The sequence below is a fragment of the Pleurodeles waltl genome, chromosome 5 (assembly GCF_031143425.1).
Source record: "Pleurodeles waltl isolate 20211129_DDA chromosome 5, aPleWal1.hap1.20221129, whole genome shotgun sequence".
Taxonomy (NCBI): Eukaryota; Metazoa; Chordata; class Amphibia; order Caudata; family Salamandridae; genus Pleurodeles; species Pleurodeles waltl.
Window position 1 is genome coordinate 1594775772 of NC_090444.1, and position 144179 is coordinate 1594919950.

At 46.3% G+C, this 144179-nt stretch overlaps 1 protein-coding gene and 1 long non-coding RNA gene across 2 annotated transcripts; one reads left to right on the plus strand and one right to left on the minus strand.

Annotated features, from left to right (window-relative positions):
• Positions 1 to 22043: 22043 nt before the first annotated feature.
• On the minus strand, positions 22044 to 78733 carry LOC138296613 (uncharacterized). The gene is made up of 3 exons (XR_011203870.1): positions 78429 to 78733; positions 45133 to 45259; positions 22044 to 22551 (listed from the first exon to the last, which is right to left on the minus strand). It is a non-coding gene; the product is annotated as an uncharacterized lncRNA (long non-coding RNA).
• A 77-nt stretch (positions 78734 to 78810) lies between these two features.
• Positions 78811 to 87894, plus strand: RRM2 (ribonucleotide reductase regulatory subunit M2). Its single transcript, XM_069235924.1, has 10 exons — positions 78811 to 79017; positions 79106 to 79183; positions 79909 to 80058; positions 84400 to 84516; positions 84633 to 84766; positions 85166 to 85260; positions 86156 to 86289; positions 86704 to 86808; positions 87065 to 87178; positions 87335 to 87894. Exons 1-10 carry the CDS (start codon positions 78925 to 78927, stop codon positions 87485 to 87487), a joined length of 1173 nt encoding a protein of 390 aa, XP_069092025.1. The 5' UTR covers positions 78811 to 78924; the 3' UTR covers positions 87488 to 87894.
• The last annotated feature ends 56285 nt before the right edge of the window (positions 87895 to 144179 follow it).

Here is a 144179-nt window from a genome sequence, read left to right on the forward strand (position 1 = left end):
TTTGTTTTTGGCTAAACTTGTGATTTCAAAGGACCCTGCACATATCTGTAAACAATATATATGCAATCTGGACCCCTCATGAGACCATGTACCTCAAGTCAAGATCTGACCACACCGGGCGCCCCAGCCAATCAGACTTGCATAAGATTTTATTACAAGATCAGGGGCTGATGTGAAGATGGTTCTGCTGTTTCAGGCATCCAAATGGTCTATCCATCACTTAAGTTCTAGATGGGATTCTGCGTCTAGACTGATGGTGTTGCCGTTAGCGAGACCTTTGCGCAAATAGTGAATATTTAGTCTTTGGAGAGCTCAATAGCGAAGAGGCCCAGAAAGATGGCCTGAATCGATGATGAAAGAAGACCGACAATCCTTGCCAGGGATCTGAGAGAAACAGAACAACTCAGAAGAATCTGGAGAACCTCTGATTTGATGGCTTTGACTTTGGCCAAAGGTAAATGAAGGGTTGCACCTGTGGAGTTTATTAGAAATCCTAAAACGTCCATCTGAGTAGAAGGGACTAGGATAGATTTCCATGTGTTAATGAAAAATCTAAGATCTGAGAGAGGGAAAGAAGTAACGTGAACTTGCGACTGGAATGTGAATATTTTGGCACATTAAGGGAATATCATCTAGATAAATGATTAGTCTGATACCTTGACACCTGAGATGGCCTATAACCGGCTTCATGATTTTTGTGAAGAACTTCGGTGCAGAGGAAATGCCTAAAGGAAGGGAGGAAAATGTATATGTTTTTCCCTGCCATTGGAATAGAAGAAATTTCCTGTGATTGTGATGAATGGGAAACTTGAGGTATCTTGTAGATCCAAATGTACCATCCAATTGTTTTGAAGCAACGTGTCCTTGAGATGGAGGATAGTCTCTAGCTTAAAATGACATTAAACCTTAAATTTGGTTAGAGTATATGAAATTGTTAGCATGTCTAATTTTTTTGTTTTTCTTTTGTACTAAGAAAAGAGAACTAAAGAAACCTGAAGGATTGGGAAGGCAAGCTGGATTGCTTGTTTGTGTACAAGGGAATTTATTTTTTATGAAATTAGGGAGGACATCTTGGATGAGAATATTGGGGGGGGGGGTGGGGAACACGATTTAAAAAGGAATTTCATAAAGTTCAATAGAATAACCTTGTATGGTGTTTAGGACCCAAGGGCCTGAGGATATTGATTGCCATTTTGTCAGAAAAAAAACTTTAACTTGCCTCTGCAGATATGTCCAGACGGAAGACTTACCTGTTCGGATTGAAGCTCTGTAGCTCTTCTGGCCTCTGCCACAGAAATCTCTGCCTGTTGGTGGGTAGAATTGTGGTTTGTACTCCTCGTAATCCTTCATTCCAAGTAGCTCCTGCCTCTACCGGCCCACGCAAAAACACAGGAGGCAGAAGTAGTAACATATTTACTAAGTTCTTTGATAAAGTACTCACTAAATAACAGTACCTCCGCCTTAATGCCAGGATCAGGGGTACCCAGGTTTGCTAGTTTGGTATCTAACTTTAACATTCTAAATTCATGGGTAATTGCAGAGGTATTGTTTCCAAGCAGACAGAAGGCTCTCTAGGTCCACATGGAAAGTTCTTTAGCATCAATGGGGATGTTATCCAGTCCAAATCAAGGATACACACCAGCGGACCTAGGTCATCCAACATCTTGTCCTGGCATGTAGACCATGTTTTGTCCACCCCTTTATGAGGATCTTTGCCGAATCTGGAGAAAAATGTGAGTCTGTTAGGATCAATAGGGGAAGTAGGGGCTATTAGAGAAGGTAATTAAGGTCTAGGGCAAAACATTTTAATTTGGCCCTGGTCTCCTTGTCTAGAGGTAAGCAAAGTCTGGAAACAATATAGTCACCCATGTGACCAGAGGGAAACCATTCTGTAGAGTTCGGGTGCTGGATAAGTTAAGGTCAAACAGAGTCCAGAACTGGTTTAGCAGTAAAGGGATCTAGAGTGGATGATACTACCTTTCTTTTTGTTTTAAGAGGGTGTGAAAGGCAATCAGAATCCCCCCATCGAGTCTTTGTCGTCATTAGTAACTTGATCACATATGTATTCATCTGTGTTAAGGGATTGAGAAATTACAACTTTTTCTTTTTTGTTGTAATTTTGTTTTATTTAGACTTGCATTTGACAATTGCAGTATTATTAATCCCCATCCTTAGGAGGAGGCATAGGAGGAGAGAAATCCCCGTCATGTGTAAGGGAGCTTCAATAGTCATATGTGCAACATTAGAAATGGAAAGCGGTGAATGAGCAGGTTTAGCTGATGGAGGTGTTGCCATAGCTGTGCTCTGTCTGCTTTACCCTACAGATTGGGCCAAAAGGGTTTTAGACACCAGTTGTTTTCAATATTTTTAGAAAACATATCCATGAAAGCAACAACAGCTTGCTCAACAGAGGATTCAAATTATTTCTAATTCTTCCACATCATCGTCAGAATTATTTAAAAATGGGGAACGATCCAATCCCATGCTGAAAAAAACAGGCCAAACAATAAGAAAGAAATGCCTCGAAAATATTATTTGGACTCAGGAGGTAGAATAATGGGCCACTAATGGATTAAAAACTGTCTCTGTGAGGAAAAAATACAATCTCCTCCCACTGGGAGGAGTAGGCCACACTGGTGGAAGAACCATGGGGGTGGAAAGCAAGGCCGCACCCCTAGGCGTGTTCAAGCTCCAATGACAGGACTCAAGTGAGAGTCGGTTGGAGCTCCGACGCCAGAAAAAAGGATGAGAAAGCTGTTTAATTAAATGCAAGATTAGAGAAGAATAATAGGAGCCTCCGGTCTTGCAAAAACATAGGGCACAAACTAAGAAAGCCACACTTGACAGCTCTTCAAGGTTCTAATCATGTTTGACAACAAAATATTTTTTGTGTACTATTGGCTGTTAACCTGTTAAATGCCAAGGATACCCATGATTAAAAGCGAGAGGAAAAAAGAAATGAGCAATGCCGTCACAAAATAAGGTATCCATCAGCGATTTATTTATTTACCTTTCCCAGCTTTTTTTGCATGCTGTGCATTCTGCCGGGTCGACAATGCTCAGGCAAGCTCCCGGCATTGTTTCTAAGGTGTTTTACCATCTGCTAGGGAAGTGATGTTACCAGGATGTAGCGTAAGAATGCTGGGAAATTAAGTTCACTACTCTCTTGAAAGCTGGATCAGGAATGGGCGCAGAGGCGGGCTGAAGGCAAGCAATCATAACGGTATACGATTATCAAACAAGGATATAGACCATGATGAAAAACATAGTTTATACTTTTTTCAAAAAGCTTACAATTGTGATGGCAACTATAATGTGCATGTAATGATTATTTGAAAAGTGATTATATTTACTACTGAAAATATCTGCAGATATTCAACCTCCATAATAACAAAGAAACTTATTTTATTCTTTGTCCCACAGGATGCAACCTAGTCAGTCATTCCATCATAGTCCTATATGGCATGGTTACCCCTAAATATGTGGAAGCATAGAGTTTAATAAGAATGACATACATGCCAACCTTCTAGAAGAGGAAAGTGAGAGATTTTTTAAAATAATCTAGAGAATGTATTTTCCCATTGAGTTCTGTTGAAGGAGAGGCAATTTCAGGTGGGAGATATCCAAAATACATCCATTTTTGGCCTACAAAACCTGGAGTCTCCTGCATGAATCTGATCTATTGGCATGTATGGAATGAAGCAAAACATTAATGTTACTTCACATTCCAATTTATTTAGGTTCAATCAAAGCAATTCACAAAAAAAGGTCTACAATAGGTCGGACCTTCAAAACTGTGTAAGATCATGAATGTTTTCATGGTCTAGAAGTTAAACACAAATTGGTCCAAGGCATTTCATTGCAGACCGAATCTGAAATTCCACCTTTGTTCTTTTATAAGTACAAAGTCAGAAAGATCCTTGGTCAGGGATGATGGTTTTGGTCTATCAATCACACTCCAATTCTCCATCCACTCATTATGTCCATTCTCCATACAGTGGTTGGTCAATTCCGTTGATGTCCATTGTCAAGGTATGGTGGTTCTGTGTTCTGTGATGTGAATATAGAGTTTTTGGGTTGTCATCACAATATAGCATAAGCCACAAGGGTACACAATCCAGTAAATCACCTGTGCACTATTACAGTGGTGTAGTTCCCATGGGGTCTTTTGCCCTAGATCTATATGGGTACTGCGAGTTGTCAAATGACTAACTCCACATAAGGCACATGGGAAGAATCCTTTTACTTTTGGCAATGACCGGAGTGTATCCTGAGTATCAGAAACAGATTTCTTGGGCCTGATATGTCCCTAAATTGTTGCTACGTTTGAAAGCAAACATAGGTTTCTGCAATCCTATATCAGAATATGCTAATTTTTACTAACCACTTTCTTAATGATTGAAAATTACAAACAAAAGTGCTGACACACACCATTTTTTAGGTGATAGGAAATTGATGTGTTTTCAAAATGGCTGCACAGTTATTGTTCTTAGCTCGTTTTGCTGCCCCACATGCCATCTTTGGAGGTATTGTCTTGATAATAGTTGGTTGATGAGTTTTTCTGCATGTGTCTTATAATCCGATGTCGCAGAGCAGTTCCTTCTGACCTGTAAAATATAGCCAATCAGGAGATTATCTCTCAGTGCTTTAGGGTGGAACCTCGCATGTGAGAGTTAATAATTGTTGTGCATTGGTTTGCTGTATACAGTTGTTGCCATTTTCCCTTCTAGGTGATGTAGTAATAAATCCAAGAATCGTAGCTTGGTTTTACTGTTGTCACGCATAAAGTTCAAGTAAGGTTTCCTGGACTATAACCATGAACTGAGCTCTAGGATGGTATCTTTATCTCCTTCGTGAATGACCAGTATATCATGTATTGTTTCCAAAGTTGTAGGCTAGTGAATATAAGGAAATACCTCTTTGTGATCATATCCGAAGTTTAGGGCTGAGAATGCTGCTTTTTGTACTTTGAGAGCGCACTGAGGCCCGCTAACCAGTCCTCAGTTCCAGTATTCTGACCCATAAGATGTGTATGTCTTAATGGCTCACCCACAATTGCCATACTCTAACTTACTTATAAGACCCTAGTATATAGTACAGTAGACGTGCATAAAACCAATGCTAAAAAATGAATGTTATCATAAAAGTCTAATATTGGCATTCATATAACTAAAACCTGTCAGGTATTCTAATATGAGTGTAAGTTTATTAATTAAAAAAAAGCAGAAAATTATTAGTTTCAACTTCAGTTTTCTACAGAACCACAAATAAATACCGATAAACACACATAAATTTAGCAAAAAAATATGGATAAATACAGATGGAAATCGCAAAAAAATTAAATCCAATAAAACCGGGAGCCCTATTTATGAGTGTATGCTTTGCTGCTAAACTTACTGATGGCAAATTATTTTAACTTTTAACTCTATATATAACATTTCCAACCATAACCGGGGTCTGTTATTCTTATAAGAATGTTTCAGTATTAGTGACGGGTCTAATCGACGAACACCAGAGTCGTTATCAGGACTACTGGTCCTCGTTATAGCTATTAGCTTGTTTCTGGTATGCCCATGTTGAAGCATAAAATTTAGTAATGCTTTTAGTGACCCAGATGTTAGCAGAAAGTGGCAAATTATGCCTCATGTTTAACAGCCTAGGGTAGGAAGCTGCACTGACATGTATTTTAAAAGTGTTCATATTTTCATCAGTAGTGGTCACAATTGTGCCAAATGGATTTAATAATGTGCTAACGAAAAATAAAAGATGCCAAACTATATTTTAGACACTAGAGTAACTGCTAGTAACAAAATGAATTAGAATTTTCAAAGTATAATACTTGATTAATGAGTTTAACCCCTTCGCTGCCAGGCCTTTTCCCCCTCCTGTGCCAGGCCTTTTTTTGCCTATTTGGGGCAGTTCGCGCTTAGGCCCTCATAACTTTTTGTCCACATAAGCTAACCAAGCCAAATTTGCGTCCTTGTTTTCCAACATCCTAGGGATTCTAGAGGTACCCAGACTTTGTGGGTTCCCCTGAAGGAGGCCAAGAAATTGGCCAAAATACAGTGAAAATTTAGTTTTTTTCAAAAAAATTGGAAAAAGTGGCTGCAGAGGAAGGCTTGTGGTTTTTCCCCTGAAAATGGCATCAACAAAGGGTTTGCGGTGCTAAACTCAGCAGCTTCCCAGCTTTCAGGAACAGGCAGACTTGAATCAGAAAACCCAATTTTTCAACACAATTTTGGCATTTTACTGGGGCATACCCTATTTGTGCAATTTTTTGTGCTTTCAGCCTCCTTCCAGTCAGTGACAGGAATGGTCATGAAACCAATGCTGGATCCCAGAAACCTAAACATTTCTGAAAAGTAGACAAAATTCTGAATTCAGCAAGGGGTCATTTGTGTAGATCCTACAAGGGTTTCCTACAGAAAATAACAGCTGAAAAAGAAAAATATTGAAATTGAGGTGAAAAAACCATCAATTTTTCTCTACGTTTTACTCTGTAACTTTTCCCTGCAATGTCAGATTATCGAAAGCAATATACCGTTACGTCTGCTGGACTCCTCTGGTTGCGGGGATATATAGGGTTTGTAGGTTCATCAAGAACCCGAGGAACCCAGAGCCAATAAATGAGCTGCACCCTGCAGTGCGTTTTCATTCTATACCGGGTATACAGCAATTCATTTGCTGAAATATAAGGAGTAAAAAATTGCTATCAAGAAAACCTTTGCATTTCCAAAAAGGGCACAAGATAAGGTGTTGAGGAGCAGTGGTTATTTGCACATCTCTGAATTCCGGGGTGACCATAGTAGCACGTGAATTACAGGGAATTTCTCAAATAGATGTCTTTTTTACACACACTCCTATATTTGGAAGGAAAAAATGTAGAGAAAGACAAGGGGCAATAGTACTTGTTTTGCTAATCTATATTCCCCCAAGTCTCCCGATAAAAATGGTACCTCACTTGTGTGGGTAGGCCTAGCGCCCGCGACAGGATATGCCCCAAAACACAACGTGGACACATCACAGAAAACAGAGCTGTTTTTAGCAAAGTGACTACCTGTAGATTTTGGCCTCTAGCTCAGCCGCCACCTAGGGAAACCTACCAAACCTGTGCATTTCTGAAAACTAGAGACCTAGGGGAATCCAAGGAGGGGTGACTTGTGTGGCTCGGACCAGGTTCTGTTACCCAGAATCCTTTGCAAACCTCAAAATTTGGCTAAAAAAACACATGTTCCTCACATTTCTGTGGCAGAAAGTTCTGGAATCTGAGAGGAGGCACAAATTTCCTTCCACCCAGCGTTCCCCCACGTCTCCCGATAAAAATGATACCTCACTTGTGTGGGTAGGCCTAGCACCCGCGACAGGATATGCCCCAAAACACAACGTGGACACATCACAGAAAACAGAGCTGTTTTTAGCAAAGTGACTACCTGTAGATTTTGGCCTCTAGCTCAGCCGCCACCTAGGGAAACCTACCAAACCTGTGCATTTCTGAAAACTAGAGACCTAGGGGAATCCACGGAGGGGTGACTTGCGGGGCTCGGACCAGGTTCTGTTACCCAGAATCCTTTGCAAACCTCAAAATTTGGCTAAAAAAACACATGTTCCTCACATTTCTGTGGCAGAAAGTTCTGGAATCTGAGAGGAGCCACAAATTTCCTTCCACCCAGCGTTCCCCCACGTCTCCCGATAAAAATGATACCTCACTTGTGTGGGTAGGCCTAGCGCCCGCGACAGGATATGCCCCAAAACACAACGTGGACATATCACAGAAAACAGAGCTGTTTTTAGCAAAGTGACTACCTGTAGATTTTGGCCTCTAGCTCAGCCGCCACCTAGGGAAACCTACCAAACCTGTGCATTTCTGAAAACTAGATACCTAGGGGAATCCAAGGAGGGGTGACTTGTGTGGCTCGGACCAGGTTCTGTTACCCAGAATCCTTTGCAAACCTCAAAATTTGGCTTAAAAAAACACATGTTCCTCACATTTCTGTGGCAGAAAGTTCTGGAATCTGAGAGGAGCCACAAATTTCCTTCCACCCAGCGTTCCCCCACGTCTCCCGATAAAAATGATACCTCACTTGTGTGGGTAGGCCTAGAGCCCGCGACAGGATATGCGCCAAAACACAACGTGGACATATCACAGAAAACAGAGCTGTTTTTAGCAAAGTGACTACCTGTAGATTTTGGCCTCTAGCTCAGCCGGCACCTAGGGAAACCTACCAAACCTGTGCATTTCTGAAAACTAGAGACCTAGGGGAATCCAAGGAGGGGTGACTTGTGTGGCTCGGACCAGGTTCTGTTACCCAGAATCCTTTGCAAACCTCAAAATGTGGCTAAAAAAACACATGTTCCTCACATTTCTGTGGCAGAAAGTTCTGGAATCTGAGAGGAGCCACAAATTTCCTTCCACCCAGCGTTCCCCCAAGTCTCCCGATAAAAATGATACCTCACTTGCGTGGGTAGGACTAGCGCCCACGAAAGGAAAGGGCCCAAAACACAACGTGGACACATCACATTTTTTTATAAAAAGCAGTGCCTACCTGTGGATTTTGGCCTGTAGCTCAGCCCGCACCTGGGGAAACCTAGCAAACCAGCGCATTTTTGAAAACTAGAAACCCAGGGGAATCCAAGATGGGGTGACTTGCGGGGCTCTGACCAGGTTATGTTACCCAGAATCCTTTGCAAACATCAAAATGTGGCCCAAAAAACACTTTTTCCTCTCATTTCGGTGACAGAAAGTTCTGGAATCTGAGAGGAGCCACAAATTTCCTTCCACCCAGCGTTCCCCTAAGTCTCTCGATAAAAATGGTGCCTCACTTCTGTGGGTAGGCCTAGCGCCCACGAAAGGAAATGGCCCAAAACACAACATGGACACAACATATTTTTTCACAGAAAACAGAGGTGTTTTTTGCAAGGTGCCTACCTGTGGAGTTTGGCCTGTAGCTCAGCCGGACCCAGGGGGGGGGGCAGAAATGGGCTAAAATAAATTTCTTCCCCCCAACCCCCACCCCCCCCGGGAGCGACCCTTGCCTACGGGGTCGCTCCCCCTGCGTGACATTGGCGCCAAAAAACAAATCCCAGGTGCCTAGTGGTTTCTGCCCCCTTGGGGGCAGATTGACCTAAAATCGGCCAATCTGCCCCCAAGGGGGGCAGAAATGGCCTAAATACAATTTGCCCCCCAGGGGAGCGACCCTTGCCTGATGGGTCGCTCCCCATCTCGAAAAAAACAAACAAACAAAAAAAAAAACACAACAAAAAAATTTGCCCTGGTGCCCTGAGGGTTCTGCCCCCCCCCCCCGGGGGCAGTTCAGCCTAATAATAGGCCGATCTGCCCCCAGGGGGGGCAGAAATGGCCTAAAATAAATTTGCCCCCCCAGCCCCCACCCCTTCCCTGGAGCGACCCTTGCCTACGGGGTCGCTCCCCCTGCGTGACATTGGCGCCAAAAAACAAATCCCAGGTGCCTAGTGGTTTCTGCCCCCTTGGGGGCAGATTGACCTAAAATCGGCCAATCTGCCCCCAAGGGGGGCAGAAATGGCCTAAATACAAGTTGCCCCCCAGGGGAGCGACCCTTGCCTGATGGGTCGCTCCCCATCTCGAAAAAAACAAACAAACAAAAAAAAAAAAACACAAAAAAAAAAATTGCCCTGGTGCCCTGAGGGTTCTGCCCCCCTCTGGGGGCAGTTCGGCCTGATAATAGGCCGATCTGCCCCTAGGGAGGGCAGAAATGGCCTAAAATAAATTTGACCCCCCAACCCCCACCCCCCCCCCGGAGCAACCCTTGCCTACGGGGTCGCTCCCCCTGCGTGACATTGGCGCCAAAAAACAAATCCCAGGTGCCTAGTGGTTTCTACCCCCTTGGGGGCAGATTGACCTAAAATCGGCCAATCTGCCCCCAAGGGGGGCAGAAATGGCCTAAATACAATTTGCCCCCCAGGGGAGCGACCCTTTCCTGATGGGTCGCTCCCCATCTCGAAAAAAAACAAACAAACAAAAAAAAAACACACAAAAAAAATGTGCCCTGGTGCCTAGAGGGTTCTGCCCCCCCCTGGGGGCAGTTTGGCCTAATAATAGGCCGATCTGCCCCCAGGGGGGGCAGAAATGGCCTAAAATAAATTTGAGCCCCCAACCCCCCCCCCCCCCCCCCCCCCGGGAGCGACCCTTGCCTACGGGGTCGCTCCCCCTGCGTGACATTGGCGACAAAAAACAAATCCCAGGTGCCTAGTGGTTTCTGCCCCCTTGGGGGCAGATTGACCTAAAATCGGCCAATCTGCCCCCAAGGGGGGCAGAAATGGCCTAAATACAAGTTGCCCCCCAGGGGAGCGACCCTTGCCTGATGGGTCGCTCCCCATCTCGAAAAAAACAAACAAACAAAAAAATACACACAAAAAAAAATTGCCCTGGTGCCCTGAGGGTTCTGCCCCCCTCTGGGGGCAGTTCGGCCTGATAATAGGCCGATCTGCCCCTAGGGGGGGCAGAAATGGCCTAAAATAAATTTGACCCCCCCAACCCCCCCCCCCCCCCCCGGGAGCGACCCTTGCCTACGGGGGCACTCCCCCTGCGTGACATTGGCGCCAAAAAACAAATCCCCGGTGCCTAGTGGTTTCTGCCCCCTTGGGGGCAGATTGACCTAAAATCGGCCAATCTGGTGTAAATACAATTTGCCCCCCCCCCAGGGGAGCGACCCTTGCCTGATGGGTCGCTCCCCATCTCTAAAAAAACAAACAAACAAAAAAAAAAACACAAAAAAAAAACTTGCCCTGGCGCCTATACTGTAGGTTTCTGCCCCCCCTGGGGGCAGATCGGCCTAATAATAGGCCGATCTGCCCCCAGGGGGGGCAGAAATGGCCTAAAATAAATTGCCCTCCCCCCCAGGGAGCGACCCTTGCCTAAGGGGTCGCTCTCTTTGCGTGAAATTCACGCAAAGAAAAAACTCCCTGGTGTCTAGTGGTTTCTACCCCCCTTGGGGGCAGATTGGCCTCATTAAAATAGGCCAATCTGCCCCCAAGGGGGGCAGAAATGGCCAAAATATAATTTTACCCCAAGGGGAGCGACCCTTGCCTAAGGGGTCGCTCCCCACCCAAAAAAATAAAATAACACATAAAAAAAAATAAAAAAAATAAATGGTCCCTGGTGCCCTAGAGGTTTCTGCCCCCAGGGGGGGCAGAAAAGGCCTTCCAGAAAAAATGCCCCCCATGGGAGCGACCCTTGCCCAAGGGGTCGCTCCCTTTTGTCAATATCATAAAAAAATATATAATCCCTGGTGTCTAGTGGGGTTTCAAAAGCCGGATTGCAAGCAATCCGGCTTTTGAAACCCTCGGAGAGACTTCAAAGGGAAGGAAATACTTTTCCTTCCCTTTGAAGCCCCTCCGGGCCTCCCCGGTGATTGAAAGAGAAATGCTTTTGCATTTCTTTTTCAATCGCGCTGGAAGCAGAGCTTCCAGCGCGACGAGGGAGGCCCCTGTGACACATCAGCGCGCGCGCTGACGTCACAGGGGGGGGGGTGGGGGGGGCGGGGGTGGAAGGGGAAGGTCTTCCCCTTCCATCCCCGCCTTGGGGGGGGAGGGGGGGGGTGCACGGGGGGCGCGCCCCCAAGTTCCCCTGTGCCATGGACGAGATGATCTCGTCCAAGGCACAGGGGAACTGTAGCCTTGGACGAGATCATCTCGTCCAAGGCACCCAAGAGGTTAAATACACATGGGCATCCAAATAAATGCACTTCTCTATCATATCTAATGTGATGCATTAACAAGTTTTGCAATTTATAATGAAACATTTTACTTATTCTGGTGGTACATTATTAATGGTGAATTTATAAATTTGCATATTATGGCCCTCATTACAACCCTGGCGGTAAATCCTGATACCGCTGTGCCGACGGCCGCCAGCATACCGTGACTGTGGTGTTATTACTCTATGGGTATTATGACCCACACAGAGAATACCGCCACAATACTGACATCCACACAAGTCTGCCAGACCGAAGGTCAGTGATAAACTGGCGATAGCAAAACCCACACCGTCACACCAACAGGAATAAGGTCACAGTATCATGACCCACGAATCAACGCAGCGGTCTTTCAACTGCGGTAAACCATTGGCGGTACACACCGCTGCGCTCAAAATACACACACACTTACAAAACTACACCAAATTGGACATTCAAAATACACACACCTGATACACATACACACACCACACCCACACGCCCACAACACTATAAAACACACACTCACATTACCCACAACCCCTTACAACCAAAACAAAAAAGAGACCAAGAACAGAGAGACAAGCAAGGAGCACCCACTCAATCAGAGGCACAGAACACCATCACCCATACACCTTAAACGCACATCACAGTATACACCCGAACACATGACCCCACACATCACCTCACATATCACTCACACCACAGCCATGGCACCCCAAAGACACCCCAGGTTTTCTGAGGAGGAGCTAAGGGTCATGGTGGAGGAAATCATCCGGGTAGAGCCACAGCTATTCGGATCACATGTACAGCAGACATCCATTGCAAGGAAGAGGGAGCTATGGCGGAGAGTCGTGGACAGGGTCAACGCAGTGGGACAGCATCCAAGAATAAGGGATGACATCAGGAAGAGGTGGAATGACCTACGGGGGAAGGTGCGTTCCGTGGTATCAAGACACCAGGTAGCAGTACAGAGGACTGCCGGTGGACCCCCATCTCCTCCCCACAACTAACAACATGGGAGGAGCAAGTTTTGGCGATCATGCCTCATGAGGGCCTCGCAGGAGTAGCAGGAAGACTGTACTCTGGTAAGCCTAATCTTAGCTATTATATCCCCCCCCCACCCTATCTGCATGCTATCACATGCCCCCACCCGTACCCTCACTCCCATCACTCCATCACCTCATATCCACCCCACCATCACAACCCACACATCCCAATACCCAGCCCTGCATGCCACAACAATGCATGGGCACCCCTCACCACAGCATGCCCAGTAGAGAGATTCACCCAGCCCACAAAATCAGCAATCACACTAGGCCAAGGCGAGAGGGAAAGCACAATTCTATAAGGGAAACACACCCATTGCACAAGATGGCACACACAGATACAATAACAATGCATTTGCATCCCAACAGGACCCCTACCCAATGTCACCGGACAGAAGGTGCCAGCCACATCCAGTCCCCCTGCAGAAAAGGCCCACAGTGATGACAGCAGCTCAGCACGCCTGGATCACGAGGACCAACCTGGCCCATCTGGGACCTCTGGACAGTCGGTTACCCTGCCACAGTCCCAAACCACCACAGAGCTTCCCCCCTCAGGAAACACTACCACAGCACCCACCCAGCGGGCCCATGCCACTGTCCCCAGGACACGTCAATCAGCAGTGTGTCCACCACTACAGGGACCCCAGGCAACCCCACTAACCCAGGACGATCAGGGACCTGGGGTCAGTGGCAGTGGGCACACGGTTCAGGGGTCAGGGGTCAGAGGCACAGGACAACAGGGAAGCTGGGAGGACTGCTGTGCGACAGGGGGATGACAGGCCCAGGGAACCGACTCTCCACGAGGCACACTCAAACATCGTGGGAGCATACCACCATTCCCAGGAGACCATGGACACGGTACTGGCCAAGTTTCAGGAGACCCAGCGGCTGCAGGAGGTACAGTACATGGGGATCAGGGATGATCTCACAAAAATCTACACCATCCTGGTCACTATAGCAGGGGTGCTGGCTGATATGGGCAAGACCATGAGGGAGGAAGTGGCACACCAAAGGGCCCCTGACACTAGCCAAACCGAGGAACAGCCTTCCACCTCCGCTGGCGTTAGTGGACAGGAGGCCCCACCACAGGACCAACAGGCCACCAGCACCCCACCCCCTGCAGAAGGAGAACCACCCTGCAAACGGTCCCTGCGATCCAGGCAGAAGACAGAGAACATTGCCAAGACCCCTGCCAGGAAATAGGACCCTCCTAATTGTCACCCTTCTGTCCCACTCTGTTACCCTGCCCGCCTTGAACTGCCATTGCTCCCCTTCCTATGCCCTCTTGGACAATGCACCTGTGATGCCATGAGACTGGACTCTACCATGGACCTTCCTCCACCATCACCCTAGCTCCTTGAACATACCCCTATATTTATTAGCACCTAAATAAACACCCTTGAAGCAAATACCAATCTGGAGTCAGTCTGATGATTGACAAATGTATTAGTACAACATTAGCAAAGCATTGCAAGGTATATGTTAATTTACTCATACCAATGTATGACAGTTGTTGGGCAGCAGTAAACATAGCAGAAGCCAGAATGGGGTACACAGATCTGAAAAAAGGAAACCCAAAGGGAAAATTCAGTGTCCATAGGCAGAGGGTAAGAGGCTGCCATGTACAATGTCCTAAAGTATACTGAAATGTGAAGAGGAGTTTCAGTCTCTTACCTGTGTGTCACTGGAAGTACTGCAGGATAATGTTTGTTCTGTCACAAGACCATCACCGGGCTCATCCTCCAGCAGAAAAGGCACCTGGCTTCTCAATGCCAGGTTTTGCAACATACAGCATGCCACGATGATCTGGCACACCTTCTTGGGTGAGTAGTACAGGGAGCCACCTGTCAGATGGAGGCCCTGGAATCTGGCTTTCAGTAGGCCGAATATCCTCTTGATAATCCTCCTAGTTCGCCCATGTGCCTCATTGCAATGTTCCTCTGCCCTTGTCCTGGGATTCCTCACTGGGGTCAGTACCCATGAGCGGTTGGGGTAACCAGTCACCTGCAAATATCGAGGGACAACTGTTAGACACACACTAACCCTTAGGGACAACCCCATACCGAAACACCTACTTAAACTGAGGGGGGACCTTGGGCTCACCTATTAGCTACACCCAGTGCCTCTGGAGTTGGCCCAGCACATAAGGGATGCTGCTATTTCACAAGATATAGGCGTCATGCAGAGCCAGGATATTTGGCATTCACATGGGAGATGTACTGGTCCGCCAAACACACCATTTGCACATTCATTGAATGATAGCTTTTTCTATTCCTGTACACCTGTTCATTTCTGCGGTGGGGGGGGACAAATGCCACATGTGTACCATCAATGGCACCAATGATGTTGTGGATATGTCCCAGGGCATAGAAGTCAGCTTTCATTGTGGCCAAATCCTCCACCTGGGGGAACATGATGTAGCTGCGTATATGTTTCAGCAGGGCAGACAACACCCTGCTCAACACGGTTTGAGAACATTTGGTTGAGACATCCCTGATGCCATGGCCACTGTAGTGTGTAAGGAGCCACTTGCCAGGAAATGGAGCACTGACAGGACCTGCACTAGAAGGGGGATACCTGAGGTCTGGCGGATAGCTGACATCAGGTCTGGCTCCAATTGGGCACACAGTTTCTTGGATTGTGGTACAATCAAGTCTGTATGTGTCTGTCCTCCATTGTCGACAGGTCCAACAGCACCGATGTGGACATCACTGCCATTTTCTACCCATTCACTCACTTGATACCGGAGTATCAACAGGAGAGGACCTACACTGCAAGTGCTGCTGTGACCTGTGTCTGGAAGAGACAATGGCTCGAGTATCTGGGGAAAGAGCCCCTGCCTTCACTACGGAGGAGTTGGAGAAACTGGTGGATGGGGTCCTCCCCCAGTACACGCTACTTTACGGTCCTCCAGACAAACAGGTGAGTACACTGTGAGCATGATGCGTGGGCAATGGCTGTTTGGAGTGATGTGGATGTAAGCCACATGTTGGGGGGTGCTAAGGCGTCCTGGCCTGACTGCTGCATGAAAGGTGGTCAGTGTATGTGTGTCAGGGCATGGGTGGAAACTGGTGGGCAATGAGTATGACGGTCTGGATGTTTGAGTAATTACATTTTCCGCTGTCTTTACCCTCTAGGTCAGCGCCCACCAGAAGAAGGGTGTTTGGCATGCCATCGCCAAAGAGGTGCGGACCCTGGGGGTCTATCACAGACGGAGCACCCACTGCCGCAAGAGATGGGAGGGCATGCGCCACTGGACCAAGAAGACGGCGGAGCCCCAGCTGGGGCTGGCCTCCCAACGTGGAAGGGGTGCCCGTCGCACCATGACCCCCCTGATGTTCCACATCCTGGCAGTGGCCTATCCGGAGTTGGATGGGTGCTTGAGGGCATCACAGCAGCCACAAGGGGGTGAGTACAGTTTCAGAAAGCTGATTTTGCACGCTTTAGGAACTAGATGGCTGGGGGATATGGGTTGTGGCTGCCCCTAGGCCAGGGCGATCATGCCAGGGTAGGTCCCTTGTTTGCAGGCTCTGAAGCACACCCTATCCCAACGGTACAAGTGGCCAACTACTACTGTGCAGGCTCCTGTGGTGTCAGCTGTGCAGGTGCTGGCGTTAGGCACTGTACCCCATGGGCTGGTGACTACCTTAGTGAGTGGTTGGGCATGGCCTAGTGCATAGGGCAGCTCAGTGTGTGCTGTGTCCGCCAACGGTAGTGGTGTTGCTGGCATTGACCATGTGTGTTCTCTGTCTATCCCCTCCTTGTTTTGTCAGCCTATTGTGTATTGTGTGCATTAGCATCATCTGGCGGAGGAGCAGAGGCACCGGCGACGGAGAGAGCTACATCCCACTTGGCCCATGAAGGTGAATCCACAGAGGGTGAAGCCACCAGTGGGACGGAGGGTGAGGGGAGCTCCACGACGGGAACAGGAGGGGATACCGGTGACAGGACTTCTCCTCTGATGGAAGATCCCTGGCGGTGGCGTACACCTCTGTGCCCACCCCAACAACAGGTACAGCTGCCACCCCCCCACCAGCACCGCCCTCCCAGCAGCCCCTCAGCGTGTTTCTCGTGCCTGCTCACCCAGGAGGGTGGGCATCCCCTTCGCCCCAGGCACCTCAGGCACTGCCCCAGACAGCCCTGCTGCCCTCAGTGAGGAGGCTATTGACCTCCTGAGATCCCTCACTGTTGGGTAGTCAACCATTCTGAATGCCATCCAGGGTGTCAAGAGGCATTTACAACAAACAAATGCATACCTGGAGGGCATTCATTCTGGCGTGGCGGCCCAACAGAGAGCACTTCAGGCTCTGGCCTCAGCACTGATGGCAGCCACTGTCCCTGTGTCCAGCCTCCCCCCTCCAACTTCCACTACCCCGACCCAATCCCCACTACCTCAGCCTATCCCAAGCACACCTTCAGGTCAGCATGCACACAAAAAAGTGGCTCAGGAAAACATAAGCAGCACACATCATCACACAGGCACTCACACAAGCACCATACCCATGCACATATACCAACATCCACTGCCTCCACTGTGTCCCCTTCCTCCTCTTCCTCCACCTCCCTCCCAGTATCGTCTCCACTCACACCTGCATGCACTACATCATCAGCCACTGCCTCCATTACCAGCACGTCCATCACAACACACCCCTCATGAGTAAACACCACCCCCACAACCATTCACACGTCCCTTGTGTCCTCTCCCAGTGTGTCTGTGAGCCCTCCTCCCAAAGTACACAAATGCAGGCGCACACCCACTCAACAGCCCAGGCCAGAATCTCAGCCACCAAATCGGCATCCGCTGTGGTCCCTGCAAGCCCGGGAGGATTGAAGGGGGCACCCGTCAGGGCTGCCAGTGTGCCACCTACAGATGGTAAGGACCACCCGATTCAGCCACTGCCAAGGTTAAGAAGGGGCCGGCATGCAGCAGGGAAAAGTTGCACCACCCACCCAGCAAGGCCTTATCCAAACCTAAAGAGGACAGTGCCAAGGTCTCAGCAGCGACTAACAAGGTGGGGAAGGGACACAGAAGCAAGGGCAAGTCACCTCAGGGCACGAAGACTCCTGGTGAGGGGCTGGTGACCACCATTTCCTCAGACAGGCCAGCAACCTGTACCACGGCCAGCACCGCTGCAACGACCGCCACCTGGCCCGTCATCTGCACCACCCCCTGCACTGCCGCTGCCACAACGACAGTCACCAGCATCCGCCACAGTGATCAGCCGTCCGAGGCTGCCGGAGACGGTCTGGTTTTTCCCTCCACTACTACAGACACCTGTACCACGGGCAGAACCAGCAGCATCTCCGCCGCAGCCACCGCCACCTGTAACGCCATCTGCACCGCCACGTGCCCAGCGGGTGCCACTACATCGGACATCAGCAACATCCCCAGTGGGCAGCCGTCCAAGGCTGCAGGTGGCGTCCTGGAGCATGCACACACCACACGAGGCACCACCACTGGCAGTACCAGCAGTTTGCAGCCTAAGTCGCCGCAGGATGGAGTGTGGCTCTGCCTCCATGGATTATCATGCTACCTGTTCCGTGCACATCTCGTGGCTCAGACACCCAGGTGAGAAAATCAGAACTGCCAAACCCCAGGTGCAGCATCACTGGGCACAATGCCCCCTCCAGATCCAGTGGAGAGATGCATCCACTCCCCCAATCCTTGGCAAGATGAAGCACACTCGGCACAATGCCCCCTCCAGAACCAGTGGAGAGATGCATCCACTCCCCCAATCCTTGGCAGGATGAAGCAGACTGGGCACAATGCCCCCTCCAGAACCAGTGGAGGGATGCATCCACTCCCCCAATCCTTGGCAGGATGAAGCACACTGGGCACAATGCCCCCTCCAGAACCAGTAGAGAAGCCACCCACTTAAGAGACTGTGGCTTGGCACTCCCCAGGACCAAGCAGTGGGTAGACCACCCACTTGAGAGACTGTGGCTTTGCACTCCCCTGGACCAAGCAGTGGGCAAACCACCCACTTGAAAGACTGCCTTTGCACTCTCCAGGACCAAGCAGTGAGCAGACCACCCACTTGAGAGACTGTGGCTTTGCACTCCCCAGGACCAAGAAGTGGGCAAACCACCCACTTGAGAGACTGTGGCTTTGCACTCCCCAGGGCCAAGCAGTGGGCATGGAGCCCCCTCTAGGAGCAGTGTCGTAGTACCATCTTCCGGCTGAGGTGTCCCCCCCCCCCTTCCTCCTGAGGTGCCTGTGTTTTTTCAACCTGATGCTCCTGCAGTGTTTTCTCCGTTTTGAGGCAGGTGTCATGTGTGGGCTTCGCCCATGATTTTTAGGACCACTGTTCCACGGACATTTACAAGGGACAGTGTACGGCCTTCTGTACATAATGTAAATATTTATATATACTGATTTATTTTTATTCAATTGCTATATCTGAATGTTCCAAAATATCACTGGTTAAACTAATTTCCTTTTGTCCTTGGGTTCTTCCAAGGGGTGACGGTGTATATGTCATGTTGTTAGATGTGTTAGTGTGTATGGTGTTGTGGGAGAGGGTGGGCGGTGGGGATGTTGCATGCCATATGTGTGTGTAACTCTCTTTTACCTCCCCCCTTCCCTGTGAGCTAGGTGCAGTACTCACCGTTGTCATCGCCGCCACCTTCTTTCTACTTCCTGGTGTATTAATAGATACACCAACATGGGGAGGGCCTGCAATTCGGGCTCCATGGCGTCCTGGTTCTTCGTGGAGTGTCGGAAGGTGGGTGGTTTCCCTTCAGTGTACTGTTTCCGCCATGCTTTTGATGTCGTTGGTACCGCCCCAGAAAAGGTAGCGGGTTGGCCTCTCAAAATAGGGTGGGCGATACATTGTCTTCTGCCTGTCAGTTGGTGGTGACCGCCGCGGTCTTTGTTGCTACCGCCCTGGCGGTCGGAGTGTTAAAGTGGCTGTCTATGTTGTCGGTTTCTGCCATGGTCGTAATCCCATTTTTTTTACCGCCAGCCTGTTGGCGGTGTTACCACCGCTTTAACACTGACCGCCAGGGTTGTAATGAGGGCCTATGTGGGGTTCATTAACAAGTATATTAATGCATTTATATTTCTTCTGTTAGCATAACTAGGCCTGCAGAGCTTGTATTTGCAGTCATGTAAAAGTGATTGATCATTATTCTTTCTAATATTAGTTTTTCCCTAGGTCCTGTTCCCATGGATTGCTTTGCAATAGTATTAGGGTTCTTTGTTCAATTACACAGAGACTTTTAGTTTAATGACCTGAATACATAACATTTAGGCCTGTGGACTTAATGTGAAATAAATTGTGTCAACAGACGTGAATTCACATGGGACTGAGACAAGACTATTGTACACCCTGGGAATAGTTTGGTTTGTTGCATGTGACAGTCAATTGTAACCGACTGTTTGGATTCACACCAAGAGAGATGACTTCCGACCAAACTTGAGAAAATACCGGACTGTTGCAACCTGAAGACGAATCCTATTTTTCATTGGACATTGCCTCGTTTGTGTGATATGGACCCATAGAAATGACCAATCAAGGTGCTTTAGGTGTTATTAGTAGGGATGGACTTTACAAGTTTTAGTTAGTCTTCCTTTGGCTATTGCCACTGCTAGACACTCTGTTCTCTGTGCAGTTCTCCCTCTGCGCTTCTTGACAATGCTACTGATGATACTCCTGATGCTTTGCTGATGAAGAATCCTTGGATGCAGACATTAGGAGAGATATATCTCCTTGCTGAATGCCTTTTCCCTTGACATGTTCCTTTTTCTATAATAGATGCTAGCATGCTGACACTTACTTCTTTTATTTTCTAGCTAGTATTCCGTAGTCCAAGTTATGTCCTTTTCCAAATTATTTTTGTCTCTTGTATTTTGCCCGCATGTGTTAGCCCATTCCCACACATGCATGTCTTAATTTGGTTGGTTGTAGAAACAACCTATGTCCAAAACCCTAAGTGTGTACTCTGCTAATCTGGCTTGATAAATGCTAACACAGTTTGATTTAAGATTTGTCTCTGCTGCCCAAATTGTTAGTTTACTGATATGTATTATCCTTCTTGAATGCTTAATTGTGTTGGTGCTAATTTGATTAAACTTGTTTTTATATTTTGGGCAGCCAATGGTGTGGATATATCTGTATAATTTGCTTTTTGCAAACATTTTACATGACTTTAGCTTTGTGGTTATAAAATAAAGCTATGAAACTTTTCATTGATTGTAGTTTTCCTTCCGTGATCACATGGGTTATGGTGTCTAAATTGCTGGAATGGTGTTAATGTAAATTGTTGATGGTTCTTCACACTAGTTAATAGGTCAAAATATAATTCAACCTCAGCAAGCGTTTGGTTCCTGAAAAGGATGAAAAAATGGACTTCGTAGCAGGGTGACGGTTATGCCTCATAAGAGGGGTAACAATATTTTGTTCAGTATAGGATTGGCAGTTTGGCAACAGTTACTGTTTTGTCCCATAAGAGGGGGGACCATATTTTATTTATTGATAGGGAGTCCAAATGTCATTTCCCAGTCCAAATCTTGCCCACCCAGTAACTTGTCCCATGGTCTGTTAGAGAGATTGATGAAATGCCAGAATTGTGTCTACAAGTGTCATGTTGTGTAAGTATAGGTAGGGATTTGCTTTTGCGATGCTTTTGGTGAAGTATGATGTTGTGAAGTTTTTTGTGGCGTCGTTGTACTAGAAGGGATTGTGGCGCTTAGTGTTAAAAAATTGTCCGCAGTTGTTGTTGACCGGTCAGTCAAAATTTGAAGATATTATTGTGTGAATTATAGCCTCCTCCAAGACCTGCACAATTTGAAGCCCTTGCTATCTGGGAACTTGTTCCCAGACAAAAAGAAACAGCAACATTTAAGGAATGGAATGAAGAAAGCAGTTAAGACATTAACGGAAGCTAGATGGGATGCAGAACAGAAAATATGGAGAGCTGAGATACTAGATAGAGTAAGAATGTTTCCAGCTGTCACAGAGGAAAGTGATAGCAGTACAAAACCTAAGACAATAAAGAAACAGACAGATAAAACAGAACAGACAACAGATGAGGGTAAAAAGACAGCTACATATGAAAGTGATTCGGAAGATGAGTTTATAGATCAGCTTTCAATTAACCGTCCCCCGCAGTATCCTTCAGTTGAGGAAGCAGTACAGAATGTAGCCCGAATGTGTCAACTGCTCCAGTTACACAGAACAAGATTCAGATTATCCACCAGTTCTGGCTGTTAGTACAGAAAAGTGCACTGCAAGTCCAGTTACGAATAAGGTAATGCCAAGCCCTCATGTGAATCAGATGGTGTCTACACCTAGTGTGACTACACCTATGCAGAATTTTATTCAGAATCAGACCATGCCTATGTATACACCAGTTTAGACAATGTGAAATTTTACACCGAGTCAAACAGGACAGACTTTCAGTACTGTTTTAACGGGTCAGAGTGCTGGAATGACAATTCAGCAGACTCTGACACATTTGACAGGACCTGATGCATTAACAGTACCCGGTTCAGGTGTTCCACTATATGCTTCAGACAACCCTGGAAGCAATACACAGTCCATGAATGTTTCAGCAGTCCCAGAAATACCAGTATCTGCAGGGATGTCACCAAGTGGCATGCAGAGATCAGTATATTCAAACAATTTGGAAACAGACAGAACAGCTTCTCTCTTTCAACCTTTGATTCCTACATGAATTGCAGACCCTAACCAGATCAAGCAGGAGCAATATTAGATGCAAGGTGTCCTCAGGGAACTTCACTTTCTTACATGTCCACACCAGAACAGATTACGAGTGTGCACTGAAGTACCCTGCAAAATATGCCCAAGAGAAATAATATTAGTTTGCAAGGTTTTTTAGCACAGCAATTCAATGAGTTTCTATATAATTTGAGCCCAAAAGGAGCAACAGGTACAACAAGTAGTAGTGCTAGAGCAGAAGAGACACCAGAGAGGGACAGAACAGTGAACGTTCGCCGATTAAAATTAGAATTAAATGAACTAATTATGGGAACGCTTGAGAGCGAGCAACTAGAAACATACAAAGAAGATGAATTGCGCTTTATATGCAACGATGTTACACAATGTGCAGGACTGACATATGAGAAATTAGTGGAATTAGGTGAGAAATATGAGGTGGACTTAGAAAAGTCAAAGTCCTTAAGAAGTTACAGATTACAGTTCAAAGACAAAGCAAACATGAAATCATCCGGAATGAGAATACATATTAAGAAATTAATTATGAACATCCAAACATGGGGTGCATTAGATAAATGGGAAGACAGAAGAGCAAAGAAAAGAGATCAAAAGAAAGCAAAGCAGAATTTGTCTCCGCCTGGAGCAAATCAAGCTGATAATGTAAAAATTATGCCAATGAGAGAAATTCCAGGTGGAGGTTATGTACATTTCCTATAGAGCAGAAGTGACATATTGTCATTACAAATGATGACCTGAGATTGAGAGAGAAGCCAGTGGAGTGGTATAAACAAACAGAGATATTTGTGAAACTTACAAAATGGCTGTGGGAGGATTTGAACACACTGTTTGAGACTGTAGTTCCAGCTCACTTGTGGGGGCAGAGTGCAAATGGAGTGTTGATTAACCAGATCGTGAGCCGCTGAGATCCAGTAACAGGTGCGCTTTCTGAAGACATGATGAAAAGGTATTATAAAGTGATAGAGTTCTTGAAAAACAACGTTTCCCTGAAAGATGCTGATCAGCAGAAGATTGAGAGGACAGCACAGGAAACAAAAGAGCCAATTCATACTTATTATGAGAGATAGCTGCAAGCTTTCAAACAGCACATAGGTTCTGAAACCCTTCAGCTAAAAGACAGAACTCATTTTGTTTTTAAATCCATGCAAGTATTGAAGCCTGAGGTTAGCACCATGATTCCACAGCATTTGATTTGTTGGCAGAATAAGCCCATTGATGACAACACCGGACCACAATACCTCAACGGCCGACTCCCCTTCTACACCCTGACCCTCAAGCTTTCCTCCATTGACCTTGCCCTTGCCACCATTCCACACATCCACAGAATGACCGCCAGTGGCAGATCGTTTTCCCACCTCGCCGCCAAGACATGGCACACTCTTCCCATACATCTGCGACAGACACAGGACCTGCTAACCTTCAGGAAACACCTCAAGACCTGGCTGTCCGAGCACTAGCAGCAACCCCCCCACCTCAGCGCCTTGAGACCCTCACAGGTGAGTAGTGCGCTTTACAAATGCCATGACTGACTGATGAAGTACTGCAGTATGCAAGGAAATGTAGTGATAAATTTGAATTAAAGCAGAAAATGTTTAAAGAGAAATTGATGAAATTGAAATCTGCTCAGACAGGAAATTAGAGCCCGCAGATGATGGTGAATACTAGTGGAATGTAAGGTGTGCAAAAGCAGGTTAACAGTGTGCTTCAGTTTAGGGGAGAGGATGGAGTGATCGGATAGATCAGAGTGCTAATGTGACTGACGAGCAGCCAATGAAGAAAATGCAGCCATGTCTTGCGTGCCGAAACTTCAGACACTGGAGACAGGAGTGTACTTATATTCATGTGAATAATTTGATGCAGACTTGTGGTATTGCTCGGACTGTTGGCAATGATCAAGTTCAAATTCAGAGAATCCAAAGACCCCGAGCTCAAAATGTAGGGGCTGCTACAGAAATACAGCAGATGCAGGTCCCACAGCAGTTGCAGGTCCCTCTTCCACAAGCCCTGATGACCCAGCAGTAAGTGATTGTTCCTCAGAAAAACTTTAATCAGAGAGCAAATGCAAATGTAAATCAGTTGGTAACACAGTTTCTCTTAATTAATTTGAGTGATAAGAAGTTTTCAGAAACATTTAACAGTGACAGTTCTGATGAGGAGGCTTGCACATTAGCAGCCTCCTTAGAGGCAGATCAACGTGGACCCTATGTAAATGCCAGTGTTATGTACACAATGTTTAATTCCTGGTCAACACTGGAGCAACATGTTCCACTGTCAGAACTGCAGAAGTACCAAATAATGTGCCCTTGTCAGGAAGAAAGTTTCAGGTGATAGGAGAAGCAAATCACCAGTTAACCAGCCCAATTACATAATATATATCGCTGTTAAAATAGGGTAATTTGAGGAACGACACCAGTTTGTGGTTTGCAATCCAAGTCCTGTGAGCCTTTTAGGTTGTGATTTGTTGTGTGAGCAAAATTGTTCCATTAGCTGTGCACACAATGGAATGACAATTCAGACAAATAGGGATGGAGAAATGCCCTGTAAAATTGAAGAATTGTACCTTCTTATCGCCTTGTTTCCAATGATGACAGTTAAAGATTTACCCGAGGAGTTACAAGAGACAGTTATGGCAAACGTTTGGGATTTTTTAGGGAAGGAGATAGGACTCATAAAAGGAGTTGAGCCAGTTAAAATCACAGTAAAGCCAAAGGCAGTGTATCGGAGGATACCGCCTTATAACATGACCCCTGAAGTAATTGCAGAAATTATTCCCACAATTGAAAACTTCTTTGACAAGGTGTTCTAAAAGAAATCTTGGAAGCCCATGTAATTCCCCTATATTCTGACTGTGGCAGCCCAATGGAAAATATTGCATATTCCAGGAATTGAGAAATGTGAATGAGATGGTGTCCTGTGGTACCAAATCCAGGAGTGATTTTGTTCTAGATTCCTTCTGAGGTGGAATGCTTTTAGGTCATTGACTTGTGTCAGGCATTTTTCTCCATTCCCCTTTCATGAGGGCAGCCAATTCTTATTTGTTTTTAAATTCGGAAGCCGTGTTTTCTCATGGTGTCGTACGCCTCAAGGTTATATGGAGTCACCACACATTTTTAATCAGACTAAAATGCCTTTTCATTCAGTTTTGGTGCAATATATTGATGATGTGATGGTTGCATCAAACACAAGTGAAGCCGATAGGATAGATACAATTTCCTTGCTAAATCATTTAGGAGAAAATAGACAAAGTTTCTCCAACAAAGTTGCAGTAATGCCAAAAAGAAGAGAATATTTAGGTCACCACATAGAGAAGGGTGTGAGAAAGTTGTCCCAAGAAAGAATTTCAGTAATCATGCATATGTACCCACCAGTGACACAGACAGATATCAGAATCTGTTTCGGAATGGTTAGCTACTGTCGTCAGAGGATTCCAAATGTTTCCATTTTGTCCAAGCCTTTATTGAAATTAACACACAACGGTGTGTCTGATCCAGTACCATTTGATGATGCATGCACGAAAGCCTTTTCTGAACTGAAAGGAAGCCCGTGCCGAGCTCCAGGTCAGGGAATGCCTGATTATAATAAATGGTTTTCCTTGTTTTGTTGGACAAGATTTACTTCATAAAGGGGAGCGATCTCCTGTTGCACCTATTAGGGCCCCTTCCCAGCCACTTGTGATCACGAACTGGAGAGGAGCGCCCAGTAATGTAGCCGGTCGGAGTGTGACCAGCATTCGTCAGGGCGTGAGGGAGACGCGTCAGCTCCGCGTCTCCCTAGAGTTAAGATTCATGGGAACTATAGTCACATGGGCAGATCTACCCAGCGCAAAGGCAAGCGCTAGGAATGGATTAACGGAAGCAAAAAAATATAAAGAAGAGGGAACCGGTGGGTGGAGAGGTGTTGAAAGAAAGGGGGAAAGGGGGTTGATTGGGGGTTTAGGGAAAGGGGGGGGGCTAGAAGAGAGGGGAAAGAAGGGGGATGATGGGGAGAGAGGGAAGGGAAAGGAAATGAAAAGAAGGAAAAATAGCTGGAACATGGTTAGAGGGAGGTGGGAGAAGGGGGGTAGAGCAGGGAAGAACAAAGGCAATGAGTAAAGGGAAAAAAACAATTGAAGTAAGAAGAATGGTGGAGAGGGGTGGGGTGGGGTTTGAAAAAGAAAAGGGGGAGGGGAGACAGAGGGGGGGAAGACAAACGAAGGAAGGTGAAGACAAGAATAGGGAAAATAGGAAAAACAGGATGAAGAGAAGAGAAAGAGGGAAAATAGGGAAGAAAGGGGAAAAAAGGAAAAAAGTGCAATGGGGGCCAAGTCTTTTTCAGAGGGTACCAAACAAGAGGTAAACATACAAGTTGCTATGTAAAAATGTTGTAGTGCAGAGGGGACCAACAGAGCTTAGTTGTCCTCCTCTATATTGTACTGCGTCAAGTAATTACTTTAGTAAGGTCATCATAGGGTTCTCACTCTAGTTATGTAACATTGACCATTGTATTTCATCAATCAGCCCTGTTTGTAGTAGGCAGACCCATTTCTGCTCACATCGCAGGAGCTGTTGGTTCATAACAGTTTTAGTGTGTGCCAACTCTTTTTGTTGTCATTCCAATATATTTGAGTTTGCACGGGTATCTAATCAGGTAGACAACAATCTTGCTGTTGCAGTTTGAAAACGCCTTTAATTTACAGGGGGCCAGGCCTAGGTCTAAACTATTTGTCTTTTTGGTGAATTGGCACATGCTGCATTTGCCACACAGGTGGGGACCTGATGGTGGAGGTAAATGCCATAAATTCAGTTGTTTGTCTGTAAGTACTTTAGCCTGAGGTCATGTATGGACTATCATATCTTGAATACTTTTGGCTCTCTTGAAGGCATGTAGTGGTTGGCCAAAGGGAAGTCCTCCTGATGTCAATATTTTCCAGTCGTCCCTGATTATTTTTTGTACCTTATTGGATAGGGGATGAAAGTGGTAACGCAGATTATTTTATCTTCATCCTTTGTTTTTTTAGAAGGTTCTAACAGTTGGTCCCTATGATTGTTGTGTGCCCTCTTGTCAGCTTTCCTAATACGGTAAGCTGGGTAGTTCTTATCAAGAAGTTTCTTTCATATTGGAACATAGTATAGTCTGTCATATTGGAACAGTTCCATCTCAATCACAGGAATTGATCTGCTGGTAAGTTATCTTTAAAGGCTTGTGGGTGAATGCTATAAAACTGGAGGAGGTTGTTCCGATCAGTAGGTTTGTAATATACTTGTGTTGCCAAAAAAAAAAATTCTCTCATAGATCGGAAGGTCAAGGTAAGGTAGTTCTATGCCTCCTATGGTCATGGTAAACTTTAAGTAGGGATTCAAGGCATTGAGCCAGTCTGCAAACTCTAAGGCTTCCTTAGTGCCCGTCGACATAAGGAGGAAGTCATCAATGTAACATTTCCATAGTCTGATCTGTTTCAGAAATGGGTGATAGGTGGTCATTACAACATTGGCGGTAAAAGCCGCTTACCGCCGTGCAGAAGACCGCCAACATACCGCCGCGGCTGCAGAATTCCGCCACAGCTATTATGACCCACATCTCGAAATCCAACAAAATTCAGACACCCACACAAGTCCGCCACACCAAAGGTCAGTAATAAACTGGCGAAAACAAAACCTCCACCATCACGCCAACAGAAATACGCCCACACTACCACGACCCACGAATCCACGCGGCAGTCTTTCAACCGCGGTATTCCATTGGCGGTACACACCGCCGCGCTCAAAATACACACACACATACAAAACACCGTCACATAGGACAATTCGAAATACACACACCTGAGACACATACACACACCACTCCCACACACCCATTACAATATAAAACACACACCCACATCACCCACAAACCCCTACGACCACTATTACAGAGAGAAGGCCAGAGAGAGAAACACCACCATCCACAAACTAGCAGCCACAGGCACTCAACATCATCACCCACACAACTTCCACGCACAAAACACCACACACCACTACATATCACCACAACTATCACCATATACACCACCCCACACATCACCTACACCACCCCATGGCACGGCAAAGACACCCCAGGTTCTCGGAGGAGGAGCTTAGGGTCATGGTGGAGGAAATCGTCCGGGTAGAGCCACAGCTATTTGGAGCACAGGTGCAGCACACCTCCATTCAAAGGAAGATGGAGCTATGGAGAAGAATAGTCGACAGGGTCAACGCAGTGGGACAACACCCAAGAAATCGGAACGACATATGGGGGAAGGTGCATTCTGTGGTCTCAAGACACCACTTGGCGGTTCAGCGGACTGGCGGCGGACCCCCACCTCCTCCCCCACAACTAACAACATGGGAGTAGCAGGTCTTGGCGATTCTGCATCCTGAGAGCCTCGCAGGAGTCGGTGGAGGAATGGACTCTGGTAAGTCAAACCTTTACTAATATATCCCCCACCCTTCCTGCATGCCAGCACATACTCCTACCCATACCCTCACCCTCAGCACTCCACCAACTCACATATACCCCACTATCACAAACCACCCATCCCAACATCAAGCCCTGCATGCAACCCCAACGCATGGACACCCATCACTAAAGCATGCCCACTGCACATAACCATACAACCCCTTAACCCATCATCACACAAGTTCCCACATAGGAATGCAAGCACTGGGGTACACTGGTCACCCACCCATTGCCCACCATGACACACACAGATGCAATAATTAAGCTTTTACACCCCTGCAGGACCACTACCCAACGTCACCAGACGGGAGGGTCCAGAAATCTCCACCCCACCCACAGAAGAGGCCCACAGTGATGACAGCAGCTCTGTCCAACTGGATCCAGATGACCAGCCCGGACCATTGTGGGCCTCGGGACAGTCGGTTCCCCTCCACAGGCACAGGCCACCACAGACCTTCCACCCTCTGGTAACACCAGCACAGAACCCACCCAGCGGGCCCATACCTCCGTACCCAGGACACGTCAATCAGCTGTGTGTCCACCACTATAGGGAACCCAGGATAACCCACCACCCCAACAACAATAGGGACCTTGGGGTAGTGGCAGTGGGCACACGGTCCAGGGGACGGAGGCCCAGGAACACAGGGGAACTGGGAGGGCTGCTGTGCGACAGGGGGCGGACAGGCCAAGTGAACCCACTCTCCACAAGGCCCTCTCCTCCATCATGGGAGCATACCACCACTCCCAGGAAACGATGGCAACGGTCCTGGCCAAGTTTCAGGAGACCCAGCTCATGCAGGAGGAACAGTATATGGGCTTCAGGGAGGAACTCAGAACCATCAGCTCCACCCTGGGCACCATCGTAGGGGTGCTGAAGGAAATACTTAACACCAGGAGGGACATTGTGGCACTCCAAGGGGCCCCTGACACTAGCCTGGACGATGAACTGCCCACCACCTCCGCCGGCGCTAGTGGACAGGAGGCACCGCCACAGGACCACCACACCAGCACCCCACCCCCTGCAGATGGAGAACCGCCCCGCAAGCGGTCCCTGAGATCCAGGAACAAGACAGAGCATGATGCCAAGACCCCCGCCAAGAAATGAGACCACCCTGATTGTCAGCCCACTGTCCCACTTTGTCACCCTGTCCATATTGGAACTGCCCCAGCTCCACTTCCTATGACCATATGGGCAATGCACCTATGAAACAAATAGACTGGACTCTGCCATGGACCCTCCTCCGCCTTCACCCCTCACCATTTAACTTCCCCCTCCAATATTTAGCATTTAAATAAACACACCTAAAGCACCAAGATCCGGAGTCTGTCTGTGATTTTGAAATAGTGTATTTGCAATAACATTGACAAAATTTACAGGAATTAGTAATGTCAACATATCTATGTCACACAGCTCTAGTCCATGAGGAATCTAAGCAGATGACACACATTGGGACCCACAACTGTGAAACCGTAAGGGAAAGTGACAACTCAGTGACCATACACTGGGTGAAATCGACAGACAGGATAGAGGTAGAAGTGTAAAAGTACTTGTAGTAGGCAGGAATGTATTCTCACCTGTGTTTCACTGGAAATATTGCTGGATGACTGAGTCCCTGTGGTCAATGTCTTCTTCCTCTGCTTCCTTCTCATCACTGTCCACAGGCTCCACAGCTGCCACAACACCGCCATCTGGACTATCCTCCTGCAGAAAAGGCACCTGTCGTCGCAAAGCCAAATTATGAAGCATACAGCAGGCCACGATGATCTAACACACCTTCTTTGGTGAGTAGAACAGGGATCCACCTGTCATATGGAGGCACCGGAACCTGGCCTTCAGGAGGCTAAAGGTGCGTTCGATCACCCTCCTAGTCTGCCCATGGGCCTCATTGTAGCGTACCTCTGTCCTCGTCCTGGGATTCCTCATTGGGGTCAGTAGCCATGACAGGTCGGGGTAACCAGAGGCCCCTAATAGCCACACCCGGTGCCTCTGGAGTTGACCCATCACATAAGGGATGCTGCTATTCCGCAGGATGTAGGCGTTATGCACTGAGCCAGGGAACATGCCATTCACATGGGAGATGTACTGGTCTGCCAAACATACCATCTGTACATTCATCGAATGATAAATCTTCTGGTTTCTGTACACCTGTTCACTCCTGTGGGGGGGGGGGGCAAGCCACATGGGTCCCATCAATGGCACCTATGATGTTGGGGATATGTCCAAGGGCATAAAAGTCACCTTTAACTGTAGGCAAATCCTCCACCTGAGGGAAAACGATGTAGCTCCGCATGTGTTTCAGAAGGGAAGACAACACTCTGGACAACACGTTGATAAACATCGGCTGGGACATCCCTGATGCTATGGCCACTGTTGTTTGAAAAGACCCACTTGCAAGGAAATGGAGCACTGATAGCACCTGCACTTGAGGGGGGATTCCTGTGGGATGACGGATTGCTGACATCAGGTCTGCCTCCAACTGGCTACACAGTTCCTGGATTGTGGCACGGTCAAACCTGCAGGTGATGATCAAATGTCTTTCCTCCATTGTCGACAGGTCCACCAGCGGTCGGTACACCAGAGGATTCCGCCATCTCCTCACATGTCCCAGTGGACGGTGCCTATGAAGGACAACAGCGAGCACAAAGTCAAACAACTCAGAGGTATGTACCCACAGTATGCACAGAACACCAATCATACACAAAATGTGGCCTGTATGTGTGTTGAGACTAGGCCTAGGTATGTGTGACGCAGTTGGTAAGTAGGCCATGTGGCCCCCTGAAATGGCGGCTGCCTGACCTCTAAAGCGGGACAATGGGATGTGAGGTAACATCGCTGGCGTTGTACACCGTCGTGGTAGGCAGGCGAAGACCGCGGCGCAATGCTGCATTGGTTAACATTGGACCCTATGGGTCCCAGGAGCCAATGACGATGTACGCCGGCGGTGATGGTACGCACCGCCGCGGACGTGACCGCCATTTTCTAACTGTATAATCACTCGATACCTGATCTTTGACAGGAGAGGACCTACACTGCAAGAGCTACTGTGACCTCGGTCTGGAAGAGACAATGGTTCGTGCGTCTGGGGAAAGGGCCCCTGCCTTCACTGCAGAGGAGTTGGAGAAGCTAGTCGACGGGGTCCTCCCCCAGTACACGCTACTCTACGGTCCTCCAGACCAACAGGTAAGTACACAGGGAGCATGTTGTATGGGCTATGCCTGTGTGGAGAGGGCTGGTTGTAAGAAGGAAGGGGGCAGAGTTCTGAGTGCATGAAAGACGGTGAATGCATGTGCCACATGGCAAGGGTAGGGATGGGGGTCACTCACTTTGACTGTGCAGTTGTTAATGACTTCTCTTCTTCCCCTGTACATTTCATGTAGGTCAGCGCCCACCAGAAGAAGGATATTTGGCGTGCCATCGCCAAGGACGTCCGGACCCTGGGGGTCCACCACAGACGGAGCACCCACTGCCAGAGAAGATGGGAGGAAATTCGCCGCTGGAGCAAGAAGACGGCGGAGGCTCAGCTGGGGATGGCCTCCCAATGTGGGACGGGTGCAGTCGAACCATGATCCCCCTGATGTTCCGGATCCTGGCGGTGGCCTACCCTGAGTTGGATGGGCGCTTGAGGGCAACACAGCAGACACAAGGGGGTGAGTACACTATCATTCAGCTGACTTTGTGCGCAGTGAAGCTATCTGGGTGGGGGAGGAGGGCTGTGGGTTCCCCTAGGCCAGGGCGAGTTCCGTAGGCTAGGCCCATTCATAAGGCATGGCCCTGTGTCCCCCCACCCCACCTCTGTAGAGTGCCAAGTATAGCTATTCATGCCGTCATCTATGTGTGCAGATGTCGTCCATAGCCTTGTAGGCCATATCCCAGGAATTGCACTGTAGAGCCCAACAGCGCGACATAGTGCAGGGGGCTGCTGTGTCTGTATTGTCCACCAACGGTAGTGGTCAACCTGTCTTTCTTCTGTTTGCCCCCCCCCCTTTTTTTGCAGTCTCCCTGTTCTTGTGTGCATTAGCATCATCAGGCGGAGGTACAGTGGCACCGGAGCAATAGGGAGCTGCATCCCACATGGCCATGGAGGCCCACACTACAGACTCATAATACACCAGTGGGACGGAGAGCGAGGGGAGCACCACGGCGGTCAAAGGATCTGCAACCAGCGACACAGACTCGCCCTCCGATGGGAGCTCCCTTGTGGTGGCGGCAACATCTGTGCCCCCCACTTCAACAGGTACAGCCGCCACCCCCCTACCAGCACCGCCCTCCCAGCAGCCCCTCAGCGTGTGCCCGCTCACCCAGGAGGGTGGGCATCACCTTCGCCCCAGGCACCTCAGCCCCTGCCCCTGTCACCTCTGCTGCCCTCAGTGAGGAGGCCATTGACCTCCTCCGGTCCCTCACTTTTGAGTAGTCTACCATTTTGAATGCCATCTAAGGTGTAGAAAGGGAGTTGCAACACACAAATGCATTCCTGGAGGGCATTCATTCTGGTCAGGCTGCCCTTCATCGAACCCTTCAAATCTGGCCTCAGCACTGATGGCAGCCATTGTCCCTGTGTCTAGCCTCCCCCCTCCAACTTCCTCCACCCAGACCCAATCCCCTGTACTTCTGCCTATCCCAAGCACACCATCAGACCAGCCTGCACACACCTCACCACACAAGGGAAGCTCAGGCAAACATAAGCACCACACATCCCACAGGCACTCATGCAAGCATCACACACATACAGACACACCATCATCCACTGCCTCCACTGTGTACCCCTCCTCCTCGTCTCCCTCCTCCCTCCCTGCCTCGTCTACACACACACCTGCATGCACTACCACTACAGCCACTACGTCCCGCACCAGCACACCCACCACCACACCCCGCTCACGTGCACTCACCACCCCCACTACCATTTACACGTCCTGTGTCCTCTCCCAGTGTGTCTGTGACGCCCCCTCCCAAGATACACACACGAAGGCACACACCCACCCAACATACATCCACCTCACGACAGCCTCCAGCGCATGCACCTGTACCCAAATCCACAAAATGTACACCTCCTACAACCACAACCTCTTCCTCCACTCCCAAACCCCCTCCAGCTACCCATCCCAGTGTGTCCCAAAAACTTTTCCTGTCCCCCCTTAACCTATTTCCCACCACCCCCCCTCCACCTCATAGGTCCCATACTAGCACCTCAGCCAAAAAATCTCCGGGACCAGAGGTGCCTGTTGTTACAGGTATGTGGAGTGCACCGGCCACCAGGGCAGCCAGTGTGGCACGGAGCCACAGCACAGCCAGTCCCCCCCCTGTGAAGCACCAGAAGTTGGACAGTGCCCAGCGGGAGAGGGGGAAGACTCCAGCCAGCCAAGTCGCTCACATGGGGTCCTGGGGGGAGTGTGGACTCAGCTGTGACTCCTCCCAAGGTGGGGAAGGGGCAGAAGAAACCTGCAAAGTCTGGGAGGAGCAGCATGGCGGAGAAGACCGCCATCATCCCCGCTGGCCAGGAGGCCACCGCCAGCCCCATCGTCACTGCCCAGGAAGAGGCCACCGCCAGCCCCATTGTCACTGCCCAGGAGGGCCCCGCAAGCCACAGCCCAGCTGACCCATGAAGGACTGCCAGCCACAGCCCAGCAGGGCAATGACGGACCGCCATGGCAAGCACCGCTGAACAGGGCAAGCACCGCTGAACAGGTCAGAAACTGCCAACTCAAGCACCGCTGAACAGGCCAAGGACCGCTGAATAGGGCAAGCACCGCTGAACAGGGCAAAGACTGCCATGGCAAGCACCGCTGAACAGGGCAAGCACCGCTGAACAGGCCAAGGACCGCTGAACAGGGCAAAGACCACCATGGCAAGCACCGCTGAACAGGTCAGAAACTGCCAACTCAAGCACCGCTTAACAGGCCAAGGACCACTGAACAGGGCAAAGACCGCCATGGCCAGCACCGCTGAACAGGGCAAGCACCACTGAAAAGGGCAAAGACTGCCATGGCAAGCACCGCTGAACAGGCCAAGGACCGCTGAACACGGCAAAGACCGCCATGGCCAGCACCGCTGAACAGGGCAAGCACCACTGAAAAGGGCAAAGACCGCCATGGCAAGCACTGCTGAACAGGGCAAGCACCGATGAACAGGGCAAAGACCGCCATGGCAAGCACCGCTGAACAGGGCAAAGACCGCCATGGGAAGCACCGCTGAACAGGGCATGCACCGCTGAACAGGTCAGAAACTGGCAACTCAAGCGCCGCTGAATAGGCCAAGGACCGCTGAACAGGGCAAACACCGCTGACCAGGGCAAAGACCGCCATGGAAAACACCGCTAGCCCATTTGCAGCAGGGGCAGTGACGCAACTGGGACCGTCACGGGGTGAGTGCTGCACTCTGGGCACCAGTCCTACTCCAGAACCAGTGGAGACATGCATCCACTCCCTCTGTCCTTGGAAGGATGAAGCACTGTGGGCACCAGTCCCCCTCCAGAACCAGTGGAGACATGCATCGACTTGAGAGACTGGGGCGTTGCACTCCACAGGATGGTACAGTGGGCATACCACCCACTGTAGAGACTTGAGAGACTGTGGTTTTGCACTCCCCAGGATGGTACTGTGGGCAAACCACCCACTGTAGAGACTTGAGAGACTGTGGCTTTGCACTCCCCAGGATACATCAATGGGCATGGAGCCCCATCGTGGATCTGGCGTCGTGCACTCATCCGGGTGAGGTGCCCCCCCTTCCCTTCCCCCTGAGGTGCCTGTTGTATTTCTATCTGATGCCCCAACAGTGTTCTCTCCGTCATGTTCGGGTATCTTGTGTGGGCCTCGCCCATGCATTTTGGGCCCAGTGGTCCACGGACTATGAATGATGCAAAACCTGCACTAATAATCGTGGTGTAAATTTTGTTTATAGTGTATATATATATATGTATATTTTTGCTTACTGATTTTTGATATATTACAATAGTTACACTAATTTCATTTTGTCTTTGCATTCTTCCGGGGGGGCTGGGGGGTGTTACTGTAATGTATAGATAAGCATTGGTGTGTGTGTTGTAGTGTGTGAGGGTCGGGGTGGGGGTTGGGGTGTTGAGTGTGTGTGTCCCTGTTTTTTGCATCCCCCCTCCCCTATGTCGTAGGTACAGTTCTCACCGTGCTCTTCGCCGCCGGCGTTGGTGAACCTCGTAGAAGAGCAGGAAGACTAGCGCTGGAAGAATATGAAGTTCCGGCTCCATGCTGTCCTCCTTCCTCGTGGAGTGTGTAGAGGTGAGCGTTTTTCTTTCGAAATGCCTGTTTCCGCCGTGTTTTTATCCGCCCCGGAAAAGGTGGCGGATTGGCCTGTCATAATAGTGTGGGCGGTACATTGTCTCCCGCCTGTCTGTTGGCGGTGACCGCCATGCTGTTGGTCTGTACCGCCGTGGCGGTCTGAGTGTTAAAGTGGCTGTCTTTGTTGGTGGTTTCCACCATGGTCGTAATTGCAAAGTTTTTACCGTCGGCCTGTTGGCGGTCTTACCGCCACTTTAACACCGTCCGCCAGGGTTTTAATGACCCCCCTAGTGATGGAACACATATTGTCTCTCAAAGGAATTGATGAAGAGACAGGCTAGATATGGGGCAAATGTACTGCCGATTGAAGAACTATGCATTTGCAAGTAGTAGGTGTTCTCAAATTTGAAACAGTTCCTAGTTAGTGCTAGGTGGGCTAGGTTAGTGGCTAGTATAAACTCCAGGGAGGTTATTAATTCCCCCTTTATGTTGTCAAGAAGATCCTCAATCACCTCTAGAGTCGCTTCCTGGGGTATGTTGGTGTACATTCTACATCCAGGGTAATCAGTTCAGTATTTTTTTTATCAAAGTGGATCCCTTTAAGAAGGTTCAGGACATCTTTGATATTTTATTGACAAGGGGTTGCAAAAAAGTACCACAGAATTGTGACAATGGTTCTAAGACTGACCTGAACCCCAAGACAATAGGTCTACCGGGGGGAGGGTTTTTCTTTTTGTGTATCTAAGGAAGGATGTAGAAATATGGTGTTTTGGAATTGGCTTGAATAAGGAAAGATGCCTCATGTTTGGTGAGCTATTCATGTTCCAGGCCTTTGGAAACCAGGGCCCTCATTATGAACACAGCGGTTGTTAGACTTTTTCATCCTTGGTGTGGTCTCCCTTAGCTTTTTGCCTCTGTTCTCCAGGTTGTTGATGTGTGCTGGACTCTGATTTTGCTGTTTTTGTTACTCTGGGCAAGTGCTCATTTACAAAATATGTAAGTAATTGGTTTATCCATGATTGGCATATTTGATTTACTAGTAAATCCCTAGTAAAGTGCATTAGAGGTGCCAGGGCCTGTAAATCAAATGCTACTAGTGGGCCTGCAGCACTGGTTGTGCCACCCACATCAGTAGCTCTGTAATCATGTCTCAGACCTGCCACTGCAGTGTCTGTGTGTGCAGTTTTAACTGTAAATTCGACTTGGCAAGTGTACCCACTTGCCAGGCCTAAACCTTCCCTTTTCTTATATGTAAGACACCCCTAGGGTAGGCCCTAGGTAGCCCCCAGGGTAGGGTGCAGTGAATGGTTAAGGTAGGACATAAAGTAATGTGTTTTATATGTCCTGGCAGTGAAATACTGCTAAATTCATTTTTCATTGTTGCAAGGCCTGTCCCTCTCATAGGTTAACATGGGGGCTACCTTTAAATCTGATTAAAGTGTAGATCCCCTTTGGGAGCGGATGGACATGTGGAGTTTAGGGTCTCTGAGCTCACAATTTAAAAATACATCTTTTGGTAAAGGTGATTTTAAGATTGTATGTTTGAAAATGCCACTTTTAGAAAGTGAGCATTTTCTTGCTTATACCATTTCTGTGACTCTATCTGTTTGTCGATTCCCTGTCTGGATCAGTTGGGCTGGTTGCAACTCACACTAGACAGTGACACAAAGGAAGCTGGGGTGTAGCCTGCATATCCTGATGAGCCATCTGTGCTAAGAGGGAGGGGAGGAGTTGTGACTTATACGTGAAAGGGGTGTGCCTGCCCTCACACAATGCAGTCTCCAACCCCCTGGTGAGTGTCAGAGCCTGGCCTGGGCAAGGCAAGATTTCACATTGAAAAGAGACTTTACTTTGAAATAGACCTACTGCAAAGGAGAAATTGAGTATAAGAAGGGCACCCAAAATTACAGACTTTAGAACACTTCTGGAAACAAGAGGAACCTCTGCCTGGAGAAGAGCTGAGGAAGAAGAGTTGCCCTGCCTGTGACTGTGCATTGTGGAGCTATCCTGTAGTTACTGCTTCTGCCAGAGCAAGAGGGCAAATACTGGACTTTGTGTACCTTCCATCTTGTGAAGAAATCTCCAAGGGCTTGATTTAGAGCTTACCTGCTGTTGTTTGAAGTCTCAGGGACAGGAAAGACTTCTCTCTGCTAGCACTTGGAGTCTCTGGAGAGACTCCTGCTCTGACAAGTGGTGCCCCATCCAGTCCCTGGGCCCTTGAAAGGAAAGCTGGTGTAAATCCAAGGACATTGACTTCGGACGACTTAGGACCGACGCTGCTGCTGAGTCTGGTGAACCGCCTGCACCCGACTCCGTGATGTTCGCTGGAACGCGATGACCTTTGCAGGCTCGACATCGCTGCAGCCCCGCTGGAGTCCGCGACTCTGTGAAAGTCACCGCACTACGTCGTAACCGACGCCGCTCAAAGTGCGGCGATTCAATGTTTCACCCAGATGCCGTGATTCCCTAATTTCGCACATCGGCTTGTTTTCACTCTTCACCAAACGTACTGTACCTGGGGGTCTACGCGACTCCGTGTCCGGCACCACTGGTGTCGGATTGTTGGGAACAACTCCATTACGATGCTGTGTTAACACCTCTTCGAAGCATTTTGTGTTTCTAAGCACTATTTTTTAGTTTAATCTTAAAAAATTCATAACTTGAGTATGTTGGATTTTTGTCGTTTTGGTCTTGTTTTGTTTAGATAAATATTTCCTATTTTTCTAAACGGGTGTTGTGTCATTTTGTAGTGTTTTCATTAAGTTATTGTGTGTGTTGGTATACCTAGCACTCTGAAGTTAAGCCTACTGCTCTTCCAAGCTACCAAGAGGGTAAGCAGGGGTTATCTGAGGGTGATTCTGTTTTACCCTGACTAGAGTGAGGGTCCTGCTTGAACAGGGGGTAACCGGACTGTCAACCAAAGACCCCATTTCTAACATTGGTGATCAGCGGTTGGGATTTGGACTTCTTTTATTCGTACTTGACATACAGTGATTAAGTGTACACTACTGTTTAAGTTCAGACTGCTATGTGACCACATACTACTTGTCTTGTGATTTTGCTTTTTTCTCTTTGAGACCATTTTTGTTCTACTTCTATTTTTGCTGATCCCTTGATTGACTTTTTTTGGAAACTTAATTTGGGAACTTGTTTTCTGCCTTGGAACTTTGCACTTTTGTTTAACTCTTCATCATGTCTCAATCTGGAGATGCATCAGCTGGAGCTGCGTTTGATATAGAGAAATTGTAGAGCTACACCGTGGCTCAGTTGATGCAGTTCTGCAAAGATTTGGCCTGTGCCATTAAGAGCTCTTCGAAGAAGAAGGAGCTCCAAAAGGCACTGAGGGCCTGGGTGACAGCCAAAGAGGTTGAGAGGCACACAGAGGAGGAGTAGGGTGAGGAGGAGAGGGTTCAAGTCACTCACAATGATGTAGTGGGTGGGCCTGTTATGTCCAGGGAGAGTCTCTCCAGGGCAGGTAGCAGTGTGTCCTCCAAGGGTCTGACACCGGAAGAGTTACAGGACAGAAAGGCAGAAAGGGTATACCAATTGGAGCTGAAAAAGTTCAGTCTAAAGATGGAGATGGAAAGGGAGATGGAGCAGAGAAGCTTTCCATTGAGGACAGGAAGCTGCAGCTGGATCATGAGCTTAGCTTAAAGGAGTTAGACACAATGAGCCAGTCTAGCAGAGATTGTGGCAGCAATCCTACAGTGCAGCCTGAGAGGAGGGTGCACATTCCTAAAGACCTGGTGAAGGAGGGAGAATGACATACACTTGTGGTTCAAGGGGTATGAGTCTGCTCTCCACAGGAACCTGGTCCCTGAAGCTCATTGGGGGGCAGCTCTATGGAAGCACTTTGAGGTAGAAGGGAGGGATACACTGACAGCCTTTGGGGATGCTGAGAATCTCACCTATACTATCATGAAGGATGCCCTACTCACAAGGTATGGTCTCACCCCTGAGCAGTATAAGAACAAGTTTAGGTCCTCTAAGAAGAAGGAATCCCAAACATGGTTGGAATGTGTTGATTCTTATTGCAGGTCACTGGATGGTTGGGTGAAGGGCAGTAAGGTAACTACGTATGAGGGGCTTTACAATCTGATTCCTTGGGAGCACTTGTACAGTTTATGTTTTCCAGAGCTGTGCCAGCACCTGATTGACAGCAAGCTGACTGACCCCAGGAAGCTTGCGCAGGAAGCGGCCAGCTGGAAGAGCACCAGGGTCCAAAAGAGGTATAAGGGGAGACCATGCCAAGGGTGGGCAGGGTCCCTCTCAGATGAAAAGGGGGTAAGGGTAAACAGGGGGAGTTCTCTAAAGGGCCCCAAACTGATTCCCATGGTAAGGATTCCCAACCCCCCAGTGAAAAGAAGCCATGGTTCTCCAAAGGGAAGCCAGTGGCAGGTGGTCCCCCACGTAAGTGCTATGCATGTGACCAGGTGGGTCATGTGAGGGAGGACACCAAATGTCCCAAAAGTACACCAGCACCCACTGATGCACCGTCCCAGGGTTTGGCCAGTGTAGCGCTTGGGGAGGAGTTGGTTTCAGGTGGGTGGGAACCAGCTGAGATGACCCTTGTCTCACTAGGGGACAGTGAGATGGTACAGAGAACCCTAGTGCCTGAAAACACTAAGAAGTACAGGCAGTAGATGACCATTAATGGACAGAGGGTGGAGGCTCTGAGAAACACAGGAGCCAGTGTGACTACAGTGAGGAGTCCGCTGGTGTCTGAAGAGCAGATTGATCCCAGGGTACTTCACCGAGTAGTTGCAGTGAACAACTCAGAGTGCCTGTGCAAAGTGGCGCAGGTTCCCTTTGAATGGGGGTGGTCTCAGATTCCTTGAAGGTAGCTGTGAGCCCAAACATGCCTGTAGATTGTCTGCTAGGCAATGACCTGGAGGATTCCCCTTGGAAGGAGGTGGAAAACAGGTCTCACTTGGAGATGTTGGGTCTGCCTGGGTGGGTATGCATATCCACCTGGTCAGTGGCAGCCGTCAGGGTGGTCAAGAGCCCCTGGAGCCTGAAACAGTGGCCCAGGGGACCGCCAAGAAGAGGAAGGGCAGGGGGCATGGGAAACTGGCCGCGAAGTTCCCACGGTCCGGGAGGAGGCGGAGCCTGAGGGTGACGCCCCAGAGCCTACAGGGGAACATGTGGCTGAACTGGGGGAGGTCTCTGAGCTGTCGCAGTGGCAGCAGGAAGGGGGGCCACCAAAGAGGCATTCTGTGAGGCATAGAAGGTATGCCCTACTCCAGAGGGGCTGCTGCAGCAGGCTGCAGCCCAGGCGGCTGGCGAGGAGCCAGGATCACACCTAATCTACTGGGAGGACGGCCTCCTGTACGGCAAGTCTAAGGTTCCTGAGACTGGTTCAGCCCGTGTGCTGGTGGTACCCCAGTACATTAGGGCCTTCCCACTGGGTCTAGCTCAAGATGTGCCTTTAGATGGACACTTGGGGCAGGGCAAGACCTTTGACAGGCTTGTTACCCACTTTCATTGGCCCCAAATGCAAAAGCACTCTGATACCTACTGTAGGGTATGCCAAACTTGTCAGGCAAGTGGCAAGAGTGGGAGGAAATGTAAGGAACTCCTCCAACCTTTTCCTATAGCTAGTAGCCCATTTGAAAGGGTTAGTATTGACATTGTAGGGCCTCTGGATCCCAAGACAGCCATGGGCAGCAGGTTCATCCTGGTCTTGGTGGACCATGCCACCCGGTACCCAGAAGCCATTCCTCTAAGGACTGTCACTGTCCCTGTGGTGGGCCATGCCTTGAGGGGAGTTTTTACCCGCATGGGGTTCCCCAAGGAAGTGGTATCTGATAGGGGTACCAACTTTATATCTATATATATGAAGTCTCTGTGGAAGGTGTGTGGGGTAACCTACAAATTCACCACCCCTTACCACCCTCCAGGTAATGGTATGGTTGAGATATTCAACCGCACCATGAAAGGCATGATCCAGGGCCTGCCAGAGGCCTTGAGGCGAAAGTGGGAAGTCCTCTTGCCTTCTGTTTGCTTACAGGAAGGTGCCTCAAAAGGGACATGGCTTTAGCCCCTTTGAGCTCATCTATGGCCACCCTGTGAGGGGAACTTTGAGTCTGGTGGAGGAAGCTCTAGAGAAAGCTCCTAGTAAACCACACCAGGATGTATTTAGCTACATGCTGGCTTTAAGAAACCAGAATGCCCGCTTCAGGAGTCTCGCTTAGGAGAACCTGGAAGCAAGGCAGGAGGATATGAACAGTGGTACGACGGGAATGCCACTCTGGTCGAGTTTCAACCTGGTCAGAAAGTATGGGTGATGACCCGGTGGAGCCTAGGGCGCTCCAGGATAAGTGGACTGGGCCATTTGAGGTGGTGGAGCAAAGAGCGAAGTCACCTACCTGGTGGGCTTGCGGTCTCCAAGGAACCCTTCTAGGGTCCTGCATGTCAACTGCCTCAAGCCACACTTTGAGCGGACTGAGCTGTCAATTCTCCATGCAACAGATGTTGGGTGGAGGACAGCAAGCCTCTTCCTGACCTCCTGTCTGCAGGAGAAAAAGATGGGTCAGTGGAGGGAGTGATCCTTTCCCCCTCCCTGACTGAGGAGCAGCAAGGTGACTGCCGCCATGTGTTGGGGCAGTTTTCCTCACTGTTTTCCCTGATCCCAGGAGTCACACACTTGTGCACACATGATTTGGACACTGGGGACAGTACACCTATTAAACAGAAGGTTTACAGGGTTAGTGACAGGGTCAGGGCATGCACTAAGGATGAGGTATCCAAAATGCTTATCCTAGGGGTTATTGAGCACTCCAGCAGTCCTTGGGCAAGCCCAGTGGTATTGGTCCCAAAGGCTGCTGCACCTGGTGCCACTCCAGAACTCAGGTTCTGTATGGACTACTGGGGACTCAATGCGGTCAGCAAGACTGATGCACACCCCATCCCCCAAGCTGATGAGCTCATTGATCAGTTGGGATCTGCAAAGTACCTCAGCACGTTTGATTTAACATCTGGGTACTGGCAGATTGCCTTAACTGAGGGGGCCAAGGAGAGGTCAGCAGTCTCTACCCCAGATGGACACTTAATTTAAGGTGATGCATTTGGAATGAAGAATGCCCCTGCCACCTTTCAGAGGTTGGTCAACCATCTGTTGGCTGGGCTGAATGAGCTCAGTGCCGCCTACCTGGATGACATTGCTGTGTTTAGTTCCACATGGGAGGAACACCTGCAACACCTCTGGAGAGTGTTAGAGGCCCTGCAGAAGGCAGGCCTCACTATTAAGGTGGGCAAGTGCCAAATAGGGCAGGGTTCTGTGGTGTACTTAAGACACCAGCTGAGGAGTGACCAGGTGGCACCCCTACAGTCTAAGATTGACACAATTTCGGCTAGGGAGCCTCCCAAAACCCAGACTGAAGTGAGAGCCTTTTTAGGTCTCACAGGATATTACAAGAGGTTTGTTAAGGGATATGGTACCATTGTTTCCCCCTTAACCGAGTTGACTTCTAAGAAGCAACCCAGGAAAGTGATGTGGACAGAGGCTTGTCAGTACACTTTTGATGCCCTGAAGGCAGCCATGTGCACGGCACCTGTGCTGAAGGCACCGGACTACTCCAAGGAGTTTGTTGTGCAAACAGACGCCTCAGAGCATGTTATTGGAGCAGTACTCTCACAGCCTAATGAAGAGGGCCTAGATCAACCCGTAGCCTTCATTAGCAGGAGGTTACTACCCAGGGAACGTAGGTGGAGTGCCATAGAACGTGAAGCGTTTGCTGTGGTCTAGGCACTGAAGAAGCTAATGCTCTACTTGTTTGGGACTCACTTCCGAGTTCAGACCGACCACAGGCCCCTCATATGGTTAATGCAGATGAGGGGTAAGAATCCAAAACTGTTGAGGGGGTCCATTTCCCTACAGGGGATGGACTTTACGGTGGAACACCATCCTGGTACAGAACACGCCAATGCTGATGGTCTGTCCAGGTTCTTCCATCTTAGTGATGAGAACTCCCATGAGGTTGGGTAGTTGCTTCCCATTTTCAGCTGGGGGGGATACGTGTTAGACTTTTTCATCCTTGCCGTGGTCTCCCCTAACTTTTTGTCTCTGTTCCCCAGGTTGTTGATGTGTGCTGGACTCTGATTTTGCTTTTTTTGTTACTCTGGGCACTTTACCACTGCTAACCATTGCTATAGTGCAAGTGCTCATTTACAAAATGTGTATGTAATTGGTTTATCTATGATTGGCATATTTGATTTACTAGTAAGTCTCTACTAGTAAGACACTAGAGGTGCCAGGGCCTGTAAATCAAATGCTACTAGTGGGCCTGCAACACTGGTTGTGTCACCCACATAAGTAGCTCTGTAATCATGTCTCAGACCTGCCACTGCAGTGTCTGTGTGTGCAGTTTTAACTGTAAATTTGACTTGGCAAGTGTACCCACTTGCCAGGCCTAAACCTTCCCTTTTCTTACATGTAAGACACCCCTAAGGTAGGCCCTAGGTAGCCCCAAGGGCAGGGTGTAGTGTATGGTTAAGGTAGGACATATAGTAATGTGTTTTATATGTCCTGACAGTGAAATACTGCTGAATTCGTTTTTCACTGTTTCAAGGCCTGTCCCTCTCATAGGTTAACATGGGGGCTACCTTTAAATCTGATTAAAGTGTAGATCCCTTTGGGAGAGGATGGAACTGTGGAGTTTGGGGTCTCTGAGCTCACAATTTAAAAATACATCTTTTAGTAAAGGTGATTTTAAGATTGTGTGTTTGAAAATGCCACTTTTAGAAAGTGAGCATTTTCTTGCTTATACCATTTCTGTGACTCTGACTTTTTGTGGATTCCATGTCTGGGTCAGTTTGACAGTTGGTCTGGTTGCACCTCACACTGGACAGTGACACAAAGGGAGCTGGGGGTGTAGCCTGCAAATAATGAACCACTAGACCGCCGTCAGTTCCGGGGCGAGAACCACCTCCACGCAGAGCCAGGCGGAAATTAACCAAATATAAGGAAACACTCACCAGAGGCTCACACAACACGCCGAAGCAGATATGGATAGAGAGATGTAGATCATGCCAGCCCTTCTCCTTGCCATATACCTCCACGACCGAGACCGCCGACAAAGATGATGACGGTAAGTACCGCAACCTACAAAATAAGGGAAGAAAGGGCACAGTTACATACCTACCCACTCTACCCACCCTGCAACGCTCCCACAAACCTTCACAGCAGCACAAGCCATACACCCGACAGCAAGAGGTACTTACCCGACACAAGGCAAATCCAACCTGCCCAAAGTACATACATGTGCCCAGCACCCCCAATCAATGAAACAAGAGACAAGGGATCCTGAGTGTGCCTCCAAAAACACAGGCCACACATTAACCTTTATTTTAGCTATCAGAGCAAACGAATTGTAAATAAGGCCAATGGCCAGTCCAAAATGGTGGAAGTCCCATGGGCCACAATGGCCCCAACCTGACTCCCACAAGTGCTGCGGTACTCCACTTCATAGGGGCAACAATGGGGCATCCAGGCACCTCAGGGAACAGGGGCAGGAGGTGGTTGGGGGTGGGCATTTGTGACAGGGGTGGGGCTTAGATTTGCGTTCGGATGGTGGAGGGGTTTGGGTTTGGCCTTGGAAGATGGGGGAGTGTGCTTGGACCAGTTGGAGCCAGATGGAATAGACTAAGCATGGGGCTTCTTCCTCTCTGGGGAAGGGATACGGGAATGTGAAGAGCGGACAGGGGTGGGCTGTGACGTGGAAGGAGTGGACAGGGCAAGGAGGTGAGCATGTTTAGGGACAAGACAGGATGGGCCAGTGGGTTGGAATAGGTCAGCACGGGAGAGGAAAAGTTTCTTTGGTGCAATTGGGTCGGGCCTGGAGGAAGGCGTCGGAGTGAAGGTAGAAGGTGTGGTCATAAGTGGTGAAGGTATGCGTGTTGTGGGTGCAGGTGACTGGACATTATGCTTAGGTGTGGTCGATGTGTGATGGGTGGTGATTTGGTGCGTTTGAGTGTTTTGGGAGGAGGGTGGATGGACATAGTGGGACAAGACAGTCTGCCAGGGTGAATGTATGTTGTCTGGGTGTCTGCAAGTCTGGTGAGTGTGCTGCATGTGTCAACTAAAGTAGTTGTGGTGAGTTCAGGTGTGGTGTCTGGGGTGCATGTATGGATGTGTGCTATTGTGGTGACTGCAGGAATAGGGTAATCAACTGTGAATGAAGGTGCAGTGCCTGGGGGTGTGTATGTAGAGGGGACAGACAGGGAGGCGGAAGAGTTGGGCACACTGGGGAAAGTGGATGTTGCTGTGTGTGTGTATGTGCATTTTGGCTGTGTGAATGCTTGTGGTGGGAGGTGTGGTGCTTGTGTTTGGAAGTGTGCTTCTTGTGTGTTGGGGTGTGTGCCTGAGTGTCAGATTGTGTGCTTTGGATGGGTGAAGGGAGTGGGGTGCTGGAAGAGATAGAGGAGGTTGGAGGGGGGACGGAATAACCAGGGACACTGGCTGCCGTCAAAGAGGAGGCCAGAGCCTGAAATGATCTCTGTGGGCCAGACACAGCACAGTGAATGCCATCCAGATAGGCATTGGACTGCTGCATCTCTGATGCTAGCCCCTGGATGGCATTAACAATGGTTGTCTGCCCTACAGAGATGGTTCTCAGGAGGTCAATAGTCTCCTCTGTGAGGGCAGCACGGCTGGCAGGGGAAGAGGTGTCTGGGGCGAAGGAGACGCCCACCCTTCTGGGTGAGCGGCCACAGGCAACTCGGTGGGGAGCAAATGGGAGGGCAGTGATGGAATGGGGGGTGGCGGAAGATGACAGTAGGGGTGGGCCCACTAGGGTCCACCACCACCAGGGAGCCCCCATTGGAGGAGGTATCGGAGTCACTACCTCCAGTGGTAGTTGCCTCCCCTGTGGTACTCCCCTCACCTCCAACCCACTGGTCTCCTTGGCGTCGGAAGACTCTGCGTCAGAGGATCCATGGGCCGCTGCATCCCCATTCACCGGTGCCTCAGCTCCCTCGCCAGATGATGCTGCTGTACACAGACAACACAAGAGAACAGGGATAGGGAAACAAAAAAGCAGAGACATTTGTAAATAGCTGAATGGAGTGAACACAGTGGTTCATATATACACACACCCAGAAGACCCTCCAACAGGCAGCACCTACCACTATACCCATGGCAATGCCCCTGACTAGTGCCCAGAACCCTGTTCTACAGCCATTCCCCAAATAACTTAAGGACCCAACGTGTAGGAGATCTGACCAAAAGACCTCTACTCCCCACAAGGGCCATAATGTAGATGGACATCAGTCAGAGTCCCAGCAGCTAAGCAGCATAAACCCGAATGCACAAACAGACATCCATCAAGGGTCAAAAATATGGTATTTGTACTCACCCCTTTGTGACTGCTGTGCAGCCTTTAAGCGCCCATCCAGGTCTGGGTATGCCACCACCAGAAGGCTTAGCATAAGGTGGGGTCAGTGCCCGACGGGCACTCCTTCCCTTTTGGGAGGACTTCTCCAGCTGGGCCTCACAGATTGTTCGCGCCCAGCGCCGCAGGTCCTCCCACCTATTCCTGCAGTGGGTGCTCCGCCGGTTGTAGACCGCCAGGGTCCGCACCTCCTTGTCGATGGCATGCCAAAGTGCCCTCTTCTGGTGGGCGCTTACCTATAAGACACACACAGAAATGTAACACAGAGTCAGGCCCTGGCAAAACATATACAGCTGGCTATACGCCCACTATGGGATGGACAGTACAAACAGACTAATAGCACATACACACGCAGCATGTCAGGAATCCTGGACCATCCAGGGTCAGAGGTGCACACATGTCTGCTGCCAACACCAACCTTTACACACATCCATGACCCACAATCCTCCTACTCACCTGTACCTCTGGCCGCCCATAGAGCTTGGCGTACAGGGGCAGGACCCCATACAGGAGCCTCTCCAATTCCTCTTGGGTGAAGGCCGGGGCCCTTTCCCCTGCAACAAGTGCCACTTCCATGACCAGAGGCAGGACACAGAAGTACACTCTGTGGAGTACCTGCTTGTATGAGATCAGGGAGTCAAGTGAAGTTGGGGTGACAAGTTGGTATATGCACTGCGGCGGTGTGCACCGTCACCGCCGGCGGCTATCATGATACGCGTGGATTCCCCATTGACATCCATGTTAACCAATGAATTTGTGCATGGCGGTGAACACCGCCTTACGCTGTTACATCAACCACTAGTGGTATAAGGTCACTTCCAAGACAACAGTTCTGGATTACATGGGGCAGACATTTTGGCAAACACTACACATTTATAAAACTCCCATCTGCACAATGCAGGCCCTACTGTTCCCCAAACACCCATAGGCTTGTGACAATTAACATTACCTCACCTAATAAGCCCTGATCTATCATTGTGGTCAAGTTGATGTTATGTCAAACTCATAATGCATTTGTGTTGCGACAATCAAGCCAACAGTGCTCAATGACTGACTATGTGTGCCGATGTATGTGTGTTCCTCACACATGTTTCCAACTCCTCCTAGGTATAGACTCTTGAGGCGAGGAAAAGCCCCATCGGTGTACAGACCAATTGAGGATTTGCAGACCATGGTGGAGCGTAACATCATTATCAATTACAGACTCACCCGTGCAACTATTCTTGAACTTTGTGCATTACTGGATCCTGCACTGACTCCGGCAAATCGTAATCAGCATGCCATCCCTACTGAAGAGCAGGTGCTTTCTGCACTCCATTTCCTGGCCATGGGCTCATTTCAAGTGACAGTGAGCATGGGAGCTGCTTTTTAACAGCCAATGTTCAGCATCATACTGACAAGATTCCTGAATGCATTTGTACGACACCTGAAGTCCTATGTGAGATTTCCCCAAAGCACTGACCTCCCTACCATCAAGTTGGACTTCTATGCCTTTGCCAACATACCCCAAGTGATAGGTGCCATCGATGGCACCCACATACCTATCATCCCCCCACGAACAAGGGAATAGGTGTACAGAAACCGAAAGAACTTTCACTCTATGAACATTCAATTGGTGTGTACTGCAGACCAGTACATCACACATGTGAATGCCATGTTCCCTGGTTCAGTCCATGATTCGTTTGTGCTGAAGAACAGTATTGTGCCACAGAAGATGGAACAACTACAAGAGGACAGAGGGTGGATCATAGGTGAGTGTTTCCGTCCCTTATTGCCACCTTGCAGACAGACAGCCTGTCTACCTCTGAGGCTTGTCATTTAAAGTTGTGTTGTGCACCTTTTTCTAGGTGATTCTGGCTATCCCAACTTCGTTGGCTTCTGACACCAGTGAGGAATCCCAGAACAGATGATGAGAGAAATTACAATAAGGCCCATGCAGGAGGGTGATAGAGTGCACAATAGGTCTACTGAAGGCTAAATTTCGTTGTCTACATATCTCTGGCGGTTCCCTGGCCCATGGGCCTGAAAAGGTGTGTAGAATAGTGGTGGCCTGCTGCACAACGTGGCTGTGAGAAATTCTATCCCCTTCTTGGAGGAGGAGGGTGCTGTATATCCAGACCAGCTCCCTCAGAGAGGGGACGAGAGTGATGGGGATGACGAGGAAGGGAAAGATGATAATTTCAGGACCCAACTGATACAACTCTACTTCCAGTAACTATGTGGGACAATTGGATGAGATTGGTGTCTGTGCATCATACTGTCGGTGTGCCTTGTCATCTGGGGGGGGGGGGGGGGGGGAATATACTTATTGCCACTGTGTCCAGGTCTGCATAGGACAGCATACAATTTACTGTATAGTTTCTAGACATATTTAGGCACAACAACATGTAAGGCGCGTGGTTCATTTCATGCTACGCAGGTACAAATAAAGGAGTTATCAACCAGTTGCATCCATATTTCACTTTGTTCATACATAATGAAAGGGGACATTGTAACTGGTGTGATATGTGTTTTATTTGGTGCAGGGATGAATTCGTGTAAATTACAATGATGCCAGTGGGTCAATGGTGGTTATCCAAAATGGCAACATGGTGGCAGCATTGTTGGCAGTATTGTTAGGTCCATCCATGCTTACATGAGTTTTTAATTATTGGTAGCACTGTTTGGTGGTTGATTGAGTGGGATAGTTGGTGGACAGTTTTTTGCAGTCACTTCTTAGAGGGGGCTTTGTTCTTGGCAGGTGTTCCTGAGCCATATCATGGCCTGAGGGTCTGTTTGGGCACCTATTGTTGGCCTGTAGGGGATGGGATGGATGTCCCCTGTGTTTCCTCAGACGGTAGTACATGTGAAGTTGCTGCTGATGCTCTTATTGTCCGGTCTGTCTTCTGTGCTGTAGTGGAGGCTTCCTGTTCTGTGTGGGCCTCATGCTGTGTTTGTACAAGCTGCAGCAGCGCACCTGCTATGCTGGCCCTTGTGGCATTGTGCTGTTTTCACTGCTCCACGGCCTCTTGGTGGTGTGCTTGCTGCATTCTCTGACTCTGCTCCAGGGTGGATAACATCTGGGCCAATCTGTCCTGGGTATGGTGGTAGGCTCCCAGGACCTCCAAAATCACGTCCTGGGCTGCAGCATCCATCCTGTGGCCTCCCCCCTGGGCTAGTGATGCCCTCCCACTGGGCTTAGCCCCCTGTGCCTGTGTCCCCTGCACAGGTCTTGCGGTACCACTTGCACTGGGGCCATCGTCTTCTTGCCTGTTGATAGTGGGTGACTGTGGCCTCTGTACCTGTGTTCCACCAGTCTGTGGCCTGGATACACAAGTGTGGGGATGGTTGCCCTGGCCTGATGTTATTGGCTGGGTGGTAGGGGTGTCAGTGGTATACTGGGTGGGGCTGCTGGATGGTGACAGTCCAGGACTGTGTGAGGGGCCAGTCTGCTCATCAGTGTCCAGGGTTCCATCCCCAGTGTCCTGTGAGGTGCCTCTGTCTCCCTGTGGGGCACTGCCACTCCTTGTCCTGTCCATCAGGGTGGCATGGGTGGTGGTGCCTATTGGGGTAAATGGACATGTCAGTTACATTTGCATGGTCGATGGGGGGCAGGGGCCGGGGTGGGTTTGTGCAGCTTACACACTTTGGGGCCATGCAGGATGCTTTGGTGGGGTTAGCATTGCTTTTAGCTTAGGATGTGGAGGTGCATTGTGGGTGTTATAGGCCATTGTGTTTCCTTGTAGGGGTAGGTGGCTGTGCACAGGGGGAGGGATGTGGGCCTGTTAGTGGCTTTGTGGGATTGCAGGGGGAGTGGATTCAGTGCCTGTGGCCTGGGTGGGGTAGTGGTCCTGGTGGGTGTTGGAGGGGTGGGGTGGTGCATGGATTACAGGTGTGATGGATATGGGGTAAATGTAAACGACTTAACCGAGTCCATTCTGCCATTGAGTCCAGTGAGGCCTTCAAGGTGCAGGATGGCCAGTACCTTTTCTTCCCAGTCAGTGTAGTCTGTGGTGTTGGTGGAGGTCTTCCTCCAGTCTTCTGGACTGCAATGTGGTGCCTGGATGCCATGGCCCTGACCTTCCCCCGCAGGTCGTTCCATCTCTTGCGGACGTCGTCCCTGGTGCGTGGATGGTGTCCCACTGCATTGACCCTGTTGACAATTGTCTGCCATAGCCCCATCTTCCTGGCGATGGGTGTGTGCTGCACCTGAGCCCTGAATAATTGTGGCTCGACCTTCAGGATCTCATCCACCAGGGTCCTTCGCTCCCTTTCTGTGAAGCATGGGTGTTTGGGGGGTGCCATGATGAGTGTTGTGTATGGTGTCTGGTGTGGATCTCGTGAGGGTGCTATTCTGTGGTTGGGTGTGAGTATCGTGGATTGTGGCGTTCGGTGTCTGCTTCTGGTGATCTCTATCTTCATTGGCCTACTTTCATTGCAAAGGATTGTGGGGTGTGTCTGTGAGTGTTTTATGGTGTTGTGGATGTGTGTCAGGTGTGTGGGTTTCTAACTTCTCCAATGTGTGCCTTTCTTACTGTTGGCTCGACTTGCCGCCCGTGGAAGTCTGCACCGCCAATGGTCGTTCAGCTTCCACTGAACGCCATGGTGATTTGTGCATCATTATTTAGAGGGTGGGGTGTGGGTGTGCTCGGTGGTGGCGGAGTGGGAGGTCCAGCAATTCCACCGACAAGTTCCTGGCGGAGACTGGTGGACTGGTGACTTTTGTTGAAATCCGTTTTTTGGTTCATTATATGGCGGGTTTCTGTTCACCGCCAATGGCGGTCTTCTGTTCACCGTTGCCACGGAGGTCAGCGGTGTTTACCGCCGTGTTCATAATGACCACCCAAGAAGGCAATCTCTTCTTGGATCTCAGGGGTGGGAGCTCTAGATAGTTTCTTGTAATATTGTGTGTCGCTCAATAGGTGTAGGCACTCATCTTTATACATTGTATACAACATGATCACACTAGCTCCACTCTTGTCTGCTGGTTTAATCCCAATGGTTGCGTCTGATTTAAAACTTTGAAGGGCTGCTAATTGTTGTGTGCTGGTGTTGTGAAATATGTGAGTTTGTACATGTTGCAAGTTGCCAATCTTGAGACTAACTGATTTCTTGAAAGCCGAAACTTCTGGTGGCATTTGACAGGTTGGGGGGGGGGGGGAATTGATTTCGGACATAGGCCTGTGTTCCTGTCAACCCCAGTGTTAGAGATGGGATGTTCTCAGAAAAAAGTTTGTAATCAAACTTTTCGAAAGAACTCTGAAAGTTTGGTTCTTAGATTGAAATATCTATTTTTGGGGATGGGACAACGACCAGTCCCTTATCTAATGCTCTTGTTTCTACTTCGTCTAGGCTCCTGTTATTCAGGTTGATGACAGTACTGTCATTGATGGACATATCTTGCTGGTCCTGGGAGCATGCTCTTTCGATAGCTCAATTTCTGGGGTCTCTTCCCTTAATTTCCAGTTGACTCCCTTCTTTCTCCCTCTTCCCCTTCCTTGGCCGCTTTCTAAAAAGGGAATGTTGGTATATGTCCAGGGGGCAGGGGTATGTAGGTGTCTGGAAATGAGGTGGTCCAAATGGTGGGTTCCACCCCCAATTCTGATTGTTTATTGGGGGAAAGAGGACACTGTTGGTGGTTGGTTCCAGTGACTCCGTTGGAAACCTCGCCGTCCTAGTCTCTGAGTGACTTGGAAAGAATCACTGTTGGAGTCGGAGTTGGTGTTTCTTCCCTGAGAATAGATCAGAGGAATTATTGGATTTTGGGACATAGTCTTCCTAGGTAAAGGGATAGACTTTCTCGTGTGAGAATGTGTGTACGTTTTTTTTTAATTTTAGAACCTTTTGTTGTGTTAAGGAGTCATGAATTCATTGATGGTCTTGTTGGTTTCTTCTAACTTCTTTTTGGAAGATATTGTGGTTAGTCCGGATTTTAAATTGTTTTAGCTGTTTTTTATCCGAATCAACACGGCCTCAGACAACCTTTCTGCTGTTTTTAGGATCAAGACTAGCCAGAGTCGTGTGCAAGAGATACTGATGGAAATCTGAGAGCCAGTTATGGAATTTTCATAGTCTCAGAAGTGATAAAAGCTTCATGGCTTCAAAGAGTCTTTTCTGCCCAAGTAGCCAAATTTGTTGCTCTTACCAGAGCATGCTTTGCCTCTGATTAGCTCAAAGAGACTGTTTTTACTGACAGCCAGTATGGGTTTGGAATGGTTCATGACTTTGGACCATTGTGGTCCCAGAGAGGGTTCATGACCTCTTCTGGATTACCTATCCAAAATGGCGACAGAGTTTACCAATTGTTGGAAGCATTACAGTTACCTGTGAAAATTGCAGTTGTTAAATGTGCAGCACATCAAAAGTCAAATTTTTACATCTTGTTAGGCAATGCCTATGCTGCCCAAGTGGCATGTTATAGTGCATTCCCTGGTACATCCTTTAATGAGGAATGGAGCTATGGAAGCAGCACCAGTGAGACAAATCAACATTTCTTTATGACACAAATTGATACTTGGAAGGAAATCAAAAGATTACAGGAAGAAAGTAGAGGTTGGAGTAAAGCAGGGTGTGTTCAGAGAGAGGAAGACAATGTTTGGGTTTCCAGTGAGGGAAATGCAGTTTTGCCCAAAGGTTTGTTGTTCCCAATGGCAAGGTATTAACATTGACAAGCACATATAGGCAGAGACACAAAGATCAGGACATTTAGACAAACATGGTACAACCCCCGATTTAGACTGATTGCTGAAGCAGTGTGCCACAGATGTGTAACATGTCAACAAATGAATGTAGGGAAATGCACTGTGGTAAACCTGAGTCACATAGGTAGATCAGGAGATAATTTCAACAGAATGCAACTTGATTTCATTGAAATGTCTGTATGTAATGGATTGAGATATGTTTTGATGGTGGTGTGTGTTTCCTCACATTGGGTGGAAGCTTACCCAGCTCACAGAAGATAGCTTTACAGTTGCAAAGATGCTTTTGAGAGAATTGATTTGTATTTCCAACTTCTTTGGAATCAGACCGGGGAACTGACTTTAATAATAAAAATATAAAATTGTTGTGTGCAGCTTTACAAATTGAGCAAAGATTGCACTGCTGTTACAGGCCTGAAGCCTCAGGATTAGTTGAGCAGATGAAAGGAACTTTAAAATCTCGACTGGCAAGTGTGTGTGCATCCACAACATTGAAATGGCCGGATGCCTTGCCTCTTGCCCTGATGAGCATGCTCAGCACAACCCACAGAAAGACAGGATTGTCCCCTCATGAAATCATTATGAGGTGTGCTATGAGGTTGCCAGCTGTGCCTCCAAATGTACTTGTGAAAATTGCAGATGACTTAGTACTGGACTATAACAAAGGACTAGGCGATGAGGTTCATTCTTTGTCTCGCCAGGTTGGAGAAGCAACTGCTCCACCATCAGAAGAACAGTGCCATGACCTGAGTCCTGGAAACTGGGTTCTGCTGAAGAAGCATGTCAGAAAGTCATGCTTAGAGCAGCGTAGGAAAGGCCCGACGCCCGGGACATCTTGTTTGGGGTCAAGGGCAACAAGTTTTTATGTTTACTTTGTCCTTGGGACAAGTAGGCCCAACCCTCTGCAGCACAAACCCTTTGGCTGCCTGTTTACAGAGAGTGGAACTCTCTGCAGTTGAGGTAATGTGTTTCCAAAAGATAATGCTGTTCGAACTTGTATTTATGGTTCATTATTTGAAAGCCTTCATTATTAGGGTGAGTGCTGTAAATAAATGTTTTAAGGTCACACTTCACTACTGACGTTGATTCCAGTACCAAAAAAAAAAAAAACGTGTATACACGTTTGAAAAGTTTAGGCTATGAGGCTAAGTATAATGCTCCCAGAATGCTCTCTGATTAGATGCAAATGAAGTGTCATTTAGTAAAATGTGTTGATGCATGCTAGTATTTCCCAAAAATATTTCTAATGGAAAATCAGTGTAACCATTTTCAACACGATTATGGGAAGCATGAAAATAAACAAACACTGACAAAGCCAACTGATCTGACATATTTTTATAAGTCTTTTAGTTTCATCAATGCGTGTCTTGTTTTGACATGGCTTTTGTAACACTTTTTATTGTTGTGGGAGCTACCAGGCCCTCAACATTGTAACAAACCCTGGCAAAAAAAAAAAAAAAAAGGTTTTGAACTCCAAAAGCACACGTTGCCACCAGTGGCATAGCAAAGGCTCAGCAGCCACCATCCAGGGGGCCACTTCAGCACAGCATCTGCCCTGAGTGAGTCTGGAGAGGGGGCTCCTCCATGTTCTTTGCAAAGGGGCACCCTCCAGTTTTGTTACGTCACTGATTGCCACTGTAGTTCCTGACACTGAACAAAACTACTTTGTGTGCCAATATGCTCCTTGTGGAAGAGCAGAATGCGATCACTCACAGTAAAGCCAGCCGAAAGAGAGAGAAATAGAAGTTTAATAAAAACAAAATGTCTTTGTTAACACCAGACCTAATTAGGGACCAAGACCCACATGTAGGTCGCTTTTTGCATGTCGCAAACAGCGACTTTCGCTGTTTGCGACGTGCAAAAAGCACATTGCGATGCACAAACCCAGTTTTGCGATTCGCTAACCTGGTTATAGAATCGCGAAACGGGTTTGCGACTCGGAATTAGGAAGGGGTGTTCCCTTCCTAATTGCGACTCGCAGTGCAATGTAGGATTGTTTCGTGACCGCGAACGCGCGCGCAAACCAATCGCAGTTTGCACCCATTTCAAATGGGTGCTAACACTTTTGCAAAAGGGAAGGGGTCCCCATGGGACCCCTTCCCCATTTTGAATGTCACTGTAAACATTTTTTCAGGGTAGGCAGTGGTCCTGTGGACCACTGCCTGCCCTGAAAAAATGAAACGATAACGTTTCATTTTTCGTTTTTGTAATGCATCTCGTTTTCCTTTAAGGAAAACGGGCTTCATTACAAAAAAAAACTGCTTTATTGAAAAGCAGTCACAGACACGGTGGTCTGCTGTCTCTAGCAGGCCACCATCCCTGTGAGGGCTGCCATTCGCAAAGGGGTTGCAAAGTGCGACCCACCTCATGATTATTCATGAGGTGGGCATTTGTGAAGCCCTTGCGAATCACAGATGGTGTCAGGGACACCATCCTACATTCGGATTTGCGACTCGAAAATTAAGAGTCACTCTGACTCACAATTTGCGGGTCGCAAATCTGAACCTACCTACATGTTGCCCCAAATTCTTTAAGAAAGTCACAAAAGTGCACCCATGGTATATGTCGTACCCCTATAAAATATTTGTGAACTGTATTTTAGCATGGGTAAATACGATGTGTAGATTTGCTCATGTGAAAATCTATTGAGCATTTGCAAGTTAATTTTCCCTCCAGCCACTTTCTTCCCAACCCTGGAAGAAGTTCTAATTCTGCCATTGTCAGGAGTAAATGTCCAACCTTTCTTCTTATGGGAAAATATTAGAGAGAAGCTGGTGAAAATCTTTAAAACATGCAGGTTAGTAGGTTTGCAGACTCAAAGGCATTCCAGCCCTGGAACTATTGCTTACTGCTTCCTCCAGCCCCAGTATGCAGATCTGCAGAAAGGTGGAAAAATAAGGAAATTGCTACAGTAGGGATTGAAACTGCAAGTATTCAAGCCCTACTATGGTAGTAGCCCTGGCATAATCAGAGAGGCTATTATCAGCTCTTACATAATGAGACTGCTGCCATAATTTGTCGCCACACTACATGGCACCAAAGGGACAAGTAGATCTTTTTACAGGACAAGTAGATTTGAGAAGCAACCTGTCCCCTGGACAAGTAGATATTTTAATAAATTCCACACCCCTGAAAGGACCCTAGCAGGTTATTTTAGTAACCACTACAGCTGTGAAGCGTGCTGGTCTTCCGAACTGGGTTCATTTGAGCCATACATGCAAAGTTCCAAGTCCTCTTCATGATACAGTGCCTGTTCCTCAATGGTCAGATACAGTGAGAAAAGAGGTCCAGGTTAGCCAAGCTTTGAGGACTCAACAAGTGGCTATCGCAGAACATGCACAGTTTGGTGAAACTCTGAGCATGTCAAAAGCAATCAAAGGTGCAACAGGGCCAAGTCAAAGTCATCAACCCCTGCTAGCTCAGAGAAAGTTGAAATCCTGGTTGTGCCTGAGAAAAGAATTGTGGTTCGAGACCAGTAGCCCGCAAAAAGTCCAGAACCAGAGGTAAATGTGCTGTCTACTATTGCTGAAGAAACTGATCAGAGTGACAGTGAAGGTTGTGCAGCAAGGAGGTCAAAAAGAAAAAGAGTGCTCAGTCAAAAATGCTCAGCTCCTGAATGGACTTATTTTGCAGCTAATGATTGGGAGAAGGAGTTCATTATATTTTGTACTGACAATTCAAATCCAGCTAAACATTCTGGAACTTGAAATTCTGAAATTCCTTTAGAACTGAACTATGAATTTTCATTGCTGCTTCTTGATGAACAGAGACATTATTTGCTGGAAATGCTAATCAGTGATTATCAGATGGTCTATTATTGGAGATATTTAAACATTTAGTAGTGATTTAGAACATTTGCAAGTAGAAAATCATGATGAACTTTCTAGAAGATCAAGAACTTTCTAAATAAATGCAGTGATTTCTGAGAAGAGAATTTTTGATGTTTGCCTTACTCACACAAAAAAGACTCTGTAAATTAATTAAGAACCACTTTAGTATTTTTTTATTTTTGGTCCAAATCTAGACAAGCCATGAAATCTGATCAAGGTAAACGGAGTAAATGTAAGTATGTGTGTAGGATTAGCAACAGCATATGGGGTTGTGAGCATTTTATTGACAGTTGGAATGAGTCAGACAATGAAAGAAGAAACTGAAAGCAGAATTACACTAATGCTAGGAGATCCGAGTACAGAACAAGACCCTGTATATGAAGTTGAGAGAATGCTTCACATTGATGACTCAAAAGCAGATTTATCTTCTAATGTATATTACATGCTATTGTATGAATGTGTTGAAACTATGGAGGTGTGTGATTGTTATGTTTGTACCCAGATTCCTCAATCATTTCAGTAAGGAATCATTTATCACAGCTTGCTACGAACATATGGAATTTCTTGCAGCTTGTTACTAGCATGTTGTATAAACAGGAGAAATGTTAGAAATGGGGTTTCTAGTTGGCAATCGCTTTGAACCCTGTCCAAGTAGGGACCCTCACTCTAGTCAGGATAAGGGAGATACTTGCTCAGATAACCCCTGTTCACCCCCATGGTAGCTTGGCACTAGCAGTCAGGCTTATTGCAGAAGCAATATGTAAAGCATTTGCACATAACACACAGTAATAAGTGGAAACACTACAAAAGGACACCACATCAGTTTTAGAAAAATAGCCAATATTTATCTCTGTAAAACAAGACCAAAACGATACAAATCCGACATACAGTAATACAGATATTATTTTGCAAGATTTAACTTAAAAATACAGTTCCTTGAAGTCAGTAGCTCCACCTGGGGCTATCACGGCATCGTGATCAACAAAACCAACAGTTCAGGCCAGCTACTGTGTTGAAAAGACCCGCAAACAATACCTTGGATTTTCAGGACATTGTGATACTTGTGGTGAGCTCTGGGGAGCGACGTCACTGACGTCACGGTGTCGGTTACGAAGTCAGTGCGGGAGTCGTCGGGCCCTAGAAGTCACACACGCTATAGATTGAACTCTGGGCTGATGAAGTCAGGAGCACTGGTGTGGATGGTGTTGGGGCCGAAGTGCGAAGCGGGACAATGCGACATGCAGTGCCCACAGGTCACAGTGCAGGCAACAGAGTTGTTGTTGCTGAAGCAACGTCATCGGTAGGCCAAGGTCAGCGGTGCGCACAGGATGGCTCCGGGCAACGTCTACAGGTCGAGGTGCAGACAGGGACATCTATTGACAACACTGGAGTTGAGGGTGCTGTCGTCGGTGGACCGGGGCTGTGGTGCAGGACGGGGATGTGCTTCGTGCTCCTCACGAGTGGTGTCCACAGGCCACGGTGCAGGTGCGGCATGGTGTCTGCAGGAGCATCGTTGATGGGGACGCCCAGGCTGCGGTGTGAGCAGGCGATGCCGGAGTGCGTGGCCCACAGGTCACGGTGTGAGCAGCGGCTTGGTGAAATTGTCCAATGACAGTGTCAGTGAGACAAGGGTCACGGCGCAAAGTGGGGAAGTGAGGCTCCATGCGGCATCAGCAGGTTATGGTGCAGGCCAGCGGCTTCGTTGACGGCATTGTTGTAGGTTTTCTTATTTTACAGCCCAGAACACACAGTTCCCAGTGCTGCAGGTCGAGGAAACTGACGTTTTTGGTGTCCCAGAGACTTCCAACAGGAAGCAAGCTCTGCTCCAAGCCCTTGGATAATTTTCTCAAGCAGGACACAGAGCAAAGTTCACCCTTTGCTCTCTTTTAAGGTAGAAGCAGAAACTGCAGGCAAATCCAGCAAAGCAACACAGCAAAGGGACAGTACCACTCCTCCAGCTCTTCTCCTTGGCAGCGGTTCCTCTTGATTCCAGAAAGATTCTAAAAGTCTGGGGTTTTGGGTCCACTACTTATACCCCTTTCTGCCTTTGAAATTGGCAAACTTCAAAGGAAAGGCGCAGTTGTTTGCAAGATCCTTCCTTGTCAAGGCCAGGCAGCAGACGCACACCAGGGGGTTGGACACGGCATTGTGTGAGGGCAGGCACAGCCCTTTAAGGTGTGAGTGACCACCCCTCCCTCCACTCTAGCTCAGATGGCTCATCAAGATATGCAGGCTACACCCTAGGTCCCTTTGTGTCACTATTGAGAGGGAATCCACAACAGCCAAACTTTCAAACTGACTCAGATGGGGAATCCACAAACAGGCAGAGTCACGGAATGGCTTAAGCAAGAAAATGCCTACTTTCTAAAAGTGGCATTTTCAAACTAATAATCTAAAAACCAACTTCACTAAAAGATGTATTTTTAAATTGTGAGTCCAGAGACCCTAAACTCCATATTTCTATCTGCTCTCAAAGGAAAGCTGCACTTCAAGAATATTTAAAGACAGCCTCTATGTTAAACTATGAGAGAGATAGGCCTTACAACAGTGAAAACTGAATTTGGCAGTATTTCACTGTCAGGACATGTAAAACACATCAGTACATGTCCCACCTTTAACATACACTGCTCACTGCCCAAGGGGCCACCTAGGGCCTACTATAGGGGAGCCTTACATGTCTAAAAAGGGAAGGCTTAGGCCTGGCAAGTGGGTACACTTACCAAGTCGAATTGGCAGTTTAAAACTACACACATAGACACTGCAGTGGCAGGTCTGTGCCATGTTTACAGGGTTACTAATGTGGGTGGCAGAACCAGTGCTGCAGGCCCACTAGTAGCTTTTGATTTACAGGCCCAGGGTACCTCTAGTGCACTTTACTAGGGTCTTACTAGTAAATCAGATATGTCAATCATGGATAAACCAATCAACAGTACAATTTACACAAAAAATCATATGCACTTTGGCACTGGTTAGCAGTGGTAATGTTCCCAGAGTCCTAAAGCCAACAAAAATTGGTCAGAAAAAATAGGAGAAAGGAGACGAAAAGATTTGGGATGATCCTGAAAAATAAGCCAGGTGCAACACAGGAGTATATAGTTCTCTTCTAATTATGATTTAGTGTTTTCTCTTGTGCCTGTTAATCAGCACCTGAGTAGTATTGCTAAAGGAAAAAACATTGACATTGTGGGGGGTTTCTTTGAACTGACCCTGATATTCGGAACCGCATATGTACACACAAAAACATTTAATATGCATTCTTACACCGATAGAAAGGGAGTTCATTGGTCAAGTAGATGACAGAAGAAAAGCAATGAAAACAAAAATAGAAAAAGGAGTAGTGGCAAAAAGATGCTGCACATATTCCATGCAGCAATACACAAGGACACTTAGCTTTAGACTGGCAACACAAAGGTAAACTGTGTGTATATATAGACCTAAATCAAAAACAAACACACATTTTGTAAATAGTAGTGAATGTAGACATTTATCTTTGTTTAAGAATGTTTGGACTCTCATTTTGAATACCAAGTGTTTATTTTATTTGTGGAAAGAATGTCCATTACAAGCTGCCGAAAGGCTGACATGGTACATATTACATGGGGATAGAAATTCCGAAAATTTTTCATGAGGACAATTTTGACAGTCCAGTCTGGAAAGAGACAACAAATTCCTGAGTGAGGAGAGGAGCTAGTGCAGCAGAGATTACAGGAGATATTTTTGGTGCCATTGTTTCATCAGTTGGTGTGATCTTGAATGATATCAAGATTAGAAAGTTGTCAACAATTCAGATAAAATGTCTACTGACCATGATGGAGCCATACTTTCAATGGATATAGAGACGGTTGCTGTGAGATTAGTGGTTCTGCAAAATCGTCTTGCGTTAGACATATTATTGGCAAAGGAGGGACGAGTCTGTAAAGTTTTACAGGTGCAACATTGTTGCGCATACAAACCTGACAATAGTAAGGAGACAAAGAAGATTATGTCTAACATTACATACCTGAAAAATGACGTGAAAGGGCTGATTTTCACTAGTGCATGGGAGGCAATGGGTAATGGGTTATCAGCCATTGGAAAGTGGTTTGGAAACCTGGGAAAAGGAGTAGTACGAATGTTCTTGAGACCAGTGTTGATTGTGTCTTTGTGTGCCTTCGTTGCACTTGGATTTTATAGGAGGGAAAAGATAGAAATGGAGAAGTCGAGGAGTGTTTATTAAACAAAACTTGAAGAAAATTGAGAATTACAGTGGACCTTATCATAAACAGACATCAAGACTTTGAGTTGTCTCTTTGAAATTATAGTGTCCTTTTGTGACGGCATCGATTGCTGTCAATGGAGGGACTGTTGGAGCATAAAATTTAGCAATGCTTTAAGTGACCCAGACGTCAGCAGAAGGCGACAAATGATGCTTTATGTTTAACAGCCTAATGTGGAAAGCTGCATTATCACATATTTTAAAAGTGTTCATGTTTCCATTTGTAGTGGCCACAATTGTGCCCAATGGATTTAATAATGTGCTAACGAAAAATAAAAGATGTCAAAGTGTATTTTAGACACTGGATTAACTGCTAGTAACAAAACAAATTAGCATTTTTAATGTTTAATATGTGATTTATGAGTTTAAATAGATGTGTGCATAAAAATAAATGCACTTCTCTGTCATATCTAATGTGATGCATTAACAAGTTTTGCAATTTATAATAAAACGTTTTAGTTATTCTGATGGTACGTTATTAATGTTGAATTTATGTTTGCATATTACATGTGGCTTATCAGCAAGTATATTAAACCATTCATATTCCTTCTGTTAGCATATCTAGGCCTGCAGAGCTTGTATTTGCAATCATGTAAAAGTGATGGATCATTGTTCTTTCCAACGTCAGTTTTTCCCTAGGACCTGTTACCATGGAATGCTTTGGAATAGTAATAGGGTTCTTTGTTCAATTACACAGAGACTTTGGCCCTCATTACAACCTTCCCGCCAAGGTTTTACCGCCGAGCGGCCGCCAATGCAGCCGCAATCCTGCCGGCCGCATTATGAGATCCCCGCTGGGCCAGTGGGGATGTCGGCCGTAACATGGGAGCCGGCTCCTAAATGAGCCGGCGGTGTTGCGGCCGTGTGACTGGTGCAGCTGCGATTAAAACCGCTGGGACAACCATGCCGGGAAACCGCCGGTCCCGGCGGTGCGACCGCGGCGCTACCGCTGCAGTCATAATTCACCAGATTGTACCGCCAGCCTGCTGGCGGTACAATCGCTGAAACAGCCCTGGCGGTCTTTGACCGCCAGGGTTGTAATGAGGCCCTTTTAGTTTAGTGACCTTGGTCTGTAAAATTGAGGCCTGTGGACTTAACGTAAAAAACATTCTTTCATCTGACATGTGGATTCACATGGGACTGAGACAAGACTATTGCACACCATGGGAAGAATTTCGATTGTTGCAAGTGACAGTAAATTGTAACCGACTGTTTGGATTCACATGGAAGGAGGAGATGACTTCAGACCAAACCTGATAAAATGCCGGACTGTTGCAACCTAAAGACGAATCGATTTGTGAATGGACATTGCCCCCTTTGTGTGATGTGGACTGTCTTATCCAGGTGATTGGTTGACACCTGTTCGGTATAAGTCAATAAGGACGCTCAATTAAGGACGATGTTCAGGAAGTAAAATATAAACAAGTTGAATACTTCAGATAAGCTTTGATTTGCTGCACACCAAAATGCATGTTTCAATTACTGCAGCAGGCTCACACTACGATGTTCAGAAAGCAAAATATAAACGAGCTGAATACTTCAGATTATAAACACAGTGCAAGCATAATAATCAATCATAATAATAGAGCAGAGAAACAAAGGCCTTTCATCCCTGGGTGGAACTTAACTTAGTCCACGAAATGCAGGGAAGCCCTCTACCACCCACTTGGACCTCTCTCCCCCTCGAGCGTCACGGTTTCTGAACAGCACAACAGGGAGGCAGCGCTGGGTCTGAAGATGACATTTTTCACAACTCCATCTGCGAGCTTCAATTCCCTCACCCACCTTTCAGTGCCTAAATGACCGGAAGCTTGGATTCTATCCCCTTCCAGCATTTTCTAGCTATGTTATCAGCACATGTCTCTTGGCTGCTCTGCCATTCCCTGGCCATTGTTTTCATTCCATCTTTTACTGTGGTCTCATTCTCAAGGTTGAGACTGAATCTCCTTCACAACCTGTTTCTTACACATGCAGCTGCGAATAAGTTTATCTACGGAATGTCATAAAAAAAAAAAACAAGCTTGAAAGCGAACATCGTGAACGTTTCCACGTTGCTCTGGCTTCAGCAGGCATCACACGCTCATGTCTTCCGCACCTTTCCCTATACTGATCATGGGCCAACTGAAGTGACCAATCAATATGCTTTAGTTGTTTTAGTAGGAACAGACTTTACAAGTTTTAGTTAGTCTTCCTTTGGCTCTTGATTCTGCTAGACACTGTTCAGCTCTTTCTGCACTTCTTGATGCTGCGACTGACTGGACTTTGCTGATGATACTGATGCTTGGCTGACAAAGAATCCTGGAATGTTGACCGTAGGATAGGTATTTCTCCTTTCTGAATGCTATTTCCCCTGACATGTCCCTTTTTCTAGAACAGAAGCTAGCATGCAGACACTCACTTTATTTTTATTTTGTAGCTAGTATTATGTAATCCGAGATATATTCTTCTCCAAATTATTTTTGCCTCTCTTTTGTATTTGCCTGCAAGTGTTAGCCTGTTCCCACACATGGATGTCTTAATTTGGTTAGCTGTAGGGACAACCTATGTCCAACACCCTAATTGTGTACTCAGCTAACTTGTGTTGATAAATGCTAATACAGTCTGATTTGAGATATGTCTCTGTTGCCCCAATTGTTCCTTTAATGATATGTGTTATTCTGCCTGAATGCTTGTGTTGATGCTATTTCGATTAAACTTGTTTCACCATTTTAGGCAGCCAATGGTGTGGATATATCTTTAATTGGTTTTGTGCACAGTTTACATGACTTTAGCTTTGTGGTTATATATTTTATAAAGCTTTGAAACTTTTTATTGATTGGAGTTTTCCTTCATTGACCACATGGGTCATGGTGTCTAAATTGATGAACTTGTAATTGTATTTATGTAGTGCTTACTACCCCTGACGAGGCAACAAAGCGATTTTTGGTGAGTAGCACACTACTCTGGAACCCAAAGGGATTAGTGTGGATTAGTATAGGAGAATAGGAGTACAATATTAGTTTTAGCATAGGTAGGTATGATTTAATTTGAGTGGGGGTCGTGAGCCATTAGGTGCATTGAATAGAATAATGGAGGTATAGAAGAGAGAAGAATACAGAAGTGTTAATTGGGAGATCATAGTAGTAAGATGAGGATTGGGATGAGTAAAGGAGAGATGGAGGGGGGAAGAGCCTGAAGAAAGATTGGGGAGATCATTGCACTAAAATGGCGTTTAGGGTGAGTTAAAGGAGAGATAAATGTGGGAGAATGTAGTAGGGTTGTTTGGGAGATCATATTAGTAAACTGAGGTTTGGGGTGAGCCAGGAGGAGTAGAGGAAAGAAGAGTCTAGGAAGGGTTATTTAAGAGATCACAGTAGTAAATGGGTTTGGGATGAGTCCGAGTGGAGATAGAGGATAGATTGATAGAGGTACTGGATGATGGTGACACAGATTAAAGCTTTCAAGAGAGTTGTTTTCCTAAACGTCATAAATAAATAGAAACGTGATTATATAGTAAAGGAATATATGAATAAATAATATAATATATTGAGATTTAAGTTGTGTAGTATAAACACAGACTTTTAAGAAGTACAGTGTTTGAAGTTAATGTATTTGTGTACTTTTATAACATTATTTTATCTTTCCTCAATATTCCAATATTGAAATGGTTGTAGACAAATAGTTAAGATAACATTTACCTATTGCAATAGATAACATAAAAACAGAGACTTTCAAACATCTAATCAAACAACTCATAAAAAAACTAAGCAATGACCTATGAACATATTAAGAAAAGATTAATATACACATATATACATACACACACATATAATACCATATATATTCATGCATACATTGACACATATATACATTTAACCGTAAGTAAAATATACATTTGTTACAATAGGAGTGAAGAGGATGTATATATTTTAAGAAAACATAATTATACATAGTTGTACAAAGAAATACACATATTTAGAATTTAGTGAAAATATAAATGTTTACATATATAGGAATATGCAGTCCATTGTTGTTTGAATATGGTGGTTATGTAGGAAAGAGCCAACTCTTGAGTAGTCTTCTGAAGATAAGATAGTTATCTGTGGATCTTATGTTTGGGGGTAATGAATTCCATAGTTTGGTTGCTTGAACAGAGAAGATATACCACCTATTATCTTTTTCTATTTGGTGGTCTTCTGAGGCAGGGTGCTAATCTTGAGCGGATGTTTTTTGTTGATTGTATTTGGTGATTTTATTCCTGATGGAAAGAGGTCCTGCCCCATGTATTGCTCTGTGGGTGATAAAAAGCAGCTTAAAGATGGATCTTCTGACAACCGGTAACCAATGTAGGGCCCTCAAGGCAGGGGAGATGTTGGCCTGTGGTTTTACATGTAGGAGTAGTCTTGCAGCAGAGTTCTGATAGCGTTGTATTTTTGCCATATTAGATAGAGGGGATCCATGGTAGAGGCCATTGGCGTAGTCCAGTTTAGATAGTACAAAAGAGATAGTAGCCTAGACCTTGGGTGGAAATCTCAGGTGGGGGAAGATGTGTTGCAGAGTATTTGTGGTGATAAAGCTTGCTCTTGTTAATTTGTCCACTTGAGCATTCACTGTTAACTTGGAGTCAATGGTAGTTCCAAGGTTTCTAACTTCCTTAGATACTTTAGGACGGGGTCCCAGGCGCAGAGTGGGTCATCATTTTTCAAATCACCACATGTGAATATTTCTGTTTTGGCGCATTCAGTTTTAGATGGCTCAATGTCAACACTAACACACCTCCACGCTACAGTGCTAACAAATAAAATGGTATTTTGCTGACCTCGACTACGGATGTCATAAAAATAAAGTATGATGTTTTTGTCTAAGTATGTGCGATAGTTTCTCAAGGTGATATCAACAGTGGGAAGAGTGCAGGGTTCTGTTAATGTTATCACATGTACTAGGAGGCAGTTCTTACATGCAGGATCTACAATATACTAAACCAGAAAATCTTTCTTGAATTTGCTTTCCAATCAGTCTCTAATCAGCAAAGTTTTTTTTTTTTTTTTTTTTTAATCGTCACCAACTAGAATAGAGGATCTTTTTGGTTTGCCTCTGTCAGGTTTTCTGTGTGGAAGTGCGGGCAGATGGAATGGAACAGGCTGCAGGAGGCTGGATGTGTATTCCATCTAGTAAACAACCAGGGGGCATCTCAGAGACGATACCAGGGGTTGCCATCTGTAGCAGGAAACATCAACAGGGACTGAACCGCATGTAGGGAAAACACAATTTCTTCTTCACATCAGATGTTCACAAATTAAATGAGGTTCATATTGGGCCAGAGATTGGAGTATTCAGCATAGGCTGCCCCTCACAAATGTTCAGAAGGATTATTGAAAACAAACCTAATTATGTATTTTTACATTAAAGACAAAGCAAATTACCAGAAGTCCCAAAGTAAAATGCAGAAGAAAGATGGGAAAAGGCTTCTCCTGACTTTGGTAATATAGAAAAATTGGTTTGTCTAACAGAAAGGCTGGAAATTGGAACAAATCTAGGTTCAGGGATGTGGAATTCCTATCGCCCGACGCCTGGGACATCTTGTTTGGGGTCAAGGGCAACAAGTTTTTATGTTTACTTTGTCCTTGGGACAAGTAGGCCCAACCCTCTGCAGCACACACCCTTTGGCTGCCTGTTTACAGAGAGTGGAACTCTCTGCAGTTGAGGTAATGTGTTTCCAAAGGATAATGCTGTTCGAACTTGTATTTATGGTTCATTATTTGAAAACCTTCATTATTAGGGTGAGTGCTGTAAATAAATGTTTTAAGGTCACACTTCACTACTAACGTTGGTTCCAGTACAAAAAAAAAAACGTGTATACACATGTTTGAAAAGTTTAGGCTATGAGGCTAAGTATAATGCTCCCAGAATGCTCTCTGATTAGATGCAAATGAAGTGTCATTTAGTAAAACGTTTTGATGCATGCTAGTATTTCCCAAAAATATTTCTAATGGAAAATCAGTGTAACCATTTTCAACACGATTATGGGAAGCATGAAAATAAACAAACACTGACAAAGCCAACTGATCTGACATATTTTTATAAGTCTTTTAGTTCCATCAATGCGTGTCTTGTTTTGACATGGCTTTTGTAACACTTTATTGTTGTGGGAGCTACCAGGCCCTCAACATTGTAACAAACACTGGCAAAAAAAAACCAAAACGTTTTTGAACTCTAAAAGCACACGTTGCCACCAGTGGCATAACAAAGGCCCCACAGCCGCCCTCCAGGTGGCCCCTTCAGCACAGCACCTGCCCTGAGTGAGTCTGGAGAGGGGGCTCCTCCATGTTCTTTGCAAAGGGGCACCCTCCAGTTTCGTTATGTCACTGATTGCCACTGTAGTTCCTGACACTGAACAAAACTACTTTGTGTGTCAATATGCTCCTTGTGGAAGAGAAGAATGCGATCACTCACAGTAAAGCCAGCCGAAAGAGAGAGAAATAGAAGTTTAATAAAAACAAAATGTCTTTGTTAACACCAGACCTAATTAGGGACCAAGACCCACATGTAGGTAGCTTTTTGCATGTCGCAAACAGCGACTTTCGCTGTTTGCGACGTGCAAAAAGCACATTGCTATGCACTAACCCAGTTTTGCGATTCGGTAACCTGGTTACCGAATCGCAAAACCAGTTTGCGACTCGCAATTAGGAAGGGGTGTTCCCTTCCTAATTGCGACTCGCAATGTAGGATTGTTTTGCGAACGCGGGTGCAAACCAATCGCAGTTTGCACCCATTTCAAATGGGTGCTAACACTTTCACAAAATGGAAGGGGTCCCCCTGGGATCCCTTCCCCATTGTGAATGTCACTGTAAACATTTTTTCAGAGCAGGCAGTGGCTCTGAAAAAATGAAACGAAAACGTTTCATTTTTCGTTTTTGTAATGCATCTCGTTTTCCTTTAAGGAAAACGGGCTGCATTACAAAAAAAAAAACTGCTTTATTGAAAAGCAGTCACAGACATGGTGGTCTGCTGTCTCCAGCAGGCCACCATCCCTGTGAGGCCGCCTTTCCTAAGGGGGTCGCAAATTGCGACCCACCTCATGATTATTCATGAGGTGTGCATTTGCGAAGCCCTTGCGAATCAAGGTTTGTGTCAGGGACACCATCCTACATTCGGATTTGCGACTCGCAATTTGCGGGTTGCAAATCTGAACCTACCTACATGTGGCTCCAAATTCTTAAAGAAAGTCACAAAAGTGCACCCATGGTATATGTCGTACCCCTATAAAATATTTGTGAACTGTATTTTAGCATGGGTAAATACGCATGTGTAGATTTGCTCATGTGAAAATCTATTGAGCATTTGCAAGTTCATTTTCCCTCCAGCCACTTTCTTCCCAACCCTGGAAGAAGTTCTAATTCTGCCATTGTCAGGAGTAAATGTCCAACCTTTCTTATTATGGGAAAATATTAGAGAGAAGCTGGTGAAAATCTTTAAAACATGCAGGTTAGTAGGTTTGCAGACTCAAAGGCATTCCAGCCCTGAAACTATTGCTCACTGCTTCCTCCAGACCCAGTATGCAGATCTGCAGAAAGGTGGAAAAATAAGGAAATTGCTACAGTAGGGATTGAAACTGCAAGTATTCAAGCCCTACTATGGTAGTAGCCCTGGCATAATCAGAGAGGCTATTATTAGAGCTCTTACATAATGAGATTGCTGCCATAATTTGGCGCCACACCACATGGCACCAAAGGGACAAGTAGATCTTTTTACAGGACAAGTAGATTTGAAAAGCAACCTGTCCCGTGGACAAGTAGATATTTTAATAAATTCCACACCCCTGAGGTTGGAGATTATCTTGGACTCTGGCACTTTCATCTTCCTTGGAGACCTGAACTTTCATCTAGAGGACCGTAATGACTTCAACTCAAATGCCCTCCTCAAAAGCCTTGAGGACCACGACCTTACTCAGTACGTCACCGAACCCACGCACACCCCCAGACACTTTCTGGACTCTATCTTCTCCACACAAAGCAACATCACGGTCACAAAAACCAACGTCCGTTCACCTGAACTGACCACACCCTTGTGAGTTTTAGCATCACCCTCCCGGACAGAGGAGACCCACCCCCTTGGGGAAAGCCGCCACTGCTGGGAGAACATCTTGAGAAGGACTAAGGTTCTACCCTCTACGCACCCCCCCACCCCCCCAACCATACTAGCAACCTTACGGAAGACAGCTAGAACTTCAGTGAATGGATCACCACCTGCACCAACACCCTGCCCCCCTCAAGTACAGCAAAAAAAACAAAATCATGAACACAAGCTAGCTGGTACACAGAAGAACTCAGGAAGGTGATGCAGCACTGTACGCAACTGCGAAGCAAGGGGCAAACGAGCCAAGACACCACAGAAAAGGATGTCCTCAAATCTGCCATGAGATGCTACCACAAGCAAGTGTGAAGAGGCCAAGAATACAGCCCACCCCAAATACATCTAAGACAGCAAAAACAGCAATAAAAAAAATATTTCGTATCATCAGAGAATTCACATTGCCCGAAGCCACCACCAGCAACATCCCCCGCCCATGAGACCATCTCTAGCTTCTTTTGGAACAAGATCACATCCATATATGACAACTTCACGCCTTAACCTGACCCCCTCAACCTTGCTGCCAGTCCTTGAATGTGAGCCAAAGAATGAACCTTGACCATGTGGGAAACCATCACCACAAACGAGACTGCCACAACCATGAAGACTATACTCCAGGGTTCAATCAGAACCATGCCTGCACAACACTTTCAACAAAGGTCTAACTACCATCAGTGAAATCCTAACTCCAATCCGAATGGTGCCATCAATGACGCCATCTTCACCAGAACCCTGGAAACAGGCAGCTGTCACAGACTTACTGAGGAAACCCTCGGTGGACCCTGCCAAACTCTCAAAAATCTGACAATCTCCCTCCTACCATGCCTGGTCAAAGTCTTAGAGAAACCTATCAATAGGAGAATTATGTTAATGTAAATTGTTGATGGTTCACTGCACTACTTACTGGGTCAAAAGATCTTGTGTTTGATTCCTGCGAAGGATGAAAATACATGCTAACAATCATTTAGGACAAGTTTGCATGTGGACAACCATGAGACAATGGGTCAACCCACTTCAGCCACTCACTTACCTCTGAGTGACTGCATTCTGTTCTTGCACCATCTGACAAACAATAACTACTTCCCTAGGTTCAATTTTACAAAAAGCAGTCACAAACAACAAACAAATTGCAAACCCAAGAGTAGGAAGCCAAAGCAAGACCTATTGTATTTAACCAAAGATTGTATGAGGACAGTGGAAGGAAAGGGCAGATAGCAACGTAGTGAAGAATACAGTAAATAATCATAGATCCACATGCAAACACACAGATTACAAAACCTTACGTTATTGGAACGCATGTGTTAAATGCGGTCTGTAGCGTTCAACTGATCACACAATAATGAATTAGTGTTGTACAATACTAATAAAATACAGAACTAAAAAATATTAACACTGCACCACTATTTAAAAAAATTATTTTATGGTTATGCGATAGCGACTAGATAGGTCTTCAGTGTGTTCTAGTATGGTGATACCACATGAAAATGAATATGTCTGTTTATCAAAAAGTCGTAGACAACACATAAAAAGACTAGAGTGTGCCCATAAATACCAGGTGACATCACAGCCACCACCGTTCTTTAACCCCTTGGTTAACGCTTACGTCCTGGGCAGCACCGCTCGGGTACACAGGAGATAACCCTTACGTCCAGATAGGGGCCCACGGGGGAAGCACTAGCGCTCCCCCATAGGGCCTGGCACACCCCTCCCCTGGGCAGGGATGGACCCTCACCCCCACTGAACCCCGTGGAGTCTGATGACATCAGCGTGCAATCGCACGCTGACCTCATCAGAGGCATGCCCCTCCGCGCTGGAAGCTCAGCTTCCAACACCGATCGGAGGAGAAATGCTTATGCATTTCTCCTCTGATCATGTGGAGGGGCCGAGAAAGACATCAAAAGAAAGGAAAGGCATTTCCTTTCCTTTGATGTCTTTCTCAGCATTTCTGCTGCCTGATCACGATGCGATCGGGCACCAGAAATGCCCACTAGAAACCAGGGAATTTTGGGCAAGGGCCGCTCCCCTGGGGGACAAAATATTTTTACGCCTTTTCTGCTCCCCCAGGGGGCAGATCGCCCTATTATAATTAGGCCGATCTGCCCCCGTGGTGGGGGCAGAAACCGCTAGACATCAGGGAGAAAAAAAAAAAACATTTATCTATGTGGGGAGCGACCCCTCGGGCAAGGGTCGCTCCCTTGGGGCAAATTTACTTTAAGGGCATTTCTGCCTCCCTTCGGCACAGATCAGCCTATTTTTTTTTAAGGCCAATCTGCCCATAAGGGGGGCAGAAACCACTAACCACCAGGGAGTTTTGTTCTTTATTTATGTTTATACATAAGGGGAGCGGCCCTTGGGCAAGGGCCGCTCCCCAGGGGACAAAATATTTTTAGGCCTTTCCTGCCCCCCCGGGGGCATATTGGCCTATTATAATTAGGCCAGGCAGAAACCCCTAGACACCAGGGATATATTTTTTTAATGTTTACTTTTTTTATGTATATATAGGGAGTGACCCCTTAGGCAAGGGTTGCTCCCCTGGGGGGGAAATTGTAATTAGGGCATTTCTGCCCCCTTTGGGGGCAGATCACCCTATTTTTATTAGGCCAATCTGCCCCCAAAGGTGGCAGAAACCACTAGACCCCAGGGATTATTTTTTTTGTCAGTTTCACATGAGGGAGCGACCTCTTAGGCAAGGGTCGCTCCCCTGGGGGGTCAAATTTGTTGAAGGCCATTTCTGCCCCACTTGGGGACAGATCGGCCTATTGTAATTAGGCTGATCTGCCCCCGGGGGGCAGAAAACCCTAGACACCAGGGACTTTTTAGGTTTTTTTTGCTTTTTTTTTTTTTTTTTTTTTTTATATATGGGTAGCGACCCCTTAGGCAAGGATCACTCCCCTGGGGGCAACTTGTCTTTAGGCCATTTCTGCAGATCAGCCTATTTTTGTTAGGCTAATCTGCCCCCCAGGGGGGCAGAAGCTACTAGACAAAAGGGATTTGTATTTGTTTGCGTCATATTTATGCAAGGGGAACGACCCCTTAGGCAAGGGTCGCTCCCCTGGGGGGGGCAAACTAATTTTAGACCATGTCTGCTCCCCTTGGGGGTAGATCGGCCTATTTCTATTAGGCCGATCTGCCCGGGGGGTGGGGGGCAGAAACCACTTAGGCACCAGGGATTGGTGTGTGTGTGTTTTGTTGGGGGGCAGTCCCTTGGGCAAGGGTCGATCCCCATGGGGGCACATTACAGTTGGCCATATCTGCCCCCCTTGGGGGAAGATCATCAGCCTATTTTTGGAAGGCACATCTGTCCTCACAAGGGGCAGAAAACCCACCAGAGACCAGGGAAGATTTTTTTTCCAAAATAAGAGGATGGGGGTATGGCCATACCCCCCACCCCAAATAAATGGGGCCAAAGTTGTTCTGCCCACTATAGGGCAGATGGGGCAATTATCCCCGATCCACACCCGGGGGGGCAGAAAGTCTACTAGATGCCAGAACATTTTTTTAAAAAATTGGTGAGTGATGGCTACCAACCAGTATGCGCCTGGTTATGCCCCCACCCCAAACTGAAGGGGGTAGCAGTCTCTCAGCTCTCCCCCCACACTAAAACATCTTATCCCACAGCAAGCAAGAGGACATTTGATTACTTTGGGTTCTGGTCTTACTTTTGGGCCATGAGAGCTTGGGTAACTCTCAAAATCGTTCCACTTGGAATGGTGATGGTTGCACCTTTTTGGACTCTGGGACGCTGCCATGTATTAAAATCCACAAGACCTAGACACATCTGAAAACTAAACATCTGGGTGATTCCAGGGTGGTGTGCTTCACATGCACCCCGCACCATTTTCTTACAAACAATGCCCTGCAGACCTCCAACTTTGCTGGAAATCACACATTTTTCCCACATTTTTGTGATGGAACCTTATGGAATCTGCAGGAATCCGCAAAATTCCTACCACCCAGCATTGTTTCAACTATACCGATAAAACTTCTGCTGCACTTGTCAGCCTAAAACATTTTTTTTTCACACTACCCTTTTGGACCTGCTTAGGCTCCCCCTCAATTTCAACATGTTTTTTGCTCTTCCCTGTCACAGGCACTTGGCCCACCTACACAAGCTTGTGGGTAGGCCTAGTGCTCGGTTTTCCTTGGGAAAATGCGATGTGTCCACATAGTGTTCTGGGGCATTTCCTTTTGCAGCCACAAGGCCTAGCCACACAAGTGAGGTACCATTTTTATCGGGAGACTTGGCGGAACACTGGGTGGAAGGAAATGTGTGGCTCCTCTCAGATTCCAGAACTTTCTGTCACCGAAATGTGAGGAAAAAGTATTTTTTGGCCAAATTATGAAGTTTGCAAACGATTCTGGGTAACAGAACCTGGTGAGAGCCCTACAAGTCACCTGATCCTGGATTCCCCTAGGTGTCTAGTTTTAAAAAATGTGCAGGTTTGGTAGGTTTCCCTTGGTGCCGGCTGAGCTAAAGGCCAAAATCCGCAGCTAGGCACTTTGCAGAAAATCAAGTCTGTTTTCTTTGGGTAAAAATGATGTGTCCACAATGTGTTTTGGTGCTTTCCTGCCACGGGCACTAGGCCTACCCACACAAGTGAGGTACCATTTTTATCTGGAGACTTGGGGGAACACAGAATAGCAAAACAAGTGTTATTGCCCCTTGTCTTCCTCTACATTTTTTCCTTCCAAATGTAAGACTGTGTGTAAAAAAGACGTCTATTTGAGAAATGCCCTGTTATTCACATGCTAGTATGGGCACCCCGGAATTCAGGGATGTCCAAATAACCACTGCTTCTCAACACCTTATCTTGTACCCATTTTAGAAATACAAAGTTTTTCTTGATACCTATTTTTCACTTTTTATATTTCAGAAAATTAATTGCTGTATACCCGGTATAGAATGGAAACCCATTGCAAGGTGCAGCTCATTTATTGGCTCTGGGTACCTAGGGTTCTTTATGAACCTACAAGCCCTATAAATCCCGCAACCAGAAGAGTCCAGCAAACGTAATGGTATATTGCTTTCCAAAATCTGACATCGCAGGAAAAAGTTACAGAGTAAAACGTGGAGAAAAATTGGTGTTTCAATATTCTTTTATTTCAGCTGTTATTTTCTCTAGGAAACACTTGTAGGATATACACGAATGACCCCTTGCTGAATTCAGAATTGTGTCTACTTTTCAGAAATGTTTAGGGTTCTGGGACCCAGCATTGGTTTCTCACCCATTTATGTCACTAACTGGAAGGAAGCTGAAAGCACACAAAATAGTAAAAATGGGGTATGACCCAGTAAAATGTCAAAATTGTGTTGAAAAATGCGGTTTTCCAATTCAACTCTGCCTGTTCCTGAAAGCTGGGAAGATTGTTATTTCACCACAGCAAACCCTTTGTTGATGCCATTTTTAGGGTAAGAAACACCAGCCTTCTTCTGCAGCCCTTTTCCCCATTTTATTTTTTAATAAACAAAATTTTCGCTGTATTTTGGCTAATTTCTTGGTCTCCTTCGGGGCAACCCACAAAGACTGGGTACCTCTAGAATCCCTAGGATGTTGGAATAAAAGGATGCAAATTTAGCATGGATAGTTTATGTGGAGAAAAAGTCATGAGGGCCTAAGCGCAAACTACTCCATAGCCAAAAAAAAAAGTTTGGCACAGGAGGGGAAAAGGCCTGGCAGCATAGGGGTTAAAACACGCCAGAAGAAACCAAGATGAGATAACAGGCTCTCAACTGGCATAGAAAATGAACACTGGCAGCCCCAGGGCTTAACTGGACTAAAAATCACAAAGAAAGCAGGAACTATTCATTGTTTTATGGTGCTTCTTAACGTCTCTGCTTGTACGGTTGCAATGTATTTAAGTAATTACGTAATAAGTAATAAATCGTAAACAAACTGTGTAAACAGGCCTTGCAGCAAAGAGGTTAAGAGAACAAGATTTGCCCCAGCCCATTCCCACAAGAAACTTGAAATTAATTTGACCCATTTGAGCCGCCGTCGAGGCGCCACCTTGTTGTGTATAGTGTGTGACTTTATGTGCACCTGCGCACTCTGTCGTGCCGAGCCCATGAGCGTTCATTGGAAAAGGCGAAAGAATATGGCATTCAAATCCGGAAAAGGATGGGTTTGTGGCTTGAGCTGGTGCCTCACATCCGTCCCTCAACAAGCCTTTGTTCAGTTTTTAAACACATTGTCTTAACTGGCGCCAAGTTAGAAGGGCTTTCAGTCAGAAGAAGCTTGAGTGTAGCCCCTTTAAAAAATATAGAATCCATTATTAGAACCGGTGGATTATACAATAGCAGCAGCTGCAGTCCCTAACAGTGGGGGAGGGTGTACCCTGCAGCCCGAAGAACCCGCCAAAAGCAGCTTTATCGGTTGCCTTTTAAATCGCATACAGATATCAGCTGGTTTTGGAGAAGTGCGATTGTGTGCCTTTCGTTTAAAGGAGGTGGACGAATGGTAAAGAAGTAGTATGCAAGGCACTTTTCTGGACATATTAACTGTTGTAAACAATATGTCTGCCCACGCAGTGCATGGAATACCTCGATGTTTTGCACTTTTCTACCAGTTGTGGATTCACTCAAGTGTATTTAATAGGGTATATATATATGTATGCCAGGGTGCAAGAAATGTGGATGTTCTTTGTTTAGACGGACAGAAAATATAAATCTATTGTAATGGACGCTGGTAAAAAGAAACTGAGCTCTGCAAAGCTCCCGCCTTCTTTTTAAATTAAGTACCCCTAATGTTATTGAGGGCTGGCATCTTCAGAAGCTTAGGTCTCTGCATTACTTGGAAATCTACCAGGATTTAGTTTGTTTTTCCCCTCCCCGGAAAAACCGGTTCCAAGATGGCTGTTCAAACATAATGGGACTAGAGTGAGAGGGGGGGCAATGGGGGAGGTGGATGTTGCCAGAGAAGTCTATTATACTGGTTTCATAATCATGATCCACACTGACCCCACGATTGAAATAAAAATAACGTGTCACTTATATCATGATCGTTTCATCGTGCAAATCAAGTTCTTTTAACTTAACAGACAGTAGTGATTACATTTTAAGTACACATGTGGGTCACTACGCTCATTTACCTTTTTTTACGGGAATCTTTAGTGTTCAGCATCGATTCCTAACATTGTGTTCGTCAATCCCCAATTGTTATTTAGATACGAGTGTATAATTTGGCAGTGTGTTGGGTCGGTGAACATATTAAAAGATCTTCTGTGCCACGCAGTTAGCATGTAGCCTTTCCCTGTACAATTGGGGTAACTTTGACATATACAGGCTGCATTCTATGAAGTGGTAGTGTAGTCAGAGGTGTTTGGCTGTCTGTGCCTTGCTCCTAGTACACACCCTGACTGTACTCTGGTTATGTAGTGAGTGTGTGGCAGGTATGTTTTCGTTACGTGACTCTGCAGCATATTTGCTAGGCAATGACTGCGCAGTCCATAAAATGGTGGTGTTTGTTTTTTTATGTGCTCAAATTCAGGATGAGTTAGCAGCACATAGCAGACCACAATTTAATTAAACCGCAGAGGGTGGTTTTAAACATTGCTTTTAGTTTAGTTCCTTTGTGCCTCGCTGTCTGTGTTTCTATGTTGATGCGCGCTGTCATTTAAGTCATTATCCTGCTCCTCGGCTTATATAAAAGCGTAGCCCTTCTTCTCTACCTGCTAAACACCCCGGTTTTCCAAATCTAGTCACCTAATGTAACTTGGCTGTGCTGAGTGGGCAGTTGCGCGTTACAATGTAGCGACAGAGCAGTTTGGGATAGTCATACAGTGTATGTACTGTACCGTACCGTACAAGGGTGCGCGCGATGTCAGTGTTCCGTGCACATAATGAATGGAATAACAACGAGTTTAGTGTGTGCCATGCTGCGTGCTCCAGCCTATGTCATGCATATGCGTGCTTCCCCCACCCCCCCCGTACCCTCTATAGGGTTTCTCTCACTGTGATCATAAAAACAAAATGTCCCGCGAACTGCAAGGCTGAGTTGATCTCTCTCCTAACCTTATTTGGTGGTTATGCAAGCAGCGTCCTTGCAGAGACGTTTGTGTCCCATGAAGTTTATATTTCACACGATGGTCGACGGCACTCCGATTCTATGTTGTTTTTTAAATAAAGCTAACGATTGTGTAAGAATTCGCGCGGGCTTTCTCGGTCTCTGACAGGCTTGCAGACTCATATTTCCCGCGGAGCGTCTGATTGGTCACGAGCGATTACTTGCAGCTGTCTTCCAGGAGGTCAGCTGGTACACGCATTTCAGCCAATCACTGTGAGGACATGCTCCATTGTTTGGTTTGCAGGAGTCTAACTGGCTGGCGTGGTCGCAGACTTGTTGCTGGTTGGCTGCTTCTCTTCTGGCGCCAAGTGTGAATATCATATAAAGCCCGGCGAGCACTCTATCTACTTCTGTCCGTTCGCAGCCTTCTTATTCGGCTTGGTTGCTGTCTTTGGGGATTTTATTTTTTTCGCGCTACTTTTTTCGCCCCAAAACCTTCTCAACATGTTTTCCACCCGCAACCCGTTGTCTGCTAAAAACGAGAATCTGGGTCTTTCTCCTCTCAAGAGCTTGGCTTTGACTGACAAGGAAAACACGGTAAGGTGATGTTCTTTTCCCACCCTTTTTCCTTCTTATTTCAAATGTATTTAATGTTTGCTCACTCCTTGTTTTTTCTTTCTAACAGCCGCCCACTCTCAGTAGCACCCGGGTACTAGCCACGAAGACAGCACGCAACATCTTCAATGAAGCCGAGAAGGAAACGGTGAGTGGTTGTGATGCTTAAAGGAGTTAAGATAAGAGTACAGATGGGAGGAATTGTGTTCCGTAGCCTGGTCTGGTCACTTGAGGTGACCAGCTGTATCGGTTAATCAACCAAAAGTAGTATAGTGGTGGCAGTCCGTTTAACGGCTTGTAGCTTTTTGTCTGTTTTTTATTTGAGTATCGCAATCATGGGTGCTATGCGAGTACTGTAGCTGGATATAGCACTCTATACAATTTTTGGCGCCAAATGTAGTCTTTCCCCCTAGTCCCTTTTTGTTTTGCTGCCTGTAACCAGTGTCCCGGCGCGCAGCCCTGTCGAGTATCCTTAACTGACTTCAGCCCAAAAAGAAGCGCCATCTTGTGGATCTCATTTTCTCTCCCGGGAGAACGCCCCACATGGTCGCCTAGTGAGCCTAAAATTGCTCTTGGGGTATACGTGAGCTCCAGTATGTAGCGTTAAAGGTATGGCTTATTTGAATGTTATGCTTGACGGCTGTCACAACCCCCCCCCCCCCCCCCCCCCCCCACTGGTAAAATAGATGCACTATTTTAGATTTAACTAGTACAAATGACGTTTTTGTGCCGTGGGTGGGTTTACGGGTTCGGTACGTCAGCAATGGGGGAAGGGATCGTCCACACATTCTCCCTCAAGCTCTTGCCTTTTGTGCTTTCATGGTGTAGTCATAGACTTGTAGATATGTAACTATTATTTTTCTCTTCATTTAGGTGAAGAGTAAAGTGAGCCGACTGTCGGAAGTACAGGAGGAGCCACTGCTTAAAGATAATCCTCAACGTTTTGTCATCTTCCCCATCAAGTATCATGACATCTGGCAGATGTACAAGAAAGCTGAAGCCTCGTTTTGGACAGCAGAGGAGGTGAGTGAAAACCCATGTCGGTGGTTTCAAGGGTGTTGGTTGCGCTATTGTACTAATTTACGTTACTCTGGTGTCCAGTAGCGAGCACTAGTTTTGTTCAAGGAAACTTATCACTTCTGGATTGCTAGAAAATTCTATAACTTGCATATTGTAGCCAAGTGTTAACGCTACTATAGTACAGCTCGGAGCAGGCTTATCAATATCGTCAGTTATGACTTACAAATTAAGACCAAATTACCGGCAGAAAGGCTTTTGGGGGGGGGGGGGGGAGCTAATCAGTATTAAATGCCTCCATCTAACTCGGAACAGCCGAATTATTACGTCCCCTCTTGCACAAAACGATAACGGCAAAATTCTTCCCAATTCGACTTTCTTCAATTATAATAAACCTCAAATGTTTTGGATCTGTAGATAAGATCCCTTCAACAGGGAAGGCTTGAGGTTGATGTCAGGTAGTGTGCATGCTTGAGAGGCTTGGTGACAGACGGAGCCTCGTGTTGTAGGTGTCTACCATCTTACTGCATTTTAGTATGTGTGCAGAGCTTCTTAAGAACACTTCCTGCAGTGCAACATACCCATAATACGAATCAATTTTCTGTAGTCCTGGAGACTTGTTTCACTCCAGTAGCGCAGATAGTCTCAAACTTTAGTCGTTCGTTGCTGAACATCCGCTTCCTGTGTATCCCAGGGGCAGATTTTCTTTTGGCAGATGGATTGTCATTTGTGGTACTTGCCAAATTTTGAGGCCATCTTTTGTTCAAGTTGCTCTATGGCTAGGCCTTAACCAGTCATGTTGGGTGATCGGAGACGTGCTTCCAAATAGTCTAGTCACTTTGGGTAGAAGTCCAGCCAGTTGTTTCATTCACTGTGCCGCAATCTGTACTGACCATACTAATAGATCATAAACACAATGCGACCACAGCGCACATGTATAGTGCAATGATTTGTATCCCTGGTAGAATGCTTGAGGTTGAAGGAAGAATACGTGAACGTCCCAAGTCCGTTGGAGAAAGTGTCTTTAATTGTAGGCACAGTTCGCCTCGAATGGCGCGTTCTTCAAAATACAGTCAACACGTATTTCGTCACTCAGGTGACTTCATCAAGGCTGCAAAACAATGATATAAGCAAACTTGTATGTAAATTATACCCATAAATAACGAAACACGATTTGTGCCAAAAGGTAGACCAATAAGTGTGTATGAAAAAGGAATGTAACAAGAAATGTGAAACCCGAAAGAGGGTGGGCATGGCTCAGTAATTAATAAGAGTAACCTGATTGTGCAATATAAGGGACACCGCAAGTGAAAGTCATAAGAGCATAAACGTGTTCCAATTTAGCAATATAGGCCCATATAAAAAGTTGAAGTGGGAGAGTTAAAAATATGTAATTGTACCTAAGCCATCAGGCCAGCTAGGAAAAGTTGGACAGCCTGCAGTAAGGCAAGTAGGTGTATATCTGGAAAATCAAGGAGAAATTTCAGTAAATGGCCACAGTATAGATTAAGGAAATGGAAAAATTGAAGAAAAAAGTAATCCTTAGTACTGCAATACCTTACTACAAACAGAACTCATTTTTTCTAATGTCTCCAGAACATGTCACTATGGGTCCCAGTAGTGACCAGGAAGAATGAAAGCAGCCCTGATAAGTCTCAAACCAAAATAACTGTATGGAGGTGAGAAAGGAGCAGAGACCAAGTTTGTCACACCAATGAGTAAGCAAGCAGAAACAATGTTTCCCACTTAATAGCAATTAGTTGGAAAAGCAAATATAATGTCATGCACTCACAGACTAATTAAAAAAAAAAACGGCCCAAGTAATGCTACTTAGTGCTTAAGGCACACCCGTTTCACAAAGAGTGCGTGAACACTGAAAAGTGTTGTAACAGTAGTTCAAAAAAGGGGTAGAATCCCAAGTTTTAAACATACAGATTAATCCAAACTGACAATCATTTGAAAAGTGTGACCAAATGCCCATGGCTGTAACATTAAGAATTAATGGGGTATCAGACTAGTATAAAGCGGTCACATGGCATCAGTGAACAAGTCTGCTCCGCGATGCAGACACCAGTCTGTAACTCAGTCGAGCAATAAACGCTGGCCGCAGCGTTAGGACGGTAAAAAACAACAGATATAAATCCTACTGTCACAATGAGGAGCCTGTGCGGTCGTAGGTACATAGGCGAGTGTGCAAGTCTGAGAGCGCAGCGCTTGGAAGACAGCCAGCAGAAGCAAATGGACTCACTGGCAGTTTGGTCCAGACGGCACACACGAGTCCCATGTCCCTGGAGCAGCAGAGGAGACTATCTTCAGAGGTAGAGTGCTGGGGCCAGGGCTACTTGCAGCCTGAAGATCCATCTGAGCAGGAAACAAGCTTTGGTTGCTGCAACAGTTGCAATGCATGGGGAATGGGTTCTGTCTTGAAGGAAGAGGCAAGGACTCTGATTTCTGTTCCACTTGGGAGGCAGAGGACCCCTCTGAACCACCACCTGTTAGAGAATCTTTGCAGGTCCAGAGGACAGCTGATCCCAGCAACCAGACATTCTTGCCTTACGTGCCTGCGGATGCATGGGAGTGACTTCTTCACTCCAAGGGTGATTCCATCTTGGTTTAGTGCAGCTGAGGTTTTGCAGACCCCAGAAGATATACAGCTCTGGAAATGTTGCAAGTTGCTGAAAGGAGCTGGGGAAACCATGTTGCAAGGAGACGTATCCTCTGTTGCAGTCTTGTTCACTTCCTATGAAGTCCAGCAGCTGTTCCAGGAGCAGAAGAGGTTGTTGCAGAGAATCTTGGACACCAAATGTGGGGGCTTACCCCCGAAGTCCCTAAAAAGCCCAAAAGGGGGGTTGGTCACTTGGCAGGGTGACCACCTATCAGGGGAGGGGTATCACTGTGACGTCATCTGCCTAACATGACCAGCCAGGTGTTCAAGAGGCCTCTGCTCACCTTGGATTCAAGATGGCAGAATCAAGTGGCCACCTGGAGCTCTGGCCACCACCCCTGGGGTGGCGATGGACAGGGGAGTTGTCACTCCTCTGTGCAGTTTCATGCCAGAGCTCCCCTGGACTGGTGCAAACCAAATTATGCAAGGAAGGTACCAAATGTGCCCTTCAAAGCAAGCTGGCGTGGGGATGATACCCCTCCCCAGTCTTGTAAAGCCTATTTCCAAGGGAGAGGGGCTGCATCAGCATGGGCTGCTTAAGACCATGGGAGAAATACTTGGAGTCCTAAGGAGCCTCCAAAGTGCATGGAATGCATGCAACAAACACTGGCATCCGTATTGGGGTGGTATGATTCCACCCATCTTTGATACCAAACATGCCTAGGTTTGGAGTTGATGTCCTGTAGCTGGACCATAGGTAGTGACCTATGACAAGCACATAACTAAAATGGCTTCCCTGAATTTATCAAGTCCAGGGAATTGGATCTGGATATCAGTAGTACCTGGGGGAGGGGGCCTCAAGTGATCCCGGGGGGGACGCCAGACTGGCCAAAAGAAGCATTATACAGGTAATAGGCCTTTGTTTTAAGTAGAAGCAGGTTATTGCATTTTTAAAAAGGTATCAGTAATTAACTGCAATGTTTAAATGTCTAAACATCCTAGACATATTTAAACATTGCCATCTTTATAAAATTGTGAAAAAATCTGAGGGGGCCAATTTTTTTTTTTTCAAGTGGGGGGCATTAAAGTTTGTGAGACCACTGTACTAGGGTCTTACATGGGTATACCAGTATGCCAATTGTGGGGTGTAAAGGTTACCAAGGCAACCAAATTTGAAGGAGAGCACAGTCACTTGGGTCCTGGTTAGCAGGATCCCAGTGAAAAGTCAACACACTAACAAGCAAAGTTTTGGCGGTTGGGGGAGAGAGAGCCATGTCTGAAGGAGTGACTCTCTACTACACTGACCGTATAGCTAACCAGGATGGCTAACCAGGATGTAGGGACCCCTTCAATCAGCAGTACTACGGTCTGGAGACAAGACTGCAGGAGTGATCTTTCTAAATTTAGTGGCCATTCCATGGAGCATCTCAAGTTGACTGCCTACACTGCTTTGCACAGGGCAGTCCTGCATACCGTGTGATAGTCCACTAGAAGGGTACAGGTCAAATGTGGTCACCAGCTACTGGCAACAGTTTCTCCTGGCCTGATGAGGACTGGCCCTTTCCACGTAGTATGATGGAGAGCATAGAACAAGGCTTTACAGAGAAATCTTAACTGTATTGCTACTCTGAATAGTACACGTTGTGACTGCTGTATTTGAGTTCTTGGTCTCCAGTATAGCGGCGCGGCTTTCTTTATATTGGTGCTCACTTTCGTTATATTTGTGCCTGCTTCCTTTATAGGTTGATCTTTCAAAAGACATGCAGCACTGGGAATCTCTGAAGTCCGACGAGCGGTACTTTATCTCGCATGTTTTGGCCTTCTTTGCAGCCAGCGATGGCATCGTAAACGAAAACCTGGTAAGCAGCTTGGCTGACTCGTCCCCCTTTGCAATATGTGACTTTAGAGTGGGAGGGGTTTGCTACGGTCTTGGGTCTTTTGATACACGCATTTAGTGCATCTCTTTAATTTACAGGTTGAACGTTTTAGTCAAGAAGTGCAAGTCACAGAAGCCCGGTGTTTTTATGGTTTCCAAATTGCTATGGAGAACATACACTCCGAAATGTACAGTCTCCTTATCGATACATACATTAAGGATTCCAAAGAAAGGTACGTGTAAAGCGTGTGTACTTTAGACTAGCATTGTGATGTGTGCCCTACATTGGCACACTGCTTCATTTTGTACATAATTCAACCCTGCATGACACATCAGCCTCCCTGCCCCTTGTTTATTGTACTGTAGTGTTTCTGTAACACCAACCATGTGATCATCTGTGATACCGCAACACTGACCATGGTAATCCGTTATCCGTAGCATGAATCTATGGGTTTACTCCATCCATGGCCCTACAGTGGTTTTCTTGATCAACTTTAGGGTGTAAGTTCTAGGGCTGAAATGGTAATACATTTCGAGCCCTTTAGATCTTCCAAGCAAGGGTTGTTTAGAGTTGGCGACCTAACTGGCAGGATGTGAGCCTTATTGTAAATGTTGCTTGTTTAATTTCCTAGGGAGTTTCTCTTCAATGCTATTGAAACCCTCCCATGTGTTAAAAAGAAGGCTGACTGGGCTATGCGTTGGATTGGAGACAGACAAGCTACATTTGGTAATTTTTTTTTTTTTTTTTTTTTTTTTTTTTTTTAATGCATTATATTGAAATCCTTAAACAATTTGCGCATTTTAGGTGCATCTGAACAGCACATCGGTCTAGATGCCGAGTCTTTCAAGGTTTATAGTGAGCGCCATTCTTTGGGGGGTAACATTCCTTCTTTTAGGAATTCAAGTGCGTGGCAGAATACGTCAAACTGAACGTTTTGCTAGTTTTCCAATTTGGTGAAAGCAGAAAGAAAGGTGACTTATCTATTTATGCAGGTGCCAGCACGGAACTGGATGTTCTTATTGTTAGGCTTGAGCTTGTGACTTCGAGGTGCATGTGGGGAGAGGCATGCAGGCCGGTATGAATGGGTGGCATTACCCGTAGATGGGGAAATTGTTTCAGCTAATGTAATTTGTACATGCTTCCTTGGGGATGCCAGATTACCAAATTATTTGAAGTCCGGATAATAAAAGCAGGACTATTATGCCCTTAGTTATAAATCATACATTTGGTCCAAGAAAGACGCTTGGAATGGAAGAACTCACCTTTGGTGCACCTTTGATCCAAGTCTTAAGATCTTGTGGTGTTCCACTGCACTGAAAAGGTATCTAAGCGCCATAAGAAATAAACGCAACGCGAAAACAATTTACAATGTAAATCAGGTGCATGCACTCCACATGGCGCCGACCACAAGTCCAGTTTTAAAACTGGGTGGTCATTTATTTGGTGCATTTTTAATAATGACTTACTAAACGCGTGTGAAGTCATTGCCCAATCCATGGGCAATTGTACATTATTGTTGGGGCCCAAGTCCCACATGTTCTTATAACCGGGATCCAATGGGAAACTGCAGAACGCAGTTCGGCTTAACAGTGTCCTTAACAAGTATCCATTTTATACACAGGTGAACGTGTGGTGGCGTTTGCAGCAGTAGAGGGAATCTTCTTCTCTGGCTCATTCGCATCTATCTTCTGGCTCAAGAAACGCGGATTGATGCCAGGACTTACTTTCTCGAACGAGCTAATCAGCCGAGATGAGGTACATTGAATAGACCCTGCAGCATCACGATTGGGTGGTTTTGCTGTTTAGTTCTCGTGACTTGTTTTTTTCCTCCCGTTTGTCAATTCTTGTCTATTCGGTCATGCATTCCTCTCCTTCCAAAACTTTTCTAGCCTGCAATTCATTCTTCTCGCCACTTCCATTCTCTGCTCCCGCTGCAGGGGGAGGGGGATGGATAAGGGAGACTGCTCTGATCGGTCAAAGCCATGAACAATGTAAAATGGTTCATGTTGCATAGGAGTGGTGAGTCAATTGCGCCCCTTATCTTGTGCTGGTTCAATGCATTAACTTCAATGATCGTGGCAAGAGCTCATACCTTAGAGGCGCATCCGTTAAAGACTGCTTTGATTTCGGACTGTGCTTAGATGCCTGACTATGCGTTTTTATTTGCAGGGTTTGCATTGTGATTTTGCATGCCTCATGTTCAAACACCTGGTAAACAAGCCATCAGAGAAACGAGTTGTGGCGCTCATTACCGATGCGGTCAGGATAGAACAGGTAAACATCGGCGATTTTGCCAGATCTTGTTCCATGATACTTGAATGCTATAGTGCCTTGACATCTTTATGGATTTTTAATACGAAATGATCTTCAGCACTATTAAACTTGATGAAATGCTGCCATCATGCGTCTAGTGCAGTAGATTGCATGTTGTGTGAATTTTGTAATACATTACTTGGGGGTTGTTCATTGTGTCGCTGTGGGGGGTGAAGCTTTTGCAGCGTTATACATCTTTACCTTTTTTCCCTTTTAGGAATTTCTAACGGAGGCATTGCCTGTAAACCTGATTGGCATGAATTGCACTTTAATGAAGCAGTACATTGAATTTGTGGCAGACCGACTGCTTTTGGAGCTGGGTTTTAGCAAGGTAACTTAAGATAAAACAAGCATCTTATCTGCCCCTCACCCAAAGAGCTGCGTTGTAGTAATCCTTTAAACGTGAATGCGCACTGTTCAGTATCACAATCTTGAATCTGGCAGTATTGCCCCGTCTTGAACATTGCTTTACTATTGTCTTTTGCAGGTATTCAGAGCAGAAAATCCGTTTGACTTTATGGAGAATATATCACTGGAAGGAAAAACGAACTTTTTTGAGAAGCGAGTGGGCGAATACCAAAAAATGGGTGTCATGTCAAAGCCAACAGATAATTCGTTCACGTTGGATGCTGACTTCTAAATGATAAGACTAGCAACTATTACCTCTCCGGAAACAAGCCACAACTTCAGCTCTTGTTGATCAGCATGCACTACTGCCATGAAATGCAGCATGTCTGATTTAAGGGATTTGCGGTGTTGTGCTGGCTTGGTGCACCTCTTTAGACTTTCTGCACAAAATCAGTAACTGCAACTTGGGACCACTTCATGTCCGTCATTTGAGACCAGTTTGCAGGCTAGCTGGTAAAGCTAGGAGTTTTGCTGATGTGTTTTAAACTTGCAAGTCGTGGTTTTGTTTACAATGTCGCTGACTGTTTCTTAAACCCAATCTCTGCCTTGCAGATTTTAAGTTTTATTTTTTACTTTTTTTTAAAACCTAGTTTGTACATAAATGTGGCACTTTATTTAATAAAATAATCCTGACTTGCAGTAGTTGGTCTTCTGAATTGCTTGCACCAGTTGGTCTTCTGAATTGCTTGCACCAGGTATCCCACTTGAAACACTGAGTGCTATAGACTTCATGTTAATTTTATTACGCGATTCCCATGATCTGCCCAGCTTAGCACCTTTCAAACCAGACTTGACAAACTGCATTTGTCCATACCCGTCATAGTTAGGCCTATTGACGTAGTGGCTTGTATTTTATCGGTGTATTGGTTGTACATGCAAGGGAAAATGCGAGTCTTTAAAAAAAAAAAAAAAGTGCTACATTGAGAACCTGGTAATGCATTGATTTTGAATGATTCACACACAAAAGAACATAATTGGACTCATTCTAATCGTGAGATTGTTTTCTCTTTACTGCCAGTAGTCTATAGAAGACGGCCTAGCATGCTCTAACATAGTAAGGTGAACGAGGCACTTGTGAGTAAGTCCACTCTTTATAAACTAGAGACGCTGGTGGCTAACCTACGTGGCATGTGAAATTTGACAGCTGAGTGTAGAGGATCCTGTCTAGTGTTTCCCCGGGACTTAGTGCTTGCCAATTAGTTAACATGTATTCCTGTACCTATATGGGTCTGTATACCGATCTATCCTAGCAGCTTTAAAATGCGACTAATTTTGCCAAATTGCTAATTTGCAATAATGGAGAGGTTAGCCAGGGTGCATCTAAATCTTCCTAGGAATCAGACCACCCTCCTCCCCAACATCCTACTCGTAAAGAAGTTGGGCAAAAGTGTTCAGCATATTCACATAATTCCCATTATTACTGCCCCTTTGCTCCAGACATTAACCTTCTGGTTATTAGGTGATGGTAGTGGCAGTACCATCAGTATAAACTGGCATTTGCTAGGACAAATCGTTCCAAAGCAGCTCTGGTAAATCCATGTTTGCGCTAGCTAAACTAACATTTTGTTCAATCCTGGACTATTTTATTAGCCCAGGTACTCATGGGCTTATTGTTGGGTAAATTGGTTGAGCTTTGCTTCTGATATTCACACCCACCCCTGCTCAGTTTGAGCTGCCATACAACAGACATCCCTGACTGTGTAGCCTTATTTTGCTCTTTACATGCAACAAGAGAACTTTGCAAAAGGTTACAGGTTTTTGGCCTAGTATTGGGCCAACCATCCTTTCTGTAAAATGCTACCAACAGCATTTTATATATATATATTTTTTTTTGTACAGGCTGTTGCAAAAATGTATTATTCCTCCATGCCAGTAATATGTAGCATTTGACACCAAATTCCCTTTGACCCCTGTAACTGGATCTGGGTGGGGTACTCTATGCAGTGGCCAGGTGAACCCGCTACAAGCTGACCTTTTTGGCTTGCTCAAATTGAGCAATCTAGTCCTCCCTACTGGCCCGATTGCTAATTTTGGAGTTTATTGATAGAGTAGTCTTAGATGCAGCACTTGTGTTAGCGTGTCTGACCGTTAAGTAAATTTACAAGTGGGTGCAAATAGGTTGAACCTTTTGACTTGCAGTTAAGATGTTCTTACCATAGCTCAAGTACATTAAAAATCAATAACCAATACACAATTGGCAATAATTAGTAAATGTAAATTTAGTCATGAATAACCACCTTTTTTTAGTAAAAGTTGGAATAGTTAATTCCCTTTAACAATGCTAAAGTCATGTAGATTAATCTCAATCAAGTGAAACAATACTGGCTGTCCAAAGAGGTGGAAGAAATGTAATCTAATCAAAGCTTGAAACACATTCTAAGGTTACAGTGCAAAATAACTGCATCTGAGTTATTACGTACATTCACATTCAGCAATGAAATTAATCAGCCATTGCCTATTCTCACAATTTCATTAATGAGAATCCTTTAAAATCAGATTAGCATCTGCATGTTGTGCTTCATGCAAAACAATTATTAACACCAGTTTGGAAGCCATCTAACTATTTGCAGTTGGTACCTAGACAGTTAAAGCAAATACACATTATATTCAACAGTCTAATTGATAATACCTATCCTTAGCGTGGACCAGCAAGCAGTCAATATTCGTCCTCGGGACATCAGTCGACCAGCAAGGATTCAGCATCAAAGTTCAGAAGAACGCAAAGTCTTTAAGCAGTAAGTTTTAAGCACATCTCTTGTATGGACGCACAAGAAGATATTTACCTTTTTGGTTTGCAATAAAATGTGCAATGACTACTTCTCTGTGCCGTGTGGTTGTACTAAAACTATGCCCAATCCCTATTGGTCAGTTAATTGCATGTTCACATTTTGTCCATTAAAACTCTTAAGCATATGAATTCCTCCATTACTCGGTTCACATGTTGATTGCGGAACAAACTAATGCCATCCAGCTTGTCCGGTAACCATATTGTTGCAGCCTCTACTCGGTACCGCCATTGTTGTGAGAGTCTCTCACACACAATGTTATATTAACAAGAACCGCATCTTCTAAACAGTAGGTTCTCATGAGAAACTTTAGGTATGAGCAGATTTAGACAATGCAAAAAGGAAAATCACTTTATAAACCTCTAGGACAGCCATATGTTAAATATAGCTTTGACATGAGGCTTGGCAAGTAGGCCAAGACATTGGCAAGTTAAGGAATACAATTAATAAAGCTAGGACATCATGCATAACCTTTAATATGACCTACTACATTAGTCAAACATTCCAGAGTATTAATCTGCTAAGTGCACTGCACATTGGCAGCCACTCTTCGTAATCACATTTTCAAATGTGTGCATTATTTTGACATTCTACACAACCCCCTTATTCAGAATATATGTGGACACGTGTTCATTATTATTAATACACCTGCAATAGCAATGTGTAGGAAAGTACCATCTTGCCTGGCATGTTACTCCCATTTTTACTTGTCAGTTTGTGGCTTGAATGTGTGTTCCCTGTGTAGTGACTGTCTCCGAGGTTCTGCTAATCGGAACTTCCGTGCTTATGCGCTTTAAAATTCACTATAGGCTAGTGACCATTTTTACCAATTCTAATTGACCCACAAACACCCTAAATTCCCTAGCATATGGTACCTAGGTACCCAGGGTATTGGGGTTACAGGAGATCCCTGTGGGCTGCAGCGTTTCTTTATGCCACCCACAGGGAGCTCAGGCAAATCTTACACAGGACTGCCACTGCAGCCTGAGTGTCATTTCACAGCCATTTTACACTGGACTTGCATAACTTATAAGTCACATATGTCCAACCCTCCCTTGGTGAAGGTTAGGTGCAAAGTTACTAAGTGTGAGGGCACCCTGGCACTAGCCAAGGTGCCACCACATAGTTCAGGGCAATTTCCCCAGACCTTGTGAATGCGGGGGACACCATTACATGCATGCACTCCATATAGGTGAATACCTATATGTAGCTTCACAATGGTAACTCCGAATATGGCCATGTAACATGTCTAAGACCATGGAATTGTCCCCCATTCCAAATCTGGTATTGGGGTGCCAATCCCATGCATCCCGGGGCTCCAGCATGGACCCCAGGTACTGCTAAACCAGCCCTCTGGGGTTTTCACTGCGGCTGCCAACCCACAGGCAGGCTTCTGCCCTCCTGGGCATCCCAGTCCCAGGAAGGCAGAACAAAGGCTTTCCTGGGAGGGTTAAGGGCCTGAAAGGAGTAGCCTCTCCTGGCTTCCGGAAATGCTTTGAAGGGCACAGAGTGCCCTCCTTCCATAAACCAGTCTACACTGCTTCAGGGACCCCTCCCCAAAGTCCCTGCTCTGAAACTAGACAAAGGAAAGGGGAGTGACCACTCCCCTGTCCATCACTACCCCAAGGGTGGTGCCCAGGACTCCTCCAGTGTGTCCCAGACCTCTGCCATTTTCTTTTTAATCCAGAGGTGTGAGGGCACCATGGAGGCCTGAGTGGCCAGTGCCAGCAGGTGTCAGAGACCCCTCCTGATAGGTGCTTACCTGACTAGGTAGCCAATCCTCCTCTGAGGGCTATTTAGGGTCTCCTGTGGGCTTTTCCTCCAATAACAAATGCAAGAGCTCACCAGAGTTAATCTGCATCTCCCTCTTCGATTTCTATCGGATCGACTGATGACTGCTCCAGGATGCCTGCAAAACTGCAACAAAGTAGCAAGAATACTATAGTGACATTGTAGTGCCTAATCCTGCCGGCTTTCTCAACTGTTTCCTGGTGGTGCATGCTCTGGGGGCTGTCTGCCTTCACCCTGTACTGGAAGCCAAGAAGAAATCTCCAGTGGGTCGACTGAATCTTCCCCGTGCTAACACAGGCACCAAACTTCTGTTTCACTGGGTCTCCTCTTTGTGACAAGCGTGGTCCCTGTAACACAGGAGCTGGATCCAAGTGACCCTGAGAGTCCAGTGGTCCATCTGTCCAAATTTGGCGGCGGTAAGTCCTTGCCTCCCCTCGCCAGACAGTAATACTGTGTGATCTGCAGCTGCTAGGGCTTCTGTGCACTTTTGCAAGGAATCTTTCGTGCACAGCATAGCCCAGGTCCCCAGCACTGTCCTGCATTGCTCAACTCGCTGAGTTGACCACCGGCTTCGTGGGACCCTCCCTTGTAGTGTTGAGACGACTGCTGTGCTCAGTTTTCTTGAACTCGTGTTCAAGTACTTCTGCATGGGCTCTGTGTTGCTGAGGGCCCCCTCTGTCTCCTCTTCCATGTGGCGACCTCCTGGTCCTTCCTTTGCCCGGGCAGCACCCATTTTCTTCAAACCCCCCCCACCTTACACTTTCACAACTCATGGACTTGGTCCCCTTCCCTAAAGGTCTTCAGGTCCAGGAATCCGTCTTCAGTGCTTTGCAGTCAGTTGTGGTCTTTGCAGAATCTCCTATCACGACTTTAGTGTGTTTCTGGGGAAGTAGGGTCACTTTACTCCTACTTTTCAGGGTCTTGGGGTGGGGTATCTTGACACCCTTAGTGTTCCGACACCCCAGTGACCCACTACACTAGGCCCGGTGTCCCGAAGTGGTTCGCATTCCACGTTCTTAGTATATGGTTTGTGTTGCCCCCCCCTAGGCCTATTGTATTCTACAGTGTTTGCACTACTTTCGGACTGGTTTACTTACCTGATTTTGGTTTGTGTGTAATTTACTTACCTCCTAAGGGGGTGTATCCTCCGATTTTTGGCACATTGTCACTAAAATAAAGTACCTTTATTTTTAGTAAGAGTATTGTGTTTTCTTGTGATATAGTGCTATATGATATAAGTGGTATAGTAGGAGCTTTGCATGTCTCCTAGTTCAGCCTAAGCTGCTCAGCTATAGCTACCTCTATCAGCCTAAGCTGCTAGAACACTACTTATCTACTAAGGGATAACTGGACATTGCACAAGGTGTAAGTACCATCAGGTACCCACTATAAGCCAGGCCATCCTCCTACACAATACCTCTGACTAAATGTCATCACACTAACTACTACGCACAAAATTTAGCATTAGCTAAAATTGTCAATTCAATCCCTTTATACTTCGTTCCTTTATGAATTTCCCTTTTCTTTCCTCTTCGGATTATTCTTTGACCCTTCAATTTAATCCTTTTGCATAATTTACACAATTCCCCCATATTTCAATTAGACAAACCACAATTAATATTTCCTGTAAGATTTTCAATACTATCCCCTTCCAAATGTTGCTGAGCCAATTTCCCACAGCAGCAAAACCTTTGCCAACCTTTTCCCAAAAACCTGGGGGCATATTTATTCTCCGTTTGCGCCGAATGTGCGTCAAAAATGTTGACGTACAATCAGCGCAAACGTTGCCCCATATTTAAACCCTGACGCCCGAGCCCGCGGACGACAAAAATCCGCAATGTGTGTCATTTTCTGGATGCGGCAACCTGCCCTGCGTTAATGATATGCAGGGTAGGCGTTCCCGTCCAAAAAAACAACGCACACACCCGTGCGCCGTATTTATGCTTCTGGGCAAAAATGACACTTTTGGCCGGGAGGCGGAGCAAAAAAATTACACAAAGCCCGATGTGCGTCAAAATTAAACGCCTGGGTCAGGGCAGGTTTTAAAATGGGGCAAACACACTTGTATTTAATCAGAACACACAGAACAAACAGCAGAGCAGCAACAGGGAGACATGGAGGTGATTTTTATTCAGCGTGCACGTAGACGCAGAGCCCTGCAGCAACAACAGCAGCTACAACAACAACAGGGACCCCAAAGGCAGCGCAGAAGGCAGGAGAGGATATTCCGCCCAAGAACAACCCTGCATGGCCTCAGGGAACACGACGACATACAGAGGTACCGGTTGAACTGGCAGGCCATTCAGCAGCTGCTGAGAAATATTGAACAGCAGTTGGCCCCCACTTTGGTGACACCCCACACCATACCAACAGAAACAAAGCTGCTTGCCGTACTTCACCTGCTGGCAAGTGGCCCGTTTCAGACAACTGGTGCCCTGGTTGGTGGAATATCACAACCATCATTCTCTGCATTCCTGCCAAAAGTACTGGATGCCATAATTCGCCTGACACCCCACCACATCTGCTTCCCTAACACACTGCAGAAGCAGCAGGAAACAAAACAGGGGTTCTACGCCATCAGTGGCTTCCCACACGTCCTTGGTGCAATCGACTGCACACACGTAAGCCTTGTGCCACCTGCTGCAACGGAACACCTCTACCGCAACAGGAAGCACACACATTCAATCAACGTGCAGGCCATAGTCGATCACCAAGGATTGATCAGCAACATCGTGGCTAAATATCCTGGGAGTGTACATGACGCATTCATCTTCCGTCACTCTACCATCAACCAACACTTCCAGGATGGACGGTATGGCAATGGACTACTTGTTGGTAAGTACAAAAATCCAACTTATATACACACTGCACAGCAACCCTCTAGGACAAACAACACATACACCACAATAGCAACACCTAGCCAGGAATACACTGAGGTCCTCACATCACTAGCCATGTTTCTGAAGTCACCATTGAACCTGTCACACATTGGAATTTACTCTACAGCTTAATGTGAAGACATTAATGAGTGTGGTTGCCTAAATGTCACCTTGCAAATTGTAAGTGTCACAATAACCTGTACATTAATACATTGCATAAGTCTTAAGGTATGGTATGTCCAGGGTACTTTCATATGAACGGGTTAACTACACTTTCATGTTTTAACTCTGCATGGAACTATCATCTCACCCCCAGTGAAGACACACGGACACGTGTATCACAAGTCACAATGCTAGGGAGGGCACACTGTACTGAAAATCCAAATACATACTGCTGACAAACGGTTAGCTAACAAACACTTGCTCAGCCAAGGAAAAAACTCAATGCAAAAGTTTTCTCCTACAAGTATAGGTTGTCACATTAGTACACAAAAGAGTCACAGACAACACAAGACAACTACTGCCATCAAAGGTCTGTACAAGAGTGCCTCCTACATCTACATGATCCCATTTTGTGTTTCTCTTTCAGCTGATCAGGGGTATGGCATCCAGCCTTGGCTAATGACACCATTTGGGAACCCGACTACTGCTGCAGAGCGGGCATACAACGACGTCCATAAGAGGACACGCAGCATTGTTGAGCGGACCTTTGGGATCCTAAAGTCAAGGTTCCGCTGCCTTGACATCACTGGCGGTAGCCTACTATATTCCCCAGAGATGGTCTGTAGGATCATACTCACTTGTGCCATATTGCACAATATTTGTGTAAAAAGGAACATTCCCCTCCTTGGAACCAGACGCAGACATGCCTGAAGACGACGAAGAGGAGGATGCTGGCCTGCAACAGGAGGGGGAACAACCAAACACGGCTGCTGGAGTGCGTAGGCGCCAACAGCTTGTAAATAATTTATTTTCATAATTTCTTATATCAATACTTATTGCACAATTGTAAATAAACACAGATAACAAACACCACATCATGCTTTGGCCTATTCATTTCCGCCCACCTTTAGTTTGAATTTGCTGGAGAAGAATGTCGTCTCATTGAGCAATAATGACATAACACTCATCACACAAAAAATATACACCACAAATGTCTGCACAGAGGCTATGATGTTTCATGATACATTACCATCCACAGAGGCCAACAGGAGTACAAATGTGGCAATGACACATGCCTGATCCAGACACCTGAGACATTCTCTCACTCAGCACAAAAATGTAGCTCATTTGAAAGTCTCATTACACGTGTTAAGTGACAGGGTGGGACCATCCATGTGTATGTGACCATGTCCTCAATGTCTTCTCTCAATTTTTGCTACAAACAATGCCCAATTGGAACAAGATTAGCTGCCATTAACTCATGAGACCTTGAAGTTACAGTGACAACATACACCCAGACAGTTGATAGTGGATCTACATTCGCCCACACATATAAACATATGTCATCCAATGAACCAAATATTTGCAAGCAGCCGATCACAGTAGTGTCCCAGTTCGAACCTAGCAGGAAGAATGTAACATGCCACTAAACCAGGTAATGCATAAAGGGCCACATACATCAACAACCTATTTGTCATCAGCACATGAGGAACGCCGAGATTTAGCAAAATTTTCAGTGCAAAATGGTATGTCAGATTGCTCCAAATAATCAATAGGGCAAACGTCAAATGGGCTAATGGGATTATTGAATGGCTAACAGTGATTCATACCCTATGGCCTTCCATGAGCCTGCTGCTGCAGGTTTAGCATAACAGAATAAATGAAAGCCATGAATAAATTAGCAAATCTGGAAGGGCAAACCCTAGGGTGCTGGGGGCCTAAGTCCACCTCTACTGCCCCCCAAATATACAATAATTATGTTCATGTGAAGTAAACACATGCATAAGGCGCATGTGTGGCCTACATGTCAAAAGTAAAACACATATAAGATACACAAAATCATTATTAGGACATGGTTAGCCCCATAAAAAGTGTAAGTGACAATTGCACTACCTGTTTGGACTATAGATAAATGCATTACTGTGATAAATGTGGACACATTTTTGAGAAGGAATACATCCTGGTATCCCATTCATCATTTCAAAATAGCCATCAGCAATTACCCAAAATATCAGTACAAATATGGTTAATAACCATTTTGAGCAATAATTAATATTACAGTGTGAATGCCTTCTATACATCCAATAAGGGACATGTGTCATAGCTAACCACAAATGTGTATCACATAGCACCGTTTGGTCATGACAAAGTTCCTTTCACAACTTGAAAAAATGAAGACATTTTTGTCAAAATGCGTCATATTTCCACGCATACAGCATGGGCGTCATAATTTTTTGACGTACAGGAGTGCACAGAATGCAGAGTCAAAAAATATCCTATTAAAAATAATAGATTAATAAACTGCATTACATGTCCACCATATTTTCTATGATGCGTCGTATTTCCACGCATACAGCATGGGCGTCATAATTTTTTGACGTACAGGAGTTCACAGAATGCAGAGTCAAAACATTTCCTATTAAAAATAATAGATTAATAAACTGCATTACATGTCCACCATATTTTCTATGATGCGTCATATTTCCACGCATACAGCATGGGTGTCATAATTTTTTGACGTACAGGAGTGCACAGAATGCAGAGTCAAAAATATTAAAAATAATAGATTAATAAACTGCATTACATGTCCACCATATTTTCTATGATGCGTCATATTTCCACGCATACAGCATGGGCGTCATAATTTTTTGACGTACAGGAGTTCACAGAATGCAGAGTCAAAACATTTCCTATTAAAAATAATAGATTAATAAACTGCATTACATGTCCACCATATTTTCTATGATGCGTCATATTTCCACGCATACAGCATGGGCGTCATAATTTTTTGACGTACAGGAGTGCACAGAATGCAGAGTCAAAAATATTAAAAATAATAGATTAATAAACTGCATTACATGTCCACCATATTTTCTATGATGCGTCATATTTCCACGCATACAGCATGGGCGTCATAATTTTTTGACGTACAGGAGTGCACAGAATGCAGAGTCAAAAAATGTCCTATTAAAAATAATAGATTAATAAACTGCATTACATGTCCACCATATTTTCTATGATGCGTCATATTTCCACGCATACAGCATGGGCATCATAATTTTTTGATGTACAGGAGTGCACAGAATGCAGAGTCAAATATAATTTTCATATTTGGTTCTCATATTTGCCAGCAAATTACATTTCTACTCTAGAACTGTAAACTCAGCCTCACACAAATGTAAGGGAACAATGAAGAAATTAGTTTTGACTCTGCATTATGTGCACTGTTATGCGTCTAAAAATATGACGCACAATCTGTATGCGTGAAAATATGACGCATAACGGAAAAATAAAAACGGCGGCCATTTTATGCAGGAAGTGATGTAATAGGATATCCTGTTTACATAATCTGTACTGTGAGTTTACTTTCACTTTCACTTTGCAGTCTCAGATTCTTCTAGACTGTGTGGCTGTGTGAAAAGTGTTGTCCTGTGTTTTACTGCTTTTGTGTCCTGTGTACCTTGTATATTGTGCTTTTGTGATCATAGTCTTGTTGTCTAATATTGTCTTAGTCTGTTTTGTATACTTTTGTCAAATCCAGTGTTTCTTTTTTTTGTCTGTGGGAGTCTGTTCTGGGTAGTTTAAATTTGGGGTTAGTTGGGCTATTTTTCTTAAGTTTTCTTTTTCCTTCACTACTCCACCTTTCCCCATTTCCCCCTTTTACTTTTTTTTCAAATTTTGTCACCTTTCTAATAGTAAAGATGTCAGGTAGGCCACGGCTTGCCAGGATGGGTGAGGAGGAATTGGGGGGATTCATTTGGCTTGTTTGCCATTTCCTCCCACTCATGCTGGAGGCTGGGGGCCGTGTGATACAGGGGTATCACACGGAGGCACGTAAAGTCCGGTGGGGGAAGGTGCGCCATCACTTGGTCCGGGTCTACGGTAGCATGAGGAATGACCATCAACTCAAGCACCGCTGGGCTGATCTGATATCCAGGGAGCAGGATCTGCTGGACCACCTGGGAATCAGGATTGGTGGCCATGTTGGTGAGTACAAATCAATTACATGTGAATAATTGAAAGCTGTATGGGGACATGTGATGATTGTTACCCAATCTGCTAGATAAGTAGCTGACTGTGTGTAATGCTAGGGAAACCTAGGCCCATATTTATACTTTTTGACACACAACAGCGCTAACGCAGTTTTGCGTAAAAAAAATTAGCGCCGGCTAACGCCATTCTGAAGCGCCATGCGGGCGTCGTATTTATTGAATGACGTTAGCCTGCGGCGCCGTCTGGTGTGCGTTAAAAAAACGACGTACACCAGGCAGCGCCGGCGTAGGGGGAAAATGGAGTATGGGCGTCCAAAAATGGTGCAAGTCAGGCTGAGGCAAAAAAATTGCCTCAACCCGATTTGCGCCATTTTTTTTTCACTCCCAACCCCCATTGAAATGACCCCTGTCTTAGCAAAGACAGGAGTCATGCCCCCTTGCCCAATGGCCATGCCCAATGGACTTCTGTCCCCTGGGCATGGCCATTGGGCATAGTGGCATGTAGGGGGGCACAAATCAGGCCCCCCTATGCCACAATTTTTTGTAAAAAAAAATACTTACCTGAACTTACCTTAATGTCCCTGGGGTGGGTCCCTCCATCCTTGGGTGTCCTCCTGGGGTGGGCAAGGGTGGCAGGGGGTGTCACTGGGGGCAGGGGAGGGCACCTCTGGGCTCATCCTGAGCCCACAGGTCCCTTAACGCCTGCCTTGACCCTGGCGTTAAAATCCGGCGCTAATGCGGGTTTTTTAGACCCGCCCACTCCCGGGCGTCATTTTTGCCCGGGAGTATAAATACGACGCATATGCATCGGAGTCATTTTTTAAGACCGGAACGCCTACCTTGCATATCATTAACGCAAGGAAGGTGTTCACGCAAAAAAATGACGCTAACTCCATGAACTTTGGCGCTAGACGCGTCTAACGCCAAAGTATAAATTTGGAGTTAGTTTTGCGTCGAATTTGCGTCGAAAAAAAATGACGCAAATTCGGCGCAAACGGAGTATAAATATGCCCCCTAATGTGTATTTGTTGCACAATGTGTAGGAAGACCAATGCTAGCAGTCAGATGGCTCATGTTTTCAACACATACCGGATGCCTGTAGCTGCATGTAATATAGTGTTGCCTTTGTGTCAGACAAGCGACACGTTAATGCCTCTATTTGAACTCTACAGGTCATAATTGCCAGTGAAAAAGGGATGTTGAAACATCATACCTACATATGTAGACGCCATAGCGAGACAGAAATTTGTAAAACCATGATGATGCTATAAATGAGTGGTGCCTTCACGTCACATGAAGTTAGCTATGTTGTCCACACATATGTCACATGTGTGTCTGGTTGGTGTGGGTTGAAAATGACCACATAGCCTGTTTGAGTTTGAGGGGTCATGCAGTCCTCAAGTAACCAGCTTTTGGATGTCTCTCTGGGATGCACATGATGAGATGAATGCAACCCGATATTGTTGGGGCATACTAATGGAGGTGTATCTTTGACACCACATGACTGTCCTGGCCACTGCATGTGTGTAGTAGGGTGTGTAACTGTAGCAGGAGACTCATCCAATGTAAATGTTGATTAAGAATTCTTCCATGCAGTATGAGCATGTGTGAAAGTGTATCATTACGCATGTCATATTCACACAGTCATTGTAACTGCAATTGTTTGTCAGTGCACGGAGTCTGAGTATATTCTTCCTTCCATGCTTTACAGGTGGACCTGCACCGTACACCGTGGGAGAGGTGGCTCATTTTGAGGACCCCGACACCTACAATGAGTGTGGCCTGAGTGCTATTTTTATTGTTTGCCAGTGATGCATGATGGACTACTGTGTGTTCAACAGAAATCAAGGTTTGATGCGCTGCCCGTTCATTGGTATTGTTGCATTAGTAGGATTTCAAATATCACTTCAGTTTCTGTAGACCAATGCTTAGCCATCTCTCAGATTTAGGGGCTGTAGGTCATTCCAGTCGGCCCCGCTATGGGGAGTGGGATGAGTCATGTGGAATACACTGGTTAATGTAAGAGTTGCTCTGGGACTTGGCTTGGACTGAGTCTGCATATCAGACTAACATTCTCCCAGATAGCTTCTGGAAAAGGCTTGTATTAAATATGCAGCTTCCTAGTTGAGGATGGACTGAGTACACTGTAGGTTGGATCTTCCGGGGCCATGTACTTCCACAAGTTGAACTAGAAGTGTGTGGGACTAGAGTGCAATGGCCTAGGTGTTCATTCGACTCATGATCATGGGTGTTCTTGCTCCTCTGTGTGTGTGGTAAAATATGCCTCACTGGTAGTATGTGATGTTGGCCTGAGTCAGTGCATTTTGACATGTGTGGACCTTGGATAGGACAATGTTTGGCTGACTCCAAAGTGTTGCTAGCCCTTCATTGGTGTTGTGTGTGGATGCAAATACTTGTTGACCTTTCTATACACTCCTGGGTGTGCATTGAATCTGGGATTGATGGTTGTTCTTCCCACCCCACCCTCAAAGACTGCCATGTGATTGGGGATAGGGTACCTAGGACTGTAGCAACCAGTATGTTACACATACTTGTGACATTTTGCAACTTAGTTTAGAACCTAGTGTACACATTCGGTTATGGCACATGGGTTCAATATTTGCAAACAACAATTTACAAATGGCATTGAGTGAGGGTTGTGATAGTTATCACATAGAGTGATATATGTAGTGAAGTCAGTATGCGGAAGAGGTTCAGCCATAAGGTCAGCTGCATTAGCCATTATTTGGATGAGAAGTTTAGGCTGATGTCACCCATCATGTAGAGACATGGATATGCTAGGTGTGAGATGGCCTTTTGTATTCAGGCTTCACATGTACTTCCTCTGAGACTTTCAATGAACTATGTTGTGACAATTGCTGTAACAAATACAGTACAAGTAATGTGCAAATGACCCATTGTGCAATTCCACCCAATGCATTTCCTATGGTAAATAGTTGCCATATCTCCGCAGAGAGACATCAGTTTGAAAGGCGTGCCATGCGATACCGGCACATCCTGCAGGTGCAGTCGGGGTACAGGAGGATGGCCCGCAAATACCAAGCAGATCGGGCCTCCGGGGCATGGTGGGCCTCACCACAGGGTGGCCCTACATTGCCCACAACAGCCACCACCACCACATCCACCAGGTCTCCCCAAGTGGCCCCAGCAACGGCGGGGACAGTTGACCCTGCCTCATCAGCAAGATCTGGACCCAGCCATTTTCAACACCCAGGACAGTCCAGTGGGCATACAACTACTGCCACACCGTCCACCTCAGCCAGCACACAGACTACAGCAGCCCCTCCTGTAGACCCAGCCGCATTTCTGGCATTAAGCCGTATATTGGACAAAGTTTTTTCAAAGGTGGACAAGCTAAGCCAGGATGTGGCATATATTTAAAAAAGGGTTCGGTCCATCAGGCGGACCCTACGGAGGGCCAACCTCTAGGACTTTGGCATGTTTTACTTTTACCCCTCCCCTCTCTCCTCTTTCCTATGTTGTACTGATAGTTGGGTTTTGGGGATTAGTGTATTTTGTTAGCTTAGTTAGTGTTAGGGAGGAGGGTGGGGGGTCCTTATTCTTTCTATTTTTCTTTTTTGTGTGGGTGGGTGGGGGTCAATGTTGGGATTCATGTTTGTTAATAAAAAATAAATAAAAAATAAAAAATAATATATAAAAAAAATTCACCCAAAAAATATATGATTTTTTAGGATAGTATAGTATGTGTGTAGGTTAGTATGTGTTGTCCTGCATGTGTCCTGTCTCATAATGGTGGGTGGGGGGTTGATGTTTAGATTGTTTCGTTATATGTGTAGAGTAAGTTTAGCTTAGGTTAGTTAGGGACAGTTGTGGGTTAGTAGTAGTCAGGTTAGATTAGTATAGGTATGACTTTCCCCTTAGTTGCCTCTTGTGTGAATAAATAGGAATAAACATATAGTTAACCCTTGCATGATGCGTTAAGTGCTACTTTATCATGGCCTTGACATCAGTGTAGGTGAATGTTTTTCTATGACATTAGTGTCCTATGCTACCACCACAGAAAATGGAGGTTTAACATGCCAGCTACCCGTGTGCTAACTTGGTAAGTATCCACCATTTGGGAGACCCACCATTGGTAGTTTACATCGATCACCAAGGATTTGTGTTGATGAGTAGGTATTCTACATCACAAAGTGTGCTTCCAGACTTGTTATTGTGGGTAATTTAATAGGTCGGACTGCAGTGTGATGTTCAGGGAGATCTTTGTAGATGAGGTGTTGTTAACACACTTGTCTTGTTGCCTTCATTGCTGACCTAGATCATATGTGGAATAATTCAGCATGACTTTCCTTCATGGAAGTATACTAAGAAAGGGTGATTGATGCAGTGTTTTCTTTTTTTGTTTGCTTAGATTTTGCTGCATAATTTCATGTTTAAGTATTGCATGGTGCCTACATTTATCAGCCACCATTAGTTGACTAGAATTGCTATAGATGGAGCATTATTCTGTCCAACACAGCATGATTGTGTGTGGTTTGTCCCTTCATCAGTTATTCTCCTCAGGATGGTAAGGCTATGATGCAATCCTGGCCACTGCACAGATGTATCAGACTACATGATGTCAGGACAGTTGTATTGACAAGCTACATGGTTGCCACACAGGCACTTTAGAGTTATCTACTGCACAGTTGATGTGTCAAATAACACAGAGACATATTAGGTGTGCAAGTGCTATTTATTGATAGGTGCTGTAGTGCAAAATGTCCATTGTCCATGTTTGCTGAGTCCGTTCTGGTGCATTCTTACATGGTGATCCTACAGAAGGGGTGTGGATGATGCTCCTGACATGCTGGGGTGATGTCGCAGACAGTGTAGAGGGACAGGATTTGGCAAATAGTAGGAGAGAGACATTCACTGGCAATGGTGACAAGTCATACAGTGGATAGCAGAACAGTCATTGAGTGTAGTTGTAGTGAGACTGGCATTTGACAAAACGTAGGACCTTGGTCAAAGTAGGCCATGGTGCAGGGACTAGTGCTTCCGGGTTCTCTTCCGTGAGAATGTGATCTGTTCCATGTCTTCTTCTTCTGATGTGTGTGTTGCCTGGTTTGTCCTTGTTGTTGTTGGTTGTGAAGGGGCAACACACACCTCAGTGTTAGAAGACGTGGAGTCAGACATCCTGGGGGCTGCTCCCTGTGAAGTTCTTAAGGGCAGTACTGCTGCAAGGAGGGCCTGCTGGTTTTTGAGAATAGCAGCCACATCACGATGGTAGGCAGCCAGGTCGGCCCTGAGGGGTTCAATGTTGCATTCGTGCACGCGTTGACTGGATTGCAGTTGTAGGTGTTGTGTCAACTGGATTACAGCTGTGCTGATTTCCTTCTGTTTTCGCAAGTTCCTGCAAGAGCGATGTTATGGCTTGCATAGCAGCTGCCTGATCTGCAAATGACGTCATGCACGAACGCACCCCCTCAAGGCTGGCTGCCATGTTTTGCATCCCCACCCGCACCTCCTTGGCCAGCTCCCGCTGTAAACCAACTACAGTTCTTTCAAAGCTGGTGCCAGTGTCGTCAGAGTCCTCAGCTGTGTTGAAGCTGGCAGGTCTTACAATTGGGGTGGTGGGTGGGTCTTCTGTGATGGCTGCTTGTTCTGTGCTCCTCCTTGTGACTGAAGGTGGGCTCTGGAGGGTTTCAAGGACCTTTTGGATGGTCTCCTGGGAAATGTTTATGGGCTCGTCATCCATGTCATCAGGGAAATCAGGGACAGGCATATCGGCAGGAGATCCATGTTCCTCTGCAATGAGACAGGGTACAATTAGTGTGTCTGTGTTGTGACAATTTTGCCGTAACATGCAAGCCTTTTGATGACTTTACTTTGTGCTCTGATTTGGTATTGGTATCTGCTGTCCTTCATATGGGCATTGTTATAGGCCTATGGCCCACCTGTGTGTCACATGTATGATATAGAGTTATCAGACTTGTCTGCCTAATCGCCTCTAGGTGTTGCTTTGTACCAATTAGGGAATAGCCATCTTTTTGTCCTACTCGTCCCTCCGTGTATATCTATTCTTCTGGAGAGACATTTTGTCGCGTGGGCTCTCATTATCCTAAATGAGACTACTGGATTTCTAGGCAGCAGGATAGCTAACGGTGTGGGGGACTGAGTCTGACCCACTTGTAAAGAACTCTGTCACCCTAATTCTTTTTTTTTTTTTGCTCTGGCTAACTAGCAGTGCCTCATGTCTCCCACGGCAAAGAAATGATTAGGCAGCCGAGCGCATTACATCTTTGGAACTTCTCAGGGAAGTCGTGGTCACTCAGATCCAAACCAACTCTCTCATTTCCAGTATGATCTCATATACAAATGACAAAGACAGTATTTGTTTTATATGATGATTTCATAAAACAACTGAATTTTAAATAATAAGGCGTGAGCCGCAATAACCCAAACAATACAACATGGTAGAATTGAAACGGTCACCAGGAGAGTAAAACATTAGAACAAAGCTATCATGGTGCCTAACAGTTTCTACTCTCCCTCTTCTTGTTCTATTTCGAGCACAGCATGTTAAGCTTCTAGCTTGTCTTTCCGAATCACTGGGGAGACATCAGCCCTCATACCTGAGCAAAGGCCTGTGATCTGGTTCAGCATCTGCAACAAGGCAGGCAGCGTCTAGTTGTGGTTCTCTGTTCGGAAACTCCCTCTTGCGTGTATTGGGACAAGGAAGTGATTTTATAACTAACATGTCATCGTGATCACAAAATGTCCCTACGCAGGAATGCCAAATCTAAACTCCTACCACGTCTATCGGCAATGTACCAGACTGTATCCTTGACTGAAGCACAGAGTGAATATGTTATGGAGAACTCCAGTGCTGAAGTAGGCAAAACAGTGTGAAATGATTAAAAAAACAACACCGTAGAACTGGCTATTTGAAAAATAACAGTACGAAGCCTAATAAAAAGCATTTAGCGCAAAGTGCACAGAGGCTCTAAGCTGTCAGCAAATGAATAAAATACATTCAGGGCAAAGTGCACAAACGCCTAAAGCATAAAGCTAATGCGCAAAGGATACGTAAAACTTACCACACTACACTTTCACTGGCTGTGGGTGTTGTGATTGCCCTGGCAGCACACTTGCCTCTCAGGACCTGCCCCAAAAACTTTTTATTCACATTGACCTAAATGTAATTGTTATGTGGCATATCCTATGCATGGCAATGTTAGGATGTGATATGGATGTAAACATTGTTGATGTTTCTAGATGATGTTGGGTAATGTGTGTTTAATTGGATTGCCCTGTTTATCGTATCAATGTCCTATTTGGTTCTCAGACTGTGCAGGTGTGTTTCAGTGACCAGTTGCATGTGTCCCCTCCTCAATGTTGTTGTCTGAGCAGTATGACATTAGTGATGTTGCCTTGTTAGCCAGGCACGTGAGGGACCCTGACGTATGCAGCATATGTGTGTCCTTAGTGCTGTGTGGCTCCTATTGCTGTTTACTTTGGCTGATGTATGTGTCAACTATGGGCATTGGCATTTGAGTGTACTGGTGCCTTTGTCTTATTTCTAGAAATAGTTGCAGATGTCATCCTCACCCCCTAATTTAGGTAGGTATGTTCCATGGGGAGGTTCCTGCCATTTGCTACTATAGCTGCACAGAGATCAGAGGTGTTATTGTCAACTGTTGTCGCAGTTACATTGCAGTTGTTGTTTTGGCTACTGAATTACTAATAGGGACCTAGTTGATGTAGGATACATTTTGACTGATGAGTGCCTGGATGTAAGTTTGACGTAGTGGCCTTCCCACCTGTCGCTGCTTTCCCTTAGCTCCATTGTTGTCATGACAGGATGGCCCCATGGGACTGTTGTTGGTGCTGTATTTTGTCGTGCCCCAGCTTCTGTCTGTGCTGGCCATGCCCCCCTGCCGTGCACCTTTACCCATGCCACTTCATATATATGCTGACTTACATGCATTGTGTAGTAGGTATTCCCCCCCCCGGTTGCAGTTATCATTATTGCATTATAATTCACCATGTGACTTACCCTGCATGTGCGTTATCTCGTGGTAGTCTGCGCTGTCCTGTCCTTGAATCCCTGTGACGATCTCCTCAGGGATGACGGCTGCGACCATCTCCTCCATGTGGTCCAGGGCCTCCTGGTGTGCTGGACTCCCCCCTCCAGTCTGCAGTGCTGCCTTCCTGTTACTGGCCATTTTTTCCTTTGTCCTACGTTTGCAGTCATGCCAGCGTTTCTTACACTCGGTGACTGTTCTGCGTTCCTCAGCCACACTGTTGATCTTGTCCACAATTTGTTGCCATATGGCCTCTCTCCTGCTGATTGGCAACTTAGAGGTGATGAACAGTTGGTGCTGGTGTTCCGTCACCTCTTTAACCAGGATTTCCTGCTCCTCTGCACTGAAGCGACACTTTCTTTTTTTTCTATAAATGTCCTGGTTCCTGTATGGATCATCGTGGCTGGTTCCTGGTCTGCTGTCATCCTCCTGGGGTCTGTTGTGGCATCTGGGATCCATTTTGGCTCTCCTCTGCTGAAAGGGCAGTGTTCGCGGGTGAATTTGACGCTATTGCGTCAAAACAAAACGGCGCTTTACGGGTTGCGCTGTCGTAAATCGACCCACAGTCATTTGCGTCGCGTTAACGTTGGTTTCCTTTACGACTTGACGCCGCTGTGTGCGTCACGAAATAATGACTCCCACCTGTTGGTTGCGCCGCCGTGCGTCAAAGTATAAATTTGACGCCCGCACGGCGCATCGAAATGGCGTTAGCCGGCGGTAATTTTTTGGACGCAAAACTGCGACGGCGCAGCTTTGCGTCAAAAAGTATAAATATGGCCCCTGGTTCTTTCACATCCTTCAAATCGGCACTTTCATTAGTCAGATTAGTAATACAGCCTCTAATTTCTCTACTGTTCTCATGAATATACTAACAATGCCTAGAATTAATCATCCTACAGACTCCACCATTTTTTTCTGACAATGTCTAACGCAAGACGATTCTGAAGAGTCATAGCTTTATATTAGTAGGAAACTCAGTATCTATCAGGAGAATGGCGGTTGAAAACATTGTCAGCATGTTATCCACAATAGTAGACAACTTCAGAATCTTTATTGAATTCCAAATTCCCACTGAAGGAATCACTGCTCCAAATATTTATCCCACTGTACCAGAAGAGGGCTCCTTCCTCTGTCTCATGATGTAATCCTGTCACTTTTGGAAACTTCTTCAAATCATCCATTTGATAAAGTCCCATACCATCCTCTTGGAAGACTGTAATAAGCATTAAGACCACAGATATAATAAATTCTGGCAATTGCTGGATCCTGTCCATTCCAGATAAACATCCATTTACTCTGAAACAAAAACACATGGTTACATTCACTTGTTCCCACAAAGTATCAGTGCGTGATTTAGGCCTATATATACAAAGTTTCTGTGTTGCGCATTTAGAGCTAATTTCCCTTGCATTTTTAATTGCACAACAAGCAGAATCATTCTTGTAAGTTTTTCTCTAATCCTTTTTCTAACTTCTCCTTCAATGCTTTTCTCCTGTCATCTGTGTTATCTAAAAAGCTTTTCTCTAAAGGTGTAAGCAGTCCGGTTGTTATTCCTGTGTTCATAAGCTGTGCCAAACGTTAATGTAGGTTCAAAGAAACCTCTTACTATGTCATTATCCCTAGCTACTCTACTCAATACCTAATTATGGGGACAAATGAAAACACCATATCATAGTTTGAGTAAAAGTACTGGATGTACTCCTGGTTATAAAACTCTTGTTAGTAGCAGACTACAGCTTACTCCATATGTTAATGGAAAGCTATAGTAGATAAATCCTTCTTCAACCAAAGGAATCTGCGTACACACAATTCCTTGCATCCATCGTCTCTATATACTCACTTAACAAGCAAAAGAAGACATTAGAAGAAAGTTCTCCTTGTGCATTAGTATCCTCATGAAAATATTTCTCATCTAACTTAAACCTCTCTTGCCGTTAGTGCAGTAGTTGTCTCAAAAGCAGAAGTATGGTTGGCTTTACTGTTATCAAGAACAGACATACCCACAATCAACACCACAAACAATATTCCACACACAATTGCCAAACCAATGCTCATATTTACAACGCCTATTCCTATCTGGTTGACTAATGTTACTCATGATCTGTAAAAAATCAGAAAGCAGAAGAAAATTTTGAAATAGACCACTCTTCTTTTAGCAGTTATTTACAGCTTTCAGTCTCACTTCCAGGATCCCATGTCAAAATCAGTAAGCAGCTTGTCAATCAGGTTTCAAAAGTCAAATCAGTTTATCAATGTCTCTTCCGGTTACTTTCAACAGTGTCTTTCTCAAAAATGTTCTCTCAGATTGTTTCAACAGTTCAGTTCATCAACTTCCTTCAAGTGCTAAAATACTGACCCGGAATATGTCTATTAAAACAAAGACAAAAACTCTTGCTGTCATTAACTTGTGGTTGCATACGCCCATTCAGGACCTGTGTATCTTCGACTTGCTATTCTTTCTTTTCAACTTTCGATCATCATTCAATTCTCCTTCACTTAGAGCTTCTCTCCTTGTAGCTAGTTCTTTCTCGATTGTTGCCTCAACTACCACTTCCTTTTCTCTTTCTACTTGTGACTCTGGCCACTTATCTTCTTTCAGTGGACCTGTTGTCAGTGTTCTCTTCAGAGTTGAACTTGAACCTTCTCCTGCTGTGTTTTCTCTTGACGGACTTGCAATTGGTTCAGGAGGACTTGGATCACAGTGACTTTGATCCACCTCAACTCCTTTCCCCTAAGTCTGGGAATTGCTCTTTTTGTCTCCCAAGATCGTCTGCTTCTGGGAAAGCCCTCCTGACTAGGCTCTCCTGCTGCCTCAATTGAGATAGGATCTCCGTCACCCTCCTGGAGGTCCTCTCCTTCGTCTGTCACAGGAGTGACTGAACTGTCCTCAATGGGCTCAGATACAGTCTCAGTTCCCCTTTGTTCTCTTTCTGGCCCTGAAACTTGTTTTGCTGTTGTCAGTACTCTCAACTCTTCTTCCTCATAATCCAGTGGACATGCCACTTTCTTCGTATGACTTGCATGAATCCTGTATGGAATTCCAACACACTTCACAGCTGTGGTGGCTGTCAGAACTACCTGATATGGTCCCTTCCAACGAGGCTCCAAACACGTTTTCCCTCACGTGTTTCCAGTCTACAACCCAGTCTCTAGCTTTCAGATTGTGCCCTGGGTCATGGATCAATGGTTGTGTGGTGGCTTCTACCTGCTGAGAGAGCGCAAACCACATCAGCCAGACCTTTGCAGTAGTCCAATACCATATCTTCTGTAATGCTGACAAGTGCATTTGCAGATACCGCTGGCAACCTCATGGCTTGGCCCATAAGGATTTCATGCGGCGACAATCCTGATTTGCTGTCTCATTGAAATCAACTCTGAAGGTAATTTCAAATTTGCAGACAAACACATCTTTGCAACTCTTGACTTTATGATGCCATTAATCTGTTCCACTAATCCTGATGCTTCAGGGCAGTAGCCACAATTGAACTTCTGCTCAATGCTGCACACAATTGAATTACTTCACTTTTGAAGTGACTTCCCCTACCTGATTCTAAAAAAATCTGAAACCCGAAACGCGGTATCAGTTCCCTAAGCAGTAGTTTTGCTACTGTGAGACTATAATTTCTTTGTGTAGGGTAAGCTTCAATATAGTGACTAGAGATGCAAACCATCACAAACACATATCTCAAACCTCCACACACGAGTATATCAATAAAATCCATCTGCATTCTGCTGATTGGACCTCCGGCTCTTCCAATGTGGCTCAAATGAACCACTGTCACTTTCCCTGCTTTCAGTTGTTGGCAAATGACACAACGATGGCAAATTGCTTCAGCAACCTGTCTAAACCTAGGGCTGAACCAATCATGCTTGGACTCCCAATATGTGCTTGACCATGATAGTACCTCGCAGTTTGAAATAACAAGCTGTTTGACAAAACCAATTGACCCTCTTCTGACACCCACAATTCATCTTGTCTTTGCACACATTTCATTTTGCTCCATGAACGTTCTTCTTCCCTGTCAGCATTATTCTGCAACATTTTCAATTCCTCCAAAGTGTCAATTATCATCAATGTATAGCTTGGACATGTTACGTCTTCTTCCGATAACAGTTCCCACTTGTCTTTGAATGATATACAGTTCAATTTGGAAAACCTTGCAACTTGACCTGCATATCCATTCCGCAATTATACAAAGTCGTTGTGACTTCAGATGTGCACTACATTTCACCACAGCAATCTTTTCAGGCATTTGAATAGCATATAACCATTCTTTGATCCTCTCACGATTTCTCACTTGTGAACCAGAAGAGGTCATGAAACCTCTCTGTGACAACAACTGGCCAAAATCATGGACTGTTCCAAATCCATACTGGCTATCAGTATAGATTGTAACTTTCAGCTGAGCAAAGACATGGCACGCTCTAGTAAAAGCTACCAGTTCCGCTACTTCGGCAGAATATACTCCTCAAAGCCAAGAAGCTTCTAAAATCCCACTAATTGTGCACACAGCATATCCTGCTCTCAATGTCTCTGCATTGTCTCTCAGACAAGAACCATCAACAAAGATAATTTGTCATTTTTTAATGTCAGGTCTCGGTTTTGTGCACAAGTCAGTTACTTCCAGATAATCATGCTCAACATCTTCCATCTTTTCAATTTCAACATTTGAAAGTAAGGTTGCTGGGTTCAGCACTGTACATCTTTTCAATGACCCATTTGGTGACCCTAAAATACTTGTTTCTTATCTGGTCAACCTCGCACCAGTCAAAAATTGGGTTCTCGTCCTTGTAAGTAGAATATCAATAGAGTGAGGAACCATTACAGTTAGGGAATGTCCCATCTTTGGGAACATACAAGAATGCTGATCGATATGACTGATTTGATCCTTGGTAATAACTATTTCCTTTTTAACGAGGAATGGTATCGACAGAAACAAGGAGTGGCGATGGGTTCCAGATTCTCCCCCTCATATGGGAATCTTTTTATGGGGTGGTTTGAAGAGAAATGGGCCTGGGGTCCCGAATCAATCCAATGGCAAACTTTTATACTATATTGGGGATGCCACATTGATGATTGTTTTATGATTTGGACAGGCAGCACAGAGAAATTGATTGAATTTTGCAAATTTTTGAATTCTAATCATATGAATATCAGATTTACTTACCGTTTCAGCCCCAAGATCATTGAGTTTTTGAATGTAGAACTTTTTATTGATGATAACAAGATACATAGTAGACTTTTTTTTAAAAAATACGGAATGTTCTACATGCTGCGAGTGCACATCCGAAGCATCAGATTAGGTCAATACCGTATGGAGAATTGGTGAGAGCAAGACGTAATTGCAGTAAAGAGGATGATTTTATGGATTGTATTAATAAGATGAGTATGAGATTTAAGGCACAGGGTTATTCTAAACGTATAATCAAAAAAGCACAGGAAAGAGTTAAGCATATTTCTAGAAGTGACACATTAAAATCCAAAAACCAGGGTAAACCCAAGAAGGAGACGGACAAGGTTAGATTTGTTACTGATTACACTAGCAGGTCTCTGGCTCTCAGAAGAATTGTTAACAGGCATTGGGGTATTGTATATCAAGATGAGGCCTTAAGGAATTTTATATCTGATAAGGCAGCGTTTACATTTCGCAAAGGTAGGTCCCTGAAAAGTATTCTCAGTCCTAGTTTCACAGCATCAAAACCCCCAAATACCTGGCTATCCATGCGTAGGGTCGTTTTTTTTTTTAGATGTGGACAATGCGGGGTATGCCGTTGGGCGTGCCGTGGTACTAATGAGTTCTCCATAACAATGGATTGTGTATACAAAATAAAGTCAGTTATTAATTGAAACACTTCCTTTGTCATCTACATGATACGTTGCAAGTGTACTCGCATCTATATTGGGAGCACTATTTGCCCTCTCAAAACTAGAATTAGTGAGCATGTAAAGGCACAAAAAAATGGTGATATTAGATACCCTATAGTGGCACACATTATGGCCTGTGATTCACAGGACAATCATAAGAAATTTGAATTTTTGGGGTTTGAACATGTTCTGAGAGACCCCAGAGGGGGCAATAGGGAACTTACTCTGCGTAAAAAAGAAGCAACATGGATAAAGAGATTAAAAGTGGTTGAAATGGGCCTTAATACGGATAGGGAACTTGAATTTTTCTTGGGGGAATAATTGTTTTTCGTTTTGCTTTATGTGTGTATCATTTATAATGTTTGTAATGTAATTGTATCAGTATTGTTATTGATTTTACATTTTTAATGTTACCGGGGAAACTTACTTTTCATTATTGTTTCTTTATCACTTCAATTGTGATTGTATTACATAGACTTAATTATAGGATTCTGTTATTTCTCTAATTGTTTTTTGGTGATTGTTGTGTTGATTTTCATAATAACCACCACATAATATTTAATCACAGTGCACTTGAAATAGTTAATATCAGGAATTTGCCACTATTTATGGGGTTGATTTGGATTTGAGATATGACATATCACTTTCCTTTTATCTGAGCGGGATTCCATTTTGGTAAGTTAAATGTATATTTTTGTAATGTGTTTGGTTATATAAAAAACCCTTTCTTTTGGGGTCGTATTGGTTGTTTCTTAATTTATTTTCGTTTCAATTTATTCATTGTTGTTTGGGACCTCTCCTATGCATGAATATCAATTGTTGGTTTTTTGGAGACATGTTTTTATATGTTTGTTTAGTTGAAAACATTCAGTTATTATTGTTCTCTCTTCAATGTTGCGGTTTGATACTTTGTTCTTCGTTTCACTCGAGAGCTATTAAATGGCACTCTCTTTAATGGTTCGAGGTGACTCTTGGTGGTCTCTTGATCACAGACATGTTGAGCTTGGTATTTTCTTTATTCAGTGAAGTTTTCGGATACAAAGGTGCCCGTTGGTTTCGGGAGAATCATAGGTATTAGTCCGTCATTTGTCTTTACTGAACTCGTTATAGTCCGTCATTTATGTTATGCAGCTTATTTGGGCACTTCCGTCTCTACGTGACGGCAGCGCACAGCTTATTTGGGCACTCCCATCTCAACGTGACGGTAGCATACTCGGGGTGTGTTGAGACCAGATATTTCTCTACAAGCAGGTAAGTTTGTCACCACGTTTCAGTTATCAGGTGATTTATAACAAATGTAATTGCACAAAGTAATGTATTATACTAGATTACTGAATTTGATGATGATTTTCTTTTGTGCCCACAGTATTTGACTCTTTTGAATTCAGACTTTTTTTGGCATTGGGTGTTCTGTTGGATGATCACAGATATTACGCTGTTCGTTACTGGATTAGAGGTTTATTTTTCCCCCAGTTTTTTTTACAGTGTGTTACACTTGTGGGTTGAAGTCGTATTGACATGGTGATGTGTAATTACAATTTTGGTGTGGTGTTATAGTCGTTTGGACACCGTGATTTGCAATTACAACTTGGGTTTATTGATTCACGGGGTTTTATCCATCGGGACTTCAGTCATCACAATTCAATTGTGGTAATTCTGGTCATTGGAAAGTTTTGTTAAGACTGCTTCTTTTATTGGGATTTTCCACAGCTTGGTGTCTAGGTCTTTTTTGCACACTTGTGGCATGCTTCTCTTTTTTATTCTATTCTATTTGCTTCTTTTTGGTACTTTACTTTCTTTTTATTCTTTGGGCTAATTATTTAAGAGGCACGGTGATATGGGTTTTTTATACAACAAATCCTCATATTTATTTCAAGTGCTCTGTTCTGATGAAATTTCAGCCCTGAAAAAGTCATTTGGGGTAATCCCCTGAGACGAAACACGTTTTGGCTATGTGTCCATTAACCATATCAACAGCTGTGTATCCATTAACCATATCAACGGAGTACTGGGAAACGTATTGAGTTGTTTATCTGTATGAGATACATCCCACTGAGGGAGTTTCATAGCCCATTGGAACCAGGGGCATCCATGAATAAATTCACAATGACTGGATTACACTAAAGGACTATATATGTGATGTTTTATGGACTTTCAGCAGTGTTACTTATGGGATTACATTGTTTTGACGGTTATTTGTTTTAGATGTTCTTGATGAGTATAAGTGACTAGTGATGAGTGCCTCACACTTGTTTTTGACGTCCCATCACAATGCCATCACACTGTGTAAGGCTTTGACCAACTGCGCGCAAACAACCTGGTAAGGCTGCTGCAACTGGGTCCAAAGTAGCTGAAAAATATGCTACTGGGTGATTTACACCTCCATGGACCTGTGTCAAGACAAGGAACATGCATAACGCTCATGACAAAACAATGTGAAAGGTTTCGTGTAATCAGGCATACCCAGCCGGTTGAGTGCACAACGTCAGATCCACGCGGGGGCTCCATGCCCATTGATGTATCCTGGCTAGTGCAAAGCCACAGTCTCACAAGTCTCTACAGTGGTTGGTTTGCCCACTGTTCAGTCCTGGGGAGTGCAAAGCCACAGTCTCTCAAGTCTCTACAGTGGGTGGTTTGCCCACTGTTCAATCCTGGGGAGTGCAAAGCCAGAGTCTCTCAAGTGGATAAAAGTCACCACTGGTTCTGGAGGGGGCCTTGTGCCCAGAGTGCTTCATCCTGCCCGTGGCGGACTCAGTAGCGTCGGAATCATTTGCGCTGACTGGCCTGCGGGGCTGCTGGCAGCGGTGTCCTGGGCAGCGGTGCTTGTGGCGGTGTCCTTGGCAGCGGTGCTTGTGGCGGTGGTGTCCTGGGCAGCGGTTCAGCTGCTGGCGGTCTTGTTCTGCCCTGCGGGGCTGCTGGCGGCGGTGTCCTTGGCAGTGGTGCTTGTGGCGGCAGTGTCCTGGGCAGCGGTGCTTGTGGCGGCAGTGTCCTGGGCAGCGCTGCTTGTGGCGGTGTCCTTGGCAGCGGTGCTTGTGGCGGCGGTGTCCTGGGCAGCGGTTCAGCTGCTGGCGGTCTTGTTCTGCCCTGCGGGGCTGCTGGCGGTGGTGTCCTGGGCAGCGGTTCAGCTGCTGGCGGTCCTGTCTGTGGCAGCGGGGCTGCTGCTGGCGGTCGCTTCCTGGGCAGCGGGGATGCTGCTGGCGGTCGCATCCTGGGCAGTGTGGCTGCTGGCGGTTTTGTCTGTGGCAGCGGGGTTGCTGCTGGCGGTCGCTTCCTGGGCAGTGTGGCTGCTGGCGGTCCTGTCTTTGGCAGCGAGGCTGGTGCTGGCGGTCGCTTCCTGGGCAGAGGGGCTGGTGGCGGTCTTGTCCGCCGTGCTGATCTTCCCAGACTTGCCGGTTTTACTGTGCCCCTTTCCCCCCTTGGATGGTGTCGCAGCTGTCTCCCCCTCCCAACTGTACCCCTGGGAGCGGCTTTGGTGGCTGGTTTCTTTCCCCTTCCCCTCTCCCGCCGGGCACTGTCCAACTTTTTATGCTTGACAGGCGGGGGACTGTCCGTGCTCTGGCTCCTTGCCACACTGCCTGCCCTGCTGCCTGGTGCACTCCATAATCCAGTGACTACTGGCACCACTACCACTGGTCCCACCAATGTGGCTGAGGTGCTAGGTTAGGACCTGGAGAGTCGTGCCCTAGGAGACTGGGTGGGGAGGTGATGGAAAGAGGTCAAGGCTGGTCAGGAAAAGTTTCTTAGGAACACTGGGATGGGTAGCTGAAGGGGGTTTGTGAGTGGAGGAAGAGGTAGTGGTTGTAGGCGGTGTACGTTTGGTGACTTTGGGTGAAGGTGCATGGGATGGAGGCTGTCGTGAGGTGGATGGCTGTTGGGAGGCTGTGTGGCTGCGCTTGTGTACCTTGGGAGGTGGCCACACAGATACACTGGTAGAGGACACATGGGATGTGTGAATGGTAGTGGGGGTGGTGAGTGCACGTGAGTGAGGTGTGGTGGTGGGTGTGCTGGTGATAGACGTAGTGGCTGAAGATGTAGTGCATGCAGGTGTGAGTGGAGATGAGACAGGGAGGGAGGAGGGAGACTAGGAGGAGGGGGACACAGTGGAGGCAGTGGATGTTGGTGTGTTTGCATGTGTGAGTGCCTGTGGGATACGTGGTGCTTATGTTTGCCAGAGCTTCCCTTCTGTGTTGAGGTGTGTGCATGCTGGTCTGATGGTGTGCTTGGAATAGGCTGAGGTACAGGGGTGTAGGTCTGGGTGAAGGAAGTTGGAGGGGGGAAGCTAGAGACAGGGACAATGGCTGCCATCAGTGCTGAGGCCAGAGTCTGAAAAGCTCGCTGAAGGGCTGCATGGTCAGAGTGAATGCCCTCCAGGAATGCATTGGTTTGTTGCAACTGCCTCTCTACACCCTGGATGGCATTCAAAATGGTAGAGTGCCCAACAGTGATGGACCTGAGGAGAACAATGGCCTCCTCACTGAGGGCAGCAGGGGTGACAGGGGCAGGGCCTGAGGTGCCTGGGGCGAAGGTAATGCCCACCCACCTGGGTGAGCGGGCACGGGGCAAAGGCTGAGGGGCTGCTGGGAGGGCTGTGCTGGTAGGGGGGGTGGCGGCTGTACCTGTAGATGCGGGGGCACAGATGGGACTGCCAACGCAAGGGAGCTCCCATCAGAGGAGGAGTCCGTCTCGCTGTTGTCAGCTCCTGTCCCCGCCGTGGAGCTCCGCTCCACCCTCCGTCCCACTGGTGAATTCGAAGTCCGTAGTGTCGCCCCCCCAGGGCCATGTGTGATGCAGCTCCCTCCTGCTCTGGGGCCACTGCTCCTCCGCCTGATGATGCTAATGCACAAAAGTACAGGAAGAGCACAAAAAGAGGGGGGGAAACAGAAGAAAAACATGTTCAGTGCATGCAATACCGCTACCGTTGGCGGACACAACAGACACAGAAGCCCCCTGATCTACGCCGCACACTTGGGCTCCACTATTCAATCCCTGGGACATGGCTTACAAGGCTATGGCCGATTTCTGCACACATGGATGTCACAGGAGCCTGACTAGGTGTAGTTGCACTGTACACAGGTGGGGTGGGGTGCCACAGGGCCTGCCTGAAGAAGGGAACTTAACTAGCAAACTTGCCCTGGCCTAGGGGAACCCACAGCCTACCTCCACCACCCAGACACCTAAAATGCGCGCTGAATCAGCAGAATGAGAGTGTATTCACCCACTTGTGTCTGCTGTGATGCCCTCAAGCGCCCATCCAAGTGCAGATACGGCACCGCCACGATCCTGAACATCAGGGGGGTCATGGTGCGACAGGAACCCCTCCCACGTTGGGAGGCCATCCCCAGCTGGGCCTCCGCCTTCTTCTTGCTCTAGCGGCGAATGTCCTCCCATCTTTTCCGGCAGTGGGTGCTCCGTCTGTGGTAGACCCCCAGGGTCCGGACTTCCGTGGTGATGGCACACCAGATGTCCTTCTTCTGGTGGGCGCTGACCTACAAGAATTGTACAGGGGAAAAGAGAAGTAATTACCAACTGCACCGTCACAGTCATTGGCCCGCATCCCTACCCTTGCCATGACGCACATGCACTCACCGTCGTTTCATGCACGCCTCATTCTCATTCCCCCCTATCTTTTATCCACCCCACTCCACACAGGCATTGCCCATACAACATGCTCACAGTGTACTAACCTGTTTGTCTGGAGGACCGTAGAGTAGCGTGTACTGGGGGAGGACCCCATCCACGAGTTTATCCAACACCTCCGTCCTGAAGGCAGGGACCCTTTCCCCAGACACACGAGCCATTGTCTCTTCCAGACTGAGGTCACAGCAGCACTTACAGTGTAGGTCCTCTCCTGTCTAAGATCAGGTATCGAGTGATTGAACAGATAGAAAATGGCGGTCACATCCGCAGCGGTGAGTACCGTCACCGCCGACGTACATCGTCATTGGCTCCTGGGACCCATAGGGCCCAATGTTAACCAATGCAGAATTGCGCCGTGGTCTTCCACCGCCTACGGCGACAGTGTAGAACACCAGCGCAGTTACCTCATATCCCCCTGTCCCACTTTACAGGTCAGGCAGCTGCCATTTCAGGGGCCCACATGGCATTATTTTTGACTGCGTCACACATACCTAGGCTTTGCCTAACCACTCATACAGGCAAATTTCGATTTATGAATATTTTCAGAGTAAGCTGTGTTTATGTACCTCAGAGTTGGTTGACTCTCTGCTCGCTGTTCTCCTCCATAGGCACCGTCCGCTGGGGTATGTGAGGAGATGGCGTCATCCTCCGGTGTACAGACCACTGGTGGACCTGTCGACAATGGAGGAAAGACATGTGATCATCACCTACAGGCTTGATCGTGCCACAATCCAGGAACTGTGTGCCCAGTTGGAGCCAGACCTGATGTCAGCTATTCACCATCCCACAGGAATCCCCCCTCAAGTGCAGGTGCTGTCAATACTCCATTTCCTAGCAAGTGGGTCATTTCAAACAACAGTGGCCATAGCATCAGGGATGTCCCAGCCTATGTTTTCCAACGTGTTGTCAAGAGTGTTGTCTGCCCTGCAGAAACACATGCGGAGCTACATCGTTTTCCCTCAGGTGGAGGATTTGCCTACAGTGAAAGGTGACTTCTATGCCCTGGGACATATCCCCAACATCATAGATGCCATTGATGGGACGCATGTGGCCTTGGTACCCCCCGCAGGAGTGAACAGGTGTACAGAAACCGGAAGAGTTACCATTCGATGAATGTGCAGATGGTGTGTTTGGCAGACCAGTACATCTCCAATGTTAATGCCAAATTCCCTGGCTCAGTGCATGACGCTTACATCCTGAGGAATAGCAGCATCCCTTATGTGATGGGGTAACTCCAGAGGCACCGGGTGTGGCTATTAGGTGAGCACCTGGACCCAAATCAGTGGGAATAGTTGTCTGGGTCTGGGTCTGTGGATGTCCCTATGAGTCAGTGTGTGTCTAACAGTTGTCCCTCGCCATTTGCAGGTGACTCTGCTTACCCCAACCTGTCATGGCTACTGACCCCAGTGAGGAATCCCAGGACAAGGGCAGAGGAATGCTACAATGAGGCCCATGGGCGAACTAGGAGGATTATAGAGCGGACCTTCGGCCTCCTGAAGGCCAGGTTCCGGTGCCTCCATATGACAGGTGGTTCCCTATTCTACTCACCAAAGAAGGTGTGCCAGATCATCGTGGCCTGCTGTATGCTTCACAATTTGGCTTTGCGACGGCAGGTGCCTTTTCTGCAGGAGGATGGTCCAGATGGAGGTGTTGTGGCAGCTGTGGACCCTGTGGACAGTGAAGACGAGGAAGCAGAAGAAGAGGACATCAACAACAGGAACATGATGATCCTGCAATACTTCCAGTGAGACACAGGTAAGAAGACAACACTGCCTGCTACATCTGATTTTAACCCACTACCTCTCATCTGTCTGTCATTTTCACCCAGTGTATGGTCACTGAGTTGTCACTTTCCCTTACGATTTCACAGATGTGGGTCCCACAGTGTGACATCTGCTTTGTTTCCTCATGGACTAGAGCTGTGTGACATAGGTATGTTGACATTACATTTGAAAGAACATTTTGCCACTGTAATTGCTAATACACTATTTCAAAATCACAGAGAGACTCCTGATTGTTTTGTGCATCAAGGGTGTTTATTTAAGTGCTCAATATTGGAGGGGGTTGTAAAATGGTGAGGGGTGATGGTGGAGGAATGTCCATGGCAGAGTCCAGTCTATTAGTCTCACAGGTGCATTGTCCAAAGGGGCATAGGAAGTGGAGCTGGGGCTGTTTAAGGATGGACAGGGTGACAAGGTGGGACAAAAGGATGAAAATCAGGGTGGTCTCATTTCTTGGCGGGGGTCTTGGCATTGTTCTCTGTCTTTGTCCTGGATCTCAGGGACCGTTTGTGGGGTGGTTCTCCCTCTGCAGGGGGTGGGGTGCTGGTGTGGTGGTCCTGTGGCTGTGCCTCCTGTCCACTAGCGGCGACGGAGATGGTGGGCAGTTCATCGTCCATGCTAGTGTCAGGGCCGCTTGTTATGCCACACTGTCCCTCCTGGTGTTGAGGAGTTCCTTCAGCACCCCTACAAAGGTGACCAGGGTGGAATTGATGGATCTGAGTTCCTCCATGAAGCCCAAATACTGTTCCTTCTGCAGCCGCTGGGTCTCCTGAAACTTGTCCAGTACCGTTGCCATCGTCTCCTGGGAATGGTGGTAGGCTCCCATGATGTTAGAGAGGACCTCGTGGAGAGTGGGTTCCCTGGGCCTGTCCTCCCCCTGTCGCACAGCAGCCCTACCAGTTCCCCTGTGTTCCTGGGCCTCTGTCCCCTGAACCGTGTGCCCACTACCACTGCCCCCAGGTCCCTGGTGTTGTTGGGGTGGTGGGTTAGCCTGGGTTCCCTGTAGTGGTGGACACACTGCTGCTTGACGTGTCCTGGGGACAGAGGTATGGGCCCGCTGGGTGGGTGCTGTGCTGGTGTTTCCAGAGGGGGCAAGCTCTGTAGTGGCCTGTGCCAGTGTGAGTGGAACTGACTGTCCCGAGGTCCCAGATGGGCCGGGCTGGTCATCTAGATCCAGTTGGACAGAGCTGCTGTCATCACTGTGGGCCTCTTCTGTGGGTGGAGTGGACATATCTGGACCCTCCTGTCCGGTGACGTTGGGTAGGGGTCCTGCAGGGGTGTAAAGGCATGATTATTGTATCTGTATGTGCCATGGTGTGCAATGGGTGCGTGACTGTGTACCCCAGTGCTTGCATTCCTGTGTAGGACCTTGTGTGATGATGGTTTAGGGGTGTGTATGGGTATGTGCAGTGGCCATGCATTGGTGATGGGTGTCCATGCTTTGGTGTTGCATGCAGCTCTTGGTGTTGGGATCAGTGGTTTGTGATATTGGGACATGTGTGAGGAGTAGGAGTGATGGGGTGAGGGTGAGGGTGGGGGATGTAATAATAAAGATTTGACTTACCAGATTCCATTCCTCCAGCTACTCCTGCGAGGCCCTCAGGATGCATAATAGCCAAGACCTACTCCTCCCATGTTGTTAGTTGTGGAGGAGGAGTTGGGGGTCCGCCACCAGTCCTCTGTACCACGATGTGGTGTCTTGAGACCACGGAACGCACCTTCCCCCGTAGGTCGTTCCACTTCTTCCTATTGTCATCCCTATTTCTTGGGTGCTGTCGCACTGCGTTGACCCTGTCCACTATTCTTCGCCATAGCTCCCTCTTCCTAGTTATGGAGGTGTGCTGCACCTGTGATCCGAATAGCTATGGCTCTACCCGGATGATTTCCTCCACCATGACCCTGAGCTTCTCCTCAGAGAACCTGGGGTGTCTTTGCCGTGCTATGGGGTGGTGTGGGTGATGTGTGGGGTGATTTTAGAGGTGTGTTGTGTGAGGTGAGTGGATGCTACGTGGGTGATGGTGTTGAGTGTCTGTGGATGTTCGTTTGTAGATGGTGGTGTCTCTCTGTGGCCTTGAGTTGCAATTGTGGTCGTAAGGGTTTCTGGGTGATGTGGGTGTGTGTTTTATATTGTATTGGGTGTGTGGGAGTGGTGTGTGTATGTGTATCAGGTGTGTGTATTTGGAATTATCCAATGTGGATGTGTTTTGTAAATGTGTGTGTATTTTGAGCACAGTGGTGTGTACCGCCAATGGAATACCGCGGTTGAAAGCCCGCCGCGTGGATTCATGGGTCGTGATAGTGTGGGCGTATTCCTGTTGGCGTGACGGTGGAGGATTTGTTATCGCCAGTTTATCACTGACCTTTGGTGTGGCGGACTTGTGTGGATGTCTAGATTTTGGCGGATTACGGCCTTAGGGTCATAATGACTGTGGCGGAATTCCACGGCCGCGGCGGTGTGTTGGCGGTCTTTTGCACAGCGGTATGAGGCTTTTACCACCAATGTTGTAATGACCCCCTTTGTGACCATTCTTTCCTAAATGGTTCATCAGGGCAATTGTATCATACCTGCCCTCGTCCCTTGTTTTGGACGCAATCAGCAAGCCATTAATGTACTGCACCAAAGTCGATTGGAAAGGCATTTACAATGACTCCAAATTCTTTTTCAAGATCTGATTGAATATGGAAGGTGACTCTGAAAACCCTTGAGGAATTCTGCACCAGCAATAAACTTGATCCAGAAATTTGAAATTAAAGAGAAATTGACTATCCTAATGATGAGGCACAGAAAATAACGCTTGCGACAAATCAGTGACAGTGAACCATTCAGCATCACATGGAATCTGAAACACTAGCACAGCTGGATTTGGCACAACGGAACAACATTTGGCCACAATCTCATTTATTTTTCTTCAAATCAAGGACAATTCGGACTTTCCCACAGGGCTTCTGCAAACCCATTATCGGTGAATTACATGGACTGCTCAATAATTCCTTCAAAACCCATTGCTTTACAAAGTCTGCAATTATCTGGGCAACCTTCATAAAGACATCTTGCCGCATGTGGTACTGCGGAAGTTGAGGAAAAACTGCATTCGGCTTCACAGTAACCTTACCTGGCTCAACTCCCTTTATCAAACCTACTTCCTTTCCTGTCAAATCCCACACTTTCTCTTTAACCGTTCCTTGCAAATCAGGATGAAGCTCTTTCACTGTGAACATCGGAAAAATTCAATCAGAGGGTACTCCTCAATTGTAGTTTAACACTCTGTTTCTGTGTTGTATATGGTGGTGGGCAATTTCTCAATAACTGTGTAATAAACTCTTCATTATCTGATTCCTCCTCCACTGTTGAAGACTTTCTAACCTCCCTACTTTTGGATGGACGTCTGTTAGTTTTTCTAACAGCTTTCCTTCTTTCGTTCTTATAGTCCTGTATAATTGCCGGAAACAACTTGATTCTGTGCAAAGTCTCCATCCTCCAAAATCTCTCAGCACTATCCCACCTCGCCTCTGTTAAAGTCTTTTCTGCCTTTCTCATCCTCCTCGAATTTCTGTTGCTGTATGGCTACTAACTCCCAAATCGCTAATGCTTCAAACTTTGTTGTTCTCGGAAGGGGCTTCAATTCATATAGCACCATCCTTAAATGCTCCAAAACCCTCAAATTGAATGTTTGTGGGAAATGCTAAGTTCCCATCCTTCTCTGTCAATTTGCACCATTGCTTCAGCCAACGACATGGCGCGACACCCTTCTCTTCCATTACAATGTAAGCTGGTGTACCTTCTGGCGGTGTAGCCTTGCCTTTAAAGTTTTGAAAACTTTCATCTTTCAACTTTTTTGTTATTCAAAATCAAATCAAGAAGTGACTTTTATTCCCACAAATCATTTCACCTACTTTCTCAACCAATTGCCTCTCACGGATGGCTGCCAATCCTTGCACGATCCTTCTCACTAACCGACCTATCCCAGTGCGGCTCCAGTGACGTCACACTCACACGTACTGCAGCTGACAAAGTCTTGCAGCTTGTACTCTCAAACTGCGATTCACTCAAACTAATGCAAAAATTGTGAGCACAAATCAAAAACAAAAAATTAAATCTGCTGGTTTACTACATGAAAGGTAACACAATTGCTTCAGAAACCGTACGGATTTTTCACCGACAGATCTTACCCTAACAGCTACTCCTTCTTTCTCGGTCTCCCAGATTTGCAAGCAAAATTCGACCTGCAAATTTTACTCTCAACTGATCAGTGGGTCTGTCCTGGTGCACAGAGGACTCACCAAATCTCAATCTAAATTTTTCTTTTACTCACTTTGACTCACACTCTGACTTGTTGACGACGCCCGATCAACCTACTAAACCAAACAGATTACAACATAAAACCAAGTGTCTCATACACTTTTCAATATACTTCGGAGTCTTAGACCACACAGAAAGAAGACCTGTGGAGAGATGAGAGTAAGTGCAAGTTACAGTGGAGTACAGGAGGAGTAGGAGCTACTACCCACCCAGCTGTATTTGCAGGAGTTGGTCAATGGTGATGAAGACCGGGTCAGCTCTGCAGCCGGGGAAGAGTTCCTGATGTGTGCAGATAATGTCCTATGCTGGAGTGAAGATTGCAGACGGGTATCGGTGCAGGAATTTCAAAACAAGCAAAGGCAAACTTGTGGTTAGTGGAAAAGTGGTGCTGCTGGGGGCCAGCAAAGCCCAGGAGGACTCAGCCCAGGAGGGTGAGTCACAGGGAACCCTCAGCGTCACAGAGAGTCCAAAGGAGCAGAAGCAGCACCCACAGGACGGGGACACAGGAGTTGCAGAAGGAACCCATGCAGCACTACAAAAGAGGATCCCATGCCGCCGGAGAACCATGCAGGAGGCTATGCTTTGCAAGAAGGAGTGCTGGGGGCTCAAGCTACAAGTTGTTTCCTTGTCCTTCCATCCTTTGAAGGAGATGCAAACAAGCTTTGGCAGCTGCAAAAGACGGGTGCACTTAGGGGTACTGTCCTGCGTAGGAAGGCAAGGGCTTACCTCCACCAAAGTTGGACAGCTGGCCGAGAGGACCAAGAGGTCTACTCCGGACCACCACTCCTGATGCAGGATCGACAAAGCTCAAGATGAGAGGAAATCCACACAGCTGGTCGCCATTGCAGCAGGTGCTTGCGGATGAAGGGGAGTGACTCCTTCACTCCAAGGGAGATTCCTTCTTCTTCATGTGCAGGCTGAGTTGCTGCCTTCTGAGGATGCACAGCCTGGGAAATGTTGCAAAGCTGGCAGGAGCCATGGAAACAAAGTTTCAGAAGAGTCTTCTTCATGGATTGCAGCGTTGTCAGTTCCTGGACGGTCCAGTCGCAGTTCTTGTGGCCAGGAGTCAAAGTGGAGGTTGCAGAGGAATCCTGCTGGAGTTTTGCAAGCCGAATCTGAGGACCCACCCAAGGGAGAGACCCTAAATAGCCCTGAAAGGGGGATTAGTCACCTAGCTAGGTAAGCGCCTATCAGGACGGGGCTCTGACGTCACCTTCCTGGCCACTCAAATACTCCCAGAGTTCCCTGCAAACCTTGGAAACAAGATGGCAGAACCCAGGGACCATCTGGAGGAGCTCTGAGCACTACCCCTGGGGTGGTGATGGGCAGGGGAGTGGTCACTCACCTTTCCATTGTCCAGTTTCGCTGCAGAGAAGGGACTGGTGGGGTCCCTGAACTGGTGTGGACTGGTTTATGCATGGAGGGCACCAAATGTGCTCTTCAAAGCATACCAGTGGCTTGGGGAGGCAACCCCCCCCCAAGCCAGTCACACCTATTCCCAAAGGGGAGAAGTTGTTACCTCCCTCTCACAAAGGAAATCCTTTGTTCTGCCTTCCTGGGCTTGATCAGATCAAGCAGCAGGAGGGCAGAAACCTGTCTGAGGATTGGCAGCAGCTTGCCTAGAAAACCCCTTAAGACTAGTCGTAGCAGTGCTGGGGATCCTTTAAGGAGACCCCAGAGTGCATGGAATCATACTTCCAATACTTGCAGCAGTATTGGGCATGATTCTGACATGTTTGATGGCAAACATGCGGCTGGACATAGGTAGTAACCTATGTCCAGTACGTGCGTAAAATGGCATCCCTCACTCACAAAATCCAGGAAAATGGGCCTGAAGTTTGTGCAGGAACCTCTGCTAGTGCAGGGGTGCCCTTACACACAGGTACCTACACCCTTCCCTCTGGGCTGAGAGGGCCTGCCATTGAGGTGACTTACAGTGACCTGAAAGGGGTGCATGCACCCGTTCATGCAAGCTGTAATGGCAGGCCTGCAGAACACTTTGCATGGGCTCCCTATGGGTGGCATAATACATGCTGGAGCCCATAGGGATTCCCTGGTACTCCAATCCCCTGGGTACCTATATACCATATACTAAGGACTTACATGGGGGTACTAGTTTGCCAAATGTGGGGTGAAAAAGGTTCCAGCAACCAAGTTTAAAGGAGAAAGCATAATCAATGGGGTCCTGGTTAGCAGGATCCCAGTGAACACAGTCAAACGCGCTGACAAACAGGCCAAAAAGTAGGGGGTAGTCATGCTGGAAAGAGGCTACTTTTCCTACAGTCTAGATCTTGGAGGGAACTGCACTAGATATGCAGTGGTGGCTATTGAATCAACAGCAGTTCTCTCACCCTTCCCCCAACCAGGTCTCACAGTAGTGACAGATGCATCACTCCTGGGATTGGGAGGCTACATGAGAAAGGCGAAGATCAGAGGCCTCTGGGCTCCATTGGAGTCCGGGCTCCACATCAACCTTTTTGGAGCTCCAGACGATCCAACCTGCATTGAAAACATTCCTTCTCTCTCTCAAAGGGAAAGTGGTGCAGGTGTTCACCAACACCACCACCCCCTGTGGCACTACAACAAGTAGGGTGGAGACCCTCTGTCAAGAGACTCTTCGCCTCTGGACATGGCTGTAATACCAGGGCATTTCACTGGTGGGCTCTCTGAACGCAAGGGTAGACTAACTCGGCTGTCAATGCATAGTCTATCATGAATGTCGTCTCCATCCGGAGGTGGAACAAGGTCTGTTTCAGCAGTGGGAAGAGCCTGTTAGCTTCCGCAGAGAACGCGCAATGTCAACTGTTTTGTGCATTGGAGTTGCCAAGCCAGCACACGCTTGGGGCAGCTTTTCTTCATGAGTGGAGCTCAGGGCTCCTTTATGCCTTCCTGCCAATACCACTTCTACCCAGAGTTCTGAAGATCAGGCACGACCAGGCCCAAGTAATCATGGTGACTCCGGACTGGGCATGAAGAGTCTGGTATCCCGAGCTATTGAGCATCGATCCTTTGATCAGACTGCCCCTTTGGTAGGATCTTCTGTTGCAGCAGCAGGGAACAGTCTTTCAGCCGAACCTGTCCAGTCTCCGTGTGGAGATTGAGCGGCAGCAGTTGACAGATTTCAACCTTCCGCCCAAAGTCTGTGTTTTTTATCTATGCAGCCAGGCGTCCCTCCACCAAAACGGTATATGCTAGTTGTTGAAACAAATTTGGGGCATGTTGTATAAACAAGTCTGTTAATCCCCTTTCTGAACCTCTCTTGGAGGTTCTCCTCGTCATTCTTTCTCTTGCCCAGCAGGGCTCTGCTCTGGGCAACCTCAAGGGTTACTTGTCTGCCATCTCTGCCTTTTTTTAAGGCTTCCAGACCAACCTTCCCTGTTCAAATCTCCCATTGTTGGGAGGTTTCTTAAAAGACTCTTCTTATGTTCCCTCCTATCCCATAATGGAATTTGAACTTGGTCCTCATTTATCTGATGTGTGCTCTTTCTGAGCCGCTCCACAACTGTCCCTTGCGTCTCTTGACTCTTAAAACTGCCTTCTTGATTGCCATCACCTCTGCTTGCAGAGTGAGTGAGCTCCAGGCTGTCTTCGAAGCCACCATTTCTGGGAGTCCATCTTGACAAGGTGGTGCTTCGTACCAGGGTTTTATTCCTTCCTAAAGTGGTGACACCTTTTCGTGTAGGCCAATCAATCACCTTGCCTACTTTTTACGCAGCCCTACATTCCTCTCATGAGAAGGAGAGACTCAACCGCCTGGATCCAAAAAGAGCATTCTACCTAAATCGTAACAAAGATTTCTAGGTGGACGATCAACTCTGTGGGTTGTCGGTGCAAAGAAAGGAAGGTAGTTCAGAAGAGGATCATCTCATGGTGTGTAGTCCTCTGCATCAAAATGTGCTACGCTTTGGCGAAAAAGCAACCCCCTGAGTTTTTGTGTGCTCATTCTACCAAAGCAACTGCTGCTACCACAGCGTTAGCATGCAGAGTTCCAGTCCTGGATATCTGCCAGGCAGTGACGTGTGAGCATCCCTGCTCACGTTCACTAAACATTACTACCTGGATAGACAGGTCCTCAGAGATGGCAATTTCGGCCCTTTGGTCCTGCACGACTTTTTGGTGTGATCTTAGTTTGCAGTTCACCTTCGGTATGGAATTGCTCAGGTATCTATTCTAAGGTAAGGAATCTGCAACTACAATCTCTATCAGATGAACAAGTTACTTACCTTTGTAAAAATATATGTGGCAGAGACATATTCCAGTTGCCAATTCCTTACTGACCCTCCCATCTTACCTGCAAATTGATTACTAGGGACCATACCTTTCCTTTAAGGGCCCTAGTTTTGGCACATCATTCTCAGTGTTCTTCATGGCTGTGCGCTACTGGCGTGGAAAGTCGTGAAAAGAAACTGACGTCATTGTGCAGAGGTTGTGCCTATACATGACTGTGACATTATCACGGCGACCACAACACCCGCGGAGTTGACCAACGCCATGCAGGGGTACTGCTCGAAGACTAATCTCCAGATTTAGTCTGACGCCTGGAAGAAATTCCTAGGTAAGGAATCTGCAACTAGAATATGGCTGTACCAGAGGTATTGCTACCCAAGGTAAGTAGCTTGTTCTTCAGTGTCTGTGGGAAGTTTTGAACTGACATTTCGACTTGGCAAGTGCACCCCCTTGCAAGGCCCAAACTTTCCCCTTTACTACATGTACCGTCACCCCTAAAGTGGGCCTCATGGGCAGGGTGCAGTGCATTTAAAAGGCAGGACATGTAGTGGTGTGTTTTATATGTCCTGTTAGGGAAATACGTCTAAATTAGATTTCACTATTGCAGGGACAATCTCTCCCATAGGTAACATGGGGATTACCTTGAAACATATTAAGTTTAATTTCCCATTGGAAGCAGACAGAGATATGGAGTTGGGGACCTCTGAACTCACAAATTAAAAAAATATCTTTTGTTGAAATTGGTTTTTGAAATGTTTGAAAATGCCACTTTTAGAAAGTGTGCATTTTCTTGCTTAGCCGTTCTGGATCTCTGCCTGCTGAATACACGTCAGGATGACTCTAGACAGTCACACAAAGGGAACTAAGGTGTGCCTTGCATATCCTGATGGCCTATCACCTAGCTGATGGGTCTTCCTGAGGTAGAATGGTGGGAGGACCTACACCTGACTAGGGCTGTGCCTGTCCTTACACAGAGCAGTCTCTAGCCCCTAGAGTGTGTCTGGGGCAAGAGCAAAGGAAGGCAAGGTCTTGTGCACTACAATGACTTCTCCATGAAGTTTGCCTACCTCAAAGCCAGAAATGGGTAGAAGTAATGGACCTCCAACACCAGAGTTAGAACCCTTCTGAACTGAGAGCATTCTGCCAGGAAGAAGAGCTGGATGCTGTAGGAGGGACTGCCACTGCCTGATGCTTTGTTTTTATTGACCTGCTGCTTCTGTCCTGTGATGAAAGGACTGGACTTTGCTTTCAACATCCTGCTTTCAAAGGTTCTCCAAGGGTTTGAACTAAGATTGCCGCCTGTTAAGAAGTGTCAGGACCATCAAAGACTTTATCTATCAGTGTCTGGAAGCTCTGGTGATGCCCAATCCAGTTTCTGGGACCTTGGAAGTGAGTTCTGGTGCAACTAAGAAGAAACTAAGCCCATTGACTCTAAAGCAACTTCAGAACCGGTGCTGCTCTCAGACTCCACGCTGCCACCTGCACCGGAGATGTGGTCCTTGTTGAGTACAACAACTGAGACCTGCAAAACAGGCCTGTTGCTGCAGCACCTCTGAAGTCCTGTCACAGCACGAGTCTCAAGTGCTGTCACTGATGTACGTGGCACCTGCCTCCACCGCAGCACCTGTGGCCCACTGGCACAAAGTCGATGCCTCACATCTTGACCTGCTGGATTCATCGACCCCCAATGGGTTGTAAGGAACCAATGCTGCATCAAATCCCCTGTAGCTGTAAGGAACTGATGCCTCACCTCCCCTGCCTAGCACTAAGGAACCGATGTTGCACCGGCCCCTGCAACGCCTCATCTCCCGTCTCCATAAAATGTCTTTGATTCCTCATTCTTATCCAAGGTACTGTACCTGGGGTCTGTGTGATTCCGTGACGGGCCTGCACTCCCTCACGAGTAGTGTCACACTGTTGGGAGCAACTCCAACAGGATTCTGTGATAGCCCTAGTTGGAGCTATTGTGTTTCTAAGTGCTATACTAAAACTTAATCTTTGAAAATGTACATCTTTACTTGTGTATGTTGGATTTTTGTCATTGTGGTCTTGTTTTACTCATTTTTATAAATATTGGATATTTGTTTTAATGGTGTGGAGTACTTTTGTGGTGTTTTCACTTGGTATGTGTACACACAAATACTTAATGCCGCCCATTGAATCCACCAATCCAATCCACTAAACCCCATTTCAGTCTCTACCAATCCACCCACTGTACTCCAGTCCACCCACTCTACTCCAATCCACCCTACTACCTCAATCCACTCCGCTCCATCACATTCTACCACACAAAACTCTCTGCCACTGAACTCTGCTCCCCGCTACGACTACTCCCCCACTCCACACCACTAACTTTTAGCCATGCTAGACTGCAGCCACAGTGGTGTACAACATGGCAAAACACATTGCCAAAGCCAATAACTCTGGTATAGATGAGACCTATTGGCTTTGCCAGTGCTTGCTTAATATATGTAAGCCATCCCTAAGTTAGGCCTAACCTGCCTGAAGGCAGGGGTCTGTATGTTAAAAGGTGCAACATTTACTTATCCATGTACCAACAATAAAACCCTAAATTGTCGTTTTCACTGTGGAAATTCTAGTGACCCCATTGGCAAGAATAGAGTTACAGGCTGGCATCCCAACCCTGCCCTGATAACTTCTAAATGAGACTACTAAATTTGGTACTGTTTGGTAGCAAAATAATCTATGCTAGCAAAGAGAGGGACTGTGATTGCTGTGCTCTGCTCAAGAAGTCTTCTCAAAGAGCCTTGTCAAGCCAAGAGCACTCCAAGGCCCAGCTCATTGGCCTCTTGTTTGCAGCACAGGGACAAACAGCTGAAGAAGGCTGCTGGGGCAAGTTGGTAGAATCAAGTCTTCAAGCAGCTACCACAGCTGCCATGAAGGACCAAGGCCTAATACACAGAGTTACACCCAAGTTTACTGATCCTGGGAGTGCTGTTGGAGAGTGGCTGGGACCCTCGGAAGGTGAGTTACCAACGCAGGAAGGATTGGCCTGTGACCACACTAGTGGACCACTGGTAGTCCAGTGATGGGTGGACCTTGACCAGACTGGAGAGGACCTCTGGGGACTTCAACCAGGACCCCCTCACCATTTTCATGGACCAAGAAATCCCAGCAGGGAGGACCCCTTACAATGTGGATAAAGTGCCTGGAACGACTGAAGGACTGTCTCTAATGTGGAGGTAACTGTTCTTGAGAACCTTGTTGGCCCCCCAGCCTAGCTTCCTGCCAGACATGTTCCCCCAGTACTTCTAACAGACAGCATTGACACCGACTTTATCAAGGAAAACCTAGGTATCTGTCTAATTTGTTGACTTTGCCAAGGCTTGTTTACTGTTGAGTGAAATTGCTTTGATTTATCCGTGCTTGTAAAATCTATATCTCTGGAACCCTATGGATTTTCTTTTGTTCTAGTGTCTAAATTCCTCTAAAAATAGTTATATATTTTGGATTTCTTGAGGATCGGTTTTGGTAAGTGAGTTACACGATGAGGTCATACAATCACACTATATAATACACACAATGTCTTCATATATGACCTATTCTACCCCCCCCCCCACACCTTTATGTGTGGGCAGGGCAAGTGGGCTACAGTTGGGTTTTGTATTTCATCTCTATGACTGTACAGTGTGCTTAAATGTCTTTAAGGAGGCAATGTGAATCTGTTTGGTGCCCCCTACCCAGTGTTAGTATTCCTGTGATCTCCTCTCCCCCGCCCTCCAAAAAAATAAAGTTCCTTTTGCTGCTTAATGTAAAAGCTGACCCAGCTTCCAGGAGCTATCAAGAATTGTGTCTGGCAATGATTGGAAACAGTATAAATACTGTAAGCAAGATATATAGGGGTCAGCTTATTGGAGTCCTTGTTTAAAAAGTATCATTGGGGTTGAACCTTGTTGATTCAAGGCTTTATTTGCTACTATCTGGGTAGCCGGCTATCACTGTGCCTGGGCTGTAAGTTTTGTTTGGGTCATTGTTACCTTATAGTTCCTTTCTTTACCTGCCGATTGGCATTGCAAGGCTTATGTGAAGGAGCACCCGTCCAGGCTTTTGTTGCGACTAGTAGGGTAGGATTTTGTTAACTATTTACTCTGCCATGCAGTAAACGGGTTGTTACCCTTTTGAAGATCCCCTTATCAATGTCCCTGTTTCCTGACTAGCAAAGAAAAACCTGCCAGCTAGTGCTCTTGTGATATTCTGCAAAACCTATCCAAACCCACCTCTGATAAGTGGAAATGGTCTTCAGAATAGCGTCTTGATCAGACCATGTTGAAAGAAGTGGCAGCCTGTGCTCCTACAGCATTTGCCCATGGCCACATTAAGCTTTCTCCTTGGCTTTAGTACTATGCTAACTCCTTTGTGCAACCATACTCAAGTGTGGTTCTGATTTTAGACCAGACAATGTAGGCCCAACATCCTGGCTACCATAGTCTACTCCCTCTTCATGTCAGTCAGTAGTTGTCTTCTGCCCTGAGTTGATACGGCACCAGGATTGGATAGGTATGTTTGCTATCTATGTCCCTTTGATCAGACATAAAGGAAGGGTGCAAAAAATGGAGTTGGTCTCTCCATCAAAACACAAATCATATACACTATTTTTGTATGCCTGCGATTCCTGCCTACCCAACCTTATGTGGTCATTATACAGCCAGAGTTGAGCTGCTTTTGTGGTGGTTCGTATCCTGTTTCTAAACAAGGCTCCAAAATGTGAAATGGATTTGCATTGCTGAGGTCATTCCTGGCAAAATGGCGAATCGACATTCATTGGTTTGTTTGAGCCCCTGCTCCACAAGATGATTGATGCAGCTCAGACTTGAGAGTGGGCCATTGAAGAATAGAGACTACAACAGGTGTGTAGAGATGAGAACACAGAATGATACCGAGGTGGGAATGCTGGACAAGCTCAGAGGGGCACCAGACCTTGGTGCACATAGCCAGAGGGTGACTGGGGAGCCTCCCTCAGCTGCGAGACACCGTAAAAGGGGATAGAGTGATGAATGCACAAATACAGGAATTGGAGGGGGGGAGGAGAATTGTGACACTATGTACTCCATCTTCTCCAACCCCCACCTCTTTCCTTGGAACCTAGAGGAGTGGAGCTAAGTATGAGACTGAGACAACAGAACATGGTTACTATGTTGTGACATTTGTGTAGCTTGTTGTTCACTACCACGCTTCAAGAGTGCTAATGGATTTGACTTCTCCTGAACCTTGAGCCAAGTATTTTGAAGAATCGTTGCCATGAAACTGAACAGCTGGGTTTTCTGTTACTTGTTGCAGTAACCAAGAAATGAAAAATAAAAGTTAAAAAATAAATAAAAGAATGAGTGCTGAAGCGTGCTCTTGTGAAGTGCCTTCTACATGACCCTGGTGAACTACTGAGGGAAGCACCATTCTTATGAATAAACATTGAGAACTCTCATGCTGGCGTGATTGTGATGTATTCTAGCTTGGGTCCCACCAGTCAGAAGTGATGTGAGAGCTTGCCCTTCCTGGTCTGTCTTCGATCTTCTCAGTGTGTTGATTTTTCAAAGTTCTTCTTTTGGTGGAGAGGGGGTGTCGTCGTTGCCGTGGTAGAGGAGAGGTGTACTGCTTCTCCACTCTACCCCCAAGAACAGGGCCGGGGGGGAATGAAATTGTCAGGAGGGAGTTCCATGGGCATTGCAGCGGGGTTCTTCATGCAACACCCATGGGTTTTGACACATTCCCAGATTTACAAGGATCTGTGAACCGGGCTATGGGTCAAAACTGTCCACCTCCCCAGGGGAAGCGTAACAAGGAGAAATATATTTATTTCTCCTAATTTTTTCCTCAGCACAAATTGGAAAGAGGAAAATGCATCCATGGATTGTTTTTGTGCAGAAAGGTGTCCCTTCCGGCCCAAAACAATCCTGCCAACAACACAGACACCCTTGCACCATTGTGCAAGGGTGCCTCCGTTTGTGCTAGGCACCAAATTGTGTGCCGGCCAAAAGGACAGGAATGCACCGTATCTTGTAAATATGGTGCATTCCTGCCCTTTTGAATTGGCATTGGGCTGTGCAGCTGTAGGAAGCTGGACTGCTGTGTGGTGGATACCTGACAATGCCAGGACCACTCACCCGAAATCCAGGAATCCACGGGAGCGAAGAGGTAACCCACACCCCTATGAATTATTCTCTCAAAGACAAGTATAACAGCTACTGAGGGAATAACTCCTGGGGGGGAGGGGTAGGGATAGGGAAGATGGGAGAGGGAAGAGATGAACTGATATCAGAAGCTCCTATGGCATCCAATCCAAAGTTAGTTATATATTTTGGATTTCTTAAGGGTCGGTTTTGGTAACTGAGTTACACAATGAGGTCATACAATCACACTATATAATACACACAATTTCTTCATATCTGACCTATTCTACCCCCCTCCACACACACCTTTATGTGTGGGCAGGGCAAGTAGGCTACAGTTGGGTTTTGTATTTCATCTCTATGACTGTACAGTGTGCTTAAATGTCTTTGTGGAGGCAATGTGAATCTGTATTTTCTCAAAGCCAAGAATAACAGCTACTGAGGGAATAACTCCGGGGGGGGGGGGGAGGGGGGTAGGGATAGGGAAAATGGGAGAGGGAAGAGATGAACTGGTATGACATCCAATCCAAAGGAACGCGCCTCTTTTATAGTATATCACAATGCCTATATGAGAGACAATGAACAAAAATAAGTATAGCCCTTTAGTGTGTGGAAAACAATGTAACACAAATCAAAACTCACACACCGTAGTCAATGCTGGCAATGAGCGCTGACAGGTAAAATTAAAGTTGTATTAATGTTCACTTCTTCTCATTGACTTAAGCAATATTGTCTTTCCATTTCTCTATTCTTTCAACAGAATTCCAGGATCCTTTATAAGTTACCAACAAACGGAGCAAGTAAAAAAAAAAAGACTATTACTGCATAGTCAATTCAAAAACGTGTCCTGATTAACTTTTGCCATAATGTTCCAAAGTTAAACAAATAAAAGACAGCAGTTACTTTGAAATAAATGTTCACCTTTAGAAACAGTCTTTCCCTGAGAAAGTCGCAGTCATTTTGCTCTTTTTCTCTGTAAAAGAAATCTGATAACACTGACCTTCAAGCACCCAGGGGCACAGGCGGCAGGATAAGAATCTTACTAGTAAAGCTGCTGGGCTTTGCTTTTTCCAGATTGAAAGAAGAGATGAACCAAAATCCTTTCTTGCAGGAAACCTGCTCACTCACAGGAAGACTTCAAGGATCATCGTCACAGGAATATTCTGACACAAGAGTCAGAACTCAGGAAGCCAAGCAAGGAAATTATGATTGATTTGGCTTAAATAGCTTTTTACTCATGTTGCACTCATGTTGTTAGACATGGGAACCAAGCAGGTGGAAACACATGTGCCAAGGATGATGAGTCACCAGAATCACGTTTGAAGACTGTGGGGAAGAATTTAGCATGGTTTGTGCAATGAGAAAAAAATCAGCATGCTTTTTGTATTAATCAGCAACACAAACACTCACACCAAAACAATAACAAAGATCAATTCTTTATACTCCAGGTGGTGTACTAGAAGGGACAAGTCCTAACCATAAGAACAGTGCAATATCCTATATTTTCCTACACCTTTTGATGGGGCGCTTTGTACAAAGGGACGCAGACAACGCACGATGAGCGCTTCCTAACAGCACCTAAGGTACTTATACCAGGTCCAGAAATCACCTCTTAGTGAAGTGCAGGCAGTGTCTAGAAGCCAGGCTCCTCTAGAGGTAGCTGTGGATGAGCAGCCAAGGCTTATCTAGGAAGCGTGCAAAGCTCATGCAATACCATTGTAGTCACACAGCACTTACACACATGAAAGAAACCACACAATGTTACAAAAATAAAGGTACTTTATTTTAGTGACCCAATACCAAAATTACTAAAAAGGCAATAGGTAGGAGGTAGGTAAACATTCTGAAAATGTATACTAGTAATCAGAAATAGGAATAGAAAAGGTTAGAAAGCAGTGCAAATAGCAACAAACAATAGTGACCCTAGGGGAAGGCCAAACTATATATTAAAAAAATGGGATGCAAACACAGGACTCCCACCTAGGTAAGTGGAATGTGTGGAGGGAGGTTGGGGGTACTAGGAAACCACAGAGGTAAGTAAAGCAACACCCCCTAATGACCAGGAAAGCAGGAGTAAATCTTTGGATTTTCCCCAAAACACCCAGAAGGAGGAACAAAATGAAAAGAAAACACCCAGACATGACCGCAAGAAACAAGCAGTGGATTCCTGGAGAAGAGGGCCTGTGGAGAGCTGTATTTGCAGGAGTTGGACGATGGTGATGAAGAACGGGTCAGCACTGAAGCCGGAGAAGAGTTCCTGATGTGTGCAGATGATGTCGCAAGCTGGAGTGAAGATTGCAAATGGGTGTCGGTGCAGGAATTTCACCAACAAGCAAAGGCAAACTTGTGGTTGGTGGAAAAGTGGTGCTGTCGGGGACCAGCAAGGCCCAGGAGGACTCAACCCAGGAGGGGGAGTCACAGGCGACCCTCAGCGTCGCAGAGAGTCCACAGGAGCAGAGCCAGAACCCACAGGAGTCGCAGAAGGAGCCCACGCAGTACTACAAAAGAGGATCACACGCCGCTGGAGAACCACGCAGAAGGCAATGCTTTGCAGGAAGGAGTGCCAGGGGCTGGAGCTACAAGTCATCTGAAGATCCCTTGGGGGAGATGAAAACAACCTTTGGCAGCTGCAAGAGACGCGGTGCAGAGCGGGGACCAAGTTCAAGAGTTACAGTGGAGTCCAGGAGGAATAGGAGCTACGACCTACCCAGATGTACTTGCAGGAGTTGGTCAATGGTGAGGAAGAACAGGTCAGCACTGCAGCCCTGGAACCAGAGAAGAGTTCCTGATGGATGCAGAAGGTGTCCCACGCTGGAGTGAAGATTGCAGATGGGTGTCGGTGCAGTAATTCCACCAACAAGCCTTGGCAAAGGCAAACTTGCGGTTAGTGGAAAAGTGGTGCCGCTGGGGTCCAGCAAGGCCCAGGAGGACTCAACCCAAGAGGGGTGTCAAAGGGGACCCTCATCGTCGCAGAGAGTCCACAGGAGCAGAGGCAGCACCCACAGGAGTCCCACGGGAAGGGGACACAAAAGCTGCAGAAGGAGCCCATGCAGCACTACAGAAAAGGATCCCACGCCGCAGCAGGACCACACAGAGTGCTAAGCATCACAGAAAGGAGTGCTGGGGACTGGAGCTACGCATCGCCTGAAGATCTCTTGGAGGAGATACAAACAGACCTTGGCAGCTGCAAGAGATGTGGGGCACGGGGGTACTGTCCTGCTTGGGAAGGCAAAGGCTTACCTCCACCAAAGTTGGACAGCTGGGAGAAAGGACGAAGAGGCCTACTCCGGACCACCACCTGTGAGGCAGAATCCATGCAGGTCAGGATGAGAGGGGATCCACACAGCCAGTCGTTGTTGCAGCAGGTGCCTGCAGATGCAGGGGAGTGACTCCTTCACTCCAAAGGGGTAGATTCCTTCTTCTTCTTGTGCAGGATGAAGAGTTGCTGTCTTCAGAGGATGCACAGCTGGGGAAATGTTGCAAAGCTGGCAGAAGTTGTGGAAACAAAGTTGCAGAAGAGTCTTCTTCCTGGATTGCAGCATTGTTGTTTGCTGGAGGGTCCAGTTGCAGTTCCAGTGGCCAGAAGTCAAAGTGGAGGCTGCAGAGGAATCCTGCTGGAGTCTTGCAAGCCAAATCTGAGGACCCACCCAAGGGAGAGACCCTAAATAGCCCTGAAAGGGGGATTGGTCACCTAGCCAGGTAAGCACCTAGCAGGAGGGGGCTCTGACATCACCTACCTGGCCTGGCCACTCAGATGCTCCCAGAGTTCCCTGCAAACCTCGGAAACAAGATGGCAGAACCCAGGGGCCCTCTGGAGGGGCTCTGAGCACCACCCCTGGGGTGGTGATAGACAGGGGAGTGGTCACTCCCTTTTCCATCGTACAGTTTTGCAGCAGAGCAGGGACTGAGGATCCCTGAAGTGGCGTGGACTGGCTTATGCATGGAAGGCACCAAATGTGCCCTTCGAAGCATACCAGTGGCTTGGGGAGGCTACCCCTCCCAAGCCAGTCTCACGTATTTCAAGAGGGAGAGGGTGTAACCTCCCTCTCCCAAAGGAAATCCTTTTTCCTGCCTTCTGGGGCTTGATAAGATCAAGTAGCAGGAGGGCAGAAACCTGTCTGAGGAGTGGCAGCAGCTTGGGCTGCCTGGAAAACCATGTAAGACTGGTAGAAATGCTGGGGGTTCTCCAAGGAGCCCCCAGAGTGCATGGAATCATACTTCCAATACTTGCAACAGTTTTGGGGTTTGATTTTCACATGTTTGATACCAAACATGCCCAGGTTCAGAGTTACCATTGCTAGCGCAGGTGTATTAATAAAATTATTAACGAGTGTTCACATATTCTGAATAAGGGGTTTGTGTAGAAAATATAATAATGTATAAAAATAATGCACATATTTGAAAATGTGATTACGATGAGTGGCTGCCAGTGTTCACAAAGTGTACTTACTAGTAGTTTAATATTGTGAATTGTTGAATATAATAATCATATTAAAGGTTATGTGTTATGTTCTAGCTTTATTAATTGTAGGCCCTAACTTAGCAAAGGTCTTAGCCTAGTTGCCAGGCCTCATGTCAAAGCTGTATTTCTTAAACGTTTAATAAATGACTGTCCTAGAGAGTTAAGCTGTGATTTTCCATTTTGCATTGTTTAGATGTGTGCATAACTAAAGGTTGTCATGAGAACCGACTGCTAGAAGATGCTGTTCTTGCTAATGTAACATTTTGTGTGTAATGTGTGTGAGACTGACTTTCTCAGGAGAACAATGGCGATACTGACTGAACTGGAAGCTGCAACAATATTGTTACCTGACAAACCGATGATGAGGACAATGCAGGACAACCAATCAATGACATGTGAACGGAGTAATGGTAGAATTCATAGATTTGGGGGTTTTAGTTTTATTGGACAAAGCGTGAACATGCGATTGACTGACCAATGGGGATTTGGGAAATAGTTTTACTGGTTTTGATTTAACAACACTGCACAGAGAGAAGACAGGTTCATTGCTCATTTTTATGCTGGCCGAAAGGTCAACATTTTCTCGTGCGTCCTGACAAGAGACATGATTAACCTTAATGCTTAAATACTTTGTGTTTTTGAATGCCATGTCCATGAAAGGAGCCCCCAACCCTCATTACCTTGGAATGAGGTCTCTATCTCAGACTCCTTAGGGACACGAAGACTGGGTCAGCGTCAAGACGACTGCAGCATCGATATCAGCGATGGTAGCGATGCCCTCTGGTCGGAATCCCTCTGATTATCTGTCTAAAGTGCTATATATTTATACAGATCTTCAAGGACCCCTGAGGTAGGTGTGTTCCCAAACAATAGATAACAGATTGTCTTTGGTGCTAGATCTTGACGCCTTAGCGCGGTGACACTGATAATGTAACCCATAACAAGTGGCCTAACTCTGAACAAGGCAGCCATCTTAGACGAAATAAATAATTAAATGTGCTAAGACAGAGGAAGCTAAGTAGGTTAAAAGTCACTAGGTGACGGGGGCACGAGTCTGCAAGCCAAAGGCTAAGCTAACTCCTGTTATCCCATTAAAACGAAGTAGGATTCACTACAGTTGATTATTATGCATATTTGTTTTTCCTTTCTAGGTACCAACTGCACTGTTTTGATAAAGCCATAGTTAGATGTATTTCCAAATTTATGTTACTAAATTGTTTTGCATGAAGCCCAACATGCTGATGGTAATCTGATGTTATTTAAGGATCCTCACTAATGAAATTATGCTAATAGGGAAAATGCTTGATGAATTTCTCTGCTGAATTCGAATGTATGTAATCACTCTGACGCAGTTGACTTTGTTATTAATTTGCACCCTAACCTTAGAATGTGTTGTAGTTCAAGCTTTGATTAGATTACGTTTCTTCCACCACTTTGAACAGCCAGTATTGTTTCTGTATGTGTTTCATTTGATTTTGAGATTGATCTAGTTGACCTTAGCATTGTTAATGTATGGAAATAAATATTCTAACCTATACTAAAAGGTGTCGTTATTCATGACTGAAAGGTCATGGTGCATGACAATTACTGACTCTATTGATTATTAATGTTATTGATTGATATTGTGTATTGGTTATTGATTATGTACTGGAGCTATGGTAAGAACATCTTAATTGCGGGTCAAAATGTTTATAAAACTAGTCGTGTCCCCTTGTAAGTTTACTTATTAAGGTCAGATGCGCTATCAGAGCTGGTATCAGAGGTAATGGTTAGTGTCTCCTTAACAGCTTATCGTAGACATCCGGTACAGGGTAACAGGTGTTACCAGTGTGGTAAAGAGAGGTGAAGGTTTGTCTTCTTAAGAGCCCATGATAGATGTCCAGAGATAGTAACGGAGGTGAAGGTTCATTATTATTGAGAGTTGGATTTTATTTTTCAATGATGCTAATTGGAGAGAAAAGGATGTTCCCTTAGGGCCAGAAATGACATTCCCAGAATCTTAGATCCTGCTAATGGTTGTTTGAGGATGTTCTCGGCGTTCTAGTGACAGTGTGAATGAAGTAGGTGGCGCTTTCACAGCTTATGCAAATCATGGGTGAATTGTGATGTTTGTGAGGGTTTAGGGAGTTTGCATACTCCAAATGAAGTTGTAGAGGGTGTGTGCGTACTCCATAGTGTGATGGTAGGGAAGTCATCGGACTTCATATCTGTGTGGTGCTTTGTGCTCAAAAATTGTCCACGTGGTTGTTGATGTACGGACCCTACATGGTCTTAGACTCCGGAGTATATTGAAAAATGTATGAGACACTTGGTTTTATGTTGTAATCTGCCTGGTTTTATAGGTTGATTAAGCATGGTTGACAAGTCAGCGTGTGAGTTAAAGTAAGTGAAAGGAAATTTCAACTGAAATTTGGTGAGTCCTATGTGCACCAGGACAGATCCATTGATCAGTTGAGAGTCAAATATGCGGGTCGCATTTTGCTTGCAAATCTGGGAGACCGAGAAAGAAGGAGTAGCTGTCAGTGAAAAATCCACAAGGTTTCTGAAGTGGTTGTGAACGTAAACTTCGCACTTGTATAGCGCACTACTCACCTGTTAGGGTCTCAAGGCGCTCTACGCTTACCGCTGTGGGACCCATTAATTAGATTAGGCACTGAGGCGAGAAATATCTGGTCCAAGGGAATTGAGCCCAAGACCTGCTGAGGCGGGAATTGAACCCTGGTCCTGGGCCAGTTGTGTTACCTTTCCTTTAGTTAACTAGCAGATTTGTTTTTTTGGTTTTTGATTAGTGCTTGCAATTTTTGCATTCGTTTGTGTGAATCGGAGTTTGGGTGGACAAGCTGCAAGACTTTGAAGCAACAGTACATGTGAGTGTGACATCATTAGAGCCGCAGTGGGATAGGTCGGTTAGCGAGAAGGGTTGCGCCGGATTGGCAGCCGTCCGTGAGAGGCAATTGGTTGAGAAAGTAGGTGAAAGGAATCTTCGGATTAAAAGTCACTTCCTGATTTGATTTTGAGTAAGAAAAAGGTAGAAAAAATCTAAGATTTCAAAGCTCTAAAGAGTGCCTTAAGAGGAGAGACCTAAATCACAACAAGTATATGTGAGGCTACACCGCCAGAAAATACACCAGCTTACATTGTAATGGAAGAGAAGGGTGTTGCGCCATGTCTTTGGCTAAAGTGATGGTGCAAATTGATAGAGAAGGATGGTAACTTAGCGTTTCCTACAAATGGGATGTTCAATTTAAGGGTTTTGGAGCACTTAAGGATGGTGCTATATGAATTGAAGCCCCATCCGAGAACAGCCCAGTTTGAGGCATTAGCGATTTGGGAGCTAGTAGCCAGACAGCAACAGCAACAGCAATAGAAATTCGACAGGAGGATGAGAAAGGCAGAAAAGACTTTAACAGAGTCTAGATGGGACAGCGATCAGAGAGTTTGGAGGATGGAGACTTTGCATGGAATTAAGTTGTTTCCGGCAATTAAGCAGGACAATGAGAAGGAAGGAAGGAAAGCTACTAGGATAACTAACAGAAGTCCATCTGAAAGTAGGGAGGCTAGAAAGTCTTCAATGGTGGAGGAGGAATCAGATGATGAAGAGTTTATTATGCAGTTATTGAGCAATCGCCCACCACCATATACAGCACATGAGAATGGTCCAAGTACCAGTGCTGATCTGACAGCCCTGACACAGGTTAATGGGATAATGAGTCCGATGCAGGTTAATGCTAGCTTGACACAGAATGCGATGCAGAGTGGTCTTAATGTGCCTACTACTCCTGTAGTTCAAAATCAAGTGCAACCACCACAGGTTAAGGGGATTTATCCTGATGTGCCCATTATGGAAACAACTTCAAACTTAATGTTGCCTACGGAACAGGTTTACCTGAGACCGATTTTGGTTCAGAATGAACAAGCTCCACTTCTACTGCCCCAAATGCAGCCTCAGGTGATGCCAAGATTTACTCCAGTAACAGGGACACAGTCAGATATGACTCCGATGATGAATCAGAATATGGGAGTTACTGTCCCACACAGTGTAATCACCAGACCAGCTCCAGATGCAATATCATTACCTATTACTGTCGGTCCATCCGTACCCTTATTTGCACAGAAGAAGCCGACTGCAGGTGAACAAGGAGCAATGTCCCAGAGTATGACGAAGGGAGACATAATGAAAATGTTCAGAGAGTCTTTCCTGTGCGACAGACTTTTGACGGATCAAGATTATTGCTAGACCTTAGTCCATTTGTAGCACCACCAGATACTATGGATGGGTTAAACGTTAGTCAGAGTTTGAAATTGTTGACACCGCAGACCCCAAATGCAGTTGCACAGCAGGTGCCACCAATCCAAGCAAGTACCTGAATGGTTAGACAAGCTGAATACCCCACAGAGGGCTCCTAAGGGAGAGGTGTGTTTGAATTATGCCAGGCTAAGTATGGACGTGGTAGAACTTATTGAGGGAGTTGTGGGGTGAATAGGTTAGAATCTTAGATAGAGGCGAATTGAGATATTTGTGCCCGAAGATTACGAGGGAAGTGAGCAATGTGCATCAGAAACTAGCAGACCTGACAGAGAAGTATAGAAATAGAGAAAACAAAATATTTGAAAAGGAGTAACAGATTAGATTTGGAGGCTAAAGATTTTGAACACATGAGATCTACCGGAATGAAGGCACACCTTAAGGAATTGCTTCAAAGTGCCCAGACGTGGGGAGCATTAGACAATTGGGAAGGCAGATGGGTAAAGAAAAGAGGCAAGAGAAAAAGGAATTCTGTAGAGCTGACTACAAATGTGTAGCAGGATAAAAATCCAGTGAAAATTTTACCAATGAGAGAGATTCCAGGAGGAATGTTGTTCAT

Excerpts from the sequence above, each read along its gene's own strand:
- RRM2 (XM_069235924.1), top strand. The coding sequence starts at position 78,925 with ATGTTTTCCACCCGCAACCCGTTGTCTGCTAAAAACGAGAATCTGGGT. Across the intron at positions 79,018-79,105 it reads TGACTGACAAGGAAAACACG|CCGCCCACTCTCAGTAGCAC; the intron begins GTAAGGTGATGT and ends TCTTTCTAACAG. Across the intron at positions 80,059-84,399 it reads CGTTTTGGACAGCAGAGGAG|GTTGATCTTTCAAAAGACAT; the intron begins GTGAGTGAAAAC and ends CTTCCTTTATAG.